A 144,179-nucleotide genomic window follows, 5' to 3' on the forward strand; every position below is an offset into this window, starting at 1 on the left:
GATTTCCTCAAGGGGAAAGAAAAGCATTCAAACCAACTATTTGGTACTGAATATAAAAAAAGAAGTGTCCTATTTATCAGAAAGGCTGAATTGGCCAGTATAATCAGTTTAATCAGGAAAGACATTTGAATGGAAAATTTTCCTAAATTAAAACAAATAAATAATATATTGGGTTCATCAACACACCAGCCTCATTAGATCAATGGCTTACTAATGTGAAAACATTTTCTAATTGAAACACTGACTATTTAAATGTTCATAAATCTATTTCAAATTCAATAAATGATTAGGGAGGACTTGTCTGATCCTTTTCTAGGCACTAAAATGAGATGGTGGAGGGGGTGGATCGTAAATAAAAAAGACATGGTTCCTATTCTGAAGAAGATTGCAGGAGGGAAGATGAGATGTATATTAAAGCAACTACAATAAGCATAACACATAGTGAATAAATTCTAAGAGCTCATAGGAGTCAGAGGTTTTTTTCTTGCTGTGGTTGTGGAAGAGAGGTAAGCGTGGTTTTCTGGAGAGCATGGGCTTTCATCTGGGTTTTTAAAAGGTGTAAGCCCCTTATGCTGTTCATTTAGCTTGTCCAAGTTCTGACTTCTGAATGGTGTAGTAAGCCACCAGCACGGTCAGCACAAAGCCACAGGTGGCAAACTGGTAGCAGGAGTTCTACCAAGAAGCAATGCTGTTTGTAGATGTAGCTGCAAATATTAAGGCCAATGATGTACAGTCCCATTGCCTCCTTTTGTCAGGGTCTAGAGGGTTAGGTCAGCCAATTTCTGACAGGCCCAAAGCAGCTGTTCAGTCTAATATATCTTTGCATCAACAATTAAATTAAGGTGATGCTTTGATATATTGCTAGTCATCTTTTATGGCTCCAAATCTCTGATGCTGTTGGTTTCCTAGATTATTGTATTCCTGCTAGCCGTGGTAGTCCTGTGAGTACAGCATTTTGAGAGTCAAAGGAACATTTCCAGCCCTTATTCAGGAGTATTCTGAAACTCTTCTTAGAATAATTTGCTGTACAGTAGACATCAGGCTTCCATTAACCATCTTCCTGATGAAGGAGTACTAATGACTCACTTGCTTATTTTTAATTATTTCCTACAGACCGAAGTATTACATTATTTTTCATTATCAACAAATGGTAGAATATTGGCATTAAAGAAAAGTCTGAAAGTAAAATTATTTGTTAATTCTATCACTGTAGTACACGGTGTTAAAGTAATGCTTGCTGCTGCAACAGATAGACCATGATATCTCAGTGACTTATTGTAGTGGATAGTTATCTGTTACTTATTAAAGTCAATTCAGCAACGGTATGTGTGAGGTTCTGGGACTCGGAGACTCAGACTAACAGAGATTGTGCCATCTTCAAAACAGGATTTCCTGGTGTTGACATCCAATTAGCAGACAAAGAAAGAAACCACGAAGGAGATGTTTATGGACCAGGAAGGGAAGTTGCTCACATAAATTTAACACAATTCTATTGACCAGAACACAATCACATGGCTCTACAAGTATATAAGAAGAACTTGGAAATGTACTATCTGGCAAGGCAGCCACTTTTACTAGCATCAGCCCACTTTGGTGAGGCTATACACAGCTACTGTTTTCAATTTGGCATCTTTGCAATCATAACATATCATCTTATGTCTTGCTTGTTCACTTAATATTGTATCAAAACCTTTCCTATCTGCATAGTTTGCATAATAGTTTTTAGTCATCACATAATATTTTATCGTATTGATAAATATTTATTAGGCCATTTTTTGACATTTAGATTATTTTCTGGCTTTGAGGATTACACATTTTTTTCTATGAACATCTTTCTGTGTCAAGACTTTTCCCTGTTAAATTATTTTCTTTGAATAAATTCTCATGAGTTGAATTAGTGAGTCAAAGGAGGAGACCCTTAGATATTGCTATGCTGCTTTCAAAATGATGTTTCAATTCCCGAGACTACCAGTGGAGTGTGAAGATTCTAATTATACCTACCAAGTAATGAGAATTAATACATTGCTTTCCTAATCTGCAGAGATGCTTAGAAGATGCACTCTTTTTCCCCAGTTGTCTCCTGAAAAATTGCCAGGAGTATTTCTTGGTCAAAAAAGGGTAGTTAAAAATTTATCTCCCTGAATGGTTGAATTAACCATGGTATATACACACAATGGGGTATTATGCAGCTGTTAAAAATAAGGGAGATGTCTAAAGAATGCATTTGGAATAATTTCCAGGATATACTGTTGAGTGAATAAACAAAGTGTAAAAGTCTATCTGTAATATGCTACTCTTCATGTAAGCAAGAAAGGGATATAAGAAAATAACGATATATCTGCTCATTTGTACAAAAGATATAGGAAAGAAACCAGAAACTGAAGAGACTGGTTACCTACGAGGTCTAAGTGATAGATGTATGGGAAAAAGAGAAGAATGGGAATGAGGTAATAGGGATAAGGAGGCAGTGACACTTCTTGGAGTTTATCTTTGTATATAGTTCTGACTCTTAGAACCATGGTAATGTTTCACACAACCAGCCAAAAATGAATCAATAATTAAAATCAAGCAAGATGAGGTGAGGGAGAACCTAACTGGGAAATAAGCAGTAACAAATGAACCTAATTGTATTTCAAATGAACAACATAGTCACCCTGAAGGGTACTGGGGGGAAAAATGGACCTAAATAACTATGGTAGGTACCCTGTAAGATGGTCCTTAATGATCCTTACCTCCTGGCTGTCATGCCCTTGTGTAATCCCTTCTTCTTAAATTTGAGTTGGATTTGATTACTTCTTTTAGTGAAAAGAGTGTGGCAGGAATGGTGGCATGTTACTTCTGAAATTAGATTATGAAAAGATTGTGCCTTCTGTCTTGGGTTTCCTTTCCTGCTTGTATGCCCACTCACACAGAATCTGGCTTCTATGTTGTGAACTGCCTTTTGGAGAGGTGTATGGGACAAGGCAGTGATGTTTCCAGGCAAAACACACGACGAACTGATGCCTGCCCACAGCCATATGAATGAGCTTGGGATGGTCTTCTCCCAGTTGAGCCTTGAGATAAATGTTGTCCTGGCTGACACTTTGATTGGAGGCTTGTGAGAGACCAGGAGCTAAAGGCATCCAGCATAACCATGCCCAGATTCCTGACCCACAGAAATTGTGAAAAAACTTTTTGTTGTGTTCAGTTGCTAAGTTCTAGGGGAATTTTGTTATTTAGCAATAAATAGCTAATATAGTAACATTGGAAAACAGTATTCTGACTGGATATTTTAAGGTTAATGACAAAAAAAATACGCTAACACTATACTCATTTGTAATACCATTATTCACAGGGATTGTTTAGCAATTCTGTGACAACTTTTTGTGATCAAGGTTGAACAAATAAGTGAATCTATTGTAGGTAAAAGCTAGTTTTCTTATTGGTGGAGAAATAATTTACAAATAAGAAAAGAAGGAAGGCTAAAATGAACTTTGAGGTGTTGAATTAGACTCAGATGTACTAGTATGAACTCATAGTGTTTAGTATAGAGAGATATAGATATGGAAGTAGACATTGATGTTTGTCTACCATGTAGGTTAGCATGCATACCTATGTTTCCCAGCTTGATCCTTTGAAAAGACTAGAACTAATGACAGAATTGTGAATAGTGAATACTAACAGTGAGTATACTTAGTATTCAGACCTTGTTCTCTAAACGTAATTCTCCAATAAAAGGAACTCAAAGAGGGCTTCTTAGAGAAGTGACTGATTCCAGACTTGGGGCATGGAAAATATAAAATGAACCTGGAACATCTTGTAGTGCCAGAAAATAAGAAAATATTTACACAAATAGATAGGAGCATGTCAAAAGGAGACAGGATCCAAGCTGCCAGAGCTCCCAGTGGCCAAATCTGGGACAAGTTGAGCCACAAAGTAAATAACAATATTAATGGATTTTAACCCGTAGGATAAAATAAATATATATATTTGTCCATACTGATATCAATTAAATGAATAAATAAATAGAAGATAAGAAGGTAGTTTTCCTTACTGAAGGATTCCAATTCATGTAGAAGGAAGGAGTCAAATACAAAATCACCATTAGGAAAATACCACAGTAATAATTATTTACAGGTAAGATCCACCAATGGATAACAAAGCCAGTAGGTGATCATTTGAGGAGAAGCAAGACATTGGCATAGTGTCAAAAATGTTTACCAGCTACAAGGCGAAAAAATATTGACTTTGTAGTGGAGAAACAAAATACCACCTTAATCATGTAATCAGGATTAATACCAATGGTAATAAGACATATGGGCATGATGTACCTCCTGATATGATACACTGAGAAGGGTATAACATGCCTTCTTATTATTCATGCTCAAACTACACAACCTCAATCTGGTCATGAAGAAACATCAGACAAATCCAAATTGAAGCTCATTCTGCAAAATAACTGCTCAGCACTCTCTAAAGGTCTCCAGGTCATGAAAAACAAATAGAAACTGAGGAATTCTTGCATATCAGAGAGGACTAAAGAGAAGGAACAACTGAATGCAAGGTGTGACTCTGGAACAGGAAAAGGACATTAGTGGAGAGACTGGGGAAATTTGAATAAGATATGTAGTTAATAGTGTTTTACCAATCCTAATTTCCTGGTTTTGATTATTGTGCTATGGTTGTGTAAGATTAACATTAATATTAAGGGAAACAGTGATGGGTATATGTGAACTCTCTACTATTTTTGCAATTTGTATGCTGGGAAACTTCCCTTCTGTAGATCTTTGGTCTTATCTCTGAGGGCAAGATTCAACTGGTTTGCAGAGGGAAGAACTTAGTTCCCAGTCTAGTGAACATTTTCGTAGGCACATGCCTTTATTAGTTATATCTACAGTGGGCTAGTAATCTACAGATTTATAAGTCTGTAAAAAAATGATCCTGAGTCACTTGACCTACAATCTCAGAATTATGCTGTTTATATATACTTCAAAAATAGGTATTATCTCTCTCAGCCTCTACTTTGAACTATGGATGTTGACACATGGTATGATCATGTATGTTGAATGGTAGAAGGCCAGGACAGTTACCATCCAGCAGCCTGCAATGGAGTGTCACAGAACTATTATCATGTCACCAGGATGCTTTTGTTTTCTATCTCTGAACAGCTCCTTAACCACTGCTGCAAACAATAGAAGTCTTGATTGCCCCTTTAACTCACAGGATAATTTATGTCTTCTGTCAGTATTCTCTTGGAAAGGGTTTGTTTTACTACAAGCAGAAGTAGAAAGAATTACATGTTGGAACAGTATAGGCAGCACATGTTGAATAACAAATCAATTTGAAATTGACCAAAGTGATGACCTTGTAAAGTAGTTCTGACATGGGAAACTTACAAAGTCTCATGTTAGAATCAAAAATAAATAGTTTGCCAACGGCCTTTCTCCTTTTCCTCTCGACCATCAGTGACCCTCTAATTCATTTTAATAGGCAGAAAATTTTTAAAATGACACAAGCAAGCAATATAAAACAGTACAAAGAATATATATTTTAAAATATCAAATCACAATGTTTAGAGATGAGTGATAATAGCATACATTGTGGACATAATTATAGATAGCTGTCTATATACAGATAGAAGGATGAATGGATGTGTAGGTGTGCAGAGATAGAAACGAAGTTGAAAAGGATCACCTAGATGACGGGTTGATAGGTGCAGCAAACCACCATGGCACATGTATACCTATGTAACGAACCTGCACGTTCTGCACATGTATCCCAGAACTTAAAGTAAAATAAAAAAATTTAAAAAAGAAGAAGATGATACAGAAGCATGTTATTTTAATAATAAAAACTATTAATTTTTTTCCCTGTATTTGCCATAAGAGATATTGGTTCCTAAAATATCCCTTTAAGGTAAGCAGACACAGTGTAAAGATGCACTAGGAGACTGAAGTAATGCTTTCTTGTAGGGCTCCATATCTCAATTTTATTTTATTTATTTATTTTAGTGCATTACTTTTCTCCATATCTCAATTTTAAACAACATGACTGAGCTCACAACCTTATAAAGTCAGCTACTTAGTTATCTTACCACTTGTTCCATTTCCCTCCCCTCTAGCTTTCATTTTTTATTTTTTTAGCTTGTTTTGGTTTTATTTCATCAGGGCTTATACTGTTTACATGCTGTTCTGCAATCACAATTCTTTCCGTTGTTGAAGTTCTATATTTAATTGGATTCAATGCTTACTGTCTCATTATTTTATATTATCCTGTCCTGAGTTCCTTATTGGACTTCCCTCTTGGTTGACTGGATTTCATTATCAAGTAGTAATTTTTTTGTTTTTTTTTTTTTAAAGACAGAGTCTTGCTCTGTCGCCCAAGCTGGAGTGCAGTGGCATGATCTTGGCTCACTGCAACCTCTGCCTCCTGGGTTCAAGCGATTCTCCTGCCTCAGTCTCCCAAATAGCTGGGATTACAGGCACGCACCACCATGCCCAGCTAATTTTTGTGTTTTTAGTAGAGGCAGGGTTTCACCATATTGGCCAGGATGGTCTCGATCTTCTGACCTTGTGATCCACCCTCCTCAGCCTCCCAAAGTGCTGGGATTACAGGCGTGAGCCACCGGGACTGGCCTCAAGTAGTATTTTTTAAAGAAGAGCTCATTAGGGCTATATTTCCTGAAATTTTAATTTAGTCATATCTGAGAATATCTGCCTGTTGCTTTCACACTTGAACAGCTTGTCTGGGTAAAGTATTTTGGAGTCACATTTACTTTCCCTTATGACTTTGTTCTGTCTTCTAGCACGGAAAGCTTCTAGAGAAGAGTCTGAGGCTAGAGAGAATTTCCCCCATTGCAGATAACTGGCTTTTTCTGCCTGAATACTTAAATAATTTTTATTCATACTCCGGTTTTAATAACGAGAATATGTTTTGATGATGTTTGCATTGTGTCAGTATTCCCTAATATATAGTGTGCCCTTTTGATTAGAAGATCCAATTCTTCCTTCATGGAAATGTTCCTTATTTCAGGGACCCAGTCGTAGGATCACTTTTATCTGTCTTCCTTATCTTTCACCTAGTTGTTTAATACCTTTTTCTGTACATTTGCCTTCATTAAAAACAATTTCCTCTATTAGATTGACTCTATTTTCCTCCTGTTTCCAATTTATATATTACAGTCTGTATTAAGAACATTTCATTTCATTTTCTTAGCTCCGTCATCTCTCTTTTCATTCTCTAGTTTTATTATATTCTGTTTTAACTTGTGTTTTCTTTCATTTTTGCTGTTGTAGCATGAAACCCCGAAAAAAAGTTGTTTCTGTTTGTTGAGTTATGTTTTTCTCCAGAATGATTGAGTTTTCCCTCTATTCCACTCTTCTTCCTTCCCCTCCCTTCCTACTTTTCTGTAATTGTATGTTTGCATAGTTACTTTATAATTTTACATTTTGCCCTTGCTTATTATTGGCAGCTTTGGCTGAACCTTCTATTTGCTCTTTATGAATGCATGACAATGAACTTAGCATTATTCCTACTTTTTCTAGGTTCATCTTTTTAACCCCAGTTGCATGCAGTGTGAGCTCTGGGTATTGTTTCTGTAGTCTCAGTGCTGAAGGATGGTTCTGTTAGGCGAATTGGTATTATTGGTGGAGTGTTGAGTTGGTGTTACATGGGTATTTGCAGAAAACTCTCCTCAATTCCTGTTAAACATATCAGGACCCCTCTACCAAGCCAGGGTTGCATTTCACTTGTGTGAGTATTGACTCATCTCCTCAACTCAACACATTCCTTTGGAAAAGGTGGTGAATTCTGATGGATCATCATATTGCTGAGGTCCCATGGGGACCTATGTACTGGCACATTCCATTTCTCTACAAGTTAAAGGGTGTTAATACAATTCCCATCATTTATTGGACTCCTCTGCTTTATTTTTTTTTTAGTTCTTCTCAGCAGTGGAGATGGAGTTAGGAGTCTAGCCATGGTATGCTCTACCATGGTTTGCTGTCCTTCGCCTGTCTCATATCTGCTTCTCCTTCCTTTCCCAGTTTAAATTGCATGGCCAATCATTATATGGATCCTTTGTAAAACATACCTTCTAATCAATTGCGTCTATCTCTTATATGGCAAAACTACAATCCTGGCTAAATTCAACTTCTCTGTGTATTCAACTGTGCAACTGAAAATAACTGGAGACAACCCACAGCCTTGTTGACTGGTTTCCTGAACTGCAAGTGGGCCCTTAGTACCACCTAGCAAATCCCAGCACTTTTTTTCTCGTCTAGTTTGTACACTCACTCTCCCAGATGACTATTTCACACATTCTTCTCTCTCCTCAAGCACCCAACACCTCCTCTCTCAACTTCTCTGTCAGTTAGTGTTCATATTTTTCACTTCATTGAGAAAACTGAAATGGTCAGAAGAAAACTTCTGCAGACTCCTACTAAAACATCTACCCACATGCATTTGTGTGAACCCATATTCTTTGGCTTCTATCCTATTGCAAAAGATGAACTCTTATTGCTTCTGCCTATCCAAGGCCAACCCTTCCAACTCTACATTAGACCCTCCTCTCGCCTACTCAAAGACATCACTTCAGCAATTTTCCTTTCTCCCTCAGGTGTTTTTGCCTTTCTCCTGTATAAATTTTTCTTCAGCATAAACACATGCTATTACTCCTCTCGGTTTAAAGTAATTTTTTGTTGACCCCACTTATAATCCCATTTCCTGTCTTCCGTTTACATAAGAATTCATGGAGTTGTCTACACTAACTGTCTCCAATTCATCTTTTCCCATTTTTTTTTGAACCCACTCCGAACAGGCATTCACCCTGACCATTCTACTAAACTGTTCTTCTGAAGGTCATTACCTTGTTTGTTTCAAATACCTTATATGTGGTTTTAACTACCAAATGTACATCTCTTGCCTAAATTTCTCCACTAAACTCAATATTTGTATATCCAACTTCTTACTTGATATATCTACCTGGATATCTCATAATCATCTCAAAACTAACATGAAAACAGAACTCCTGAGCTTCACCCATCCCTCAGACCTGCTCCACTAACAGTCTTCCATATATTATTTAATACCAACTCTATCCTTCCTTTTTATTAGCTCAGGCTCAAAACCTTGGAGCACTTCTTGATTCTTCTCTGCTACTTATCTTCTTATACCTCACATGTAATCCACCAGAAAATTAGTTTGACTGTGCCATAATATCTACCCGTCTTTCCTCCTTCCCTCCTTCCCTCTCCTCCTTTTTCTTTCCTTCTAGATTCTGACTTTTTATCACCCATCACTACTATCCTAGTCTAAGCCACCATCATCTTTTATTTATATGATTGCACTAGATTCCCCACTGTTCTCCCATCTTCTGCCCCTGTCCCCTGGAGTTATGTGGCAGCATAACTCCAATCTCTGCCTCTGTCTTCACATGACTGTCTTTCTTGTATGTATGTCTGTGTCTCTTTTCTTACAAGAACATTATCCTAACTTGATTAAATCTGAAAAGACCCTATTTTCAAATAAGGTCACATTCAAAATACTGGGGGTTAGGACTTAAACATATCTTTTTACAGGGTAGGACACAATTCAACCCATAAGAATAAGGTACTAGGAACAAAAAGGAGTTGACTAGTGTAAAAGCTATCATTAGGAAAGATTTTGGATAGGTGACTTACTGGATTTGGGAATGGAAAGAAGGAACATAGGAAAGGAAGTAATGATGGAATCCTCCAAGACTAACATATATATGCTTGCAACTCTTTGCTGAGAAAAGTAGATCATAATTCTCTAACCTGATTCCTATTTGACCTGATCATGACATTTTCCTTGAGTTTTCAGAGAGAAATATTTCTTGTGTATGTGAAAGAGTTTGGAGTGTTTAAAAGTGTTTACAACTATAATGAGGTGCCACAACCACATAGAGACCTAGGATCTTTTCAGCTTACTAAGAAAACACTTCTGAGATAGAGGTTAGGACATAGCAAAGAGAAAACAAATTACCCAGAAAATAAGAATGTGTCATCAGTTCTTCTGTTTTAAAAGCCCCAGGGCTTGTTGCCAAATAAATTCTTTAGTAGCAAATGCTTTTTCTTCGGGATAAATGAGGTTCCCCCTATCTGAACACTTTTTACAGGCTAGTCAAATAAGATAAAAGATGGAAAGGTTAAAAAAAAAGTGATGATTGCACCAATACGAGTGTTTACAGAAGAAATTTTTTATGTAAGTTGTAACATCCCTACTGACATCTTTGATTCCAAAGTATTACCAATAGCTATTTGACATGAAGTCACTTTCTCTTAGACATGATGAATATGAGCAGTGTCCTTAAAAATTCATTTTTATAACCCCAAGGCATTGATACTCTGACAAATCTGCCCTCTTCATTTTTTATCACTTATTTCTCTCACTTATATATATATGAAGGATATTGTAAACTGTGGAGATCCATCAGATTAATGCAGTTTGGGGTCTAAAACTAAATATTCACTGAATTTCATTGCAATGTTAAAAGGTAACCAACAGAAAGGTCAGTAGTACTTGAATGTCAAATCTGGCATCAGAAGATTACAGAGGATTATAATAGAATAACCCTGTAAGCACAAAAATGTTCAATGAGGAAAAGTCAATTGAGAAAAAAAGGTTAAGAATGAGTTTAATCAGTTGTATGCAATGTTGTTAACTGTAAACACCCAAGTGTGTCTTCCCAGGTTTTAAATCAGAATTTAACTATGAGTATTTATTAAGCGTAATGCAAGTACGCATGTGCCAGACCAAAGGCAATGGTTTTACCCAGCAGGATGAGGGAAATTGCAATCTCAACATTGTTTCTCCAAACTACAGCAATGTTTTTGTTGAGTGAGTCATGTTCTAAATAGCTGATTATGTTCAGAAAGAATGTTCAGACAGAAAACTCACTGAATATACTCTCAACACATTTGTTACTCTGCAACTGGAAAGGAAGATGATACTCATATTTCACAGATGCCCAAGAATGCACATGTGAATGAGCAAAGACCTTGGCTTCCATGCAGAGCAGCCTGAGTGCCAGTTCTCCCAATGAAGAAAGAAGCTGTGATCTGAATCTTAAAAAGCTGGTGTCTTACCTCCTCTACCTGCTGAACACATGAAAGAAGAGTTAAGAGAAAGAATGAAGACAAACTGCAATGTACAATGAAGAGATTGTTTGAATCCATGGGGTGCTCTTGTACCTCCTACATTCAGAAAATCTGTTGTTTCATTTGTGCACTTTGTAAATTCAATTCAATACTTTTGAGTCCCCAGTCTTTCTAGGCACACTTAACATATATGGGGATATTCCAAGTATACGGCAATGGCAAGCCATGGGTGAGAGTGTGGCTGACATGTTTCAGAAAGAGTGAGTAGGCTAGAGAGGCTGGCATGGTATGATTGAGGGCAAGAAAAGTAAAATATGAGGTAAGAGAGGCAACAGAAAGCCAGATCATAATAACCTTACGGGCCATTATAAGAACTTTTACTTTTACCCTGATTAAAGTGTGGTACCATTGTAGAGTTTTGGGTAAGGGAGTGTCCTATTAAAGCAAATACTCCGAGAATAGACTGGGAGAATCTGATGATTAAATGTCTTGGGGATGATCTTCTCATGGAGTATCTTACTGGGGTTCTCTGCATTTCCTGAATTTGAATGTTAGCCTCTCTAGCTAGGTTGGGGAAGTTCTCATGAACGACATCCTGAAAGATGTTTTCCAACTTGATTCTATTTTCCCTATCTCTTTCCAGTACACCAATCAGTCATATATCCAGTTTGTTCACATAATCTCATATTTCTTAGAGCTTTCGTTCATTCCTTTTCATTCTTTTTTCTCTATGCTTATCTGTCTTATTTCAGAAAGTCAGTCTTTACGCTCTCAAATTCTTTCCTCTGCTTTATCTATTCTGCTATTAATGCATGTGATTGCATTATGAAGTTCTTGTAGTGTGCTTTTCAGCTCTATCAGGTCGACTGCATTCCTCTCTATACTGGCTGTTTTGTCTGTCAGCTCTTGCAGTGTTTTATCATGATTTTTAGCTTCCTTGCATTGCATTACAATGTAATCCTTTTGCTGAATGAAGTTCGTTCCTATCCATATCCTGAATTCTACTTCTGTCATTGCAGCCATCTCAGCCTCAACCTAGTTCTGAACCTTTGATGAAAAGGTGATGCACTCATTTGGAGGAAAGAGGACACTCTGGCTTTTTGAGTTTTCAGTGTTCTTTTTCTGATTCTTTCTCATCTTTGTGGGCTTCTACCTTCAATCTTGAAAGTTGCTAACCTTTAGTTTTTTTTTTTCTTTTAACAGTCTGGCCACTTTTCTGTAGGGCTGCTGTGGTTTGCTTGGGGTCCACTTCAATCTCTAGTTGCTTTGGATCTTCTAGTATCCTAAAGTATCCCCAGTAAAGGCTGTGAAACAGCAAAGATGGCAATCTGTTTCTTCCTCTGGGAACTCCGGCCCAGGAGGTATGGATCTGTTGCTGGCCCAAACACACCTGTAGGAGGTGACCAGAGGCCTGACTGGGATGTCTTACCAAGTCATGAGGAACAGGATCAGGGACCTGCTTAAAGAAGAAGTCTGACCACACTTTCATAGAGCATCTGTGCCACTTCCATCCTCAGTCAGCTTGGGCTCTCTAAAGCCTGGAGACTGGAATGGCTAAGTTGCCCAAACAGCAAAGTTGGTAGCCTGCCCCTCCCTCTGGGAGCTCTGTCCCAGGGAGTTTGCAAATCTCTTTTAGCCAGAGAACACCAGTGAGGGTGGCTGGAGGCTTTAGTTGGGAGGTCCCGCCTAGTGATGAGGAATGGGATTGGGGACCCACTTAATGAAGTTGTCTGGCCACATTTGGATAGAGTAGCTGTGCTGTGCTGGGGGATCCCTTCTGCACCCTTTTGGTTTGGACTCTCCAAAGCCTGCAGACTGGAACTGCTAAGTCACCCAAACAGCAAAGATGGCGGCCCACCTTATAACACTGCTGCTAGTGGCTGGTTGGAATTCCAAACCAGTGGGTCTTATCTTGTGAGGTGCCATAGAACTAGGGCCCGCAGACCATCCTGCTTGGCTCCCTGGATTCAACCTCTTTGCTAGCAGTATGTACAGGGGTTGGTTCTCCCACTTTGCCCAGAGCTGGAGTATCTAAAGTTCCCAAGTCTCTGCTCATGCCCAAGTGACTGCTCTGCTGAGACTCCAGGTAATTCTGTGTGTCAGACTGAAGGCTCTGGTGAAGTGGGTTCACAAGGGGATCTCCTGAATTAAGAGTTGCAAAGATCTGTGGGAGAAGCATCATTTCCTGGGGTAGCACATTCACTCACCACTTCCTTGGCAGAGGTTCTCCTGGTTCCATATCACTTCTGGGTGGGCCATCATCCTGCCTTGTTCTCTCCATCCTCTGTGCATCAAGTTGTTTCCTTGATTAGTCCCAATGCGAGTGCCTGGATGTTTCAGTCCAACGTGCTATATTTACTTGCTCCTTTCATTCCTCTCCATGAGTCATGCATTAGCTGCTTCTAGTCAGCCATTCTCTATTTGTTTATATATTTAATTGTAACAGTGAGTTTTATACTTTCATATGCTTTTGTGTTACTGTTTAACCTCTTTTATTTTAACCTGAAGAACTCTCTTTAGTATTTCTTCTAAGGCAGACCTAGTGGTGACAAACCACTTCAGCTAAGTTTTTTTTTTAGTCTGGAAAAGTCTTAATTTGTCCTTAATTTCTGAGATAGTTTTGCCAAGTACAATATTCTTGGTTGACAGTTGTTTTCTTTCAGCACTTTGAATATATCACCCCCTTCCCTTCTGGCCTGTAATATTTCTGCTGAAAAATTCACTCATAATGTGATATGGGATCACTTGTACATGAGGAGTTGCTTTTCTCTTGCTGCTTTCAAAATTCTTTCTTTGTCCTTGAATTTTTACAATTTGATTATGATGTGTTTTACTATAAGAGTTCAACATATGGAAATTCAAGGGATCCAGAATAGCCAGAAAAATCTTGGAACAAAAAATACACAAGGAACAGTTACACAGTTGGAGGATATAGCACTTCACACCCCCTAAGATGGCCATAATAAAAAATACAGATTATAGCAATATTGGTGAGGAGGTAGACAAATTGAAACTCTCATATTTTGGTAAGTTAACTTTGAAAACATTATGCTAAATGAAAGATGCTAGTCACAAAAGACCACATATTTTGTGACACCACTTATATGAAATGTCTGGAACAGAAAAATCTATAGAGACTAAAAGTAGATTAATAACAGGGATGCAGGGAGAGGGCCATGACTGATGTACTTGGGGTAACAGCTAAGAGGTGCAGGATTTCTTTTTGGAGTGATGAAAATGTTCTGAAATTGAATGTGGTGATGGTTGCACAACTCTGTGACTGTATTAAAAACCATTGAATGGTATACTTTAAATGCATGAATTGTATACTATGTAAATTATATCTCAATAAAGCTATTTTTTAAATAAAAGCTTTCAACTGTTAGAACCAATAAATAAATTCAGTAAAGTTGCAGGATACAAAAATCAACATACAAACACAATAGCAGTTCTGTACCCTAGTGAACTATGTGAAAAAGAACTCAAAAAATCTCATTTAAAATAGCTATACAAATGAAATACTTAGGAATAAATTTAACCAAGGAGGTGAAAGGCCTATACAGTGAAAAGTATAAAATATTGACAAAAGAAAATAAAACACAAATAAATTGAAAGATATTCTGTGTTCATGGATTAGAAGAATTAATATTGTTAAAACGTCCATACTATTCGATGTGATCTACAGATTCATTGAAATTCTTATCAAAATTCCAATGACACTTTTCATAGAAATAGAAGAACAATCCCAAAATTCACGTGGAACCACCAAGACTGTATAGTTAAAGCAATCTTGAGAAAAAAAGAACATAACTAGAGGCATCACACTACTTGACGTCAAAATATACTGCAAAGCTATATCATAACAACTTGGAACTGGCATAAAAACAGATATGTAGACCAATGAAACAGAATAGACAGTCCCAAAATAAATACACATGTTTATGATCAATCGATTTTCAACAAATGTGCCAAAAACACACAGTAGGGAAAAGAAAGTCCTTCAATAAATGATGTTGGGAAAACTGGAAATCCACATCCAGAAGTATGAAATAAGACCCTCACCTCACAATATATGCAAAAATCAACTGAAAATGGATTAAAGACTTAAACGTAAGACCTGAAACTGTGAAGAAGAAAATAGAGGAGAAGCTCCATGGTACTGATGTAAGCAGTGATTTTTGGATAGGACCCCAAAAGCACAGACAACAAGAGCAGAAATAGACAAATGGGATTAAATAAAATTTAAAAGCTTCTATACAGCAAATGAAGTAATCAACAGAGTGAGAAGATACAATGTATGGAATAGGAGAGTATATTTTTACACCATACACCTGATAGAGGGGTAATATCTAAAATATGTAAGAAACTCAGACAAATCAATAGTAAGAAAACAACCCAATTTAAAAGATGGGCAAATGACATGAATAGACATTTCTCAAAAGAAGACATACAAGTGACCAACAGGTATACTTTTAAAAATGCATAATATTAGTAATCATCAGGAAAATGCAAATTAAAACCACAATGAGATATCACCCCATGTCTTTTAGAGTGCTTATTATCAAAAAGACAAAAGATATAAAGTGTTGCCGAGTATGTGGAGAAAAGGGAATCCTTGTACACTGTTGGTGGGAATGTAATTAGTATAGCCATGATGAAAAACAGTATGGAGGTTCCTCAAAAAATTAAAAATAAGAGTACCAAATGATCAAATAATTCCACTTCTGGTTATATATCTAAGGGAATTGAAATCAGTATGTTGAATGGGCATCTGCACTTCCATGTTCAATGCAGCATTATTCAAAATAGCCAAGATATGGAATCAGCCTAAGTGTCCATCAGTGGATCAATGGATAAAGAAAATGTGGTGTAAATTTACAATTGCAAAAATAAGGAACCAACCCAAATGCCCATCAACTAACGAGTGAATAAAGAAAATGTGGTATATATACACCATGGAATACTACTCAGCCATAAAAAGGAATGAAATAATGGAATTTACGGCAACCTGGAAGGAGTTGGAGGCCATTATTCTAAGTGGAGGAATGGAAAATCAAATATCGTATGTCCTCACTTATAAGTGTGAGCTAAGCTATGAGGATGCAAAGCCATAAGAATGATATAATGGACTTTGGGGACTTGGAGGGAAAGGGTAGGAGGGGATGAGGGATAAAAGACTACACATTGGGTACAGCATGCACTGCTTGGGTGACGGGTGCACCAAAATCTCAGAAATTACCATTAAAGAACTTATCTGTGTAACCAAAACAAGAAAAAAGCTGTATATATAGAAAATGGAATACTATATAGCCGTAAAAGGGGAGGAAAGCCTGTCATTTGTAATGACATAGATCAGCCTGGAAGACATTGTAAGTGAAGTAAGGCAGGCACAGAAAGACAGATACCTCATGATCTCATTTATATGTAGAACATTAAAAAGTCAAGCTCATAGAAGCAAAAGATAGCATGGTGGTTACCAGAGGCTGATGGATAGAGATTGGGATGACGTTGGTCAAAAACCACAAAATTTCAATTAGGAGGAATAAATTCAAAGGATCTATTTTACATCATGGTGACTACAGTCACTAATATATTGTATACATGAAAATTGCTACATGAGAGTAGATTTAAAGTGTTCCCATTTAAAAAATTGTAAACGTGAAATATTTTCTATAGTAAATAGTTTGATTTAGCCATGCCATAGTGTGTATGCATATATATATACACACACACACACATATATATGTCAAAACATCACATTGTATACCACAAATATATTTATACATTTTAATTAGTCAATTAAAAATTAAATTTAAAAAATCTTTCCATGATTCAGTTCAGAATGGTGGCTAGTGTTCTGGCAAAATGGGTGCACACATACATGCGGAAAGAAAAAATATATTGTGCTTTTTAGTGGCTGGAGACTTATAGCAGCCCTTGCATCGTATTGTGCACTCAGCCAAGTAATAGCTATTCTCACATTCTTATTTTACTAAATCACACTTTAGGGCCACATATTTGCCTTTTGTGTTTATACTTGAATTTAAACTTAGGAGCTCTCCCACTGTAATCTTGGGCAAGTTGTTTAACATATCTGTGTCTCAGTTTTCTTATCTGTAAAATGAGGCAAATATGGCACCTACTATATATTGCTCTAAAAACTAAATAAGTTAATAGTGTAAAGTGCTTAGAATGATGTCTGACATCTATGACATTCAACAAATAATGTTGCTGCCACCACTATTATTATTACTATATGAATTAAGTTACAGCAATATAAAAATACACAGTGCATAATAATGACTGTAGCTGTTTAATAAATTATTCATTGTGTTAATTTAAGAGTGCCCAGAAACAGGCTAAGTATGTAACTTATGCCTGTAATCCCAGCACTTTGGGAGGCTGAGGTGGAAGTATCACTTGATGCCAGGAGTTCAAGACCAGCCTGGGCAACATAGTGAGACCCCAGGTCTAAAAAAAAAAAAAAAAATAGCCAGGCATGGTTGTGCATGCCTGTAGTCCCAGCTTCTTGAGGGGCTGAGGTGGGAGGATGTCTTGAGCCCAGGAGGTTGAGGCTGCAGTAAGCCATGATCATGCCACTGCACTCCAGCCCAAAAGTCAGAGTCAGACCCTGACTCTAAAACAATAAAAATAAAAATAAAGAGTGCCTGAAAATATAGAGTAGATGTTGGAATGATTTCTATCAAATTGTGTTTAAATAGTTAAGGTTGGGATTTAAAGATTTCACATTTGCTTATGTGGAAAAGCCCACCATTCTGAATGTCACGTTTCTAGGTACTGATTGATAATTAAAATGTTACCATTAACTGTTGCAAAATAGTAAATTTTCATTATTTAAGTTTGATAAAAAAGAGTTTGTCGTCATATACACCCTGCATTAGGCTATTCTTGCATTGATATAAAGAAATACGTGAGACTGGGTAATTTATAACAAAAAGAGGTTTAACTGGCTTATAGTTCTGCAGGCTGTACAGGAAGTATGATGTTGGCATCTGCTCAGCTTCTGGGGAGGCCTCAGGAAACTTAAAATCATGGTGGAAGGCTAGGCTTACATGGCAGGAGCAGGAGCAAAAGGATGGGGAGGTGCTACATCAGATTTCATGAGAACGCACTCACTATCACGAGAACAGCACCAAGAGGATGGTACCAAACTATTCATGAGAAATCTGTGCCCATGATCCAATCACCTCTGCCAGGTTCCACCTCCAACATTGTGGATTAGAATTCTACATGAGATTTGGGCAGGGACACAGATCCAAACCATATCACACCCATTATCTTAGGAATCACTTCTGCTGGCATATTAGTGTGCTCTGAGATGGTAGGTGCACCCAAACTCAATAAAAAAACTAAAATTCCTGTCTCTCCCATGAAATCTCAGGACCCTCTAATCAAATAAATCACCATGGCTCAGACTTGAGGCAAAAGCCATGGCCTTCTCATCCAACACTTCATCATTTCACTTTGATTTGAGGGGGAAGTTTAGTCCCAGGTGGAAAAGTGTGTCATATCCCAGTTTCTTGAAGGAAGAATTATCCTAAGGCTCTGGGGCTGCTTCATCACCCATCCTCCAGGTTTACCCTAAAACAGGAGAGGTCTACATAAGGCAGAATAAGTGGGTAGAAAGTGTCTGGTCTTGAAGCTTGGAAAATGATTGTATATATATTTCAGTTCTGCCTGTGACTTGTTCTATGAACTTGGGCATATTGCTTAGTTTCTCTGGTAATATATAGTACTTTAATTCATCTTTCTAACTAATAAAATGAGATAACATCATTCTTTCTGTCTAACTCACATGGTTATTATAAGAAATATAAGATGTTGCTATACCATTATCCATGCCTTCATTTACTTAATGGTATATATAGTGTGTGTGTGTGTGTGTGTGTGTGTGTGTGTGTATATATGCACACATACTATATACTGTTAAATGAAAGCAGTTATATATAGTATATACATATATATAGGCACACATGCTATATACTGTTAAATATATATTTCAGAAAATATGTATTTTTATAAATATATATATTTCTAACTATATATTGGGTACTCTTCTAGGTCCTGAGATATAACAATGAAAATAAACCTTCTTCCACAGTGGAACTTCTATTCTACTAGGCAGCATAAAGATAATAAACAAACATTTATAATATTTCAGATAGTGTTAAGAGGCATGAAGAAAAAATAAACCAGGTTGAGAAGATAGGAAAAAATGAATAAGGCATGGGGACTATTTTAGATAGCATATGAGGAATTCAAGCTGCACTCCCCTCCCCCATAAAACCAATTGAGAAATTTGAAAAAGAGAGTAAAGATTAGGGAAGATCATAGATAAGGAACAGCAGAGATTCTCGCAAATTGATCACAGCACAATGTTATCTTAGTGCCAGATTAGGAAAAATCATTACACATGTACATGCACATATACACACACACACACACACACTTCTCCTTAAAATTGTAGTGTACTTGGTAATTTGCTGTCTGCTTTCCTAAACAAAAGAAATAGTTTCATGTTAGGTGTAGAAGGAGGAAATTCAGGGTATATGGAGTGATGCTCCACTGAGGGTTCTGAGATCTCAAAAACAATTCTTGGGCATTTCAGTGGTAACAGGCAAAATCACTCAATGAGTAAACAAAGTTGCAGCAGTGTATTGCAGCACAGAGCATGTGGGCAAAATGTATTTTGGCACTGATACTCTAGAATTGCCAGTTGGGAGAGCCTGTCTTTGCAATCAGTTGAGGAAGTGACAGGCCCAAATGGCAATATATCATTTTGTCTTTTGCCAAACAAATGGAGTGAGAGGTAAAGATGGATGACACTTGTAGGATGTATTACATCAAGCAGCATAGGCTATGTCTCCTGGGAGTATTACTTGGGCTGTAGAGTCCAAGTAATATAGAGTATTACACAAGGGATGTGCATGGGAAATATTTGAGGAAATAACGTTTCAGAATTTCCTTGAGCAGCTCATTCTTTAAGGATTTAGCTCTAGGAAAGCTGACTTATGGCACCAAAGCTCGGACTGTGAGTTAGAAAACAAATCTATTAATCTACAATGAAAACATTACTGTCAAATGATGTAATGCTCACATTAGTCCTTTACCTCCGAGGAAGGAAAGCTGTAGTCAGAACACCCTTATCTGATGCACTGGGGGTGTGCCATTGGTCAGCTAGTTCATTTACATTTTTATTTTGATATAAATTTAAAAATACAAAAATATTGCAATCATAGTGCAAGGAACTCCCGTGTACTTTCTACCATGTATTCTTTACCCAGATCTACTATGTGAATTTTTGTCCCATTTGCACTTGCTCTTGCTCTTTCTCTCTCTCTTGCTCGCTCACTCACATTCTCTCTCTCTCTCTCTCTCTCTCTCTCTCTCTCTCTCTCACTCTCTCACTCTCTCTCCCCCTATTCAGCCATACAATTGCTTAATGACAGGGATGAATTCTGAGAAATGTGTCATAAGGTGATTTCATCATTGCGTGAAGATCATAGGGTACACTTAAACAAACCTCGGTGGATAGCCTACTACACACCTAGGCTATAGGGTATAGCCTATTGCTCCTAGGCTACAAACCTGTACAGCATGTTACTGTACTATATACTGTAGGCAATTATCACACAATGGTAAGTATTTGTGTATCTAAACCTATCTAAACATAGAAAAGGCACAGTAAATGTATAGTATTATAATCTTATGGAACCATTGTCATATATGCTGTCATTGACTGAAACATCATGCAGTGTATGAATGTAGACACACATTGTGCACACACATACACATATGTGTATGTGTATTTTTTCATGAGTCATTTAATAGTAAGTTAGAGATATGGTATCCATCAAATACTTGACTGTGTTTGCTAAGAACAAGGACATTCTCTTAGATAAATAGAGCATAATTATCAAAATCAGGAAATTTAATAGAGTTACAATTCTGTTATCTAATTTATAGTCCATGTTTAAGTTTAGCCAATTATCCTAATAATGTCCTGCTAGCTAATTTTTTTCTTTCTCCCGTATGCAGTTCATAATCATGTATTCCACTTAGTTATCATGTGAATTTAATCTCCTTCAATCTGGAACAGTTCCTAGGCTTTTCTTTGCTTTTTTGATGTTGACATTATTGAAGAATATAGGCTAGTTATTTTATAGTTTTTACCTCAATATGAGTTTCTGTGATATTTCATCATAATTAGACTCAGGTTATATATTTTTGGCAAAGATACCCAAAAAGTGATATTATGTCTTTCTCAGTGCATCATATCAGGCTGATACTAATGTAAATGAAATTGTTTTTAAACTTCATTTTACAATTATTTATTTGTAGCATACAAAGTACAATTGATATTTATATATTGATGTCATATTCTGATGTTTTACTGAACATTTATTAGTTCTAGTAATTGCTTTGGATATTCTTTGTGATCTTGTACATAAACAATGATGGCAACTGCAAAAAGAGATCAATTTCTTCCTTTCCATCTTTATGCCTTTTTTTCTTGCCATATTAGATTGTCTAGTACAATGTTGAATAAAAATGTCAACGAAGAACATCCTCAGGGCTAGGGGATAAAGAGAGGTAGGTTAACCAGTACAAATATACAGTTAGATAAAAAGTATAAGTTATTTGGTTTGGCAGCAGAGTAGAGTGACCATAGTTAGCAATAACGTATCGTGTATTTCAAACTAACTAGAAGAGAGGATTTGAAATGTTTCCAACACAAAGAAATGGTACTCAAGGTAATGGATATGCCAAATGCCCTGACTTGATTATTTCACATGCTATGCATGTAACGAAATATCACATGATGTAACGTATTATGTATCAATTAAAAAATGAACATCGTCACCTATTACTGAAGACAGGGTGAAATGTTCAATATTTTAGCATTTAATGTAATATTAACTGTAGTTTTTTTTTTTTTTAAGATATACTCTATAAGGTTAAGGAAGTGCCCTTAAATTTCTGGTTTTCTGAGAGTTGTTATCAAGAAAGGGTGTTGAATTTTTTCAGGATATTTTCTGCATCTATCGAGATAAACGTAAGGGTCTAATTTTTAGTCAATTTATATGTTGGTTAGGATTTTTCTTAATGTTAATCTAACCTTGCATTCATGAGATAAATCCCTCATGGTCCTGATGTATTATCCTTTTTATGTCTTGACTTAATTCTCTTTCTTAATATTTTGTTATCAAAATTATGATACAAAAATTTTGCGTCTGTCTTTATGAGGGATGTTGAAACATACCTTCTTTTCTTGTAATGTTTTGGTTGATTTTTATATCAGGGATCCAGGTTAGAAGTTGGAAACCCTGGTGATGCCCAAGACTGAGGAGGGTCACTTTGAGAAGGCTGGTCCGTGTCTTTGTGGTAGCCTCTCCAAACGTAGTATTGATCACAGACCAAAAGTAGCCCCCTCCCTCTATAGACTGAGGTCCAGGGCTGCTTGGCTGTGGTCCTGCAACCAGTCCCATCGACCAAGGGACCCAGAAGGAGCCACCTCCTCCTGTAACCCCTGTAATATGCCTGCCAATCTGAGTTCCAACTGCAGATCCTAAGGCAGCGCTATGACCTGGAGCCAGCTCTGCTCTGCTTCTGGGCCAGAATCAGTCCCACCCAAAAGATACCTGGAGGGAGATATGCCCATCCATGCTCCAAATAACAGGCCTGCTGACCTCTACCAGATTGCATTTCCTGAAGAACCTGAATAGACATTTCTCAAAAGAAGACATACAAATGGACAATAGGTATATAAAAGGTGGCTCAACATCACTAATCATTAGGTAAATTCAAATAAAAATCACAGTAAGATATTACCTCACACCTGTAAAAAAATAGATCTGTTACATGATTGAGCAATCAGAAAGAATTGCTCAAGGAGAAATCTGTACCCCCATATTCACTGCAGCATTATTCACAGTAGTGAAGATATGGAAACAATCTAAGTGTCCTTTGAGAATACAAAAAGAAAAATGTATATATACATATATGCAATGAAATATTTTTTCAGCCTTATAAAGGAAGGAAATGTTGTCATCTGACAATATAGGTGGACCAGGAGGGCATTATGCTAAGTGAAATAAGCCAGGCACAGAAAGGAAAATACTGCATGATCTCACTTACATGTAGGATCTAAAAAAGTCAAACTCATAAAAGCAAAAAATAGAATAGTGGTTGCCAGGGACTGGGGGTGTTGGTGGGGAAATGGAGAGATGTTGGTCAAAGGGTCAAACTCACAGTTATGCAGGATGAATAAGTTCTGAAGATCCAGTGTACAGCATTGTGACTATATTTTACAATACTGTATTGTATACTTAAAATTGGCTAAGCAAGTTGATATTAAGTATTCTCACCACACATACACAAATAATAACTATGTGAGGTAATGAATATATTAATTAGCTCAATTGTGAGACTCATTTTACAATGCATATATATAAATATCATGTATACACCTTAAATTTATAAATTTTAAAAAAATGTATACTACAATAAAGGTGGGAAAAAATTAAAAGAGAAAAGATCGTGTCATCTGTAAACAGAAACAATTCTACTTATTCCTTTGTGACTCACGTGCCTTTTTTTTCTTTTTTTTTGTCTAGTTGCTTGGCTAGAACTCTCGATACCATGTTTAAAACGGCAAGAGTGGACATCCTTGCCTTATTCCTAGCTGTGTTGTTTTCATATATGACTTGCATTATGTTGAGGATATGTCCTTCTATTGATATTTCTAGCTTGTTGAGAGTTTTTATCATGAAATGGTGTTGGATTTTATCAAATGCTTTTTCTGCATCTATGATGATGATTGTTATTTTTATCCTTCATTCTGTTAATGTTGTGTATACATTAATTGATTCTTACGTGTTGAACTATCCTTGCATCCCAGGGATAATTTGGTGATAATGCATTGTCCTTTCAATGTGCTGTTGAATTTGATTTACTAATATTTTGTTGATTTTCTTGCATCTATGTTCATCAGGGATGTTGGCTTGTAGTTTTCTTTTTTTGTGGCAATTTTGTCCAGTTTTGGTATCAGGGTAATGTTTGGCTAAAAATGAGTATGGCAGTTTCCCTCTTCTTCAGTTTTTTGGATAAGTTTGAGAAAGATTGGTGTTAATTCTTCTTTAAATGTTTGGTAGAATTACATGACTTCTACCAGATGTTTGGTAGAAGTCAAGTCATATGATCCTGGGCTTTTCTTTTTCAGGAAGTTTTTTGTTACTGATTCAATCTCCTAAGTCATTATAGATGTGTTCTGTCTTTCTATTTCTTTATGATTCAGCCTTGGTAAGTTGTGTGCTTCTAGGAATTTATCTATTTCTTCCTTGTTACCCAGTTTGTGAATTCATGACATTATTCATAGTACTCTCTTATAGTCCTTTTATGGCATCTTATAGTCCTATATATGGCATCTGTTGCAATATCTGTTCTTTAACATGTGATGTTATTTATTTTTTAAATTGGATTTATTTTATTTAACTTTTATTTTAAGTTCAGGAGGACATGTGCATGTTTGTTATATAGGTAAACTTGTGTCACAGAGGTGTGTTGCACAGATTATTTCATCACCCAGGTATTAAGCCTAGTACCTATTAGTTATTTTTCCTGATCCTCTCCCTTCTCCCACCCTTCGCCTTCCACCCTCCACATGGCCCCAATGTGTGTTGCTCCCATGTGTCTATGTGTTTTCATCACTTAGCTTCCACTTTAAGTGAGAACATGTGGAATTTGGTTTTCTGTTCCTGTGTTAGATTGCTAAGAATAGTGACCTCAAGTTCCATCCATGTTCCTGCAAAGAATATGATCTCATTTTTTATGGCTGCATAGTATTCCATGGTGTATATATACCACATTTTCTTTATCCAGTTTACCATTGGTGGGCATTTACCTTAATTCCATGTCTTTGCTATTGTTTTCTTTATTTATTTTTATTTTTTATTTTTTTATTTTTGAGATGGAGTCTCGCTCTGTCGCCCAGGCTGGAGTGCAGTGGCATGATCTCGGCTCACTGCAAGCTCCGCCTCCCAGGTTCATGCCATTCTCCTGCCTCAGCTTCCTGAGTAGCTGGGACTACAAGACCCGCCACCACACCTGGCTAATTTTTTTGTACTTTTAGTAGAGACCGGGTTTCACCATGTTAGCCAGGATGGTCTCCATCTCCTGACCTTGTGATCCATCCGCCTTGGCCTCCCAAAGTGCCGGGATTACAGGCGTGAGCCACCCTGTCCGGCCATCTTTGCTATTGTTAATAGTGCTGCAATGAACATATGCATGCATGTGTCTTTATGATAGAATGATTTATATTCCTTTGTGTATATACTCAGTAATGGGATTGCTGGGTCAAGTGGTATTCCTGTTTTTGGTTCTTTAAAGAACTGCCACCCTGTCTTTCACAATGCTTGAACTAATCTACACTCCTACTAACAAAAGCATTCATTTTTCTCCACAACATCATCAGCATCTGTTATTTTTTGACTTTTTAGTAATAGCCATTCTGACTGGTGTGAGATGATCTGTCCTTGTGGTTTTGATTTGCATTTCTCTAATAATCAGTGATGTTAGGCTTTTTAAAAATATATGCTTGTTTGCAACATGTTTGTCTTCGTTTGAAGTGTCTCTTCATGTCCATTTCCTACTTCTCAATAGGGTTGTTTGTTTTTTCTTGTAAATTTGTTTAAGTTCCTTATAGATGCTGGATATTAGACCTTTGTTGGATGCATGGTTTGCAAAAATTGTCTCCCATTCTGTAGGTTGTCTTTTACTTTGTTGATAGTTCCTTTTGCTGTGCAGAAACTCTTTAGTTTACTTAGATTCCATTTGTCAATTTTTGAATCTGTGGCAGTTGCTTTTGGCCTCCTCGTCATGAAATCTTTGCTTGTTCCTACATCCAGAATGGCATTGTAACATCTCCTTTCTTCTAATTGTGTTTATCTGGACCTCTCTTTTTTTCTTTATTAGTGTGGCTAGTGGCTATGTATCTTGTTATTTATTTATTTATTTATTACAGAGTTTTGCTCTTTTTGCCCAGGTTGGAGTGCAATGGCACGATCTTGGCTCACCGCAACCTCCGCTTCCTGGGCGGGTTCGTACTGGGGATTACAGGCATGAGCCACCATGCCCAGCTAATTTTTTTTTTTTTTTTTTGTATTTTTAGTAGAGACAGGGTTTCTCCATGTTGGTCAGACTGGTCTCAAACTTCTGACCTCAGGTGATCCGCTCCCCTCGGCCTCCCAAAGTGCTGGGATTACAGGTGTGAGCCACCGCGCCTGGCTGTTATTTATTTATTTATTTTTCAAAAAACCAATTCCTGGATTCATTGAACTTTTGAATGTTTTTTGTGTCTTGATTTCCTTCAGTTCAGCTCTGATTTTGTTTTTCTTGCCTTCTACTAGCTTTGGGGTTGGTTTTCTCTTGGTTCTCTGGTTCTTTTAGTTGTGATGTTAGGTTGTTAATTTGAGATCTTGCTAACTTTTTGAGGCAAGCATTTCATGCTATGTTTCCTTTGTAACACTACCTTAGCTGTGTCCCAGAGATTCCGGTATACTGTATTTTTGTTCTCATTAGTTTCAAATAACTTCTTGATTTATACTTTAATTTTGTTATTCACCCCAACATCATTCAGGATAAGGTCATTTAATTTCCATGTAGTTGTATGGTTTGGAACAACGTTTTTAGTATTGCTTTATAGTTTTATTGTGCTATAGTCCAACAGTGTGTTTGGTATGATTTCAGTTCTTTTGCATTTGCTGCGGGTTGATTTACGTTCTCTTGTTTGGTCAATTTTACAGTATGTGACATATAGCAAAGAGAAGAATGTATATTCTGTTGTTCAGGGGTGGAGAGTTCTGTAGAGGTGTATCAGGTCCATTTGTCCAATGCTGTGTTCAGATCCTTAATATCTTTGTTTATTTTCTGCCTCAATGATCTGTCTAATAATGTCAGTAGAGTGTTGCAATCTCCCACTATTATTGCATGGGAGTCCAAGTTTTTTTGTAGGTCTCTAAGAGCATGCTTTATGAATATGGGTGCTCCTGTGTTGGATACATATGTATTTAGAATAACTAGGTCTTCTCATTGAAGTGAACCCTTTACCATTATGTAATGCCCTTCTTTGTCCTTTTTGATCTTTTTGGTTTAAAGTCTGTTTTGTCTGAAATTAGGATTGCAATCTTGGCTTTTTGGCTTCCATTTGCTTGGTAGATTTTCCTCCATCCCTTTACTTTGAGCCTATGGATGTTATTGCATGTGAGGTGGTTCTCTTGAGGACAGCATACCATTTGTTCTTGCTTTTTGATTCAGCTTGCCACTCTATCTTTTAAATAGGGCATTTAGTTCCGTTTACATTCCAGATTAGTATGACATATATGAACTTGATCCTGTCTTTGTGTTGTTAGCTGGTTATTATGCTGGCTTCTATGTGTGATTGCTTTATAGTGTTAGTGTGTTTTTGTGTGGCTGGTAATGCTCTTCCCTTTTCATAGTTAGTGTTCCTTTCAAGATCTCTTGTAAGGCAGGTCTGGTGGTAACAAACTCCCTCAGTATTTGCTTATCTGAAAAGCATCTTATTTCTCCTTTGCTTATGAAGCTTAGTTTGTCTGGATATGAAGTTCTTGATTGAAGATCATTCTCTCTTTTTTTTTTTTTCATTTTTCCTTCAAGTGTTGCACAAATCCAAAAGATTTTTTTCTTAACAAATGTCGAATATGGTCCCTCAGTCTCTTCTGGATTGTAGGGTTTCTGCTGAGAGATCTGTTGTTATGTGCTGCTTTTTAGTATCATTTTGTTTACCTGAATAGCTTTCTTTAGCATGTCTCAGAAGGCAGATCTTGCAGTGATGATTCCCTCAGCATTTTTTCTTTGGGGGATGGGGGGTTGGGGGGGAGTCTTTATTTCTTCTATATTTTTTGCTGGGCATAGTATTCCCTGTTAGTGTTTTTTCTTTCTAGAAGCACTTTTAATATATAATCCTATTTTCTACTGGCCTGCAAGCAACCTTATGGTCTTATGGGGGTCCTTTTACATGACAAGTCACCTTTCTCTTGCTGCTTTAAATTTTTTCTCTTTTTCTTTGACTTTTGGTAATTTGATTATAATGTATCTCAGTATGAATTTCTTGAATTCCTCTGATTTATTTGGTGACTGGATGTCCATTTTCTTCCCCAGATTTGGAAAGGTTTTCAGCCATTATTTGTTGAATAAGCTTTCTGATTGTTTTTTTCTTCTCTTTCTGAGATGTTCATAATGCACAAGTTGGTCCTCTTGATGATGTCCCATAAGTCTTTTAAATTTTGTTTATTCTTCTTTTTATGTCTTTAATTTCAATAGTTTTTTGGGTACAGGTGGTTTTTGAAGAAATTCTTTAGTGGTGATTTCCAAGATTTTAGTGCACCCGCCACATAAGCAGTGTATACTGTACCCAATATGTAGACTTTTATTTCTCATCCCTACCCAACCTTCTGCCATGAGTCCCTAAAGTTCATTATATCATTGTTATACCTTTGCATCATCATACCTTAGCTCCCACTTATAAATGAGAACATACAACATTTGGTTTTCCATTTCTGAGTTACATCACTTAGAATAATGGCCTCCAGCTCCATCGTGTTGCTGCAAAAGACATTATTTTATTCCTTTTTAGGCCTAAATAGTATTCCATTGTGTATATATACCACATTTTCTTTATCCACTCATTGGTTGATGGGCACTTAGGTTGTTTCCATATATTTGCAATTGAGAATTGTGCTGCTATAAACATGTGTGTGCATGTGTCTTTTTCATGTAATGACTTATTTCATTTGGGTAGATACCCAGTAGAGGTATTGCAGAATTGAATGTTAGTTCTACTATTAGTTATTTAAGGAATCTCCATACTGTTTCCCATAATGGTTGTGCTAATTTTCATTCCCACCAGCAGTGTAAAAGTGTTGTCTTTTCACCACGTTCACACCAAAAACTTTTTTTTTGTTTTTTTTGTTTTTTACCTTTTTAATTATGGCCATTTTTGCAGGAGTAAGGTAATATCCCATTGTGGTTTTGATTTGCATTCCCCTGATAATTAGTGTTATTTAGCATGTTTTTCATATGTTTTTTTGGCTGTTTGCATATCTTCTTTTGAGAATTGTCTATTCATGTTCTTTGCCCACTTTTTGATGGGATTATTTTTTTTTTTTTTGCCACTTTGAGTTTCTTAGAGATTCTAGATAGTAGTCCTTTGTTGGATGCATAGTTTGCAAATATTTTCTCCCACTCTGTGGGTTGTCTGTTTACTCTGCTGATTATTTTCTTTGCAGAAGATTTCAGTTTAACTAAGTCCCATTTATTTATTTTTGTTTTGTTGCATTTGCTTTTGAGGTCTTTGTCATAAATTATTTGCCTAGGCCAATATCTAGTAAAGTTTTCCCAACATTATTTTCTAGAATTTTTACAACTTCAGATCTTAGATTTAAGTCTTTGATCCATCTTGAGTTGATTTTTGTATACAGTGAGAGATGAGAATCCAGTTTCATTCTTCTACATGTGGCTTGTCAATTATCACAGCACCTTTTATTGAATAGGGCGTCCGTTTCCCATTGCATGTTTTTGTATGCTTTGTCAAAGATCAGTTGGCTGTAAGTATTTGGCTTTATTTCTGGGCTCTCTATTTTGTTCCATTGGTCTATATGCCTATTTTTATACCATTACTGTACTGTCTTGCTAACTAGAGCTTTGTAATATAATTTGAAGTCAAGTAATGTGATGCCTCCAGATTTGTTCTTTTAGGATAGTCTTCCTTTGCCTATGTGGGCTCTTTTTTGGTTCCATATGAATTTTAGGATCTTTTTCCAGTTCTGAGAAGAATGATGGTGGTATTTTGATGGAATTTGCATGGAATCTGTAGATAACTTTTGCTAGTATGGTCATCTTCACAGTATTGATTCTACAGACATCCATGAGCATGGGATGTGTTTTCATTTGTCATTTGTTTGTGTCATCTATGATTTCTTTCAGCAGTGTTTTGTGGTTTTCCTTATGGACATCTTTCACTTCCTTGGTTAAGTATATTCCTAAATATTTGGGTTTTTTTTTTTTTTTTTGCAGCTGTTGTAAAAGGGATTGAGTTTTCTCAGCTTGGTTGTTGTTGAAATATAGCAGTGCTAGTGATTTGTGTACATTGATTTTGTATTTTAAATTTTTACTGAATTTGTTTATTAGATCTAGGAGCTTTTTGGATGAGTCTTTAGCATTGTCTAGGTATACAATCATGTTATTGGCAAACAGTGACAGTTTGACTTCCTCTTTTCCAATTTGTATGCCCTTTATTTCTTTCTCTTGTTTGATTGCTCTGGGCAGAACTTTCAGTACTATGTTGAATAGAAGCAGTGAAAGTGAGCATACTTGTCTAGTTTTAGTTCTCAGGGGAAACACTTTCAACATTTCGCCATTCAGTATTATGCTGGATGTGGGTTTGTCATGTACGACTTTTATTACTTTGAGATATCTATGCCTATTTTGTTGAGAGTGTCAATGATAAAGGGATGCTGGATTTCATCAACTGCTTTCTCTGTGTCTATTGAGATGATCATATGATTTTTGTTTTTAACTCTGTGCATGTAATGTATTACATTTATTGAGTTGTATATGTTAAAACATCTCTGCATCCCTCTGATCATGGTGGATTATCTTTTTGATATGCCATTGGTTTCAGTTAGCTAGTATCTTGTTGAGGATTTTTTGCATCTATGTACATCAAGACTATTGGTCTGTAGGTTTGTTTGCTATGTCTTTTCCTGGTTTTGGTGTTAGAGTGATACTAGCCTCATAGAATGATTTAGAAGGGATTCCCTATTTCTCCATCTTCTGGAATAGTTTCAGTTGGTACCAATTCTTCTTTGAATGTCTCTTACAACTCATCTGTGACTCCATCTCATCCTGGACTTTTTTTTTTTTTTTTTTTTTTTTTTGGCAATTTATTATTACTCATTCAGGCTCACTGCTTGTCAATGGTCTGTTCAGAGTTTCTATTTCTTTCTGATTTAATCTAGAAGGGTTGTATATTTCCAGGAATTTATTCGTCTCCTCTAGATATTCTAGCTTGTGCACATAAAGGTGTTCATGGTAGTCTTCAATGATCTTTTGTATTTCTGTGGTACTAGTTGTAATATCTCCAATTTCATTTCTAATTGAGCTTATTTGGATCTTCTCTCTTCTTTTCTTGGTTAATCTCACTAATGGGCTATCAATTTTATTTATCTTTTCAAAGAACCAGCTTTTTGTTTCATTTAACTTTTGTAATTTTTTTTTGTTTCAATTTTGTTCTGATCTTCGTTATTTCTTTTCTTCTGCTGGGTTTGGGTTTAGTTTGTTCTTGTTTTCCTGGTTCCATGAGATATGACATTAGTTGTCTATTTGTACTTGTTCAGACTTTTTAATGTAGGCATTTAATTCTATGAACTCTCCTCTCAGCATCACTTTTGCTATATCCCAGAAGCTTTGATAAGTTGTATCACTATTATCATTCATTTCAAGAATTTTTAAATTTTCATCTTGATTTCATCATTAGCCCCAAAATCATTCAAGAGCATTTAATTTAATTTTCAGGTATTTGTATAGTTTTGAGGGTTCCCTTTGTAGTTGATTTCCAGTTTTGTTCTACTGTGTTCTTGGAAGATACTTGATATAATTTTTATTTTATCAAATTTATTGAGACTTGTTTTGTGGCTTATTCTGTGGTCTGTCTTGGAGAATGTATGTGCTGATGAGAAAAATGCCTATTCTACAGTTGCTGGGAAGAATGTTCTATAACTATCTGTTAAGTTCATTTGTTCTAAGGTATTGGTTTAAGTCTATTGTTACTTTGTTGACCGTCTGTCTTGATCTGCTGTCAGTGGAGCACTGAAGTCTCTCACTATTGTTTTGTTGCCATCTGTCTCATTTCTTAAGTCACATAGTAATTGTTTTATAAATTTGTGAGCTCTAGTGTTAGGTGCATATAAATTTAGGATTGTAATATCTTCCTGTTGGGCTAATTCTTTTATTATCATAAAATGTCCTTGTTTGTCTTTTTGTGCTGTTGTTGCTTTAAAATCTGTTTTTCTCTGATATAACAATAGGTACTCCTGCTTGCTTTTGGTTTCCATTTATGTGGAATTTTTTTTTCCACCCATTTACCTTAAGTTTATGTGTCAGGTGAGTCTCTTGAAGAAAGCAGATATTTGGTTGGTGGTTTTTTTTTTTTTATCCATTCTGCTATTCTGTATCTCCTAAGGGGAGTATTTAGGCCATTTACATTCAGTGTTAATACTGAGATGTGAGGTACTGTTCTGGTCATCATGTTACTTGTTGCCCAGATACTTTGTTTTTTTTTTTCTCATTGTGTTATTGTTTTTATAGGCCCTGTGAGATTTATGCTTTAAGGAGGTTCTATTTTGGTGTATTTTGAAGTTTTGTTTCAAGATTTAGAACTCTTTTTAGCATTGCTTGTAGTGTTGGTTTGATAGTGGCAAATTTTGTCAGCATTTGTTTATCTGAAAAAGACTTTATCTCTCTTTCATTATGAAGCTTAGTTTCACTGGATACACAATTACTGGTGATGATCATTTTGCAATAGATTTCTGAGGAGTTCTTTGAGCTTCTAGTATTTGAATGTCTAGATCTCTAGCAAGGCGAGGGATTTTTTCCACAATTATTCCCTCAAATAAGTTTTGGAACTTTTAGACATCTCTTCTTCCTCAGGAACACCAATTATTCTTAGGTTTGGCCATTTTACATAATCCCATATTTCTTGGAGACTTTGTTCATTTTTAAATTCTTTTTTTCTTTGTCTTTGTCTAATTGGGTTAATTCAAAAGCCTTGTCTTTGAGTTCTGAAATTCTTTCTTCTACTCGTTCTAGCCTATTGTTGAAACTTTCCACTGCATTTTGTATTTCCTAAGTGTGTCTTTCATTTCCAGAGGTTCTGATTGTTTCTTCTTTATGATATCTATGTCTCTGGAAAAGTTTTCATTCATATCCCAGATTTTTAAAAGATTTCTTTAAGTTGGTTTTCACCTTTCTCTGGTATTTTCTTAAGTAACTTAATAATGAACCCTCTGAATTCTTTATCTGGCATTTCAGAGATTTCTTCTTGGTTGGATCCATTGCTGAGGAGCTAGTGTGACGTTTTGGGGGTGTTATAGAATCCTGTTTTGTCATATCACCAGAATTACTTTCTGGTTCCTTCTCACTTGGTTGTGAAGACTATCTCTTCAAATTGTTCTTGAATGTATTGTTGAATGGGCTGTGTTTTTTTAAATTTCTTTTTTTTCCCTGTTAAGGATTGAACTTTAATATTTATAGTTTGTTTTAGCCTAATTTGATTCTTGTTGCTTTTAGGGGTGAAGACTCTGTACGAGTTCCTTTGTTATAGCAAGACTTTTTGCACTGGCTTTCCCTGATACTGGTTGTAGTAGTTATGTGCTTGGTGTGTGGGCAAGTTCACTGTCTCCTATGGGGTTGAAATGGCAGGAATCTCTTGAAGCTTATCTCATTCTCTTGTGGTGTACACTTTATTTATTCATTTAATTTTCCCCTAGTATTTTATTTATTGAGTTGGTGATCCTGGCTTCAGACCAGTAGGGGAGGTATCACTGGGTAGGCACCAATTGTAGCTAAGGCAGGCTTGTTGATGTAATACTCACTGGTTGGCAGAAGTTCCAGCCTTGATAAAGGTGACTAGAGGAGCTCTCAATGAGATGTGCTGCAGTTTTATCAGGGTAAAGAGTGGGAGATACCTCAGTTCTCCTGCCAGGCCAGCAGGTAGGCTGTCCACCTCACAGCCTCACTCCTGTCCCAGTGTTCCAGCTGTCCAGATCAGATAGGCACCTCTTTTCATCTGTAGTAATGTTGATGCTTCAAGTAGGGAGGAATTGTGACTGCTTCTCATACAGGCCTGAATCTGCAGAGTGGTCCTCCTGCATCCTCATGGGAGAAGGTCCAGTTATGTCGCAGTGTTGTGCCAGAGGAACAAGGACCTCTTCTCCAAGGCCCTTCATGATCACAGAGGCTGTGTGCCCTGTTGAGGTAGAAGTGCAGGCCCAGCGTGGCAACTGTATCTCTGCTGTAAGAAGCTTTCAACCAGCAGAAAGATCTGGGACTCAAGGTCTGCTGTTCAGATTCTTTTGTCCCAGGGGTGATCCCTTGATGTGGTGATCTCTCCCTTCCCCTAGGACTGGGGCTTCCTGAGAGCCAGACCGCAGGGACTGTTATTGCTCTTCTGAGTCTAGCCACCCAGTGGGGCTACCAGACTCTGGGCTGGTGCTGGGGAATGTCTGCAAGGGCTCTATAAATGTGACCTGTCTTCAGGTCTCCCAGGAATGGATGGAGATGCTCTGATGGAAGTGCTCTGATGCTCTGATGGAGATGCTCTGATGGAGGTGGCAGGGGAATGACATAGAATCTGTGAGATTCCTTGGTTGTAGATAGGTTTAGTGTGCTGGCTGCTGGCTTTCTTGAGTGCTGGTTATGCTAGTAGTGAATTTGTCACCCGGACAGACTCAGGACCTCTGGTTAGCCAGTGTGTTGCAGGCAGTGGTGTTAGCTAGGATTCACAACCATCTTCTCCTTCCTGGGTGCATTGTTATTCTGCAGAAGGTGCTGTAATGGCTTGAGTGGTAGGCCTCCAGCCAGGAGGTGGTACTTACAAGAGAACACCAGCTTCAGTGGTGGTACTGGGATTTGAGCTTGCCCTAAGTCATCCAGGGGAAGTATTCTGGTTTCTCAGGTGATAGGTGAGGCTGTAAAGCTCTCAAAAGTTTAAGTCCTTTGTGTTAAGCCACTGGGGCAGGTAAAGAAATACCATCAGGTTGGGGAAGAGTTAGGCGGATATGGCTGGGTACGGTGGCTCACACCTGTAATCCCAGAACTTTGGGAGGCTGAGGTGGGTGGATCACCTGAGATCAGGAGCCAACATGGCCAAGCTGTGTTTCTACTAAAAATACAAAAATTATCTGGACGTGGTGGCAGGCACCTGTAATCCCAGCAATTTGGGAATCTGAAGCGAGCAGATCACTTGAGGTCAGGAGTTGGAGACCAGCCTGGCCAACATGGTGAAACCCCGTATTTAGTAAAAATACAAAAAAGTTAGCCAGGCATGGTGGTGGGCACCTGTAATCCCAGCATTTTGGGGGGCCTAAGTGGGTGGATCGCTTGAGCCCAGGATTTTGAGACCAGCCTGGGCAACATGGTGAAACCCTGTCTCTACTAAAAACACAAAAATTAGCCTGGCGTGGTGGTGCATGCCTGTAACTTCAGCTACTCAGGAGGCTGAGGCAGGAGATCGCTTGAACACAGGAGGCAGAGGTTGTAGTGAGCCAACTGAGATTGTGCTGCTGCACTGCACACTGGGTGAAAGAGCGACGCTCTGTCTGAAAACAAACAAATAAACAAAAAATAAAACGAAATGAACAAAAGAAAACGAAGAGTTAGGTGGGTCTGAGCTCAGACTCTCCTAGGGTGGGGCCTACCATGGTCACTGTGGGGCACAGGGGGTTGTTCTCAGGCCACTAGGGTAATGTTCCAGAGGGGAATGGAACTGCCTCTGCTATACAGAAGAGTTTGCAAAGGGAGTGGGGAATAGCTGGCAGCGGTAGGCTCCACCCAGCTCCCATGCAGTTGGCAAGGCTGGTCTCACTCCTACCATGTCCCACTAACGGTGCTTGATTTAGATCCAGACAGCCTGCACACAAAACTCAGATTTGCCTCAGGCCATAAGCTTCCCTGTAGAGACAGCAAGCACTTCTTTCAGGCCACACCCTTCCTCATCTGCCCTCAGGGTGCCCAGCTCCTGCACTTTTGTCTGCAGCACACTTCCCACTCGCCCCTGGGTTCTGTCCAAGGGAGTTTCACCCCACTATAGAAACTATATCATGAAATTCAGTTGGGAGCTTCTTTCACCCTGTGACCCCTCCCTGAGTTTGTTGGCTCACATCCCAAAGGGCCCCTGTGTGACATAGTCACAAATGACTTCCCTGGGCTGGCGGTGGAGACTGTGAAGGCCTACAAGGCACTTCCTGCTGCTGCTTCTACTTTTATATTTCACACTGCTTCCTAACACTGTTCCAGTTCTGAGTAGGTCTAAGGCCATCTCCCATGATTTGGGTTTTCAGATTCCCCAGTGGAAATATGTGATCAGAAGCAGGCTCTTCCCTTCTCACACTCTGAGAACTTATAGTTTTTCTCCTGTCTCATGGAGTAGGCTACAGTTTACTGCTTTTTTCAAAGGTTCTGTGAATTCTTTTGGTTTTCCTGGTAAGTTCCTATGGTGGTTCTTGGAAAAAAAATAACGGTGTGAATCTCTACCCACTATTCTGTCCTTTCAGTGGGGAGAGGCACGCTAACACTGCCTTCTACCTGTCAGAGGCGTGTGAACCAGAGCAACTCCATCTTAAATAGGAGCTGGGTAAAATGAGGCTGAAACCTGCTGGGCTGCATTCCCAGATGGTTAAGGTATTCTAAGTCACAGGATGAGATAGGAGGTCAGCACAAGATACAGGTCATAAAGACCTTGCTGATAAAACAGGTTGCAGTAAAGAAGCCGGCTAAAACCCACCAAAACCAAGATGGCCACAAAAGTGACCTCTGGTCGTCCTCACTGCTACACTCCCACCAGCGCCATGACAGTTTACAAATGCCATGGCAATGTCAGGAATTTACCCTATATGGTCTTAAAAAGGAAGGCAGGAATAATCCACCTCTCGTTTAGCATATCATCAAGAAATAACCATAAAAATGAGCAACCAGCTGCCCTCAGGGCTGCTCTGTCTATGGTGTAGCCATTCTTTTATTCCTTTACTTTCTTAATAAACTTGCTTCTGCTTTGCACTGTGGACTCACCCTGAATTCTTTCTTGCATGAGATCCAAGAACCCTCTCTTGGGGTCTGGATTGGAACCCCTTTCTGGTAACATATCTGTCATCTTGAAAAACAGTAGCTGTTTATTCTTTTTCATTCTTGTTTCTTCTTTCCCTTCTCACCAGATAATCTCAAATGACTTATTTTCAAGTCCACTGGTTCTTTATTCTGCTTTCTCTTGTCTTCTGTTGAGCCCTTCTATTGAATTTTCATTTTAGTGATAATGTTCTTTAATTCCAAGATTTCTATTTGGTTCTTTTACAAGGTATTTTGTATCTCTTTGCTGAAATTCTCGCTTTGCTCATGCTTTGTTCTCTTGAGCTCACTAAATATTTCTATGATAGTAACTTTGAATTCTCTCTCAGGTAATTTATATTTCCTATTTCTTTAAGGTCTGTGTCTGGAATTTTACCTTGATCCTTGTTTGGATTTTGTTTTATTATGTCTTCATTTTCCTTGACTCTTTTTGTTGTTATCTATATGTTAGAAAAAACATTCCCTTTTTCTGATCTTCACAGATTGGCCCTTGTATAGGAAAGGATCTTCAACAATCAATCTGGCTAGAATTGTCTTGAGTCTCTCAAACCTTCTTTCTAGTTCAAATCACGATCTTTGTTTTTAGTGGCCACCAAGCATCCTCATATATGTTATTGTTCTGTCCTATATGTCCTGTGTCATTTTCCTCTTTCTGCTTTTAAAATTCTCTTTGTATTTGGTTTTCATCAGTTTGACTATGATGTGCTTAGGTGGGGTTTAATTAGTTAATTTTAAAATTACAGTTGTAGAGATTAATTAGAATGTTTACATACAGATTCTAACATTTTAATTTAAGACAAAGTGATATACATTGTTCATCAGTATTTAACATAGAGCTAATTTTTTTCATTGCAATAATGATACCTGCTCTAACAGTGTTACCGGGGGTCCTTGTTCTTAGAGCTCCCAAGATGGTGGCGGGCTGCTTCCAAAATGGTGGCAAACCTCTTGTTCTCTGACCTGGGGTTCTTGGCCTCAGGGATTCCAAGGAATGGAATCTTGGGCCATGCGGTGAGTGTTATAGCTCTGTTAGAAGCCATGGGTCATAGAAGAGAACTGTGGAACCCAGCGACTAGTGTTCAGCTTGATTAGGACGAGCCTGGGCACTTAGCTGTGCAGGAACAATGGCGAGCATTTAAGCCAACTGGGAGCAGCAGTGGGTGCCTGGCTGGATCAGGAGTTCAGCGGACACGCTGCCAGATCCGGAGGGGTGGAAGTCAGCCCAGGGTCTGCAACAGAGGCAAACAGCAGTAGTGGACAGTGAGCGAAAGCTCAGCTCGAGCTGTAACAAACACAGACCAGAAGACTGTGCAGTTGCAAGATTTAATAGAGTGAAAACAGCTCCCATGCAATGGGAGGGAACCCAAACGGGGTTGCTGTTGCCGGCTCCAATGCCTGGGTTTATATCCTGATCATTGTCCCTCCCCCTGTGCTCTCAGGCGATAGATGATTGGCTACTTCTTTACCTCCTGTTTTTGCCTAATTAGCATTTTGATGAGCTCTATTTACTACCTGATTGGTCCGGTGTGAACTAAGTTGTAAGCCCTGTGTTTAAAGGTGGATGCGGTCACCTTCCCAGCTAGGCTTGGGGATTCTTAGTCGGCCTGGGAAATCCAGCTAGTCCTGCCTCTCAACAGTTATAGTTTCTGTTTCTTTAAACTAGGTAATGAGCTTAATTATGACGCTACAATGAAATCTGAGTACAGAATCCTTCTAGGGTTTTACCGTTCTCATCATTTCAAAAATGGCTTGCTCATATCTAATTTAATACTGACTTTCTTTTCTAAAGTCTTTCTGAACTATTCAACTTAACAGTTAAACAAAAATAGCCCACCTTTTCCCCCAAATTTCTGTTTAGTTGGTTTAATTAATATTTTAATTAAATCTGGCAATTCTGGTAACAAGTAAAATTTAAATATACAGATTAGTGGATAAATTTAACTTATATTCAGTATGCATGTAGCCTAATGGTGGAAGCAGAGTGGAGTGGGTATATTAGAGCCTAGTTTATTATGCTTGAGGATTTAGCACACCATGGCCATTGGGCAGGACATTTTACAGATGGAATGACAAATTTGGTTAATTTTTAAAACTAATTTAAATGGAGCTTGTTTAAGAGATACTCTGTTTTACTTGGAAAATTCATGAAAGCAGAAACATGCATGACTAAAACAGAGTCACAATAAGTGGATTTGTAAAATTCTAACATATATTTTTTAAAAAATTAAAAGAGTTTTAGTCTCAGCCAAGTATGAGTGACCAAGGCCTGGGACACAGCCTCAGGAGGTCCTGAGAACATGTGTTCAATCTGGTTGGGTTTCAGCTTGATTTTATATATTTTAGGGGGACAGAAGTTAAAGGCAGACATCAATCAATACATGTGAGGTATACATTGGTTCAGTCTGGACAGGCAGGACAATTTGAAGTGGGGGCTTCCAGATCGTAAGTGGATTCAAAGATTTTTATGATTGGCAATTTGTTGAAAGATTTAAATTATTATCTAAAGACCTGGAATCAGCAGAAAAGAATGTCCAGGTTAAGACAAGGGGTTGTGGAGAACAAGGTTCCTATATAGATGAAGATTCCAGGTAGCAGGATCCAAAAATATAGATGATAAGTACCTCTTATCAGACACAAAAATGTGCCAGACTCAGTTAATCTCTCTTGGATCAAGAGAAAACCTGGAAAGGCAAAGGGGTTCTCTGTAGAAAGTTGATTTTCTCCACATGAGACAGCTTTGCAGGGCCATTTTAAAATTGTCAAAGAAGTATATTTTGGGGTAAAATACTTCTATTTCTTTCAAGACCTCCTGTCTGTCATGTGATGCTATACTGGAGTCACTTTGGGATGTGGTATCTCATTGCTACAAAGAGTCTGTTTTATCAGTCTTAAGATCTCTGTTTTAATGTTAATGCTGGTCAGTTGTGCCTGAATTTCAAAGGAAGGAGGGTATAATGAGGCATGTCTGACCTTCTCTTCCCAACATGGCCTGAACTAATTTTTCGGTTTTACTTTGGAATGCCCTTGGCTGACATGGGGGTCCACTCAGTCAGCTGGGGGGCTTAGAGTCATTTTTGGTTTACATTCTCTCCCTTTTTGCCAAGATTTCCACAACAGTTTGAGAGCTTTATCAAATTTGCTGTCACAGCTTTTCCTCATGGATCTTACACATGCTAACAAAACATTAGGATAACTAACAAAAACAAAAAAAAAATGGGAAAGGCAAAAGGGAGTCAAAAGACTCATCCCAGGAGAGTGGAAATCTTTATGTGGTTATTAAAAAATAAAATAAATGAAAATTGATAGGGTTAAAACAAAGGAATTAATATGACACTATTCAAGGTTGGGTGAATCACAAAGAGCCCCTGCTGATCCCTCAACACTAAAGGGCCCCACAAAAGTTTTCTGCATTTAACCAAGATTGGAGAAATGCTTTGACAAAGTCTGTGAACCTTCCTCATTTGGAATTTCACCCGGCCTCATCTGTTTTTCACTCCCATTGCCTTGCTCCTCAAACTATATAAGAATTCTTATTACGGCCGGGCGCAGTGGCTCAAGCCTGTAATCCCAGCACTTCGGGAGGCCGAGATGGGTGGATCACGAGGTCAGGAGATGGAGACCATCCTGGCTAACACGGTGAAACCCCGTCTCTACTAAAAAATACAAAAAAACTAGCCGGGCGAGGTGGCGGGCGCCTGTAGTCCCAGCTACTCGGGAGGCTGAGGCAGGAGAATGGCGTGAACCCGGGAGGCGGAGCTTGCAGTGAGCTGAGATCAGGCCACTGCACTCCAGCCTGGGCGACAGAGCGAGACTCCGTCTCAAAAAAAAAAAAAAAAAGAATTCTTATTCTAGGCCCAGGCACTATTCTGGAAGAAATAGGCACATGAAATTGTAAGGGCCAGTTTTGAGTGGTTAAATTAGTTTGGACCCCCAAATCAAGAATGGGCACACAGGTGACTACACAGCTGGCAAAATAAGGGACTTTCCCTTATGAGTCATTATATGGCCCCTTTTCATCCATTTCAACAATAAAGAATATCCTGCTTCCCATAGAATTAAAAGAAAATTACTGAAAGAATATCAAGATACCTAATGCCAAAGCCTTCTGGGTATGCTCCCCGTTATGAGATTTATGCAGATAGATATGTATAAAGTTTTAAAAATCAGTCACCTCAAGGACAAATTACTAAAAGGATCAGATAAACGTTGCAACACTGAAGTGTATTTTCTTTTTCTTTCTTTCTTTTTTTTTTTTTTTTTTTTTGTGGAACGGAGTTTTGATCTTGTCACCCACGCTGGAGTGCAGTGGCAGGATCTCAGCTCACTGCCACCTCTGCCTCCCAGGTTCAAGCGATTCTCCTGTCTCAACCTCCTGAGTAGCTGGGATTACAGGTGCCCGCCACCACCTGGCTAATTTTTGTATTTTTAGTAGAGATGGGGTTTCCCCATGTTGGCCAGGCTGGTCTCGAACTCCTGACCTCAGGTGATCTGCCTGCCTCGGCCTCCCAAAGTGCTGGGATTACAGGTGTGAGCCACTGAGCCCAGTGTAAAGTGTATTTTCAACCAGATGTTGTAATCAGATAAATTATCTCCTTACATTGTAGGGGTGGTTACACCTGCCATGTCATGTGGATACTTTAGTCACTAAGATGTTGGATTCGAGGGTTTGGACTGAAATTGAAGACAAGGGAAAGAAACACCATGAATAACTAGAAGTTGTGGAGGTAAAAAAGATAAAGTCAAATTGTGTCATGTGGAACTTTATGAGTTTAAGGAAATATCTCTGAGATTATCACAGACAGTGGAGAAGGAGTGGAAGGGGAATGGCATAGGTGAGGCTTCAGATACTCTGCACCTGCTAAACCAGACCAGCTTGATTTTATCTATCTGTCTTTTGGGCTTCTACTTAAAAGTTCATTGAAGAAGAATTGTGGTTTTAAAAAATTTTAAAAATCTTGAGTAGGAGAATAGAAATGGAAGAAGATGGTAGTAATCTACAAAGTAAATAAATGTTTGAGGAAATTTTCTCATGGCTTCAGCTGTCAGTTTTGAACATATGGAGAATGGGTCATGGCCAAAGTGACCTAAAAGATTTTGTACATGGAGTTTAAATTATTTCCTAGGTTTTGCTGAGGTATGTAGAGTGAGATTCACGACTGGAATACTGCAGTAGGTGTGTGTGCTATATATTTTTTTAAAACTCATCTGATACGAGTTAAGAGTTGCAAGGTACTGTACTCCATAAGCTAAATCCATAGAGTCAAGGGGAAACATGATGAAAAGCAGGTAGGAGGTATGGTTATTGAGGGAATACTATGGTTGTTTTGGATGATGCTTTTCTAATATAAAAAAAGAAAAGAAAGATAAAACAGTAACTGCACATTTCAACTATACCAATAGTGACTAGAGATATCCCCTACAACATAGCATTCAAAAGATTGTTGATTTACTTTGCAGGAAGTTTTAGCTCTCAAACAGAGGACTTTATGTGCTTTAGAATGAGAAAGGGATGGCCATGAGACAGAACTTGTACTTCCAAATAGTCAAGTACTGGACAAAGCAGCTATATGAATTTATTTCTAGAACTTACCTCATGACTTCCAGCAACATCATTTTTTTCAGATGGTGGAACTCTCTCTTATAATGGTGTGTCCATTTTACAATCTCTTCTTCCTCAAGCTTTCCCATCAGTAACATGGGCTTGGGCCACCTTCCTTCTTATAGAAAGACCACTTTATTAGAATTCATTTTCCGTGCATATTTGAACTATTCCCCACACACCAGTCACCTTAGAATGGTCTACGCAGGACCATGATAGAGTTAGGGAGAAGTACTCTAATTATCTGGACTGTTTTTCTTTACCACTTCTGGAACATTAAGTCAGAAGGCCAGGATTTGGTGCATGGGAAACTGGGTTGTTCCAGAGACAGGCATAAAGGCAGAAGATGCATGGTCTTTCCGTATTTGAGCAGAGGGAATTCTTAAAGCTTTAGCCCTATCAGTCAGGATAGGAGACTCCACAGAAAGATTTGCAACCAAAGCTCCATCTAAGTATAACAGTGGACATTTGCCTTTAGTGTTCTGTTGTGTAGTACAGTAAGGACAGGTACAAATTCAGTGAGTCAGCTTGGGTACATTTTACTAAAATTAAGAGAAGCAATAGTAACTGAGTAAGACAGACTACCACAGCATTCATGAAAGCAAATAAAGGGGAAACTATGCTCAGAAGCCTATCATAGACTGTGATTTCAAAATGTCCAATAAAAAGTCAAGTATGAATCCATGGTCCGAGACTCTAGAAAAGAAGATAGCTCCAGAAAGGTGGGAAACTCAGAAGTGAAGCTCATCATTCCTGAACGACTCTAATAAGCGAGTTAAAGAAGAAGCATAAAAAAATTGTTGAATGGCTATATTCAACAAATGGTGTTGGGAAAACTGGATATACCCATGTAAAAGAATGGAGTTGGACCCTTATACCATATATAAAAATTAACTCTGAATAGATTTTAAAAAGCTAAATATAAGACCTAAAACTCTACAAATTTTAGAAGAAAACATAGGGCAAAAAGCTTCATGACAATAGATTCGACAATGATTTCTTGAATATCACACCAAAAGCATAAGTAATTTATCTAAATTGGACTACATCCAAATTAAAATGTACATCGGAAGACACAATTGACAGAGTAAAAGGGAAATCTATTGAATGGGAGACCATATTTGCAAATCTGATAAGGGGTGAATATCCAAAATATAACAACACTTCTGCAACTCAACAACAACAAAAAAAACCTAAATAAAAAATTAGCAAAGGACGTAAATATACATTTTCCCAAAGGCATACAAGTGGCCAATAAGCATATGAAGAGATGCTCTACATCACTAATCATTCGGGATATGCAAATCAAAACTACAATGAGATATCATTTTGCATACATTAAGGATGGCTACTGCCAAAAAAGCAGAAAATGTCAAGTGCTGGTGAGGATGTAGAGAAACTGAAAGCCTTGTTCACTGTTTGTGGAAATGTAAAATGGTATAGCTACTATGGAAAACAGTATGGGAGTTCCTCAAAAAACTAAAAGTAGAACTACCATAAGATCTATTAATTCCGCTTCTAGGTATATATCCTCCAAATTTGAAAGCAGGGTGTTGAATGCTTCTTCGAATATTGGTGCCATGATGACCCATGTTTACAGCAGCATTATTTATAATAGCCAAAAGATGGTAGTAACCAAATGTCCGTAGACAGGTGAATAGATAAACAGAACGTGGCATATATTAACAGTGGAAATATCATTCAGCCTTTAAAAGGAAGGAAATGCTGACCCATGCTACAACATGGATGAACCTTGAGGACACTATGCTAAATGAAATAATCTAGTCACAAAAAGAAATATGTTGTATGGTTTCATGTATCTGAAGTATCTAGTCAAACTCATAGAAAGTATAATGGTGGTTTCCAGGAGATAGAAGGATGAAGACATAGTCATTTAATGGTTATGAAGTTTCATTTTGTTGAATGAAAAAGCTCTGAAGATCTGTTGCACAACAATATGAATATACTCTATATTACTAACTGTATACTTAAAAATAGTAAAGATAGTAGATGTTTTTATGTTATGTATATTGTAGCACGGTTAAAAATTAAAAACATTTAAATGTGACCATGAAATAAACTTTCTGATCATCTCAGTTTTAAGAAAGCCTTGCCCAAAAAAAAAAAAAAAAAAAAAAAAATGAAAGTACCTAACCATGATATATACTAAGTGTCAGTGAGGAGTTAAGGAAAGATTGTTAGAAAATTAAAGCTCTGTGTATTCAGGAGACCCATCTCACATGCAGAGACACACATAGGTTCAAAATAAAGGAATGGAGGAAGATCCACCAAGCAAATGGAAAACAAAAAAAGGCAGGGGTTGCAATCCTAGTATCCGATAAAACAGACTTTAAACCAACAAAGATCAAAAGAGACAAAAAAGGCCATTCCATAATGGTAAAGGGATCAATTCAACAAGAAAAGCTAACTATACTAAATATATATGCACCCAATACAGGAACACCCAGATTCATAAAGCAAGTCCTTAGAGACCTACAAAGAGACTTAGACTCCCACACAATAATAATGGGAGACTTTAACACCCCACTGTCAACATTAGACAGATTAACGAGACAGAAAGTTAACAAGGATATCCAGGATTTGAACTCAACTCTGCACCAAGCAGACCTAATAGACATCTACAGAACTCTCCACCCCAAATCAACAGAATATACGTTCTTCTCAGCACCATATCGCACTTATTCCAAAAGTGACCACATAGTTGGAAGTAAAGCACTCCTCAGCAAATGTAAAAGAACAGAAATTATAACAAACTGTCTCTCAGACCACAGTGCAATCAAACTACAACTCAGAACTAAGAAACTCAATCAAAACCGCTCAACTACATGGAAACTGAACAACCTGCTTCTGAAAGACTACTGGGTACATAACAAAATGAAGGCAGAAATAAAGATGTTCTTTGAAACCAATGAGAACAGAGATACAACAAACCAGGATCTCTGGGACACATTTAAAGCAGTGTGTAGAGGGAAATGTATAGCCCTAAATGCCCACAAGCGAAAGCAGGAAAGATCTAAAATTGACACCCTAACATCACAATTAAAAGAACTAGAGAAGCAAGAGCAAACACATTCAAAAGCTAGCAGAAGGCAAGAAATAACTAAGATCAGAGCAGAACTGAAGGAGATAGAGACACAAAAAACCCTCCAAAAAATCAATGAATCCAGGAGTTGGTTTTTTGAAACGATCAACAAAATTGATAAACCGCTAGCAAGACTAATAAAGAAGAAAAGAGAAGCATCATATAGACGCAATAAAAAATGATAAAGGGGATAGCACCACTGATCCCACAGAAATACAAACTACCATCAGAGAATACTATAAACACCTCTATGCAAGTAAACTAGAAAACCTGGAATAAATGGATAAATTCCTGGACACATACACTCTCCCAAGACTAAACCAGGAAGAAATTGAATCCTTGAATAGACCAATAGCAGGCTCTGAAATTGAGGCAATAATTAATAGCCTACCAACCAAAAAAATATCCAGGACCAGATGGATTCACAGCCGAATTCTACCAGAGGTACAAGGAGGAGCTGGTACCATTCCTTCTGAAACTATTCCAATCAATAGAAAAAGAGGGAATCCTCCCTCACTCATTTAATGAGGCCAACATCATCCTGATACCAAAGCCTGGCAGAGATGCAACAACAAAAAAGAGAATTTTAGACCAATATCCCTGATGAACATCGATGCAAAAATCCTCAATAAAATACTGGCAAACTGAATCCAGCAGCACATCAAAAAGCTTATCCACCATGATCAAGTGGGCTTCATCCCTGGGATGCAAGGCTGATTCAACATACGCAAATCAGTAAACGTAATCCAGCATATAAACAGAACCAAAGACAAAAACCACATGATTATCTCAATAGATGCAGAAAAGGCCTTTGACAAAATTCAACAGCCCTTCATGCTAAAAACTCTCAATAAATTCGGTATTGATGGAACATATCTCAAAATAACAAGAGCTATTTATGACAAACCCACAGCCAATATCATACTGAATGGGCAAAAACTGGAAGCATTCCCTTTGAAAACTGGCACAAGACAGGGATGCCCTCTCTCACCACTCCTATTCAACACAGAGTTGGAAGTTCTGGCTAGGGCAATCAGGCAAGAGAAAGAAATCAAGGGTATTCAATGAGGAAAAGAAGAAGTCAAATTGTCCCTGTTTGCAGGTGACATGATTGTATATTTAGAAAACCCCATTGTCTCAGCCCAAAATCTCCTTAAGCTGATAAACAACTTCAGCAAAGTCTCAGGATACAAAATCAATGTGCAAAAATCACAAGCATTCTTATACACCAGTAACAGACAAACAGAGAGCCAAATCATGAATGAACTTCCATTCACAATTGCTTCAAAGAGAATAAAATACCTAGGAATCCAACTTACAAGGGATGTAAAGGACCTCTTCAAGGAGAACTACAAACCACTGCTCAGTGAAACAAGAGAGGACACAAACAAATGGAAGAACATACGATGCTCATGAATAGGAAGAATCAGTATTGTGAAAATGGCCATACTGCCCAAGGAAATTTATAGATTCAATGCCATCCCCATTAAGCTACCAATGACTTTCTTCACAGAATTGGAAACAACTGCTCTAAAGTTCACATGGAACCAAAAAAGAGCCTGCATTGCTAAGACAATCCTAAGCCAAAGGAATAAAGCTGGAGGCATCACAATACCTGACTTCAAACTATACTACAAGGCTACAGTAACCAAAACAGGATGGTACTGGTACCAAAACAGCAATGTAGACCAATGGAACAGAACAGAGCCCTCAGAAATAATACCACACATCTACAGCCATCTGATCTTTGACAAATCTGAGAAAAACAAGAAATGGGGAAAGGATTCCCTATTTAATAAATGGTGCTGGGAAAATTGGCTAGCCATAAGTAGAAAGCTGAAACTGGATCCTTTCCTTACTCATTATATGAAAACTAATTCAACATGGATTAGAGACTTAAATGTTAGACCTAAAACCATAAAGACCCTAGAAGAAAACCTAGCTAATACCATTCAGGACATAGGCATGGGCAAGGACTTCATGACTAAAACACCAAAAGGAATGGCAACAAAAGCCAGAATTGACAAATGGAATCTAATTAAACTAAAGAGCTTCTGCACAGCAAAAGAAACTACCATCAGAGTGAACAAGCAACCTACAGAATGGGAGAAAATTTTTGCAATCTACTCATCTGACAAAGGGCTAATATCCAGAACGTACAAAGAGCTCAAACAAATTTACAAGAAAAAAAAAACCCCATCGAAAAGTGGGCAAAGGATATGAACAGACGCTTCCCAAAAAAAGACATTTATACAGCCAACAGACACATGAAAAAATGCTCATCATCACTGGCCATCAGAGAAATGCAAATCAAAACCACAATGAGATACCATCTCACATCAGTTAGAATGGCAATCATTAAAAAGTCAGGAAACAACAGGTGCTGGGGAGGATGTGGATAAATAGGAACACTTTTACACTGTTGGTGGGAGTGTAAACTAGTTCAACCATTATGGAAAACAGTGTGGCGATTCCTCAAGGGTCTAGAACTAGAAATACCATATGACCCAGCCATCCCATTACTGGGTATATACCCAGAGGATTATAAATCATGCTGCTATAAAGACACATGCACACGTATGTTTATTGTAGCACTATTCACAATAGGAAAGACTTGGAATCAACCCAGATGTCCATCAGTGACAGACTGGATTAAGAAAATGTGGCACATATACACCATGGAATGGTATGCAGCCATAAAAAAGGATGAGTTTGTGTCCTTTGTAGGGACATGGATGCAGCTGGAAACCATCATTCTTAGCAGGTCCAATGCCTAATAGGCATTTATGTCTCATGAGTCCTAGCCTGGATACCCAAAGCTTAAAAGTTGCCTCTCAAGCAGTTTTTGTATCATTCATTTTTTTGCCATCTAAACTCAGATACATCAGCTTAGTTTAACTACAGAGCAAAGAATGCCAAATGCACAAAATCTTTCCTTTGGAAATATGTTTTTTTGAGAATTCAATTTAATTTAAAAATTGTTAATGGCCCTCTTTCTATCTGTCTACATTCTTTGGCATGCCAGAGGGTTTGGCTAGCTGTGTATGCCACAGATGATAGGCTACACTTTAAGAAAATCTAATAAAGAAAAAATCAGAACATATAAAACATAATCAGTGTACTTTGCTCCAGAGGTTTTCAGCGTGTGTGCAGGGGGCTTTGTAAAGCTTCACACATTCCTATATTCCTCATCTCGCCTTTTACTAGCTCTTTAAATATTCAGGCCCTAAGCCATATAGAGCCTTAGGGAGAGGCGTGAACAGGTTATATACTTTAAAAAAACCTCACAGATGATTCTGAAACATGTATGGTATTTGTTTTAACAAAGGTTAGATTAACAAAGTTACTCGTCAATGATGCCACAAGGAAGGTGTATATTTTTTTTTTTTTTTTTTGAGACGGAGTCTCTCGCTGTGTCACCCAGGCTGGAGTGCAGTGGTGCGATCTCGGCTCACTGCAAGCTCCGCCTCCCAGGTTCACGCCATTCTCCTGCCTCAGCCTCCGAGTAGCTGGGACTACAGGCGCCCGCCACCACGCCCGGCTAGTTTTTTGTATTTTTAGTAGAGACGGGGTTTCACCATGTTAGCCAGGATGGTCTCGATCTCCTGACCTCGTGATCCACCCGCCTCGGCCTCCCAAAGTGCTGGGATTACAGGCTTGAGCCACCGCGCCCGGCCTGAAGGTGTATATTTTAACTCTATTGGAAAACATAGCTAAATTTACAGTAATTCAATTCACACTTCAGAAACACATCTACTGCTTAATGTAAGGATTGTATGGAAGTGTGATTGTCGATTCAAGCCTTCCAAGCATTCTCTCTTTCGTTCAGCACTGTTTGCTTACTTCTATCAGAGAAGAATCAGATCCTGGATAATGAGGAAGTGTGAAGAAAGGAGATTCATAGGAAAAGGCTTATGGGTACAGATGTTAGGTCTCCCTACACCCTACCTGTTTTCCATCCATAAAGGATAGAAAAGTCAGACTTTTCTTAGGCTGGTACCTCATCATATCTGTGGTGGAAATAGAGCCAAGGGATGGATGGAGCTCCCTCTATAGAAAGAAGGAAGGAAAGGGAGTGAAGGAAAGAATAAAGAAATGCTTTGAGCACTTGCCACTATATGGTCTGATGATAAGACAGCAGCAACATTGCCTTTGGTTTCTCAAAAAGCAGCATAACTAACGCGGCCTGTTTGAATCTTTTTGGGTGCCTTCTGGCAAACAATAGTATGAACTTTAATCAATATGTAAGAGTTCAGTATAGGTCCAGCTAAATTTAACAAAGCAACAAGGAATGAGTTCATTTACTTAAATGACAGTGGGATAATTTGAGATTACTATGGAGAAAAATTAACTTAAACCTATACCTCATGTGACATATCCCAATCAAGAACACAAAAATTAAAGTGTGAAATATTCAGAAAAATGTAATTACATGACTAAAAAAGCAAGAGAAAATAGAACACTTATTTAGCCTAGGGAGGGAGATAATATTTGATTAAAGTAGGAAAATAAATTACAAAGGAAAAGATAGGCAGTGTGATTGCACAAAAATTAATACTACTAAAATGCAACAAAACCATGACAAAAGTTAAGTGACAAAAGAGAAAACTATATTTAATATATATAATGGCAGATGCATTTCTAAAATGTACTAAGAGTTTTTATAAGTTTACATTAAGTTCCCTGTGGACAGTGGTCAAAAGATGTGAAGAATGATTATATAAGATGAAGCATCATTAGTATATTAACATAGGAAACTGCATTCTGGCCAAGAAGAAAAGAAGTGCAAATTAGAACAGCAATGACATGTCACTTTATACCTCCAAAATTAGCAACAATAAAGGAACATTATTAAAACCAGCGATGGGACTATTGGGGAAATTAACACATTTATACATTTCTAGTGGCATTGTAAATGATTTTGGTCAATTTGATGAGCAATCTGGTACTTTTTAGCAAGAGCCATAAAATGTTCATACCTTTTTAATAAATATCTCACTCTTGGATATGTTTTAAAGATATTATTTAGAAAGAAAGTATTATGTATTACATATTATTATGGAAAACTGGACATATCCCAAATAGCCATTAACAGAGAAATGGTTATAAAATTATGGCATTTTAAACTTAATGAAAATGTTTGCAACCGATAAAAATGATAAATATGAAAAGTACTGGGATACATTGAAGGATATAAACAAAAATTAAATTAAATTATTAAAAATAAAATAAAATATAGGATCCTAGCTTAAGAAGGTCTAAAGGGGCTTGGAGCTGTGTACTCTCTATGACCTATTAAGATTGACCCACTAGGACTCCTTTTCTAGGATGGAGCCCCATATTGAGTAGGACCTCCTGGCGGTTGAGTACAATTAGAACATGTTAGAAACAATGGAGAGGAGGGAAAAGGAAGGTCCAAATCAAAGACAAGGAGGGAAAAAGATAAAGGAAATCTCAGAAAACAAGTGGCCATATTGTTTAACATTACACAAAAATAGTGACAGGGTGTCTTTTGAAGTTAGAAAATCCATCTGAATGATGCCTTTTTCTAAAAGATGAGTCAAAGCCAATTCACATTAAAATGAGCAACAAAAACGTGTTAAGGTAAAATCTCATAAGAAGTAACTACAAGAATAGAGAATAAGGAGCAAAGTAATATCCCTAAATACCATGAAAGTGTATCAGAAAGGCATGCTTAAAAAACGGATCAAATTTATATTATTTTGAAACAAACTAAAACATATTAAGAACATGATACAAGATATGGACAAACAATACAGACAGTCCCCAACTTATAATGGTTTGACTTACAGTTTTTCAACTTTATGATGGGTTTATTTGGACATGACCCTATTGTAAGTCAAGGAGTAGCTGAACAAATAATAATTAGAAAAACTCAAAAATTGGGTAACCAAACTCAAGAATTAGAAACTTAAAAAAAAAAATAGAAATGAAGAGTAAACTAGAAGAAATACAAAAGATAATAAGTACAACAAATAATGTCTTACCAGAAACAGAAGATTAAAGGATAAAACTTCAAAAAAATAAACGTAAGTGAAAATATGAAATAACTTGAAAGAAAATTACAAGAATGGAAGGTAAGCAAAAATGATCCAACATACAGATATTAGAAATCTGTGAAAGGAAACTGAAGCAAGTGAACAGAACAGATACACACAAAAAATACATGTACACACACATACTTACTTAACTACACATTGAAAAAGCACACTCACTGTGTGCCTGAGAATACTGACTGAGAGTGACAAACAAGGAATATATTCTACTAAAGTTACTGGGCATTAAAGAAATTGATAAAAACTTCAAGCATCCTAAATAAAGCAAGGCTTATAAGGAAAAATAAAATTGGACTGTCATTAGACTTTTCAACAGCAATTATTTATGCCACAAGATAATTGAATAATATTTTAAGGTATGTAAGGAAAGAACATATGAACCAGGAATTTTATATCCACGAAAACAGATCTTCCTGTATACAATGAATAAATTGTCAGCAATATATAGGAGCTAAAATACTTGTTTGCATAAGTCCTTTCTGAGGAAAATAATGAAAAATGAATGTTAATTGAAACTTACTAGACATCTCTAGATAGATATCAACATAAGTATTGGTGATATGCATTAAATATGCAATTACTCCTAGAATTAAGTCTAAATGAGAGTTAGGAGAGAGTATAGTATGGCTATATGATGAGGCATTTTAGGTACAGTACAACAGAAAAAAATTGGAGAAGAAACGGGTTAACACATGAAAATCCTAAATTATTTTCAATAACCATTTTGGCAGAGACCATAATAGTATTGTTATACAGATATTATTGTGTGTGTACATGGAAAAGAGCAAATGAGTAATTACGGAATGTCCTAAGTCATGTATTCTCAGTGGGACTAATATTACTCTCAAGAGGGCAAAGAATGATTCTTGGGGAGTGAAAAAAGTCATCCACTTGTTATATATAAACAAGTAAGTGGATAAAGTGCAACTATATATAAAGTGCAGATATACATACAGTATGGTAACAAATATACAGTATATCTATGGTATTAAAATTTAATGGTGTAGGGCTATTGGAAAAACATATATCAAAGGCTATTTGGGGGCATCATTAATGAATAAAATATTGAGAAGCAGTGTTTTAAGTCTATCATCTCTGTGTCAGTGAGAAAATTGACTCTTAATGTGGAAGGAAGGAAATACAAATGGAATATAAAAGACATTAAAAACCATGTCATCCTGAATTTAAAATAGAAATATCAGTATGAAAACATGAGATATTTTTGTCTTTAAATATGTATTCCCTTTCTTGGTACACTAAAAAGGTTTAGAAACAATGATGAGTCTATTAGCAGTGAGCACCCCTGGTGCCCAAAAGAAGCCAGGGCTCTTGGGAAAAAATAGTTGATTCCAGGTCTGAAGCAGGAAATGAACAAGATAAACCCCAAACATCCTAATATCCTTGATAAGAAACTATTAAGTAATACTAATGTCATGCCAAAATGACTTGGGAACCCATTAAAATAAATTCTCACTGACCAAAGTTACAGATTGGTTACATAATTATTGTTATATTACAGTTACATAATTATTGCTACAATAATTATAAGAATTTCAATGAGTTGAAAACCATCAAATAGGATTATTTAATAAGTTCATAATTGTTTTAAAAATAATAATTGACGTTTTTTTAAGGATGATAGGATATGGGCAAAAAATAAAAATAAAAAAGAATCCAGCATTTATTATCTTTCCTATATAGAATGAGAGAAAGTTTTTTTTATATAGAATCATTTCTATCATCAGATATTAGCCAAAATGGTAAAGACCGCTGAAAATTCTCTTTCCTTCTTGATAGAAGAAAATTGGCAAAAGAAATGTCAGAATCAATGCTTTTAGAACTCTGGAAATTAACAAGCGGCTAGAAAAAAGGAGGCTTTGTTCAAGAAAATGGCTTAATCTCAGTAAGGACAGTGAGCTTTGTGGCATTTTCCCATTCTTATGTCTATCCCCCATCTTCATTTTCATGGTGGCCTTGAAAGCGAGCAGACTCCAATCACAGTGGAAACCAGCATCTTGGCAGCCACTAGATGGGGCAGAACAGAGTTGGAGCTCCATCAGAGTTCCTTTCCTAGAGAATTGTGGTTATTTGAAGTGTCTGGTGGTTTCCTGGAAGACTTCACTTGCAAGGGTGTCTTTAGTAGACCTGGAATAGAGATCACCTATAGTGCGAAAAGCCTGTTCCCTGGAGAAGTGTGTTGAAAATATTGGAAGACAATTGTTGAAGCTTGAATCTTCCTGAAGTAGTGGATGACAAATGGGGTAAACAATTGGCCAACCAAAAAGCTTAAAAGGAAAAGCGGGGGAATGAGATGTCAATAGGAACTTTGAAAAGCTACAACATGTTCCTGAGAATCTAGAAGGATGCACAGATTTGGAGAACTGTGCACATGCGCAGTAAGAAAGCCTCACACTCTCCGTGCTAACATACGTTTATTGCGCAAGGAGGAAGGGGAGACTGAGGCATAGCTGAAAACTGCCTGACTGGGAATTGAAAGCATGTCCCAGCACACACACACAGAGCCTCTGGGAAAAGACTGGAAGGTTTATTATTTCCAGGCATTTAAGGAAATCTCTGTCTAATCATTCACTGATCACCAAACTAACGCAGCAGAGACTTTAGTGACCACTTGACCGCACGCAGCAAAGAATGCAATCTTTACAAAATTAGTTCAGAAAAGTTATTAAACAAAGAGCAGTAACAACAATAAACAGGGTGATGATGGCACAACTTTGTAAATATACTAAAAATCGTGGAATTGTGTATTTTAAAATGGTTACTTTTATGGTATATAAATTATATCTCAATAAAAATATTCCAACCAATAAATGAAAATAAAATTATAGAATGTGTTCCTTTTGCAGTTGAACATCAACGTCTGCAAACAACAAAAAAAGTGAAAACCTAAGACTGAACAAGACCAGGATCCATCAGTAAATACAGAGGAGCATATTGAAGTGCACCATGAGTATGTAATCAGCGACATGCAGACCGTGGGAACCTCTACAGGTAAAACAGCCTGGGTTCTTTAGCATATAAATGTTAGGGAAAAGAAATGGACAGAGGAAGAACCTATAGATTAATATAAGTTTACATGACATATCGGTTTTTTTTTTTTTAATGGGTAAGATTATATTATAGTGTCTAGCAATTCACCTTTGGGTGATGAAACCATAAAGAGTGCAGTGAAATGATTAGTATAAAGTTCAGGATACTATTTACATCTGGAGGGAGAGAAGAGGCCGTATTCATGACTGGGCATTTGAAGAAACTTGTGGGGTGACTGGTCATGTTTTAAGCTGGTAGTGTTTATAAGGGTATTATTCATATAATAATTTACTAAGCTCTACCTTTTTGTGTGTGGCTGTGTCTTTGTCTTAAAAATAAGAGGGTAAAAATGACCTACATAAAGCCAAAGGTTGGAAGAGATCAGAACAATAATATGAGTTAGCATATTTCAGCAAGTAAAATTAATGATACAGAAGGTTAATGTTTAGAAATTGACTTTCTATCCCATCCTAAAACTCAAATGGAGGAATTGCAAAAGAAAATCATCTTATACTGTATCTAGAACAGCTGTGTCCTAACTTAACTTTAAATGGGACCTGTTTAAATGGGCCACTCTACACAAGGAACATCCATCTTATACCCACGAATTGTCTAAGAAGAATACTTAATTTAGTCAGTTCCTACAGTCATTTTTCAAAAACTACAAACAATGGGACCTTTATTTGAGGATGTCATGTTGATTCAGGATCCTTGATGCAGAATTTCAATCTTGTCAATACTCAAGGGAGTTCCTGACACCAGTTATTCCAGAGTTCCTCTTCTCTCCTCAAGCCTCCACCCACCCCCAGCCTTAGCAGATTACCTCTCCTACTTTCCTGAGATTGAGTCCTTTGTATATCCCTTATCTCTACCTCAACTCATCTCTACCTCAAGTCATCTCTATACATGTTATCTCATTCTTCTCTCCAGTCTCAGAGGAAGAGCAGGACTCTTCCACCTCTGCCTCACTTTTCAAATGTCTGTTAAATAGTTCAGTTTTGATGTATTGCCATTCACATCTTATTTTCATCAAAGACACCCCCGAAGTACCCAGCTTGGGATACTGGAAGATTCTTTGTGCTATTGATGCCAAGGACAAATATAAAGGAGATTGCAGTGAGATTGGATTTGGTAAATGAAGAACTCCATTTAGGATATGGTCCATTTGGAAAAAAGGCAAACCAGCACAAGTGAAGATCCATGGCCTGTGGCATATTTGCTGTTAACCTGTCACTGTTATTATGTTTTATTTAAAAAATATTTATTGTTCGCCTAGTGTGTGCAAATGCACTGGGTTCTATGGGGAAGAGTGAACACGGATTAATGACACGTAGTCCCCAAGGAGCTAACAATCCTGAAGCAACTAACTTATTTTAATATAAGTAATATACAAGGGAACAGGTCAAGGCAAGGATGAGGTGACTGTTGGGGTGAGTGGGAACAAACAGAATGCTGAGTGTGGGATAAACATAGGAATAGGCACTCGGAAGTTTTCCAATTGGGATGTTCTGGACAGCACTGCCATGTTCTGTACTCAATAATTCTTCAGGACAGCTGGAAAAAAAGGTAGCTCTTCTGTATATCACTTAACCCCTCCCTCTCCAGTATTTTAGAACTTTTTCTCCATAGTCATTCTGGGAGGTGGGTACAGAGACATATAAACCATAGCATCTGACCTCAAAGACCTTACTTTCTAGTTTAAGAGATAAGGCATATCTGTAGAACTACAGACAAATCACAATTTAAGGGGTGCTACAGAAGTAAATATTACTGGAATGCACAGGCTTGGCCCATAGCAAGGGCTCAATAAATATCTGAGGGATGCATGACTACTGAGTTAACACAGACCCATTAGTCCTGATGATCCTATCTTGGGGACGTTTGTTCTGCTTCTTCCCACAGCCATTGCCCAAGTTCCTGCTGACATTTCTTGTGTGGACTCTGCAGAGTCAAACAGGCCTAAAGTTCTGGTCTTTCATCAGTCACTTAGAGCTTCTGACTTGATGGAATAATTTGGTTTTTCTCCTTCCTCCTGAAACATACTAAGCATTTTTTCAACTAATAAAAATGTGACCTCGAAGGCACTGTGAATTTGGTAAAATCCATGTTTGGCACAGATGCCCCTGGCAGAATGAATGCTAGTTTTATTTTAGTGTTCCCATAATGCAGTTTATAAAGAGACTGTATTTTTTGAAATTTCTCAGCAAAGAAGAATGTAAATGTCTCCTAGTCCTTTGTACATTGCTGAGTGGATGGAACAAATAAAGAGACAACTGGAAGTCACTCAGTCACCAATACAAGGTCCTATAGACTCTTGATAGTAAGAAAATACTGATATTTTTGGTCCTGGTGCAAATGGTCCTCAAATGTGAGTTCAGAGCTCAGCCAAGTAGTGTTTTAGTAATTCAGGAAGCAGCCATCCCAGAAAGCATCCAGAAAGACGGATCTGCCCTGTTCACATGTGTCTCCCCAGTATCTATCACTGTGCCAGGCACACAGTAAGTAACCAATCAGTATGGATGGCATGGATGAAATAGGGGCAGGGAAGCTCCTTAGCATTTGCTACTGAACTGAGAGTCGAGTAGTTGGCTTCGAGTCCTGGTCTGCCCCTTTACCCTCTCTGAGACCTTGGAAAAATCTTTTCTGCCTCCAGGACTTCAGTTAACCCATCTGAAAAATAATTTTCAATGTTCTTTGTGTTCTCAAGTTCTACATCTTGTAGGAATAAGTGTGACTCTTCACAATGAATCTGCAGAAAGTCTCCCCGATTCAATGAACTCTCTATTTGACCCAAGAAAAAGGCAGAAAAATAGAGTCCTTCAGACTACAGCAAAAGGTGCAAATCTGATGTTGTGTTTATGCCTAAAACCAGCCTTGTCTGTGACCGGGATGTTGGATGCTCGTGATGTGTTATTTGAAGAATGACTATCTCCTTATTAGGATAAAGACATGCCCTTCTGAAAACCCTTATTACCACACAAAATCTCCAACAACCAGCCAGGCAGTCATTTCTTCATGAGGCCATAGCACCCAGATATTCCACTGATGAAATGTTCTGTCCTTGGCATAAAACTTGTTCAGAATGGTAATTAGAATAGAGACTCCAAAATATTACAACCATTCAATGTCAGCCTCAGGGGTCTACTAACTCATGTTGGAAATGATCTTGCTGCTTTTAATCAAGAACGAAGCTACACAGACATCCTTTTTTGGTTGCGACTTCAGTACAGAAAGAACAATGCAAACGTTGGCACTTTGATACAACCTTCAGCTTCTAAAAGAATCATGGGAACTTTTCTCCCCAAGGCCCAGAGCAGGCATCACAAAACAATTTATTAGGGTGTGCTTGTATATCTTGAAGTCTTATCTAATTGGTGTTCAAACCTGTTGCTGCCTCTTCTTTTCCCTTGTCTCTAAGGGCTCCCAGCAGAGAGGAGGGAACATCCATTAATCACTCCTCCCCTCTTCCTACACACACACTTGCATGCGTAGACTCATGTGAAGACACACACCTCTCTCACCCCATCCCACTTAATCCCTACACACACTTGGGGCCTTGGAATACAATTGTTTTAGATCAGAAACATCAGCTGGGTTAACTCCCTCATTTTATAGATAGAGAAACTGAAGCTCAAAAAGAGAAGAATTAGGATTAAAAACAGTTCTGGTACTGTCAGCACCATGTCTCTGTATTTTCCCATCAGAAGCTCAAGGTTTCAAAGAAGAGCAAAAGCTCTTCAACTTAATACATACGTCCTTCACTGTCTTTGTATATAAAACATTGCGCTAAGTCCCAAAAGTGGTTCACAAGGGAATGAAATATAATCCTGATCCAGTGGGGATAAATGGAGATGTATATAAATATATTTAGTACAAGCAGATTACTAAATGTTCTCATAGAGGCACCAAGTGATTTGGAGATTTAAGTCAGAAGAGATTTGTTTGAATTGAATTATAAGAGGTTGTTTGGTTTAGGGTACCTCTTCCAGATTTCATGGAGAGGTTTCCCCATGATGCTTTGAGAGACTAAAGATGATATTAGTGTTAGCATTGACATTGTTCTTTCTGCACATGATTAGAGAAGCCTCAAAAATACTTCTAATTAAAACAAATACTATGTTTTTGCCTCTGAAAACATCAAAAAATAAAAAGAATAAAAATATGTAGTTTTGATGAGCATGTGAAGAAATGGGAATGTGCATACATTACTGTGGGTAATTATGTTGTATTTGCTCTGGAGAGCAATGTCAAAATAATATATTGAGAGCATTAAAATTGTGTATATCTTCTATCCCAACCTATTTGACTTCTAGAAATATTTCCTAAAGGAATATGTGTTTGTTGTATATATAATTATATATGTATTTAATTGATTGTATGTATATATAAAAGATGAACATGAGAAATGTTTCTGACATTGCTAAGTGAATAAGAGCAAGAAACAAGACAATACATTCTGTTAAAATCTCGTGTCTCATTTGTTTTATATACCCATGTATATCTTACATAACCCAAATGTAGGCCAAACTTGCTTTTTCTAGATGTCCACTTTGAGGTCAGTAACATATATCACATGTAAACACACACACCCACAGATCCAAATCTAAATATAAATAAATGACATAGGTTTTCTCAAAGATTTTATAAGAAAATGTTATAGGGATGATGTTATTTCATATGTCAAACAGCCTCCTAAATCACTTTCCCTTTAAACATTTCTATTTTCCACCGATGTCCTTCTGCAGCTGCCGTTCTCCCTTCTCTTTCTCTCAAACGCATTCAGTGACTCCCTTTCTATTGGCAGAATCATCTCCTCTTTTTCCTCCTCTATCATCATCACCACCACCATCACCACCATGCAGCCTTCTGTGCTTCTCTAGTCTAGCATATACAACAGAATTTTCTGCAGTGATCAAAATGTACTATAAACTGCTCTGTCCAATGTGGCAGCCACTAGCCACATGTGGCTGCACTTGAAGTGTGGCTGGTCCAACTGAGAAAATATATTTTTAATTTTATTTATTTTTAACTGATTTAAATTAACCACACAAGGCAATTGAGTACTTGAAATGTGGCTGGTGTAACTGAAGAAATGTATTTTTAACATTTTATTTAATAATAGAGATCCTAAGTTACCCCTATGTGATTCGTGGCCATTGTATTGGACAACACAGCTCTAGTCCATTCTTAGGCAGAACAAGCTAAGTCTCCTCTTCATCTTCACCTTTGCTTTATTGTGTACAGGAAATGGAGGAAATGATTCAATGACTTTTTCTTGGCATCCACCTTGCTTAGAAATTACTGAAAAGCATGGGAAGATTATGAATAACTAGTAATTTTCTTTATTTTCATAGGTATGCAGAGAAAAATCCTAGAAAGACATAAACAAAAACAATCATTATGGTTAATTTATGGTAGTGGCATTATGGATTACTTTTATTTTACTTTGTTTTTATGTGTTTTTGCAGTACTGTGATCTGGAGTGGACATTTATTACTTTTGTATTTAGAAGAAAGACACAATACATATTATTAAAATGCTTCCATGTATGATTAAAAAAAAAAAAAAAAAAAAAAGCAAAAGAGGGAAGGCATCTTTTCTAAGGGTTCTGTAACTGACTTCCAGAACAGTCTCTGGCTTGGCAAATGGGGAAAAGCCCAATGGCAGGCCCCTCCTGGAATGTGGCCCAGGAATGGCATGTGTATATGTTCTCCCAGCTGCTTCCTCATATCAAATAGCTAACAAACCAGAGCTCAAAAGCCAAGCCGATTCCCGCTGTCATCATTGATGAAGCCTGTACACAGATGGAGAAGTAAATAAAAGGGAGAGGTGGTGAGTTTTCTATATTTGACCCAGTTACTATTTTTGCTAAATAAAGAGAGAAAAGCTTGGGATTTCAGGCATGAAGAAATAGATCCTGATTTTGTGAGCAAAATCTTGCTGCTCTTCTTAGCCCTTTCCGGATGTGCATTTCCTTCTTGGAATCAGGGCAGAATTTGGCAGAATCCATGTAGACTCAGAGTTGCAATCTTACAACTGAGCTTAGAAAAAAGGAGCTATTTGAAATAGGCACAAAGGAACCACACAGAGGGTCTGAAAAATCCCAGCAGATCTGAGGAGCCGCAAGTTAGGCATGGGGCCAAAACTTTGGAGCTGTCATTACCCAGCCTTCAAATTTGGACTTCAAGACAACTTAAAAAAAGTCCTCCCCTGGAAATGGCAAACACAAGTAGGCTCAATGAAATCTTTTATGCAGTCTTATTCTGGCTCAGCTATGCCCAGATTAGCTCAACAGTCATATCTTCTGCAGTACCTCCTTGCTTCTCCTCTCAGTACCTCCTCACTAGAATACAGTGCCAGAAGATCCTTTGTGGTCCTCATTTACCCTCTTCCTGGTACATGATAACTGGAAAGGTTTGTGCTTTGATGCCTTCCCAGGATTCTCATGTTTAATTCATAGAGGACTCTGGAAGGCTGAAAAGCTTTATGGAACTCAGAAGAATGAAGTTAGAATGGAAGATTCTCAGGCATGGTAAAAGGGAATTTACTTATGGGCAGAGGGCAAATGGGATCCTTCAAGGGCCTTCTTGCCACCACACAGCAGTTATTTTCCATTCCATTTGCCTGCTGAGTGAGCTTCCAGGGACTAATGCCTACTTCAGCAAGGCAGAAGGGAGGTAAGCTGCTATATTCTTGGCCTAGTTGTGTAGCAACAGAAGGTAAACCACGGTTTGACTTTCAATTTTGTATTTATTTGCATTGGCTATTTTTAGTTGGTTCAAGTCTAGGAATATTTAAAAATCACTTCTTGAAATACCTTTAGTTCCCCACAATTGGAAAACTAAGATGCTTTCAAGTTGCAAATCATTGCACTGAGGATTATAAGACATTGCTTTTGTTAAACAACCAGAGACTAAGTGAGCAGGAAATATATCCTCTGGCGTCCTGAGGTGTTCAGTGCCTCCACTCAGCTTGGTCGTGTTGGTCTTAAACACTGCCTGTGAAGCAGTTTCTAAAAAGTTTCCTTCTGACAGATTTCAAGTGACTCTAAAGAGGTGAATAGACATGCTCCTTGTTTATTGTACACAACATGGCTACCAATGAGTATCTGACACTATCTGTTTTTCCAAAGGACAGTTTTACCCCTAATACAGAAGCACCTTGAAAATATTATTTGTGGCAAACCTGCACTGGGTAATCAGCTCTCTGTTAGCTAGGGCCCAGTGCTGATGAGGCCAAGGTCATAGATTGAATCCCAAATGGGCCATGTAGCTTTAAACAGGAGATGAAAGCTCTTTTTTTGTGCCTCCATATTGCAACTCTGCCTCTGCCTTCTATGTTGCAAATGCAATGTTCTTATAAAGGGGACAGTGTCATGGTGTCCAGCCTTTCTGGGTCCTGTAAGAACTTTATTCAGTAGCAAAACAGGGACGTGAGTATTAAGAACTCTAGGCCATAGTAGAAGAGCCACATTAGGAAAACAGTGGAACTACCTACCAGAAATGAACGCCAGAGCAGTTCAGGTGATTGGAGGGGCAGACCCAGGTCCTCAAGTAGGAGATGGCTTATGAGGCAGGTTGAGTATGGTGTCCAGTGAGTAATGGGTCAAGGAGTGGCAAGAACGGTGAGCTTAGATGAGGGAACCAACTCTGTTTAAGGAAGGTGTGGGAAACCTTGGTGTGCCTTTCAAGATTTCTTACTGTCCTTCAGGACTCTGTTGGTGTCACCACCTTTCTGAGACTTCCAGAACAATACTCTGCCTGCATCCAGGCAGAGTTAGGGATGCCTCAACTCGGCTTCCATAGGACTCTGCTATTGCCTCTATTGTATCACTCACCACATTATACTTTAACCTTTCATTTTTGTTTTAATCTCTCCCACTAGACTGTAAACTTCTTTATCTTTGTATCCCCATAGCCTAGCAACTATGAGCTTACTGCGTGTTTGCTGACTGAATGAATAAATAATTGAATGAATAGAAGAATGAAGAAACAGGGAAGAAAATTCCACATAAGAAATATTTGTGTAGGTTATTAAAAATGAGTTAAATTTTCATAGAAAGAATATGCTGTGCTCTGGAGAGAGAGTATTTGGTGCACTGACTGCCTGTAGAAGATGAGGAGATGAGGCTAGGAAGGGAAACTGGGATTAGAGGGTAAAGGGTTTTGTATCACCTCCTAAGGAGTTGAAATCTCTTCTATAAATCAGTGGTTCTCAAACTTTAGAGTGCTTACTGATTGCTTGGAGAGCTTGCTAAAACACACATGTGTGAGTCCCGTTTCCGAAGTGTGTATTCTGAGGTGGGGATTGCAGATTTACATTTTTATTGAAGCATAATAAATTTGCATATTTTCAGGGTACATGTGATATTTTAATACATTTGTGTAATGTGTCATAATCAAATCATGGTATTTGGGATATCTATCACCTTAAACATTTATGTTTTCTTTATGCTGGGAATATTCAAATTATTTCCTACCAGTTATTTTGAAATGTACAATAGATGATTGTTTAGTATGTCACTCTACTGATTTATCAAATACTAGGTCTCATTTCTTCTACCTAACTGTATTATTGTACCCATTAATCAACCTCTCTTCATCCACTCCCCACCCCCACCGCCACTGCCACAGGTCCTGGTTTCTGGTAACCACGAAACTACTCTCTGTTTTCATGAGAGCCACTTTTTTAGCTTCCACATATAAGTAAGAAAATGCAAAGCTTGTCTTTCTGTGCCTGGCTTATTAGTAGAGGATGGCAGCACCTGTACTACTTTTTATATGAATCCTGTTTTCCCAAGGTTATCCAGAGGCCAATAGCATTGATTTATCCTCAGGGTGATTTCCGTGTTTGAGAGCCTTGATATTGCTTTAAACCAGTGGTTCTCAATGTGGCTGTACATTAAACGAATTGGAGGAGACTTTTTAATAAAATCCCAGTGTCCACGCCCTCTCCTAGTCCAAATAATTTGGAACTGGTGAGGTGAGGTCTGGCCTAGGTAATTTGCAGATGTTCACCAGATGATTTTAAAGTGTAGTCAGAGTTGAAATCTTCTGCTGTAGAATAATCTGAATTTCCAAAAGCTGAGCTTAAGCACTTCTGACAAGCAGAAATCTCCAGATTTCTGGAATTGGATCTCCGAGGGTGAGGGTGACTGCTGCATGAAATGGATCCCCGAGGGACAGGGTGGCAGAAATTCCTGGTGGCTTCCTAGAACCTGATAAGTCACTGGAATGTGATACATCTTTTGATTTTCAGTAAGTTGTGTATGGCCATTGATAATTTGAAAAGTTTCAGGATCATTGATCCTTCACTAAGAAATAATTGTCATAGTAATGTTTGCCTATGTCTACCCCCATCTCCATTTCATCTGCAGCAGTTATGTATAAGAGCCCAGAGTTAGAATCAGACAGAGCTGAGTCTGTTTTTACTCCCGGCTTTATTGCACGTCCTAACCATGCACCATTCTCTAAGCCTCAGTTTTATCATCTGTAAAACAGGGATGCTAGTACCTACTTTACAGGATTGTTGAAGATTGGGGTCAAATAATAAATGTAAAGTACAGCACAGTGCCTGAAACATAGTAGGTAATCAGATGAATGTTTGCAGGGTTGCATGTAAAATACTCTGAGTGGTCACTTCTGAGCAGTGAGTGAGTTGGGATGGTGGAGGAAATGGAAGACTTTCACATTTTACTTTATACCCTTCTATATTGTTTTAAATTTATAGATGGCATAGGTTACCTTTGTAACTTTTGTGTGCCAAAAAAAAAAAAAAAAAAAAAAAGACAAAAGAAATTGACTGCCATGTCATGTTCCCAGAGAGTCTCCAAGTTGGCCACAAGTTCAGAGGTCATCCAGGCTGTTCCCCCTACAAGTGCTGGAAACTCTGCTACCATTGCCCTGCCAAGGCGCATTCAGTTTCCTCTGCATATTCTCCAGGATAGTATTTGATGTCAAGGAAGTTTTAATTTATTTTTTATGCAATCTGAAATGCTAGGAAATTCTCTTTCTATATTGAGCCCAGATCTGCCTGCCTGTGATACCCTTCCTTTGGGCCTACCTAGTTTTGCTTTGTGGAGCCACCTAGAGTAAGCTTAATAGATTCTATTATACCTGATACCTTATGACATGCCTTGACATGTTTAAAAAGAGCTCTCCTGACATTTTGAAATTAGATCTATTCAGAAAATCCTCCAAAGCTTCAGCTGTGCCTCAGAGGATATAGCTCCCTCACTCTGTCACAGATTGGTTCTGTGGAAGTAGACATTGAGATGGACTTTTGGGTGCAAGGCGTCTATTATGGATCAATGCTTATGAAAGGAATGGAGGGCAAAGCAGCACAATGGAGAGGAAGGAGTTGAACTACACGTGAGGCTAACAGAGTTGCAACTAATTAGGCAGGGAGCTCTGGAGAGAGTCTTGCCTGTTAGAGTTGCCCAGCAACCAGCTGGAATGGCCAGCTATTATGCCCAACCTCTCTCAGTCCGCAGATGGGGAAGAGTGTCCCATCGCATGAGGCAGCTCTCTGTAGCTGAGTCTGTCTGCTGACTGTACTTCATAAATCTAGGCATGTCCTTCCTTGGAGAGGTATCTGGGTTAGCACACTCCTCTGTCTTATCAGCCTATCCATTGTGCCATGTGGATTCACTTCACACAAATACAAGACACAGGTCTTTCCAGGAACCAGTGGAGTCAGTGGGCCTCTCTTCCTGAGGAGAACCTTAGAAAAGGCAGGTGAAGGAAGTTAATTGGACAAATTAAAGCTTCTGCTATGACAGTTCATTTCAGGACCACAACTGATGCCATTTCCCTCCTCCACTATCCAGTCTAGAGTCTCCCCACTCTCAGTCACCATCTCTGTGACCCTCATCCCTGAGGGGTTTGACACCTTCTCAAGCAGGGGTTGCCCTACCTGTTCGTTTATAGTCACAAATGGGCAAGGGACCACCAAGAGGTGTCTCAGTAGATTACTTGGATTTCTATGCTGTTGTTTGACCGTAGCCCTATTTCTTCCTGATAACCAGGGTCAAGTGCCTCTGTCAAGGCAATTACCCTTCCTACCTGTTTCTGGAAGTAAGAAGTCCAAAGTGCCCAAGTGGAAGCTGTAGCTTATAATTAAACTCTTGTTCTGTCCCCTGGAGGAGGTGTTCCCATCTGGGGAATCACAGACTCTAACCCAGCAGAGCCCAGACTTTCAGGGATGGAAACATGAAGTCCTCCAGTGGGTCTTGTGCATGATAAGTGGTATCTTAGGTTGCTAGGGCTTCTGTGACAAAGTACAATAGACTGGGTTAGTCAAAGAACAGAAATTTATTTTTTAACAGTTCTGGAGGCTGAAAGTCTTAGATCAAGGCTAGAAGCCTTAGTCAGCAGGGTTGGTTCCTTCTGAGGACAGTGAGGGAAGGATCTGCTCCAGGCCGCTCTCCTTGGTAGATGACCATCTTCTCTCTGTGTCCTTACATCATTATTCCTCTGTGTGTATCTGTATCCAAATTTCCTCTTCTTACAAAGATACCAGTCATATTAAATTATGGCCAATTGCTTTTGTAAAGATTGTGTCTCCAAATATGGTCACATCCAATGTACTGGGGATTAGGAATTCCACATATGAATTGTGGAGGGACACTATTTATTCCATAATAAGTGGGGTCACATTTGCTTCTACTTCTTGCTTCCCAGACTTGTGTATTCTTTCTATTGGGGTCACAGCACCAAATAGAAGTCTCTGATTCAATTCAATCTATGGCATCCTGAAGGAAGTTTCCAACTCCTCACTAAATGTTTCCCTGAGCTGGTGCTTTACTGTGCCTTCTGCGGGTTATTCCAATGCTGTTAGGTCAGCAGGTTGTGGATGTTATACAACTAGTGGATCCTATGGTCATTGTCCCACTCCCACACATATTGTGCTGTTAAGTGGGTCTCCTGGTCTAATATGATGTGTGAAACCTCATGTTGATGAATCAAATACTCCAAAGCCTTTAGAGAGTATTGCTAACTGTGGTCCTGTGGACAGGAAAGGTGAACTCATACTGTTCTTGTAAGAATAAACCACTGATTTTCCCAGGTAATGAGGGCTTACTGCGGTTAACTTGCCACCAGTTGGCCAATAGAACTCTTTAAGGAATAGTGCCATAGTAGGGGCTCAGTGTTTGTCTCTGTTGCTGATAAGTTGAATATTAGGAGGCAGCAAGAGTTAGATCAACCTTCTTAAGTGGGAGTCTATGCTGTTGGACCCATGTGTAACTGTATTAGTCTGTTCTCATGCTGCTAATAAAGACATACCCAAAACTGGGTAATTTATAAAGGAAAGAGGTTTAATGGGATCATAGTTCCACATGGCTGGGGAGGCCTCACAATCATGGCAGAAGGCAAAGGAGAAGCAAAGGGACATCTTACATGATGGCAGGCAAGAGAGTATGTGCAGGGGAACTCCCTTTTATAAACCATCAGATCTCATGAGACTTATTCACTATCACAAGAACAGCATGGGAAAGACCCACCCCTTGATTCAATTACCTCCCACCAGGTCCCTCTCACGACACATAGGAATTATGGGAGCTACAATTCAAGATGAGATTTCGGTAGAGACACGGCCAAACCATATCAGCAACCTTCATCTCTGTCACCATGTCTACTCCATTCATGTGCTCATTGTGCCAGTTTGGGGAATGTCTGATACTGAAGGCTGACTAAGGTCAACTGGCTCGGTCATTTTGTCAACTTGGTTCTTCAGTGCCTCTTCCATGGTAGATGCTTTCTGGTGGTCTGGTGGATATTAATGTGTGATACAAATATCTTCACACTTTGTCCTCACTCCCATATGCCCATTCATATGCTTCTATCTCCTTGTCCCCTATATTCCAGTCTTTCTCTTTCTAGGCCTCTAACCAAGTAGACAGCCTGACCATCTACTATTTCTTCTTCCATAGAAAGTGGACAGCCAGGTACATGGTCCAAAACTCTGCCCATTGAAAGGATTTTTCCTAGCCAATGTCTTTCAAGGCCATCATTGAGTGAGGCCGTATCACAGGTGTTGCCCATTTTTGGCTAGCACCCACATACACTCACATATGGATACGCTCAGGTTTTTTCCTCCTCTATCAGGTGGTGATACAGTCATAAATGGCAGCTAAGAGAGAGGTCTGGGGCAACGGTGGCAGATGCCATTGGGATCAGTGCTACCTGCTCATGCATCACACTGGTACACCAGCCCTACTCATGCTTAATCTAAAGCATACCTCTTCCTTCTTAGGATGAATTGTTGGTAGGCCCACCTAATCTTGTGACTTGGTATATCTGATAGAAGCCAGCCCATAGGGGAAATTCTAGGCTCTTGGTCTCTTGGCATTTAATATTCAGACGTTCTGTCTCTACCAGGGCCCAGTAGCACATCATGAGGTTTTTGTTTGTTTGTTTTAAAGTTTAAAGATCTACACTACTGTGGTGAATGGGCTTGCTCCAGAATCTCAGTGGCTTGTTTTGTATTTTTCCCACTGGGGTTTGCTAGAACCTGTCCATGGCATTGTTTGTCACCGTTGATACCTCCAACACCATAGATCTGCTGAATCTTATGACCCCAGAGGCAGTACTGCTTGCACTAATAGTTGCAAAATGCTTTCCTTACTCTAAGCCTCCCTCTCAAAGGTGATAGATTTTCATATCACCTAACATAGGAACTGGAGATATATTCCTAGGTGTGGAATGTGGTGCCCTAAAACCTGAAGAGTTCTGTTATATGTTTTATTTTCTTCGTGGCTGCAGGTGCAAGATAGAACAATTTGTCTTTTACTTTGGAGGGGATGTCCAAACATGCTCCTTAACACTGGACCACTAAACATTTTTACAGATGTAGCAGGCCTTGAATCTTCATTGAGTTTATCTCTCACCCTCTGGAGCATATGTGTTTTACCAAGGCCTCCAACACACTTGGTACCTCTTCCTCATCCATCCCAATTAACGTAATATTACTGACATAATAAATCAGTGCAGTGTTCTATGGGATGCCCAAATGATCTAGACTTTTTTTGTGCTATATTATGACAAATAGCAAGAGAGTTAACTAGCCCTGCCCTGCATCAAAACTATATGTATATATATTCAAATATATGTGTATATGCATATTTTTGACATTTCCATGTGAATTCAAGATTATTGTGATCCTCTTTTCTGATTGGGAAATAATGCATTTGTCAAATCAACAGCTACAACCTGTGTACAGAGGCCATGTAAATTTGTTCCAAAAAGGATCCACATCAGGTTGGGAGGAGCAAGATGGCAGAATATAAGGTTTCACTGATCATAGCCCCCCCAACCTAGGACACCAATTTAACAGCCATCTACACACACAAAAATCACCTTTATAAGAAGCGAACATCAGGTGAACACTCACAGTACCTGGTTTTAACCTCATATTACTGAAAGAGGCACTAAAGTGGTAGGAAAAATAGTTTTGAATTGCCAATGCCACCCATCCCCCATCCTTTGGCAGTGGCAACATTGTGTGGAGAGTTTTGTTGTGGTGGGGAGGGGGAGATCACAGCATTTGTGAGACATTGAAATCAGTGCTGCCTTATTATAACAGAAAACAAAACCAGACCAAACTCAGCTGATGACTACCCATGAAGGGAGCATTTAAACCAGCCCTAGCCAGAGGGGACTCGCCAATCCCAGCCATCCAAACTTGAGTTCCTGCAACCCTTGTCACTACAGGCTAAAGTGTTCTGGGGTCCCAAATAAAGTTGAAAGGCGTCTAGGCCACAAGGACTGCGACTCCTAGGTGAGTTCTAGTGTTTTGGACTGAGGGGCATACAACATACTAAGACACCAACCAGTGCAGCAAAGGAAGTGCTATCATTACTTTTCCCCTAACCCCAGGCTACACAGCTTGCAGCTCCAAAAGAGACTCTTTCCATCTGCTTGAAGGTAAGTGAGGGAAGAGTGGGTAAGATTTTGTCTTGCATCTTGGATACTAGGTCAGCCACAGCAAAATAGGGCACTGGTTAGAGTTGTGAGACCCCCTTTCCAGGCCCTAGCTCCAGGACAACATTTCTAGACACACTCTGGTTCAGAAGGGAACCTGTTATCTTGAAGGGAAGGACTCAGTCCTGGCAGGATTTATCAGCTGCTAACTGAAGAACCCTTGAATCCAGAATAACAAGCAGTAATACCCAGGTATTATGTTGAGGGCCTTGGGTGAGCCTCTGAGACTTGCTGGCTTCAGGTGAGACTCAGCGCTTTCCCAGCTATGGTGGCTATGGAGCAAGACTCCTTCTGCCTGAGAAAAGCAGAGGGAAAAGCAAAGAGGACTTTGTCTTGCACCTTAGGTACCAGCTCGGCCACAGGGCTGTAAGAGCACCAAGCAGGCTTTTGGGGCTCCCAATTCTAGGACTTGGTTCTTGGACAGAATTTCTGGGGCTCCTCTGTGCCAGAGGGGAGACTTCAGCTTTGAAGGTTGAGTCCCAGGCCAGGCAACTTTCACCAGAATCTGACTTAGGAGATCTTGGGCCTTAAGGGAACATTGGGATTAGTCTGGCCAGTACTCCCGATAGGCCTGTGGTAGTGGTGGCCATGGGGTGGGGCTTCTCTGCCCTTGGAAAATTAAGAGAAGAGTGGGAAGGGCTGTGTGTTGTGGTTTCAGTGTCAGATCAGCAGCAGTACAATAGAACACCAGGTAGACTTGGAAGGTTTTTGACTAGTCCCTGGTTTCTGGACAGCAACCCTGGGCAAGTTCAGGGCCTGGAGGAAATCATCACTCTGAAGGGGAGGACACAGGCCTGGCTGGCTTTGCCACCTGTTGATTGTAGAGCCTCAGGGCTTCGAGTGAACATAAGCCATAGCCAGGGATTTGTTACAGTAGGCCTTGGGCAAGACCCAGTGCTGTGCTGGTTTCAGGTCTGGCCCAGTGCTGTCCTAGTGGTGGTGGCCACAGGGGTTCTTGTGTCACACCACCTCCAGCTCCAGGTAGCTCAGAACACACACACACGCGCACACACACACACACACACACACACACACAGAAAGAGAGAGAGAGAGAGAGACTCTGTTCCTTTGGAAGAAAGTACTGGAAGAGAACAAGAGTCTCTGTCTAGTAATCTAGGTAATTATTCTGGAACTTGTCCAAGACCATCAAGGCGGTCCCTCAACAAGCCTCTAAGAACCACAGCATTACTGGGCTGGAGTGCCCCCTAAAGCAGATACAGCTTAGATCACAACACCCAAGTCCTTTTGAATATCTGGAAAGCCTTCCCAAGAAGGACAACTACAAATAAGACTGAGAATACTACAATGAATACCTAACTCATCAATACTCAGACACCAAAGAACATCTACAAGGATCAATACAATCCAGTAAAATTTGACTTCACCAAATAAACTAAATAAGAAGCCAGGGACAAATTCTGGAGAAACATAAGTATGACCCTTCAGACTGAGAATTCAAAATAGTTGTGTTTAGCAAACTCAAAGAAATTCAAGAGAACACAGAGAAGGAATTAAAAATGCTATCAGATAAATTTAACAAAGAGATTGACATACTTAAAGAGATTCAAGCAGAAATTCTGAAGCTGAAAAATGTAATTTCTATAATGAAGAATGCATCAGAGTCTTTTAGTAGCAGAATTGATTAAGCAGAAGAATTAGCTTGAAGTTATGCTATTTGAAAATACAGAGGAGACAAAAGAAAAAATAATAAAAAACAATGAGGCACTCCTACAGGATTTAGAAAGCCTCAAAAGGGTACATCTAAGAGTCATTGGCCTTAAAGAGGAGGTGGAGAAAGAGATAGGAGTAGAAAGTAGAACTTTTGGAGTAGAACTCCCAAAGGTTAAGGATAAAGAAGGAATCCTAAAAGCAGTAAGAGAAAATAAACAAATAACATAAAATGGAGCTCCATTACATCTGGAAGCAGACTTTTCAGTGGAAACCTTACAGGCCAGGAGAGAGTAGCATGATATAAAGTGCTGAAGGAAAAAAAAAACTTTTACCCTAGACATATCTGGTGAAAATGTCCTTCAAACATGAAGAAGAAATAAAAACTTTCCCAGACAAACAAAAACTGGGGTATTTCATTAATACCAGACCTGTCCTACAAGAAATGCTAAAGGGAATATTTCAATTAGAAAGAAAAAGATGTTAATGAGCAATAAGAAATCACCTGAAGGTATGAAACTCACTGCTATTGGTAAATACACAGAAAAACACAGATTACTATACCACTGTAACTGTGTTGTGTAAACTATTAAGTAGAAACATTAAATTATGAGCCAGTCAAAAATAATAAACACAATAACGTTTGCAGACATAGACAGTATAATAAGATATAAATAGAAACAACAAAAAGTGAAAAAGTAGGGGGTCAAAAGTGATAGAGTATGAGCTTTCTTTTTGCTTGTTTATACAAACAGGGTTATCAGCTTAAAATAATGGGTTACAAGATAGTATTTGCAAGTATCATAGTAATCTCAAACCAAAAATCATACAATGAATACACAAAAAATAAAAAGCAAGAGACAAAACCACATCCCCAGAGAAAGTCACCTTCACTAAAAGGGAGACAGGAAGGAAAGAAAGAAAAGAAGACTACAAAACCAGAAAACAAATAACAAAATGACAGAAGTAAGTCCTTACTTATCAACATTGAATGTAAATTGTTGAAACTCTCCAATTGAAAGACAAAGACTTGCTGAATGGATTAAAAAAAAAACAAGACCCATTGATTTGCTACTCCCAAGAAACACACTTCACCTATAAAGACACCAATAGATAGAAAATAAAGGGATGGAAAAAGATATTCCATGCCAACGGAAGGCTAAAAAGAGCAGGAGTAGCTACATTTATATTAGACAAAATAGATTTCAAGACAAAAACTGTAAGAAGAGACAAGGTCACTATAAAATGATAAAGGGGTCAATTCAGCAAGAGGATGTAGAATTATAAGTATATATGCACACAACACTAGAGTACCCAGATATGTGAAGGAACTATTATTACAGCTAAAGAGAGAGAGAGGACGCCCAATACAATAAGAGCTGGAGATTTCAATATCCCACTTTTAAGCACTGAACAGTTCTTCCAGACACAAAATCAACAAAGAAATGTTGGACTTAGTCTGCATTATAGACTAGATGGACCTAATAAATATTTAAAGAACATTTCATCCAACAGCTGCTGAATACACATTCTTCTCCTCAACACATGGATTATTCTCAAGGATAGACCATAGATTGTCACAAAATAGGTCTTAAAACATCCAAAAAATTGAACTAATATCAAACATCTTCTCTTACCACAGTAGAATAAAACTGGAAACCAATAACTAGGAATTTTGGAAAGTATACAAATACATGGAAATTAAACATTATGCTCTGGAGTGACCAGTGGGTCAATGAAGAAATTAAGCAGGAAAATGAAAAATGTCCACATACAAATGATAATGGAAACACAGCATACCAAAACCTATGGGATACAGCAAATGCAGTACTCAGAGGGAGGTTTAAAGCTATAAGTCCCTACATCAAAAAAGAGGAAAAACTTCAAATGAATGATCTAATAATGCATCTTAAAGAACTAGAAAAACTAGAGAAAACCAAACCTAAAATTAGTAGAAGAAAATAAATAATAAAGATGAAAGCATAAATAAATAAATTTGAAATGAAGAAAACAATACCAAAGAGAAATGAAACAAAAAATTGGTTTTTTAAATTGTGAAACAAAATCGACAAACCTTTAGCCAGACTAAGAAAAAAAGAGAGAATATCCAAATTGATAAAATTAGAGATGAAAAAGGAGACATTACAACTGATATGACAAAAATTCAAAGGATCATTAGTTGCTACTATGAACAACTATATGCCAACAAATTGGAAAATCTAGAAGAAATGGATAAATTCCTAGAGATGTACAACCTGCCAAGATTAAACTGGGAAGAAATCCAAAATCTGAACCTATTGATAAAAAATAATGAAATTGAAGCCATAATAAAAAGTCTCCCAGCAAAGAAAAGTCCTGGAAAAGATGGCTTCACTACTGAATTTTACCAAACATTTAAAGAAGAACTAACCATATTCTAAATATTCTGAAAAAATGGAGTAGGAGGAAATACTTCCAAATTCATTGTACGAGGACAGTATTATCCTGATACCAAAACTAGAGAAAGATACCTCAAAACCCAAAAACTACAAGGCAGTATCTTGATGAATATTGATGCAAAAATCCTCAACAAAATACTAGCAAACTGAATTCAGCAATACATTACAAAGATCATTCATACGACCAAGTGGGATTTACCTTAAGTATGCAAGGATGGTTCAACATACACAAATCAATCAATGTGATACTTTATATTAACAGAATGAAGGACAAAAACTATATGATTATTTTGATTGATGCTGAAAGAGCATTTGATAAAATTTAATATCCATTCATGATAAAAACCCTTAAAAACTGAGGGTAGAAGGGACATACCTCAACATAATACAAGACATATATGACAGACACACAGCTAGTAACATACTGAAGGGGAAAAAACTGAAAGCCTTTTCTCTAAGACCTGGCACATGACTAGGATGCCCACCTTTACCTCTGTTATTCAACACACTACTGGAAATCCTAGCTAGAGCAATCAGGCAAGAGAAAGAAATGAATGGAATCAAAATTGGAAAGAAATAAGTCAAATTATCTTTGTTTATAGATGATATGGCTATTTGGAAAAACCTAAAGACTCCACAGGAAAACTATTAGAACTTATAAACAAATTCACTAAAGTAGCAGGATATAAAATCAACATATGAAAGTCAGTAGCATTTCTGTATGCCAATAGTGAATAATCTGAAAAAGAAATCAAGAACGTAATCCTATTTACAATAACCACACATAAAATTGCATACCTAGGAATTAACTTAACCAAAGAAATGAAAGACCTCTATGATGAAAATTATGAAACACTGATAAAAAAGTAAAGAGGACACAAAAAATGGAAATATATTCTATGTTCAAAGATTGGAAGAATAAATATTGTTAAAATGTTGACACTACCCAAAGCAACCTACAGATTTTATGCAATTCCTATCAAAATAACAAAGACATTCTTCACAGAAATAGAAAAACAATGCTAAAACTCATATGGAACCACAAAAGACCCAGAATAGCCAAAGCTATCCTAAGCAAAAAGAACAAAGCTAGAGGTAACATCTTACCTGACTTCAAATTATAATACAGAGCTATAGTAACTAAACAACATGGTACTGGCATAAACACCGACCCAGAGACCAATAGAACAGAATAGAGAACGCAGAAACAAATCTATATACCTTTAATGAACTCATTTTTGACAAAGATGCCAAGAACATACATTGGGGAAAAGAGAATCTCTTCAATAAATGGTGCTGGGAAAACTGGATATCCATATGCAGAAGAATCAAACTAGACCCCTATCTCTTGCCATATGCAAAACTCAAGTAAACATGGATTAAAGACTTAAATCTAAGGCCTCACACTATGAAACTACTACAAGAAAACGTCAGGGAAACTCTCTAGGACATTGGTCTAGACAAAAATTTCTTGGATATTACTCCACAAGCACAGGCAACCAAACCAAAATGGACAAGTAGGATTACATCAAATTAAAAAGCTGCACAGCAAAGAAAACAATCAACAAAGTGAAGACGTAAATTAGTACAACTACTATGGAGAATAGTTTGGAGGTTTTTCAAAAAACTAAAAGTCGAGCTACCGTGTGATCCAGCAATCTCAATGCTGGGCATATACCCAAAAGAATAGAAATCGGTATATGGAAGAGATATCTGCACTTCCACATTTTTTGCAGCACTGTTTACAATAGCTAAGATTTGGAAGCAACCTGTCATCAACAGATGAGTGGATAAAGAAAATATGGTACATATACACAATGAAGTACTATTCAGTCATAAAAAAGAGTGAGATTCTGTCATTTGCAAAAACAGGGATGGAATTGGAGGTCATTATGCTAAGTGAAATAAGCCTGGCACAGAATGACAAATATTGCATGTTCTCACTTATTTGTGAGATCTAAAAATCAGAACAACAGAACTCATGAAGGTAGAGAGTGGAAGGATGGTTACCAGTGGCTGGCAAGGGTAGTGGGTGGGTTGGGGGAGGTGGAGATGATTAATGGGTACAAAAAATAGTTTGGAAGAATGAATAAGACCTACTATTTGACAGCACGACAGGGTGACTATAGTCAATTACAATTTAATTGTATATTTAAAAATAACTAAAAGTATAATTGAATTGTTTATAACACAAGATAAATACCTGAGGGGACAGATACCCCATTTTACATGATGTGATTATTACACTTTGCATACCTGTATTAAAACATCTCATGAACTCATAAATATATACACCTGCTATGTACCCACTAAACTTTAAATACAAAAATTAACAAATGAATAAACAAAATTATTAAAGCAAAATCAAAAATCAACAAAACAAAACAAAAGATCCACATCTGGGAAAGTGGTTATGATTCAGAACTACTACTTGGTTAAATTTAGTGTAATCTATAGTTATCCTTCAGGGACCATTGGGTTTCTGCAGGGCCAGACTGGTAAATTCAATGGAGATTTGATCGGGACCACCACACTTGCATTTGTTAGATTTTTAAGGGTGGCACTAATTTCTGTCATCTTCCTTCCTATTCCATGATGCAATATTGTTTTTTAATTACTATCTTGCCTGAGAGGCAGTTTCAGATGCTCCCATCTGCCCCTCCTCACTGTGATGGCTCTTGCTCCGTAGTCCAAGGATCCAACATAGCCATTGCTTGAACTGCTAAATATGTCAATCTTACACATTTGGACAAGGTGGGAATGATTATCAAGTGTGTCCACAAATCTAGTGGATCTACTGTAAGCTAGACTCTGGCCAGGAATCTATATATTACCTAGCCCTTTTATTTTTTCACTGTAGCAGTGGGGATGATAATGATCCTTCTGATCTCTTGATGATAATGTTGATTCAGTCTCATGGTCCAGGAGTCCTTGAAATGTCCAGGCATTCTTTTTCCCCAGCATACCTGTATCTGAGTAAATGACTGTAATGCTCTTTGGGAAAGGACCGAGGGAATTATTATTGTGTATACTTGCCATGATTTTGCAGAGACCTTCCTCTTGTGAATCCAGCCACTTTACCCCATTAATCCAGGTCATAAAATTGGCTTAGGTTTAGAAATTGGGCCAGGAATCATGATTTTTTTTTTATTGGAGTTGCTTTTTTTGTTGTCCCAGTCATCCAGTCTTAATTTCTTGTTCCATGCTCATCTATTTTGCCTGTAAGATCTTATATTCTGTGAGCTATCTCCATAACATTCTTACAGATCAGACTCTATTGACCGCCACTCTAACCTTGTCAGGCATTGTGGCAATTGTGTCCTTGTGGCTTTGGGCATTTAAGCTTCACTACTTGACCTCTATAGTTTTGGCATCTTCTCATACACCTTGCTATCAGCAAGCTAAATTATTTACTGGCTGTCCTACTCTAAACCCTAGTCTGCAGAGCAGATACGTAACTGAACTTCTTAAGTGAAGCTGGTGCCTCTCTTATCAGAGTGTTCTTTATGGCCTTGGTATATTGTGTGTATCCAGATCCATCCTGTGGAACATAATCATCTGATGAGTCTCTCTCAGCTGTATACAGTAGATCACTCTACCATGCCTATTTCTCTGAGCCTTTGCATCTTCTTTCCATCATGTGCTTTGGCATTTCAACTTCTTTCAGTATGGGCCATCACTTTTCCCCTGCTTTTAGGAGCTGTTCCATTGGAAGTTCACACTATATCTTGGAGTCCTCACCAGGATGTTAAATCCTGCACCTCTGGAGAACACTCACAAGTCCATGGACTCTGTATCCAATTTTCTGATATACATCCCTTTGATCAAACACTCTCAGAATCCAGTCTCATGTGTTCCTCCCTGAGCATGTGCTGGGACATGCTGACTGGTTCTTAGAACTTCTTTGGGTATAATTCCTTTCCTCCCTCATCAAGCCCAACACCTTTCCAGCTGGGTTATGGTTCACCTTATCCCTAATCATAGGTCTTGTTGCCAGGAGAAGTGTTGTGGGGCAGATATCGTGGTGGGTACCTTGCCTTTTGGGTAGAGAATTCTGTATTGTCTTCCCACAATAGTATGGAGAACTAACTCTTTTTTTTTTTTTTTTTTTGAGACGGAGTCTTGCTCTGTCGCCCAAGCTGGAGTGCAGTGGCGCGATCCTGGCTTACTGCAAGCTCCGCCTCCTGGGTTCACGCTACGTCTATAGACTCCCAAGGTTTAGTAACATCTACTGTTTCCTCCGTAAAAGTCTGATACATTTTTCCCACCAGAACCTTCCTTCCTGTGAGACCACTCTCCCAATTTTGATGAAAGCTTTAACAATTGGACCAGCACCTTGGACCAGGAGCTGTCTGTGTTCCACCTGTCACTGGTGAGGGGCTTCTCACTGCCAGCCTGGCAGTAAGTGATCCATCTCCAAAGTCCAATCTTATTACCTGCTAATGCTGATCATTCTTGGCACTATTTTCCACATGCTGCATGTTCTGGAAGGAGACACTGAGATGGAGTTTAGAGTACAGGATATTGTTTAGGGACCAACACCTTTGAAAGGAAGCATGATTGATTTGATGGAGGAGTCAATGTGTAATGTAGTCCTGAAAAACCTTGGCCAACCTAATGAGGAACTCTGGAACAAATGTTGCCCTTCACAGTTGCTCCCAGACAGGCTGAAATGGCCAGGCCTTTAAACTTATCACCCCTCACCAACCTTGCTCAGTCATCAGATAATGACAGCCTTGAGAAAGTCATTATATTGCATCACATTTTTTTTTGTGGGCATTACCTGAGACCAACTGGCTCTGCAATTGAGGTGGACCATGAAGGAGGTGACAGCTGGAGCCTGTGTGCTGATCACACTCCCTGCAGGGGTGCAGCAAGTCCATGTCTATCACATCCCCCAGCATTCTGGTCACCTGTGTCAGTACCAGTTACAGTTTGTGAACGATCTCACTAATGGAAAGGTCCAGAGAAGAACACAGTATTGCCCCCAAGGGACTCTGTCATTAGCACACAGTGCCCTGCAACCAGCGCCTCCTTTGAGCAGGATCTGATACATGGTCCACACCCTCAACATGGCATTTTTTTGCTTTTGCAATCATATTATCCAAATATGCAAAGCTACTGTGAAAAAGGGAAGGAAAAGTAGCAGTTACTGAAGTCGTATACAGTGGGAAGAATATGGTATTGGAGTCAGGATGAGATCGGTGGGAATCTCTGTCCTGCCATTACTTGCTCTGTGACCAGCATACATTTGGTTGTCCGTAAACATTGGTGAAAACTGTTTTGAAGTGATTTAAAGTTATTTAAGATCTTTAAGCCTCTTTCCTTCTCTGTAGAATGGGGATAATAAATACCTACCACACAGGATTATTCTGATAATTAAATCAAATAATGTAACTATGAAAAGTTGTCCACTGCTACATCTCCAGCAGCAATAAAAGTATCTGGCCCTTAGGTAGCACTCAAATATTTGAATGAATGAATGCATAGATAAATCAATACATTTGGTATGTAATAAATACTAACTTTTATGATTATTACATACTACACATATTACATGTATATCTCCTGTAATCTTTGCAACAATCCTATAACTGTTGTGTCTTTACCATTTTACAGATGAGAAAACAGGCTCAGAAAGGGTAAAGTTACATTGGTAATAATTATTAAATGAGCCAGAATCAGAGCCCAGATCTCTGTGCCTTAAAAACCTGTGCTCTTTTTCCCATGCAACCTACTGCTTTCTATCATCTCTACCATCATATTGACATCAACCATGTGGTGGTGGATTTTCTGATAGAAGGTCAACCTTTTCAGAGGAAGGTGTTCTCATTTTCAGTGGCTGAGGCTGCTGACAATTTGATAATTCTTTAGGTTCTGTTAAGAATACATGCTTTACTTTCAGGTACCAACCCACTTTTCCATATTTTCAAAGAGTAGTCTCCCAACATACAGACTTTTGACAATGGGGCAAGCATCTATAGAAAGTTAAGAAAGAAGATTCATTCATTAGTCAAGGTTTTAGCTGTGAGCCAATGCTAAAATGAATATTATACAATATATATTACACACTTTAAAAAGAATTTTTTTTTTTTTTTTGCTGCTGCAAGTTTTTCTTCCACTCTTCCTTATTCTTCTACTGATGTTTGCTAGTGGCTTGGTAAATTAAGTGTGTTATTGGGCTTGGGCATGACCCTTCTGAAGGGAATTGCCCCAATTCCATCAGTACGTCCCATTCATCAAGCTCAAGTCCACTAAATAGTTTTTGTTAAAATAATGATTTCAAGATATTCAAAGAGCCAGTGTGGAGCTCTTTGTTGTTGTTGTTGTTGTTTTTTTTTTTTTTTTTTTTTTTTTTTTTCGTCCTGTGTCCTTAGAACCCTGAATCCAGCAAAATGTTTCTCTTTCTAACCAGGTGAAAATAGGTCATAATTAGCCTTGCCTGGGGCTCTTGAATGCACAACCAGCCCTGCATCTTCATCTTTAATCTTGGGACCAGGATCTCATGTGCTTGTTTAAGCATGTAAAGCATATTATACAATACTCAATTTAGTGTTGGCTCACAGCTGAGATTAAACCTTGATTGATGAATGGACCTTTCAAATCTAAAGGCAATTGTTAAGTATCAAAATCTTTGAACTGGCAGCAGTACAATACCACACATGCTAGGAAAGTGTAAGAAGCTTAAAAACAAGCATTTTTTTGTTGTTGTTAATTTTAGCTTTGCTACGCTGTAAGAAGGCTCACCAGCTCTGTGGCTCCATACTTAAAAAACAATGAGAATGGGTATGATCTTACTCTTAGTAATTGAGGTTTGGGCAGGGTTGAGAGTATTCACCATATTCTTCATGTTCTTCATTTTCTCACATGAGGGGTAGCTTTTTCCATCAAGCCACTGCCAGATCATTACCTCACTATTTGCAAACTCTATCCGTTATCGTCATTATCACCATCACCCTCAGTGTCATCAAATATCATTGTAGAACATGATCATACCTCTACCTTAATATCCCCTCTTCAAGCCTGTTTGCTTAAGGACTTCCTTTCTAAACCACTTTAGAATTGTTCAGTGTGATGGTTAATTGTCGTGATTCACTCAAAGTTGAGTGATATTATGTTCTTTTGGGATAGCATATGTCTCTTTTCTTCAATTCTTACTCTCACAAAGAAAACCAAATTGTCTCCATCTTGAAAACATATACAGAATGTGATTACATGTATGTATGTTGTATATACTCATACAATTTTTGTACATATAACCTCTAACCTGGACCACAGCCAATAGCCTCCTAACTGGTCTCTCTGGTCACTCTACATGGTCACTCTTATGCCTACAATCCATTAGTTTTTCTACAATAGCAGCCTGAATGATCCTTTATAAATGTAAATCAGGTCATGTCACCCTCCTTCTTAGAAGTTTTCAAACACTTTTTTTTTTTTTTTTTTTGAGATGGAGTCTTGCTCTGTTGCCCAGGGTGCAAGGGCACAATCTCAGCTCACTGCAACCTTTGCCTCCCAGGTTCAAGTGATTCGCCTGCCTCAGGAGTCCACCCCTTGTCAACTCGAACCTATACACATCTCCTGAGATCATACATAATCTTCAAATAAAGAAAATAATAAGGCCATAATTATGCCTAACCTAATACAACTATCCTTCATATAACCGGAAATTACACCAATCCCCAACCCAAATACTATACATAAAGTTAACAATACTTAAATACTGATGTAAAGTCAATAAATCTTATGTCACATGATAAAGGAGAAAGAAAATAAAATGAAGATATTTTCTTAATACATGTGTATGCATGCACAAACATGGCTTTAGCAAAAGATGGAGGAAATACTCATGACAATTACAGTCCTCGTTTCTGCAGCTGGTCACGTGGTCATAGCTGGTATTGATGAGTACCTTCTTCTACTACTCATTCTGTATTCCCTTTGCCTTCAGCAAGCACCTCAGCAGGTTGTGGTTTTTCTTCTAGTGGAGTGACCCAAACCTTCATTCCTGAAGGGTCTGGGTCGTTTGTAGTCCTGTCTGTATTGGGCTGTTGTAGTTTCCCATTGACCTTAATCACAGAGGAAGAGACGCCCTAATGGATCTCCTATATTCCATGCATACTCTTCCTTACCTCCGTTGTGGAGTAGTAGACTGAATTCTTCTCGATAGTCTGTGTCAGTCACCCCAGCCAACACTGTAACTCCCTTCTTAGCTTGTTGACTTAAATTTAGAGGGAGCCCAAAGTGTCCACGTGGCAATCTTAATTTCCAGTTTAATGGAATTGTTGTTGGGTCTCCTGGTGGCAGTGTTACTCCCTCTAGAAGACCTCTAGGTCAGCAGAACGTAATGTCTCGGGAACAAGAAGCAAAAATTTTGCTAGTGTATCACTATGGGTGATGGTGAGTGGTGCCATTTCCACTCACACCCCTTGATTCCTGGGCCTGTGAATTCTGGTTATGGGAGAAACAGTACCGTATATTGGATGCTGATTCAGAGCATACATGGTCTTCTGGAGAACTTTGCCCCAGCCCTGCAAAGTATTGTCACCTAGTTGACATTGTAATTGTGACTTCAAAAGGTCATTCCACTGCTCTGTCACTCCAGCTGCTTTAGGATGATGGCAAACATGGTAAGACCAGTGAATTCCATGAGCATGGGCCCACTTTCACACTTCTTTGGCTGTAAAGTGAGTGCCTTGGTCAGAGGCAGTGCTGTGTGGAATACCATGGTGGTGGATAAGGCATTCCATGAATCCACGGATGGTAGTCTTGGCAGAAGCGTTGCGTGCAGGATAGGCAAACCCATATCTGCAGTAAGTGTCTATTCCAGTGAGGACAAATGTCTGCCCTTTCCGTGATGAAAGAGGTCTGATATAGTCAACCTGCTACCAGGTAGCTGGCTGATCACCCTGAGGAAGGGTGCCATATTGAGGGCTCAGTGTTGGTCTCTGCTGCTGGCAAATTGGGCACTCTACAATGCCCGTAGACAGGTCAGCCTTGGTAAATGAAAGTTCATGTTGCTGAGCCCATGCGTAACCTCCATCCCTGTCACCATGGCCACTTGGTTCATGGGCCTATTGGGTGATGATAGGGGTGGCTGTGGAAAGAGGCCGAGTGGTGTCCACAGAACGGGTCATCCTGTCCACTTGATTATTAAAATCCTCCTCTGCCGACATCACCCGTTGGTGAGCACTCACATGGGATACAAATATCTTCACAGTTTTTGACCACTCAGAGCGGCCCATCTATATACCTCTTCCCCAGATTTCTTTGTCACCAATTTTCCAATCATACTTCTTCCAAGTTCCTGACCATCCAGCCAAACCATTGGCTACAGCCCATGAATCAGTATATAATCGCACATCTGACCATTTTTCCTTCCATGAAAAGTGCACAACCGGGTGCACTGCTCAAAGTTCTGCCCACTGGGAAGATTTCCCTTCACCGTTATCCTTCAGGGATATCCCAGAAAGAGGCTATAGTGCTGCAGCTGTCCACTTTCGGGTGGTGCCTGCGTATCATGCAGAACCATCTGTGAACCAGGCCCTAGTCTTCTCTTCCTCTGGCAATTGATCATAGAGAACTCCCATGAGGCCATCAGTGCAGGCTGGGGGATAGAAAGCAGGGTGGCAGGAGTAGAGACCATGGGCATTTGAGCCACTTCCCTGTTTAACTTACTTGTGCCTTCGGGACCTGCTCGAGCCTGATCACATATATACCACTTCCATTTGATGATGGAATGCTGTTGTGCATTTTTGACTTTATGACTTTATGACTAGGTGGGTCAGAAAGCACCCAGTTCATGATAGGCAGTTCAGGTTGCATGGTGACTTCATGACCCATAGTCAAACCTTCAGTTTCCATCAAAACCCAGTAACAGGCCAAGAGCTGTCTCCCAAAAGGAGAGTAGTTATCTGCAGAAAATGGAAGGGCCTTGCTCCAAAGTCCTAGAGGCCTCCATTGTGATTCACCTATGGGGGCCTGCCAAAGGCTCCAAACAGCAACCCTATCTGCCACTGACACCTCAAGCACTGTTGGATCTGCTGGGTCACATGGCCCAAATGGTAGAGCAGCTTGCACAGCAGCCTGGCCCTGTTGCAGAGCCTTCTCCTGTTCTGGACCCCACTCAAAACTGGCAGCCTTTCAGGTCAATTGATACATGGGCTGGGGTAACACACCCAAATGAGGAATGTGTTCCCTCCAAAATCCAAATAGGCCCACTAGGTGTTGGCCTCTTTCTTGGTTGTAGGGGAGGCCAAATGCAGCAACTTATCCTTCACCTCAGAAGGAATATCTTGACAGGCCCCACACCACTGGACTCCTAGAAATTTTACTGAGGTAGAAGATCTCTGAATTTTAGTCAGATTTATTTCCCATCTTCTGGCATGCAAATGTCTCCTTGATAAGTCCAGTGTGTTTGCTACTTCTTGCTCACTCGATCCAGTCAGCATAATGTCATCAATGTAATGGACCAGTGTGATATCTTGCAGAAGCAAAAAACGATCAAGGTCTGTCTTAATAAGATTATGACACAGAGCCGGAGAGTTGATATACCCCTGAGGTAGGACAGTAAATGTATATTGCTGGCCTTTCTAGCTGAAGGCAAATTGCTTCTGGTGGGCCTTATGGACAGAAATGGAGAAAAAGGCATTTGCCAAATCAGTGGCTGCATACCAGGTACCAGGAGCTGTGTTAATTTGCTTAAGCAAAGAAACCACATCTGGTACAGCAGCTGCAATTGGAGTCATCACTTGGTTAAGCTTACGATAATCCACTGTCATTCTCCAAGATCCATCTGTCTTCTGCACAGGCCAAATGGGAGAGTTGAACGGGGATGTGGTGGGAATCACCAACCCTGTATCTTTCAAGTCCTTGATGATGGCACTAATCTCCACAATCCCTCCAGGGATGCGATGTTGTTTTTGATTTATTATTTTTCTAGGTAGAGGCAGCTGTAATGGCTTCCATTTGACTTTTCGCTTTTCTCACCATAATTAGCCCTCATCCTACCAGTCAAGGAGCCAATATGGGGGTTCTGCCAGCTGCTAAGTATGTCTATGCCAATTATGCATTCTGGCCGTGGGGAAATGACCACAGGATGAGTCTGGGGACACGCTGGACCCACTGTAAGTCAGACCTGACCTAAAACTTCATTAATTACCTGATCTCCATTGCCTCTACTTTAACTGGAGGACCACAATGACCTTTTGGGTCCCCTGGAATCAACGTCAGCAAAGAACCAGTGTCCAGTAGTCCCCAAAATGTCTGATCATTTCCCTTTCCCTATTGCACAGTTACCCTGGTGAAAGGCCAGTAGTCTTCTTGGGGAAGGATGGGAGAAAGATTCACTGCATAAATTGTCAGTAGTGTAGTGAGGTTCTTCCTTAAGGGGACCCAGCCTCCCCTTCATTCAAGGGGTTCTGGATCTGTAAAGTGGGTCAAGTCTGGAAACTGATCGAGGGTCTGTGATTCTCTGTTTTTATAATTAAAATCAGTCTTTTATCCATTCAACCTAGAAGTTTTCTGCTTGTATAAATTAAGTAGGAATGCAGTAGGCTTTTTATCAATTTCACTTCTAGGAACACTGTGATCAATTAGCCAATGCCAGACCTCTACATGAATCAAACTATTCTGATTGCTGCTTTGTCTGTGCTGACCATTACAGTTGCTGTGGCCACCTTGCCTTTGACAGTTGAGTGCCGCCACTTGGCCCCTGCCACCTCAGGATTCAATTATTCCTATTGTATTTAAATTTTGTAGTTGAGTGACTGTGGTTCACACTGTTAGATCTGACATACAGAGAAGAGCAATTACAGGGCTCTTCAAAGATGCAGGTGCTGCCCTCACAAATCTGTTTCACAAGGTATTGGTCAAGGGTGTAACTTCTGGACCCCTCAGCTGGATGAGTAGGTCTAAAGTGACTAATCCACTCCACAATCCCGATCTTTCTAAGCCTTTGAATCCCTTCCTCTACCTTAAACCAAGGGAGATCAGGCACTTCCAGCTCGCTTACAATGGGCCATCTTTTAATCCACATTTCAGCTAACCAAGCAAATGAACCGTTAGAATCTTTTTTTAACTCCCCGAGCTGCAACATGAAATGCAAAGTCCCTACTTAGTGGGCCCAAATTAATAAATTCAGCCTGATCCAACTCTGTGTTTCTTCCATCATTATCCCACATGCTTAATATCCATTCTCATACCTGTTCTCCAGATTTCTGTTTATATAAATGAGAAAACTGAAACAGTTCTTTTCAAGTGTAGTGTATCTCCTCATGGGTCACACTCAGAACCTCACCTCTGGGGTCCCACCTGGACTTTAGTCTAGTTACAGGTCTAGAAGTAAACAGGGGTGTTGGGGGTGCCTCCTGAGGAGAATCAACATTATCTTGCCTGGCAACTGCCTCAGGGGATGCCAGCACTGTTGCCTCAGGCAGAGCAGGGTTTATCTCCTCAGACAAAGGTGGAAAGGATAATGGCAGCGTGGGTTGGGAAGGGGGTGTTACTACTACTGGGGATGGGGAAGCTGCTGCTTCTGGCAAAAAAGGGTTCATCAGAGTTTACAAACTCAATGTCCCCAGCTTCATCAGGGTCCTCCCAGACATCCCCATTCCAAGTTGCATGGTCCCATTCTTTTCCAATCAATGCCCTTACTTTAACAGTAGGCACCTGGCAAGGCTGTGCATGCACCTTTCGTTGCAGGTCAGCCACTCGCATGATAAGAGCTTGTGTCTGCTTTTCCACAACTTCAGTGCTTTCTCTACAGGAGATAAGACTCTCACTTAGGACAGTCTTAGCAGATTTGAGGCTCAGTATCTGCTTCTAAAGCTGGGAGATAAAATCCCTGAGTTCATCATTTTCTTTCATCACATTGTCCACTGAACTTAGGAGTAACCAACCAGCTTCATTATGTTCCTTGGTTCTCCACATGTGGTCAAAGGTATTATGTAATGAGTCAATAAACTCCTTGCCTCTCATGAGCAATGAATCAGGAGTGTCAAATTTATTTATCTTGCATAACTCTCTAAACAGTTCACACCAAGGACTATCAGTATTTTCCATACTATTAGAAGTACAGTCCTTTGCATTTTTGGGTATAATCATATTAAACAGCCAACTCCAGAAACCCTAAAACCATCCTTAATATTCTGTTCATCTAGAACCACTCCTGGTACCAAAATCTGTATTAGTCAGAGTTCTCTAGAGGGACAGAACTAATGGCATACACACACACACACACACACATATATATATATATGTGTGTATGTATATGTGTGTGTGTGTGTGTGTGTGTGTGTGTGTGTGTGTGTGTGTGTGTATATATATATATATATATATATATATATATATATATATATATATAAAGTATTAACTGACATGATCACAAGGTCCCACAGTAGGCCATCTGCATGTTGAGAAACAAGGAGAACCAGTATGAGCTCCAACACTGAAGAACTTGGAGTCTGACGTTCAAGGGCAGGAAGCAACCAGCATGGGAGAAAGATGTAGGCTGGGAGGCTAGGCCAGTTCCCTTTTCACATTTTTCTATTTGCTTATATTCTAGCTGCGCTGGCAGCTGATTAGATTTTGTCCACCCAGATTAAGGGTAGGTCTGCCTTTCTCAGCCCACTGACTCAAATGTTAATCTCCTTTGGCAACACTCTCACAGACACACCCAGGATCAATACTTTGTATCCTTCAATCCAATCACGTTGACACTCTGTATTAACAATCACAGCTCCTTAATAGTAGGGGCTATGTGTTTTTGGCTCTCTGTAACCACAGGTTCTAGCACAGTGCCAGGCACAGGATAGGAGCTCAGTACATGAGCAAAGGAGTCACAGCTGCACTGGAGCATTTGTATGCAGAGCACTTTCCCTCAGCTGGCTGGGAAACAACCAGGAAGTGAGATGGATGATTTGGGCCTTGAGTTGCTTGTGATCTAGTCAGGGAGATGAAAAACAGAAAGTAATCATACACACACATACACACACACACACAAAACACAGACAAGAACAAAAAGAACAGTTGACAGTTGTCAATTATGAAAATTAACAGAAATCAGCAAGGAGGGCTTCATAAAGGCTGCAGTTATGACCTTCATTTAGTAGATGTCAAAACAAGACTCATAAAGGTGATAGATTTATGCCCATAATTCATTCAGACATGCCAGGAAATTTCAGTCAATTTGATTTGCTGGGGCCCATCTTCCAATTCCTGTGATTGACTGGGGCCCAAAGACTTGGGGAGAATTATTACTGGAAAAATCATAGTAATGAAACTTGCTGAAGAATAATGACTACCTCTTACAGCTGCATCTGATTCCACGACATCTGTGCCCATCGACTCAGAAAGCAGTGCCAGATTATCTTGAGTATTTGTAGCCAAAGTTATGGAGGCTGGCAGCTATGGCCCCTGTAGCAGGCACTGGAGGTGGGAAAATAGAGTAGGGAGGTGTGGGGGAGGAATATGCTTTTAACAAGGACCATAGACAAGGGGATTAGAGAGGCCTCTTTACAAATGGATGGTAGAACATTGTAGACTATTGGTTATGAGCTAGGGCATTGGAACCACACTGTTTTGCTTCAAATTCTGGCTCTGCTTAGGAACCACGATAAATTTGTTAATTCTGGCTGTGGCATGTTAATCAACCCTTTTATGACTCTCTTGTTTCATCCATAAAGTGGAACTAATAACAGTGCCTACCTCATCAGATTTTTATGAGTGTTAAATGAAATAATATATGTAAAATGCTTGGCATATAGCCAGTGCTTAAGAAATATTTGCTGTTACTATATCCTACCAGTATTTTCCACACTGTTGTTGCAACTCATTAATAGATGATAAAAGATATGTAGTCATGACCTGGATATTTTATTAATGAGACAGCAATGAATAAAAAACATGAATGCATTGAATGTTGGAGATGGAAATGTTTTTGAAACTTGTTCCATGTGTTTGTGTGTGCATGTATGTATAATATATATATACACACACATAAACGCTCACATACATATACAGATACACAGATGGGTACACATGAAAACATATGCATACTTATACATGTAAATATATAGATCCATTTATACAAGCAAACACAAACCTATAAATATACACATATTCACAACATATACACATACATATATATACTTGCACACATATTCACAGGTATACACACATATACACAAGGAAACATGCGTACAAACTTACAAATACATTTAAATACATGTATACCTATGCACACACATATACACATGTGCATATGTAAATATGCAATGCACTAACATAAAATACACACATATACACACACATATTAACATATACATACATGCCAAAATATGCATACATATATATGTATATACAAACACATGCACAACAAACATGCATACACAGATGCATAGGCATACATTAGCATACACACATGCACACACATGTATGCCAACAAAGACACAAATACATGTTCACACATGCTGATGCACATGCTCATATAAACACATATACATATACACATATATACACATACACAGATACAGGCACACACCTATACATATACCTACACAATATACATACATACTCATATATGTATGTACAAACACATAAACATACATACCTACACACATTCATACACACATGCAAACACACACACACATTCACAGCATTATTCTGTTTTACATGAGAACCAGGCTTTACATTTCAGGTGTGCCCATGTCTCTGATCTACGTTCAAACTAGATCAGTCCTCAAACCCACAGCATACCTAATGGCGAAACACATCTTATCATACCAGGAGAATTTTAAAATCATTATTGGAAGATTTCATTTCTGCTTTTAAACAAATTATCTTCATATTATCTATCAAAGTGAGGATTTGAAAAGAGCTTTGCTTTGAATTCATTTCCAGCCTTACTTTTGAATCTTGATAAGAAGAAACACAAAGGATCAGAAACTGTTGCTCTTCATCCAAGAAAAGATAATTTTTGGAGTTACTGAGCTTGGCCAGTTGCCACTCAATAAAGACTGGATGACATCAACAGTTCATGCTTAAATTCTCAGCTTTCAAGAGATGCTGGAATTGGCTCACATCATCAAAGCCTGGCTCCATGGGACTGACAAGTGCTGCCGGGAATTGTTTCATCTGACCTATTTTGGAATGGTTGATCCCTAACTAGAATTCAAGGAGAAAGGGAAGGGGAATTTGTATGAATTAAGCCTATCACAAAAACATACCTGTAGAGAAGTCCCAAAGTTTTCCTTTTTACTGACCTGCTGTAGAGGAGCATAGTGACCTGGGAAGCCATGTGTTGAAGATGATGGAACCATAGGTAGAAGGAGCCTGGGTTCCTAATTCTTCATTTAGAAGGGAGCTGTCTGCCTAAGAGGACCATCCCTGTGGGCTTCTAAATGAGTGAGAAATAAACTCCTATTGTGTTTGAGCTGGTTGTATATATTGGATCTTTTTGTCCTGGAAGTTATCCTACCCTAACCAACACAAGTGTCTTATGTGAGATGGATCTTTCTGGATTTATAATTTGGATTTCAAAGTAATGTGAAGCTATTTAAAACCCTCTTTACTGATTTTGGCCATTAGTACTTGTGCTCTGTAAGTAGGCTGCAGATTTTTAATAAAGGAGAAAAACAGCTAAATTAATATTGACTTTGAGACAACTTTAGTGCCAAACATATAAAGATTATTTTGTTTAATAAACAATTATATGGCACTTAGTCTGCTAGGCACTGTCATAACTGCTTAATATATATTAATTCATTTGATTTTCTCAGCAACCCCATGAGGTAGGCTCTACTATTACCTTCACTTTACATTAGGAGGAAACTGAGGCACAGTGATATGAAATAATTTGCCCAATGTCACACAGTTGATAAGTGGCAGAGTTGGAAGAAAGCTCAGGCAATTTGTCTCCAGAAACCGTGCTCTCATCCACCATACTATGTTGCCTCCCATTAGTGGATTAACTAGGGTTTCTGCCCTACTCTTAGTGAAGAGCAGATCTGATTCCTTCCATCAACCTTAAAATAGACAGTGGTTTTTCAAGAAATATTCAGGACCATAGTTTTGCTTTCAGCAGAAGATAGCCTCCAATCCCTGAACTCTTTCTGAGTTACAAAGTAGAGGACTGCCACCTGCTGCCTCCATGATACCAGTCTGAGTATTCCGTGGAGGTTGCATGTGTGTGTGCACGTGGAGGGAGGCAGTCAGCCCCACAGAGCTGCATTGCTTGTGATAACTAATAGGATCACAGCACACAGTGGTATGTTTGCAAATAGAAAGACTGTTCTGTTGAAACAAATCTGTTTCTTACTTCATGCCAAGACCTACAGTGGGTAAATTTGCATTCAAATTGGCCCTGGTGCAAGGATCACAGTTTCTTCTGTAACAAACCCCTGGCCATAGCCAGATTTCATTAGTCCATGGTCCTAGTCTATCAACATTCAATAGGGCACAAGTGGTCCCAGGGTTATAAGTTGTAGGAGTCTCCCATGTCTGTGGGCAAGAAGAGTGGAGAGAGGTAAATATCCCACTCCAACAATCATCTCTTGTCTTCGCTGAAACTGATTGAGGTTGAGTCATTAACTCTCATACACTCGCTTCCTTACTCCCTGCCTAGAAGAGCCTATGGGAATTCTGTAACTCTTTTCTCTTTCACTTTGAATTCCTAAGGGTTGAACTCGTCACTACTCCCAATAATTCTCCCCCTCATCTTTGTCTCTATCACTTCTTTAAAAATCTCAGTAACACAATGTTTCTACATGTTTATATCTCTAGATATAAAACCATAAGAACCTAGAATACTAGAGCTGAAAGGGCCCCTAGAGATGATCTAACCCCTTCATCATATAAATGAGGAAACTGAGGCTTGGGAAAGGGTAATTTGTTGCAAGGTTGTTACCTGGAGGTGGAAGTGACTAAAACTGCTACTGAGGTTTGACTTGTGTCCCATGATTTGTTAAGTGTTCTCAGCTGGTAAGAAAAGTTTGCAACCCTGTGCTAAAAAGCAGAAAAAATAATAGGTACTTTGAGTTCCCTATTCCAGGTCAGCCATTGTAACATGATATGTGCTTACATGCTCAACTTTTGAGGCAACTAGGAATTCATTGTCGCAGTTATATTATTTTGTTTAATCCTCAATGTAGTCTTCCAAGGTAGGTTTTACTATCTTATTTTAAAGATGAGTAAACTGAAGCACAGGTATATTAAATAACTTCTCCAGGGTCACATGACAAGTAGTTGCAGACTCAGGATTCACACCTAGCTTTGTCTGACTTCACAGTTCATGTGTTAAACACTGGGCTATGTGGAAACTGCTTGGCCACAGTATACGACTCTTAGAAGATCCCAGAAGTTTGCCTACATTTGCTTCTTTACCAGTCTGATTGTTGTTTGTCCATTTTTGTGGGGAGACTCAGTAGGTGGCATCTAAGAACTATCCTTTGACTGGCAACCAGGCCTTAAACCATGGACCCCATGAAGTAGCAGGAGGAGTTTGACTCTCATCTCCACTGCACTCTGGGTTTCACAATCTATTGCCCCCTAGTAATTTATCAGTCCCCCGGGTGAAAATTGAGCAATTTTCCCCCCAGTCAACTGATTCTACTCTTGCTAATTATGTTGTGGACCAAATCACCCTTTTGTTCAAATTAATGAAGGTGAAACCAACATTCATCTTGCTATGTCATATGCCTGGAGAAAAGTGATCAGTATAGTAAAATAATCTTTGACTTGATTAAATAATCTCTGAACTGGTTCCAAGAGAACTTTCAGCTGTACAAGTATATGATTCTGCAGGTGAAGATTGGGAACTCTACTTTGCCAATCGCTACAAAATTTTCAAGCCCAACACAAGAATTTCATAGTCGTGAAGTCTTTTCTTGATTCACTGCAAGAAAGAAGTAAGTGGCAAAGAAAATTTAGTATTCATTGCCCTACATTCAGAAAAACACAATTGGTTTTAAATATTATGAATCTTACTTTTAGAAGCCCTCAAAGTCTTGCTCACTCTGAGTTTAGAAGACTGATCTAAATAAATAAATAAATAGCAATGGTTTCTGTTTAAATTAGGTCTTTCTCAGTTTCCATGGCATTCAATCTGTTAGCATCAATATTCTCACTGGGAACTATGCTCACCCTTCAGGATGGCAACATTTGGTTTAAGGTTTATAGAGCATATCATAGCTCAGTGGATTTATTATACTGGAGGAAAAAGAGGATTTGTGGAAACCTATAGGTTATGCGTCTTCCCGGTGCCAGTGTTTAGTTCTAGCCTTCACATGACTCTGTGGATAAATGGGATTTGAGAGAATTACAGATGATATATTTACGGTAACTGCTTGGTCTCAAGCTACATGGTTCTATATCAGTCACAGCAGGAAACACTCCTAGGCTAACTCTAAAAAAAAAAAAAAAAGATACCCAAGGGAAACCATTCCAATGCAGACAACATGGAAATGACCAGGGTTTGATCAATGTGAAAATCTTCATTTGGCATTTCAAGATGCTTAACTGCAAGAGTTAGGAGAATCTTTCTATGTATTAGTGGGTCCATACTAAATTTATTTCCACAAGCAAACAGACGGACGGACAAGAAAAGAAACAGTTCCTTTGTAAGCTTTCCTTAGAATGGGAAAAAATATTATTTAACTGATGTGTGCAGTTTCAAAAAACTAACAGGCAGGTGTAGATTTATTAAAATATATATGACTGTGTGAAGTAAGAGAACTTATAATAAATTTAGCAGGTAGAAAGGTCTTCATTCTTCTTTGGATATATCACTTAAAATATTCCATTTACAGATGCAAGTCCCACATTTTAGTAATGACTCCTGACTCTCAAAGTTTATTTTACTTATTTATTTTTAACTATTTTGCTCATAATATTATCTGAAGTTTTTATATAATTATTTTTGGGAACTCAATAAATATTTATTGCAGAAATATGGGACTCAAAAACATCAGATCATATATTTTCAGACTAAACAACTGAGTCTACAGCAATAAGGTGGTAATTGTTGCCTACACGTGATTCTAGAAAAGCCAGGAGCCAGATTTGTTGAAATAGAAATCTTTAGATTCTCTTACTAATTTCCATAGAATTATTTTTTGTATGTCAGAGTTTGTATTACTTTGATTTCCTGTGTTGTAGATACATTTTATTGTGTCTATTTGAGGTTTACAGCATGATGTTATGAGATACATAGAGACTGTAAAATGTTTACTATCTCAAAGTTTATCCATAGTATTTTTTTCCTCAGGTGATGTCTTCTCTTAAATCTTACAACTTTAGTGTCTTTTTTAAGTTTTCTGCTTTTTAGATAGGTCGTGATCCTCAGCTTCGTTGTCTTTTAAAGGAAAAAAACTGAATTAGAATACAGGTTCTTAATCTGGGCTCGATGGACAGGCTTTATGGAGGGGCCTGTAAAGCCCAGGAACTATGCAAAATTGCATGTATATGTGTATGTAAATACCTATATGTAGTGTGCTAAGGATAGAGCCTATGGCTTTCATCAGTTTCTCAGATGTTCATATAACCCCAGAAAATGAAGAATTTCTGAGATAAGTACTTTTTAAGTTCCTGTGTAGTTCTAAATTTCAAAGAGATTTGCTAAGCAGTTTTATTACAGTTCTTCCTTAGCAGAGCAGAGAGTGATAGGAAACTCAACAGGTAGTCCAGTGAAGGCTGTATTATATTTGTCATTGGTAAGTATAATTGAAAATCTAACTATGTAAGGAGTTTATTTACTATATGATTTTAAATTAGAGACAGCAAAAGTAATAAGGACCAGCAAGCAGCAAATCCCAATAATTTTAAGTCAAGTTAGTAATAGTAAAATATTTCTTCGAGCTCACTTTATTTTTATTTTCTGTGTTGTTTATTATCACACTGTCGACTTCTCATTCTTTTTGCATATCTACAGATATCCCATGAGCTTTCAGAGTAAGCTATCCAAATAGAGAATAAACATGTGAGGGAGACAAGATGAGAATGAAACCGACTATGATTGCAACTAGGTCAAATCTATTAATATGTGATATTTATGTCTCTGCATGGTTGAAACTGCAAATCCTTATGCATAACATTTCCTCTTGCTTTGATAGAAAATTCCTCACTCAAATACTTCAAAACCATCATTTTAATTTTTATCACCCTGAAAATTTCATTTTTAAATGGAGCATAATGTTGTCATGCTGAAATAGATGTCTTTGGATTACATCACTTTGCATGGTGTAAAACTCTGGAGCTAATTTCACTGCTGTGTATCAGAAGTGTGCCTGTGAACTTGGGGGATTAGAGGACAGAGCTAATGGGGACAAGGTCATGGGTTCAGTCTCTGTAAGGGTGTTAACTCAGTTATGTTCCCTGGCCACAGGCTGTACCCCAACCCTAGCCAGAAGACTCTTGGGGCCAAGGGAATCCAGGAGACAGAGGAGATGACTCAGCATAACACATCCTCCACAACTAGAGAGACAACTCAAAGAACACACATCTCAGAATCTTCCAATGGCAGCGGTGGAAAGAACTCCAGTTAAAGGGTTATCCTGTCTCTTCTTGAATAGCTCCAGGTACAGAGAATTCATTGTCTCTCAATGTTACCCGTTTACTCTTGAAACAACTCTGATAACTTTTTCTTACGTGAATTACAAGTGTCCATCATTCTGTAAATTGGACCTAGGCCTACCTTGTGGAATCGACAGAATGACTGTAAGCCAACTCTTTATAAGCTGGAAAACAGCAACAGAGTTGAAATAGGGGCTTCCAGCTTTACCTCCACATTGCCATTCTTACTGGCCTTGTCAGCAGAAAGGGCTCTTGCTGAGAGATCCTGGTAACAATAATGTAAGCAGAATCTTCAATTCTTTTATATAAAGGACTTGGAGTATAGCATTTGGGAAAGGAGTCTAAATTCCCTTCTAGCTCTTGAGACATGTTTCACACATAGCACACAGCTGGAGGATACAACCAGGGATACTAGGAGGGTATCCGTCAATCTTCAGCCTGCAAATAACATTGCAATGGGGTTCTGCCATGGGGCTGGATGTTTGGAGATATTAATGAGGGGGTCTAGACCAACCTGTCATTTCTTATTCAGAGGGCCTAGGGGGAAAACTTTAACATGATTATATTTTAATCACTCCCAAAGACATGTACTCATTCATTCATCAAGTCAAAAAAGAGTAGTTATTGAGGTCCTTCTATGCTCTAGCTGTTAGGAATACAACGATGAGTAAAATTAAAAGGGTCAACTGTGGGATATACACATTAAACAGATCATCACACAAGGTAATATGTAATTTCAAATGATGATTTGTGATACAAAGGAAAAGTACAGATTATTTTCAGAGCATGTAATAGGTCTGATCTTCAGGAAGACTTGCCTGACATTTGAGTTAACATATAAAGGATGAATAAGAGTTAACTAAGTAAAAAAAGTGAAGGTGGGGAATGCATTCCAGATAAAGAGAACAGCAAATGCAAAATGCCTTGCCTCCCCATGTAAGGCAGGTATATGAAGAAGCACAGAATATTAACAACAACAACAACAACAACAACAAACTGAGAGAGCCACTGTGGATGAAATTCAGAGATAAGGAGTTCTGCAGTACAAAATGAAGCTGGAGACATCATTTGGCCAATCCAGAAAGAATATGGCAATCTGTGGGGAAAACTGTACAATTTTATCTTCTGCACTTCCCCTCACAAAGTCTTTGTTCTTTTCAGCAAATGCCGTGACCTGCTCCGCTACCCACATTCAGTTCTTTACTTGTATTTTTATTTTCCTCAGGAATGCTTCCTCTTCTCATCATTCATCTCCTACAGAAAGTCTTACTCATCTTCTCATTCCCTGAATTTTGGCATCAAGGAAGTGTGGATGAAGAGAGACTAGCCCCTAACGTACATTAAGTAACTAGTATGCACCAAGCGCAGTGCTACATTCTTTATATTTACAATATTTAGCCCCCATCATAACACCATGAGGTAATACCCTTTCCTCCCTCTCACGGAGGATGAAATTTGAACTCAGAAATCTTAATTAGTTCAACCAAGGTGACATAGATAAACTAATAAGCCCAGAAAGAAACTCAGTTTTCCATGACTGCAAAGATTCTGCTCTTTCTCATAAAGCTAGTTGCTTCTATCTGCCTTTCAAGTTGTTCACTGACTTCCCAGGAGAAATGTTGTGGCCATACTAATTTTGATATTAAGGTTAGCAACTAAAACATATCAATTGCTGGTATCAATTGGATAACATGGGAGTTCTAAGTTCCTGGACATAGGAGTTCCGTTCACAGTCATAATACGGTTGTATTTCGAAGGAACTAGATGCAGTCATTCCAGAAAAAGAGGTTTGTATACAAAACATCTACTTTGCTATATTCCTTGAAAGTGAGAATTTTATGCAAGCACTTGGTAGCATCTACTATGAACTTCTATGTAACCTCTATAAATTTTATCAACCTCAAGACTCACTCTTGGCACATGGTCATATTTGAAGAAACAGTATTCTAAATATCAAGAAAAATACAAAAAGCAATTATAATTAGCATTATAGATATTGTCTCAGAAAGCACCAAAGGGGATTTCAATAGCACAGTAAGTCAAACTTTCATGAAGTTCTTTCTAAAACTTCCTTTTCCATGTCATTCTCTCTCAGAAGCTTACCCACAGTGCAGATGTCCCCACGCCTCTCTCATTTTTCACTCAGTTTCTCTCAAATTTTCTCCAAGTCTAGCTTGTGCTTCTGGCTCTTGTTTGTCTTGCTATTTCCTCGCATCTTTAGGATCTATTTACCTCTTTTGTATCAGTATCTTTCTGCTCTGTCCAGTGCAAATCCTCCAAGTGGTCTCAAGAGGCAGACAGGCAGAAAAATGGTCTTTGTAAATCAGGAATAGCAGGACATGCCCAGAATAGCTAAACTTCAAGTTTATTTTTCCTTTCACATTTACTTTTGGAATATGGTCATTTACAAGTATATCTTTTCCATTCACACTTATTTTTGGCATGTGATCATTTCAAAATTCTTTTGACTAAAAGTAATAACAGTGTTTGATACTTCGTTTTCCATTGGCTGATCTTGGCAGACACTATTAGTGCTTATGGATATCCCTAAACTACTCTGTACTTCCTGGCATCCCTTTGCAGCTGGATTGGCCCTGAGACTAGTTCTAGTCTACAGAATGTGAGTGAAAGTGACATGAATCACTTTTGCACCTAGGTGGTTAAATATCCAGTTTGCCTTTTCTAAACTCTCGTAGTCCATTTGGACCGCTATAACAAAGTACCATAGACCGAGGTGGCTTATAAACAACAGAAATTTATTTCTGTGCAGTTCTGGAAGCAGGAAGTCTGAGGTCAAGGTGTTAGTAGACTCGCTGTCTGATGAGGGTGCCTTTCTTGGTTCATAGGTGACACCTTCTTGCTGTGGCATGGAGGAAGGATCTAGCTAGCTCTCTGGGGTCTCTTTTATAATTCTTCCAAAGGCCTTGCCTCCTAATACAATCACCTTGGGGGCTAAGATTTCAACAAGGAAATTTTAGGGGGACACAAACATTCAGACTATCACACTCTTTTCCCTGTTCTCTATCTGAATAATACCAGGGTGACCTTGTAGCCACTAGATAGAAGCAGCCTGAGTTCTTGAGTCACTTCTTAGAAAAGAGTTAATCCACATTTTACTATAATGTGAATGAGAAATAAACCACTGTTGCATGGTTTGTTTCAGTAGCTAGTGCTAATTAAGTTAATATATTATTTTACATGATATTTTAATTAAAACTCATTAATAAGTTCATAACTGTAGTGAATTCACTTATTAAATTTTTTCATCTAGACTTAGTGCTTTTTATGCCCTGTTTAAGATATTTTTGCCTAACCCAATGTCATGAAGGTATTTTCTGATATTTTTGTCTAGAAGTGTTATTGTTTTACCTTTCACATTTAGGTCGACTATGATCTATCTCAAGTTCCTTTTTTTTCTTTTGAGACACAGTCTCACTATGTCACCCACGCTGGAGTGCAGTGGTGCGATCTTGACTCACTGCAACCTCCGCCTACTGGGTTCAAGCAATTCTCCTGCTTCAGCCTCCTGAGTAGCTGGGATTACAGGCACCTGCCACCATGTCTGGCTAATTTTTGTACTTTTCGTAGAGACGAGGGTTCACCATGTTGACCAGACTGGTCTCGAACTACTGACCTAAAGTGATCCGCCTACCTCTGCCTCCTAAAGTGCTGGGATTACAGGCATGAGCCACTGCGCCCGGCCATCAAGTTACTTTTTGTGTACTGTTTGAGTGCCATGGTTAATTTTCCACATGAATATGCAATTGATCCAGTGCCATATATTGAAAAGACCATGCTTCTGTCACTGGAATGCAGCAGCCCCTTCACTGGATAGCAAATGTAGTAGGCCGTTTCTGAAAGACTGTGACTTCCATTTACTCTTGCTTTCTCTCACTCTTTATTAAAGAACTTTATATCCTCCCTCATTGTAATCTGGTGTATGCTTGTGAAATAATGGTGAGGCTGTTGAGAAGGGATGGTTATAAGCCTGCAAATGGCATACATACTGCTCAGAATAAGATGGTACTGGAAAGGCAGTCCTCTGCCAAGTGCTTTATTAGGGGGAGTCTCCACTAGTTACCTGAAAGAGAAGACCTCCCAGAGGAGCCTCCAAGTGCAAGAGAAATTCAAATTGCATCCCCTGGTTGTCAACAATGCCTCTTAAGTCAAAAGTGAAAGCCTGTACCACACCTAGGTTGCATAACAGGAAGCCAAATTTACTCAGTTTTTTTTTTTTTTTTTTTTTTTTTTTGGAGAGTCTCGCTTTGTCACCTAGACTGGAGTGCAATGTCGCCATCTTGGCTCACTGCAACTTCCACCTCCTGGGTTCAAGCAATTCTCCTACCTCAGCCTCCCAAGTAACTGGGATTACAGGTGCTCACCACCACGCCCAACTAATTTTTTGTATTTTTAGTAGAGACATGGTTTTGCCATGTTGGCCAGGCTGGTCTTGAACTCCTGACCTCAGGTGATCCACCCACCTCAGTCTCCCAAATTACAGGTGTGAGCCACGGTGCCTAGTCTCGTCAGATTTTTAAAATCTGGATGTAACCTTCTATCAATAACATTACTACACATCAAATAGACTATCGTTTTTGGTTTGTATGATTCTAATAAAGAAAAATTTGAGGTTTAAAATTTCATTTTCTGGCAAAGTTCATTTTCTACCAAATAAATGTAAATTTTATAAATATCTCTTTGCCCCATCACTTCCAGCTACCCCCACCCCCATCTACACATACAGCAGATATTTTTAGTAGAGATGGGTGTCACTATGTTGGTCAGGCTGGTCTTGAACTCCTGACCTCAGGTGATCCACCCACCTTGGCCTCCCAAAGTGCTGGGATTACAGGCGTGAGCCACCACACCCAGCTGATACTGAGTTCTTATAGTAATAAGATGTTCAAGGTCATGAATTATAGTACATTTTACAATGAGAAAATACACAGCCAGTACACAGAATGGTGAAAGTGTAGAAATACATCTAATATATACTTTTGTTTATTTATACATGCAAAAATGCCCAATCATCACCTGTTACACGCTGGGCACAGTATAAGGTACCAAGGAATACAAAGTCCCTGCCTTCATGGAGCATATATAAGGGGGGTTTGGCACAGATAATAAACTAGTGCTATGAACAAAATTAAATGGAATACTGGGACCAGAGAGGATGTTTTAGGTTGGGTGTTCAGGGAAGGCCTCTCTGAGGTGGTGAGATCTAAGTGATGAGAAGAAGACAGTTCTGCATTTCAGGCAGAGGGAACAGCGAGTACAAGAGAACAGGGAAGGAAAGAGCATCTGTGTTGCAGAAAGAGAAAGAAGGGGCCTGGGGCTCAGGCATAGTGGATTCACTGGGTAGTGGGTGCAGTTCGAGGTCATGTCAGTGATGGCAGAGGCTGCTGCCATCATTCTGGCTGCAGCAGGGAGGCGCCGCTGGGGCTGCACGCTCCATAGACCCTGTGGGAGCCTCGCCCCTTCTGAGTTGGGACTGGCACTCCCTGGTTGCTGGTTGCCACTGCAGCCACCCACACCACAGCTGCAGATCCAGGCCTCCTGCACCCAAAATGGAGCTGTGGATCGGAGCCTCCCTGTGCTCTTGGGGGAGGGCCAGGAGCAGGCAGGATCTGCCTTCCTGGGTGTGGCTGTGGCCACGCCCCCAGGCACAGGAGCCAGGTGTTTGTGCAGCCTGCACCCTAGGGTGCCCCAGAAAGGACCCCAGTTCCTGCGGGCTCAGGGGCATCTTCTCCCACTGCCTGGCCTCTTTCCACTCGTGGTGCCTGTTCCGATCTCAGAGTTGGGGTTGGGGTCAAGCCCTGGGGCCATGAATAGCAGTGGAAGGCAGATTGATTCCTGGGTGGAACGGGGCGGGCCCCCAGTAAGGCCCTACCTTTGGGCCAGGGAGGGCCTGAAGAGTGGGGGCTGGGCTGCCAGTCCTGCAGACCAGAGTAGGGACTCATGGTCCCTCTTCTGGGCAGCCTATGGCTGCCAGTGGACTAATCAGCAGGCACTTTCTCCCCTCTGAGGTCCGTGAAAGCCCTGAACTCAGCCAGAGCAGGGCAGAGGATGACCACAGGACAAAGTGGGCAGAGAGATGCTGGGAGGGGATGACCAGCTGTGGAGAGGAGTACTTACCTTCTCTGCTGATGGCTGGAGATGATGGGCTGACCAGCCGCGGGGATGACCAGCTGTGGAGAGGAGTACCTACCTTCTCTGCTAATGGCTGGAGATGATGGACTGACCAGCCGCGGGGATGACCAGCTGTGGAGAGGTGTACCTTCTCTGCTGAGAGCTGCAGAGATGACCTGCCCGCAGAGAGGAGCTGCCCTCTCTGCCGAGTGCTTCAGAGACCTGCAGAGATGCCCGAATGACTTGTCTGCAGAGAGGAACCACCCTCTCCAGGGCCTCTTCTCTGCTGAGAGCTAAATCTCTGGACAGGACGAGCTGCCTGCAGTGAGGAGCTACCTATTCCTCTGAGGGGTTCTAACACTAAATAAAACTCTTCTTCACCCTTCGCTTGTCTGCATACCTCCTTATTCCTGGACACAGGACAGTAACTCAGGCAAAGGTGCCACAGCCACAGAGGTTTCTGACCAGAAAAGTCGACACCCCAGAGATCTTGTAACATCGGGACCTGTAGACCACTCTATAAAGTCTGGAATTTTATTTTTAGCGCTACAGAAAACAAGTGGTGTGCTCTTCCGGGCTGAAAGATAGCAGGACAAGAGGAGCAGCAAGGAGAACAGTTACAGACTATTATGGGTTATGCCAGAAGAGAAGATCAGCAAATCTTCTCCCCAAAAATAACCATCAAGCTGGTCAAAATTGACAAAAGAATCTCTGGACTCTGGAAATCAAGGGCATATAACAATGTGAGCATTGTTTATTTTTTAAAAAACAAAATCACCAAATCTCATGTAAGAAGAGCAAGAATCTGATGTGTTTTAGTCTGAAGCTCCTCCTGTTCACCCTACAATTATCAGTGCAGCTGTTCTACTACAATAGGAAAGCTGTAAAACCAATTTTGCTGCTAGAGGTGATCTGGAATGCAGCAGGAAAAAACCCCACAACCCTGAGAACTGGGCAAAACAGAGTGATCTTGGTGACAAACAAATGAGAGAAAGATATCACAGCTTACCTGATGTGATCCTGGTTAGAAAGCAACAGACTGGCAGACTGCCTTAAACTAAAGAAAATTCAAGGAATGTGATAGCCATGATGGACTGGATAGGCTCCCACATGTCTCTGGAAGTGTAGAAAGGTGTACATGCTCAAGGCTGCATGAATTCTAAAGAGAGACCAGAGAAAGTCCTAGCTATCCATAAGTTCCTGGCCATTCAGATGGCTATTATAAAAAAAAGAAATAAGAAAAACATATGGATACAGGGAGGGGAACATCACACACCAGGGCCTGTCGGGGGATGGGGGGCAAGGTGAGGGAGAGCATTAAGACAAATACCTAATGCAGGTGGGGCTTAAAACCTAGATGAGAGGTTGATAGGTGCAGCAAACCACCGTGGCACATGTATGCTTATGTAACAAACCTGCACGTTCTGCACATGTATCCTATAACCTAAAGTAAAATAAAAAAAGAAAGAGATAACAAATGTTGGTGAGCATGTGTGGAAAAGGGCACCTCAATATACTGTTGGTGTAAGGCAGATTGGTGCACCCATTATGGAAAACAGTATGGAGGTTTCTAAAGAAATTACAAATAGAACCAGCATGTGACCTAGCAATTCCTCTTCTGAATATATACCTAAAGGAGATGAAATCACCATCTGGTAAAATGGTATTTTTACCATGTTCGTTGCAACATTATTTATAATAGCCAAGATATAGAAACAATCTGAGTGTCTGTTGCTGGACAAATAGAGGATGACAACATGATACACACACACACACACACACACACACACACACAATGAAATATTAGCCTAAAAAAGGAGATCTTTCCCTTTGCCACAACATGGATGGACCTGGAGGACATTATGCAAATGAAACAAGCCAGGCACAAAAAGAAAAAGATTCCATGATTTAACTAATAGGTGGAATTTTTTTTTAAGAGGAAAATCAAAAAGGGCCAATTATACGGAGATAAAAAACAAAACAGTGGTTACCTGGGGTAGGGGTGAGGGAAGGAAATAGGGAGATGTAGGTCAAAAGGTACAAAGTAGCAGATATGTACCATGAACAAGTCTAGAGATCTAATGTATGACATGATGACTATAGTTAATAAAATTCTATTGTATTAGCAATTCTTGTTAAATAAGTAGATCTTAGCTGCTCTTGTCACAAAAAAGTAATTATGTGAGATGACCAATATGTTAATTTGCTTCACTACAGTGACCAGTTTACTATTTATATGAATTCCATTACATCATGTTATAAATATCAAATATACACAATGAAACTTATTTTTCAAAATAAATAAACATTAACAATTTAAAAAAATTTTAAAGGAAATAGGCACTAAAATGAAAGACCAACTTTCATTTGCCATGGCTGCAAAAATCTTGAAATGTAGTATTCATTCTGAGGGTGAGTGAGGTGCAGTGCAATGAATACTCATACAATGCTGAGGGAAGTATAAAATAAAGCATGTTATAAAGTTGTTTAGAATGGTAACATTATTATCCAAAACTTCAATATAATCATTATTTATTCAGCGAGCAGTTATTGAACTTGTACAACCTACTATGCTAGTTCCTGCCAGCTGCCATTAAACAAGCTTCATTTCTAAAGAAAAAAAAGTTGGTTGATACCAGAAGACTATTATAAAGCACGTATGAAAACCATATGAAGAGAGAGATTCAAAAACACTATAAATGAATCAAGGTGAAATACAAAACATTGTCTAAGCAAGCCACAATAAGACAAGAAAAGAGAAACAGAGGAATAAGAATCACCAGAAGCAAAAAGTAAAACACCAAATTCAAGTGATAAAATGTCAATACTTATATTAAATTGGTATAAATCAATAATCATAAGACAAAGACTAGTAAATAAAAAAAGGACCCAACCATATGCTCCTTACTAAAACATCAATGCTTTTTCTAGATTTATTTTTTATGTAGCACCTTAGGTTATTCTTTTTAGAACTGTCCTCATTTCTAATGTAAGCATTTGGTGCTTTAAATTTCCTTCTCGACACTATTTTTTGATGACACATGTAAATTTAATGACATAAATAAGTTGCAAGTAAAAGGATGGGAAAAGATATATGCAAACATTAATTTAGTAAAGCAGGTGTGGCTATACTAATAGCTGATAAAATAGACTTCTCATTAGAGAAAAATCACTGCAAAGAGAGTCATTATATAGTTATAGAAGGACCAATCACTCAGGAAAAATGTTACAATCTAGAATGTGTACACACCAAAAATCAGAATCTCCAAATATATGAAACAAAAACTGATGGAACTGAAAGTGGAAATAAAGAAATCCACAACTATGGTTGGAGACTTCAAAACCTCTCCTCTCAGCAACTGATAGAACTACTACACAGAAAATCAACAAAATTATGGAAGAGCTGAGCAATGTCACCACCCAACAGGAACTAATTGACATATATAGAAAAGTTCACCCCCAAACAGCAGAATGGATATCTTTAAGTGCCCAGAGAATTTCTCACAGGTACAACATTTTGTGGTCCATGAAACAAACCTCAAGAAATTTAAAAGAATTAAAATTATATAGTGTGTGCTCTGACAATGATGGAATCAAACTGGTAATCAGTAACAAAAATACAACACCATATATCTAAACATGTGAAAATTAACACCCTTCTAAGATAATCCCTTAGTCAGAATAAGTCTCAATGGAAATAAAAAATACATAGAATTGAATAAAAGTAAAAATAAAACATAGCAAAATATGTGGGATATACTAGAGTGAGAAGGATATTTGCAATACAAAATTTTAAAATTAGAAATAAAGACAGGTTTCAAATCAACAACCTAAGTTTCTACCTCAAGAAACTAAAAAATGAAGAACAACATAATCCGAAATCAAGCAGAAGAAAGGAAATAATAAGATATAAAATTAATGAAATTGACAATAGGGAAACAGAGAAAATGAGTGAAACAAAAGGCTAACTCTTTGAACAAATCAATAATATCAATAAACCTCAAAATAATTGCTAAACCTGTAGCAAAACTGGCAAAAATATAAAGAAAAGATACAAATCACCAAGATCAGTAATAAACTAGGAGATATCACTATACATCCTACAGCCATTAAGAAGATAATAAGAAAACATTGGGAACAACTTTAAACAAATACATTTGAAAACTTAGAAGAAATGGACCAATTCCCTGAAAACCAAAAGTTTATAGACACAAAAGGTGAAATATGTAATCTGAATGGGCCTATAACCACTAAGGAAATTGAGTTAATAACATAAAACCTCCTGAAAAGAAATTTTCTGGGTTTTTTTTTTTTTTTTCTGGAGAATTCTACCAAACATTTAAAGAAAAACATAGAAGAGGAGGGAACAATTGCCAGCACATTTTATGAGGCCAATATTACTATTACCCTGATACCAAAACCAAACAAAGACAGTACAGGAAGGAAAGAAGGCAGGCAGGATGGCTGGCAGGCAGGCAGGCAGGCAAAGAAAATGATAGACCAATATCTCACCTGAGTTTAGATGCCAGAATTCTCAACAAAATATTAGAAAATTGAATGCAGCAATGTATAAAAATGTTTTACACTATAGCCAAATGGCATTCATTCCAGGTTGCAAGGTTTGATCAACATTTGAGAAACAATTAATGTAATCTGACATATGAGGAAGCTAAAGGAAGATAAACAAGATCATATCAACTGATACAGGAAAAGTTATTTGATGGAATCTAGCACCCAATCATGAAAAAACTCTCAGCAAGTTAGGAATGGAAGGGAATTGCCTCAACTTAATACAGTGCATCAACAAAAACCTTGTAGCTAACATATTTTTTTCGTACAAACACCATGGAAATATAAATTCTTACTAACATCTTTCAACAAAGGGCATATGCACAGGGCAGACACCAGTAGACAAGCTCAAAATCTAGCAGAATGATAACAGCCTAATTTCTTTATTTTACTATTATTATTGTTATTATTATTATACTCTAAGTTCTGGGATACATGTGCAGAACGTGCAGGTTTTTTACATAGGTATACACATGCCACAGTGGTTTGCTGCACCCATCAACCCGTCATCTACATTAGGCATTTATCCTAATGTTATTTCTCCCCCAGTCCCCAAACCTTTGACAGGCCTCGGTGTGTGATGTTCCCCTCCCTGTGTCCATGTGTTCTCATTGTTCAACTCCCACTTATGAGTGAGAACATGCAGTGTTTGGTTTTCTGTTCTTGTGTTAGTTTGCTGAGAATGATGGTTTCCAGCTTCATTCATGTCCCTGCAAAGGACCTGAACTCATCCATTTTTATGGCTGCATAGTATTCCATGGTGTATATGTGCCATATTTTCTTTATCCAGTGTATCATTGATATGCATTTGGGTTGGTTCCAAGGCTTTGCTATTGTGAACAGTGCCGCAATAAACATACATGTGCATGTGCCCTTATAGTAGAATGATTTATAATCCTTTGGGTATATACCCAGTAGTGTGATTGCTGGGTTAAATGGTATTTCTGGTTCTAGATCCTTGAGGAATCGCCACACTGTCTTCCACAATGGTTGAACTAGTTTACAGTCCCACAAACAGTGTAAAAGTGTTCCTATTTCTCCGCATCCTCTCCAGCATCTGTCGTTTCCTGGCCTTTTAATGATTGCCATTCTAACTGGCATGAGATGGTATCTCACTGTGGTTTTGATTTGCATTTTTCTAATGACCAGTGATGATGAGCTTTTTAATAAGTGTATTGGCCACATAAATGTCTTCTTTTGAAAAGTGTCTGTTGATATCCTTTGCCAGATCAACGAGACAGAAAATTAACAAGGATATTTAGGACATGAACTCAGCTCTGGACCAAGTGGACCTAATAGATGTCAACAGAACTCTCCATCCCAAATCAACAGAATATTTGTTCTTCTCAGCACCGTATCACACTTATTCTAAAATTGACCACATAATTGAAAGTCAAAGACTCTTCAGCAAATGCAAAAGAATGGAAATCATAACAAACCGTTTCTCAGACAACAGTACAATCAAATTAGAACTCAGGACTAAGAAACTCACTGAAAACTGCACAACTACATGGAAATTGAACAACCTGCTCTGGAATGACTACTGAGTAAATGATAAAATTAAGGCAAAAATAAATAAGTTCTTTGAAACCAATGAGAACAGAGACAACGTACCAGAATCTCTGGGACACAGCTAAAGCAGTGTTTAGAGGGAAATTTATAGCACTAAATGCCCACAAGAGAAAGCAAGAAAGATCTAACATCGACACCTTAACATCACAATTAAAAGAACTAGAGAAGTAAGAGTAAACAAATTCAAAAGCCAGCAAAAGACAAGAAATAACTAAGATCAGAGCAGAACTGAAGGAGATAGAGACACGGAAACCCTTCAAAAAAATCAATGAATCCGGGAGCCGGTTTTTTTTTTTTTTTTTTTTTTTTAAACATTAACAAAATAGACCACTAGCAAGACTAATAAAGAAGAAAAGAGAGAAGAATCAAATAGACGAAATAAAAAATGGTAAAGGGGCTATTGCCACTGATCCCACAGAAATACAAACTACCATCAGAGAATAGTATAAATACCTCTACGCAAATAAACTACAAAATGTAGAAGAAATGGATACATTCCTGGACACATACACCGTCCCAAGACTAAACCAGGAAGAAGCTGAATCCCTGAATAGACCAATAGCAGGCTCTGAAATCGAGACAATAATTAATAGCGTACCAACCAATAAAAGTCCAGGACCAGATGGATTCACAGCTGAATTCTACCAGAGATACCAGGAGGGGTTGGTACCATTCCCTCTGAAGCTATTCCAATCAATAGAAAAAGAGGGAATCCTCCCTCACTCATTTAATGAGGCCAACATCATCCTGATACCAAAGCCTGGCAGAGACACAACAAAAAAAGAGAATTTTAGACCAATATCCCTGATGAACATCGATGCAAAAATCCTCAATAAAATACTGGCAAACCAAATCCAGCAGCACATCAAAAAGCTTATCCACCATGATCAAGTGGGCTTCATCCCTGGGATGCAAGGCTGGTTCAACATATGCAAATCAATAAACGTAATCCAGCATATAAACAGAACCAAAGACAAAAACCACATGATTATCTCAATAGATGCAGAAAAGGCCTTTGACAAAATTCAACAGCCCTTCATGATAAAAACTCAATAAATTCGGTATTGATGGGACATATCTCAAAAAAACAAGAGCTATTTATGACAAACCCACAGCCAATATCATACTGAATGGGCAAAAACTGGAAGCATTCCCTTTGAAAACTGGCACAAGACAGGGATGCCCTCTCTCACCACTCCTATTCAACATAGTGTTGGAAGTTCTGGCTAGGACAATCAGGCAAGAGAAAGAAATCAAGGGTATTCAGTTAGGAAAAGAAGAAGTGAAATTGTCCCTGTTTGCAGGTGACATGATTGTATATTTAGAAAACCCCATTGTCTCAGCCCAAAATCTCCTTAAGCTGATAAGCAACTTCAGCAAAGTCTCAGGATACAAAATCAATGTGCAAAAATCGCAAGCATTCTTATACACCAGTAACAGACAAACAGAGAGCCAAATCGTGAATGAACTCCCATTCACAATTGCTTCAAAGAGAATAAAATACCTAGGAATCCAACTTACAAGGGATGTAAAGGACCTCTTCAAGGAGAACTACAAACCACTGCTCAGTGAAATAAGAGAGGACACAAACAAATGGAAGAACATACCATGCTCATGGATAGGAAGAATCAATATTGTGAAAATGGCCATACTGCCCAAGGTAATTTATAGATTCAATGCCATCCCCATTAAGCTACCAATGACTTTCTTCACAGAATTGGAAAAAACTACTTTAAAGTTCATATGGAACCATAAAAGACCCTACATTGCCAAGACAATCCTAAGCCAAAAGAAGCTGGAGGCATCACGCTACCTGACTTCAAACTACACTACAAGGCTACGGTAACCAAAACAGCATGGTACTGGTACCTTAACAGAGATATAGACCAATGGAACAGAACAGAGCCCTCAGAAATAATACTGCACATCTACAGCCATCTGATCTTTGAAAAACCTGACAAAAACAAGAAATGGGAAAAGGATTCCCTACTTAATAAATGGTGCTGGGAAAACTGGCTAGCCATAAGTAGAAAGCTGAAACTGGATCCTTTCCTTACTCCTTATATGCAAATTAATTCAAGATGGATTAGAGACTTAAATGTTAGACCTAAAACCATAAAAACCCTAGAAGAAAACCTAGCTAATACCATTCAGGACATAGGCATGGGCAAGGACTTCATGTCTAAAACACCAAAAGCAATGGCAACAAAAGCCAAAATTGACAGATGGAATCTAATTAAACTAAAGAGCTTCTGCACAGCAAAAGAAACTACCATCAGAGTGAACAGGCAGCCTACAGAATGGGAGAAAATGTTTGCAATCTACTCATCTGACAAAGGGCTAATATCCAGAACCTATAAAGAACTCAATCAAATTTACAAGCAAAAAACAACCCCATCAAAAAGTGGGCAAAGAATATGAACAGACACTTCTCAAAAGAAGACATTCATACAACCAACAGACACATGAAAAAATGCTCATCATCACTGGCCATCAGAGAAACGCAAATCAAAACTACAATGAGATACCATCTCACACCAGTTAGAATGGTGATCATTAAAAAGTCAGGAAACAACAGGTGCCGGAGAGGATGTGGAGAAATAGGAACACTTTTACACTGTTGGTGGGACTGTAAACTAGTTCAACCATTGTGGAAGACAGTGTGGCGATTCCTCAAGGATCTAGAACTAGAAATACCATTTGACCCAGCCATCCCATTACTGGGTATATGCCCAAAGGATTATAAGTCATGCTGCTATAAAGACACATACACATGTATGTTTATTGCGGCACTATTCACAATAGCAAAGACTTGGAATCAACCCAGATGTCTATCAGTGACAGACTGGATTAAGAAAATGTGGCACATATGCACCATGGAATACTATGCAGCCATAAAAAAGGATGAGTTCATGTCCTTTGTAGGGACATGGATGCAGCTGGAAACCATCATTCTCAGCAAACTATCACAAGAACAGAAAACCAAATACCACATGTTCTCACTCATAGGTGGGAACTGAACAATGAGATCACTTGGACACAGGAAGGGGAACATCACACACTGGGTCCTATTGTGGGGGGGAGGGGAGCGATAGCATTAGGAGATATAACTAATGTAAATGACGAGTTAATGGGTGCAGCACACCAACATGGCACATGTATATATTTGTAACAAACCTACACATTGTGCACATGTACCCTGGAACTTAATGTATAAGAAAAAATAAATAAAAAATAAATAGTGTTGGGAAAACTGGCTAGCCATATGTAGAAAACTGAAACTGGACCCCTTCCTTACACCTTATACAACAATTAACTCAAGATGGATTAAAGACTTAAACATAAGACCTAAAGTCATAAAAGCCCTAAAAGAAAACGAAGGCAATACCATTCAGGACATAAGCATGGGCGAAGACTTCATGACTAAAACACCAAAAGCAATGGCAACAAAAGCCAAAATTGACAAATGGAATCTAATTAAACTAAGGAGCTTCTGCACAGCATAAGAAACTATCATCAGAGTGAACAGTCAACCTACAGAATGGGAGAAAATTTTTGCAATCTATCCATCTGACAAAGGGCTAATATTGAGAATGTACAAGGAACTTAGATGTACAAGAAAAAAGCTAACATTGTCCTTAATGATGACAGAATGATTTCCTTCTAATATCAGCAAGGATCTCTGCCCTCAGTACACTTATTAAACATAGACTATAAGTTTAATATCTTCATTAAAGCAAAAATGTAATTTTATATGTATTAGAAAGGAAGAAATAAATCTCTCTATTTACAAATGTATTGTTGCACACATAGAAAATCCAAGGAGCCTACAGAAAATCTCCTGGAATTAATAAGTGAATCCAGTAAGGTTGCAGATATAAGAGCAAGACACAAAAATCTATCACATTTCTATATATTAACAATGAACCTGTGGAAATAGCAATTAAAACAGTGCAATATGTAATCATTCCAAATGTAACAAAATCAGGAATACATGCGGCAAAACATGTATTTTATCTGTATGCTGAAAATTACAAAATTCTGATGAAAGAAATCCAAAATGACCCAAATAAATGAAGACATAGACCACATTCATTGATTGAAAGACCCAACATAATAAAGATGTCAGTTCTCTCCAAATTAATCTATGTGTTTAATATAAATCTCAGCAAATGAGTTTTCTTTGCATTTTTGATTTATATGGGAAGGCATAGGCCCTGGGATAAATAAAATAATCTTGACCAAAAAAAGTGGGAGGAATCACTCTACCTAACAAATCTTACTATATAGCTAAAATAATCAAGACAATGTAGTGTCAGTAGACGGATACACAGATTGGTCAATCAAATAATATAAAGAATCTATTCCAGTCTGGGTGACAGAGTGAGACTCCATCTCAAAAAAAAAAAAAAAAAAAAAAAAAAGGAATCTAGAAGTAGACCTTCACAAATATGCTCAACTATTGTTTGACAAATGTACTAAAGCAATTCAATAGAGGAAAGATGGCCTTCTCAGCAAATAGTGCTGGAGCAATTGCATATCCACAGTCCAAAAAAAAAAGTAAGAATTCTTCTGAACCTCATACTTTATACAAAAATTAACTCAAAAGGATTAGAGGCTTAACTGTAAAACATGAAACCATAAAACTTTCAGAAAAAAACTTGAGGCAATCTTTGGAATCTGGGACTAGGCAAAGAGTTCTTAGATTTGGCACCAAAAGTGTCATCCATAAAAGGAAAAAGAGAAAAATGAACCTAAACGAAATTAAAAGCTTTTGTTCTTTGAAATTCCATGTGAAAAGGATGAAAGATAAACAACAGACTTGGAGAAAATATTTGCAAACAATACAGCTGACAAATATTTTTTGGTATAAAAAATATAAAGGTCTCTCAAGACTCAGCAGTAAAAACAAAAACAATCCAATTATAAAATGATCAAGAGACATGATGAGTGACATTTCACCAAAGTGGGTATAGAGATGGGAAATATGTACATGAGATGTTCAACATCATTAGTCATCAGGGAGATGCAAATTGAAACCACAAGGAAATATTACTACACATCTATTGGAATGGCTAAAATACAATACAGTGACCACACCAAATGTTGGTGAGGATTCAGAAAAAATTGGATCATTCATTAATTGCTGTAGGAATGTAAAATGGTACAGCCACTCTGGAAACCAGTTTCACAGTCTTACAAAACTAAGCATACAATTACCAAATGACACAAGTAGCATACTCTTGGGTATTTATCCCAAGGAAATGGAAATGTATGTTCACACAAAAACCTGTCAACAAATGTTCATAGCAGTTTTATTCTTAGTAGCCCCAAACTGGAAAGAGTCCAGATGTCCTTCAACAAATGAATGGTTAAAAAAACAAAAAACAAAAAACAACGCTGTGGTACATTCATATCATGGAATGCTACTACTCAGAAATAAAAAGAAACTATTGATAGACCAAGAACTTGGACAAATCCCCGGGAAATTTTACTGATTGGAAAAAAACAGTATCAAAAGGTTGAACAATATATGATTCGATTTATGTAACATTTTTGAAATGACAGAATTTCAGAAATGGAGGACAGATTAGTGGTTGCCAGGGGTCAGGGTTGGGGGAGAGAACACCAAGAGGTAGATATATGTGGTTATAAAAGGGCAACAGGAAAGATATTTGTGTTGTTGGAACTGTTCAGTGTTTTGAGTTTGTGGTGGATACATAAACCTGCATGAGAGAAAAAAAAAAACATAGAATTAAGTGCACACTAATGAGTACCAGTAAAAGTGGGGAAACCTGAATAATGTTGGTGGATTGTATCAACGTTAGTATCCTGGTTCTGATATTATACTATTATATAACTATATACATTATAGTTTTCCATAATGTTACCAATCAGGTAAAGTGGGAAAAGTGAACAAGTGAGCTTTCTGTATTATTTCTGAACTGCACGTGAATCTTTAGTTATCTCAATGAAAATTTCAATTAAACACGTTACTACAGAAGTCTAGAGAACAGATGAGGAAATTTGACTTTGGTAAAACAAGATGCAGGATAATTTGTACAGTATGTTCTCATTTATTATTTGAACAGATGCATATCTACATAATTGTATATTGGCATGGGAAATTGCTGGAAGGAAACATAAGAAATTGTTGAAGTAGTAACCTTTGGAAAGTCGCAAGTGGGAGGAGATTCACTTTAAAAAATATGCCCTTTTGTGGAACTTGATTTTCCTAAACCATGTGCATGTACTACTTGTGTTAATTTATATTTTAAAACCCATAGAAATAGAATATCTTAGGTAAAATATAAACTTTAATGCTTTACAATATGAATTTTTATCTTCAATGCTATCATAATTACTACAGAAGTAAAGGACTCTATAAGAAATATCTCACAGGGTGCAAACAGATTTGCTGGTGTCTTTGTGAAACTGCCTTTGCAAAAATTGTAGCAGTGAGAAAATCATGACAGTGAAAGAGATCTGATCTAACCAACCCCCATCTTACCTTTAACCTCCAACCTGCACTTAGTGATGCCCGGGCTTGAGCCAAGCTAACTTTGGGAGAAATTTACTTTATAGTTTAAATCATATTAGCCCTTCTCTAAAACTAAACCGCCTTTGTAAAACTAATGAAAAATCACCAAGTTAGGAGAATGAGAGGAGCCTGAATTCTGTTAATATGCAGACATAAATGATAAACAGACATTATCCTGGAAGTCAGAAGATTTGTGACTTCCTCAGTTACTCATGTAGATAACATCACTATTCTGGAGCCTAAGTTTGGCCTTTTGTGATGTTTTTTCAGACTTTTGCATTTCTGATGATAGGATGGCTTCACCTGGACCTGCCAACCAGTCCTGTAGCCCCCACCCAGAAGTGAACTGAGAGAAGGACCATTTTCCACACGCTATGATTGCATCCCCAATCAATCAGCAGCATCTGTTCCCTAGCCACTGCTCTCCCTGCCAAACTACCTTTGAAAAACCCTTACCTCTAAATTTTCAAGAAGGCTGATTTGAGTAATAATATAACTGTGGTATTCTGTTTAGCCAACTCTATGTGTGTAAACTCTTTATTGCAGTTTTCCTGTCTTGATAAATCAGGTCTATCAGGGCAATGGGCAAGAAGGACCCATTGGGTAGTTACAATTGGAGGAATAAATTTTCCTCAAAAAATAATTCCCATTGCCCTGACACTACAAACCCCCATACTCCAGGCAACAGTCAATGGTAGTTTTTCGAAAATACGGTTCCTAGGGCCCTGTATTTTGATGCCAAACATTATGACGGAAACAAATTCTTTGTGCTTGTGTTTTGTCATTTATACTGTCTCATTGATTACATTGTAAATATGTGCATGGAAACAGGCGTATATAATTTTACAGTTAGAATCCTCCTAATGCTTGGTTGTAAATATCAATAATATTGACAGCAGTAGGTGGCGAATACTTTCTACAGCGTACCCGCAGAAAAGAGAGGAACTGATGTCAGATAATATAAATCAGCTGGGCCTAATTCAGAGCGCATCAGAATTCCTGAAAAGACTTGATACATTTTGACTAAATGAGAAACAGCTAGGGAACAGGTCTTCGGTACAATTAATTAATACATAGATTCTCTGAGACCTTTTGAGCTGAATGTAAGCCTCAGCCACATACAGAGGAAAGACTGCACAAACAAAAGAGTCTGTAAACAGCAAAGTAGATTACCCAGGGCCAATGTGATTTTGAAAATGTTTATTTTTTTTTTTTACACTGATGAGAGATGTCTGATAAATCAATCAATCACCCCCACAGCAACATTTTTATCGTAAAACCTATCTATGGAGTTTGAGGTTTCAGTGAGCCATAATCACACCACCGCATTCCAGCCTGGGCAACAAGAGTGAGATCTTGACTCCATTTAAAAAAATTATCTGTTTATCCCTTCATTTTTATTTTTACATCCTGTTTCACATCCTAGGAGGGAGTTGACAAGCAATTGTCTTGCTCTAACAGCTTTTGAAACAACTGTACAACAAGAAAATGACCCAATTATAAAAAATAGGCAAAAGACCTGAATAGAAATTATTCAAAAGAAGGCATACAAATGGCCAACAGGTATATTAAAAAATGTTCATCATCACTGATCATCAGGAAAATGCAAATTAAAACCACAATGAGCTATCACCTTGCATCTGTTAAAAATGGCTATTATCAAAAAGATAAAAGATATGTGTTGTTGAGGATGCAGAGAAAAGAGAACCCTGGTGCACTCTTGGGAATAAATTATGGAAATTACAGCCATTATGAAAAACAGTATGAAGGTTCCTCAAAAATTGAAAAATAGAACTATTATATCATCCAGCAATACCGCTTCTGGGTATATATCCATAGGAAATGAAATCAGCATGTGAAATTGACATCTGCACTCCCATGTTCATTGCAGCACTATTTACAATAGCCAAGACATGGAATCACCCTAAGCGTCCATCAACAGATAAACAAATAGAGAAAATGTGTTATATATGCACAATGGAATACTATTCAGCCTTAAAAAAGCAGGCATTTGTGACAAGAAGACATTATGTTAAATGAGATAAATAAAGGAATAAAAAGAAAAACATTGCATGACCTCACTTATCTTATAAAGGTTAAATTCATAGAAGCAGAGAATAGAATAATTGTTGGCAGGAGTTGGGAGACAAGGATAGGGAGACAGATGTTAGTCAAAGGGTACTAAGTTTCACTTAGATAGGAGGAATTAGTTCTGGAGATCTATGGTATACCCTGGTAAATATAGTCATTAATAATGTATACTTGAAAATTGCTAAGACAGATCTTAAACGTTATCAACCCAAAGAAAATTACAAGAATGTGAGGTGATGGATATGTTAATTAGCTTGATTTGAGCATTTCACAAAGAATGTGCATCTCAAAATATGCTGTTGTACACCATAAATATTTAATTATTTTATTTGTCAATTATACCTTAATAAAGCTGGGAAAACAAACAAACACATACCCTGGGCCTGTGGCTCCCTCTTCCACAGACATCAAGGGCTGAACAGCATTAGTTTTCAGTACCCCTCCACCACCTTGGTTTTGTTAAGTGGTCACAGTTATGTTTAATCTTGAATGGCTACCATACTCCGCCTAGTAACACTTGAGACTTATTCCAGAGACCTTTGCACATGTAGATAAAAACTCCTGATCTTGGTTTAATTCAACCTCACAACATGTAGTTCTAGAAGAGCATTTCTTATAAGTTGGTTTTTAATTGAAGCTGGTCTCCAGGTAGGCCCCAAGAGTTAAGGTAAGATGCCAACCCCCTACATCCACTCTGATGTCTGACTTGCATAAGAACTCCTAATGGAGCTGACTGGTGAGTGTCTTGAGAAAACAGATGTGTTTTGACTGAGCAAGTCCTGATAACCATGGGTTTGATATTGTTTTTCACAATATACTCCTCTCCTCTCCAGGGTATTGCCAATCTATCAGGATAGCTTCACTTAGAAGACTTGCAGGCATCTCAGACTCACCATATTCCAAAACGAATTTAGGATTTTCCTTCCAAAACTTAAGATTCCCCCTCATCCCCTGTAATTTCAACTCCAAATTCTTGCTCTCTCCATTCCCATTACAATGAAGAAACCTTGTGGATAATCCCTCCACAATGTCCTTTAATACCCTTTTTTCTATTCCGATTGCCAATGCCTTAAGTCATTTCCTTATCATCACTGACACAAATTGGTGCAAAAGATTCTTTTGTTCCCACTCTCACTCTTTCTAGAAATAATGATAATAATAGTTACAATAGAGTTCTTCTTGTATGCTGGGTATTTTCTAAGAGCTTTATATTCATTACCTTGCTTAATTTTTATAACCATTCCATAAGTGCCATTATTGTTGACATATTACTGATGAGGAAACTGAGGCAGAGAGAAGTGAAGAAACTTGTCCAGGTTTACACATATACAGTGAGTGCCCAAGTTAATCTGTACTGCAGTGATTCTCATGCTTTATGGAACGTAAGAGTCATGGGGGAGAAGGTATGTTAAAATACAGGTTCCTAGACTCTACCCTTTGACACTCACTGATGCAATAGGTCAGGAGTTTGACTGGTGATCTGCATTATCCAAACACCACTGATTCTGATGGAGGTGTACCAAGGAATACACTATGAGAAACACTGGTCTACAACTTTCAGAGTAAAATTACTAAAACCACAAATCTCATATATTTACTACCTGCTTTAAAACCTGCTGATATCCCTATTGCTTTTAGGATAAAGTCCAAATTCTTTGGTATGGCATACAAAACCCTCCACAAAGCAGCTTCTGACAATCTCTACAACCTTATTTTCAACCTCTCCTCCCCATACCAGACTTCTTATAATTCCTTAGCTATTCTTTAATATATTCATTTACCTAACCACCATTGACAGAGTTTTTACTCATACTTGGCACTATACTAGAGGTGGAGATACAGCCAAAAAGATAGGGCACCTGCCCTTGAGAAACTTAGTCCAGGAGAGAGTAATTTTAAAGGGTCATATACAAAATACAATAAAAACAGAGGATAAGGAACACTGAAGTCCACCTGGGAGTCAACAAAGGTGTCATTGTGGAAGTAGCATTTAAGCTGACACTTAAAGGATGAAGAGAAGTTTACCAGGTAGACAAATAGAGGAAAGAGTAGTGTAAGTAGAGACATACAGCATGTATAGAAGTATAGAAATACATACTCCAGTATCTATATATAGTTCTGTAATTCTAGAATGAAATTGTAAAAGAGTGAGAGAGTAGTTCTCACAGTTGAAGCTAGAGACCTATCCACCAAGGGATACAGAAATCTAAGATGGCCCCCAAATTCCCAGTGTTAACTACACTGATTTTGCTCTGAATGTAATAGGATATAACTCCAGTGTTTAGGTTACTAATCAACCGACTTTGAGTTCATAAAAAGGGAGATGATACTGTGTGAGCTCTTAAATGAGTATTAAGAAGTCAGAGATGTACTCCTGGCTAGCAAGATAGCAAATAGCAAATAGCAAATAACCATGTTGTGAACTACCTATGGGAAGCATGTGGCAAGGAACTAGCTGTGGTCTCTAGATACTGAGGATGCTCTCCAGCAAACAGCAATAAAATGAGACCCTCAATCTTACAAATGCAAGAAAATGAATACTTCCAACAACTTGAATGACGTGGAAGAGGACCCCGAGCCTTCTATGAGAATTGTAGCCCTGGTCCACACCTTAATTTCAGCCTGTTGAGACCCAGAGAAGAGGACTCAGTTAACCTGAACCTGAGCTGTCCCATGAAAACGCTGAGATTATACATTTGTATTGTTTTAAAGTGTTACATCTGTGGCAATTTGCTATATGACAACAGAAAACTAGCACATATACCATGCAAAAGAATTTAGATTTTGCCCATCGGTGATTGGGAAATAGTGAAGGATACTGAGCAGGATAATGACATTATATACATGTTAGAAATCTGAGCAGTATAGAGAATGAATGGTAGAAACTGAAGAGGAAAGTCCAGGTATTGCTCCTTTTCTTGCTCTACTTTAGGGAGCATGTTCCACAGTGGTTGTGCCCCCTCTGTTGTTCCTGGTAGCCCCTGCCTATATGATCTCAGCTCCTACCAGTAATCCCCACCATAGTTTTAGCTACCACTGGGCAGCTGCAATTTCAGAGATCTGATAACACTAAGTACATTTGTTGTCTTTAGTTCCTGGTAGGCAGGTAGTAGCTAATCTCTGGGTTACCTTATGGCTGCTGTTTGGGTTTCCCAGCAATTTAATCACATACTATGCCAATTACCTTCTTTAAATTCCCTATGTCTGCAATTTCTGGAGTAGTATCTCTTTCTCGACTAGAGTCTCACTGATACGGGTGGCAAATTGACAACTATGGGTGATTGATCACATGTAAGGGAGAATATGAAGGATCTCAGATGACTTCTGAATTTGAGAAATCAATTGGAGGATGATGTCGTTCACCCCAAGAGGGAAACACAGAAAGGGGAAGAAATGTGATGGAAGGAGGCCTGAATTGTTTTCAGCATGTTTAATTTGATGTGTCTGTGGGACATCCAAAATAAAGGTGTCCAGTAGGAATTTGGATAGATGAGCCTGTAAGCTCCATGAAACCAGAAATTGATATTGTCTTATTCTAAGCTACTTGTTACTTTTATGTTCTCATCTCATACTGCTACTGCCCTTTTCACTCCGTTACAGTCACACTGGCCTCCTTAATGGTTTTCAAACACAACAGGCATAGTCTCATTTCAAGACTCTTGCCCTTGTTTATTCCTCTGCCTCTAGCACTCATTCCCTAGATATCTGCCTGAATCACTCCCTCAACTCCTTTAGGCCTATGCTCATATGTTCATCTTCTCTATGAGCCTAGTATCCTCTGACCACTTTATTTTAGATTGGACCCTCCAAAGCACAACTTTATCTCCCCAATTACTGCTTAAGTTTTCTCTGTAGAACTTATCACCATCTGGCACATTGCATATTTGATTGTTTACTGTACATTTTCCCCACTAGAATGTGAGCTCTACGGGGAAGAATTGTTTTGTTTACTGCTGGATCCTCAGTGCCTAAAATAATGTTGTATGAATTCGTTTGAATGAACGAATGAGATGTGTATCCCCAAAGGTGGTATGGGTGGTATGGGCCAATTTCTAAATTGATTTAGAAATCATCAATCTAAAGACATAAGAGTGGATAAGATTACCTGCAAAATATCGGTAGATTGAGAAGAAGGGAGTGCTGAAGATAGAAACCTGGGAAACATTAATATTTAGGATCCTTTAAAAGATGAGAAACCAGAAAAAGAGCTGAGAAAGAGCCAGAAAGGGAGAGAAAGGAAACACACAAATAGAGAGTGGTATATCAGAAACCAAGTCTAGAAAGGAGAAGTTGGTCAAAAGTGACAAATGATGCAACCGGGTCAAGTATGAGTGACTGAAAATTATCTCTTGAACTTAGAAACTAGAAGGACATTGATGGCTTTGGTGGGAGCAGTTAACTCTAAGTGGCGAGTCAGAAGGCAGATTGCTGTGAATTCAGTGGTGGAAGATAAAGGATTCTGTATGTGGATAATTCTTTCAGGAAGATTAGTTGTGAAGGAAAAAAATGCAATGGTATTTGGGGGTTATGGAAGGAGTTCCTAAAATTAGGAATGATTTAGGCATTTTGATATTTATGAGTAGGAAGAGTCAACATGGAAAGTGGGTCAGAAGATATAAAAGAGGGGAAAAGGGAGGACTCATCAATGGGGAAGGCAACAGGGTGTAAGAGACATATTTGCACACAGGAGCATAAAGTTCAGAGTTATTCCTGATGATCTTTATTTTGTCACTGACCTAGGAACACGACCAAGTATTGAAGCATGCTCAGATGGGATTTGAGTTTCTGAGGTGAATTCCATTTTGTTTTATATTGTGGTCATTTGGTGTCAATCAAATAGGAAAATTTTAAAAAGAAATTATCTTAGATTTTCTGTCTTGACTCTTTGTTACGATTTCTGTGAGAGTTCCTTGATTTACTATTCCTATCCAATTCCACTTAGGATTTTTCTTTGTGGATATTTTGCCTCTGCTTGGGAGAAGAGAGGTAAAAATAGGTCACATGGGCCATGAAGTCCTCTGATAGACCGTTTCACCTGTCCTTATGTTTGGCAACATAAATATTCTTCTAGAAAATGAAATATTTTCTCTGAACAGCATCTCTGTATCCAGAAATGTTTATATTATGTATTTACCTAAAGATACAGCTTCCACAGCAACAAAAATAAAAACATGACGAAGGCCTCAATTCTTTTATTCTTACTTAGGATTTCACAGTTGCTCATTTCTCTTTTTATTAGGCTATTACTCATTCCTTCCCGAATAAACAGAAGCAAACAGTAGATGGAGCCTGGTTTTTGCCCGGATTCAGCTTCCTCATTGTTCCAGTACGGCATTTACCACATCTTGGTGTCTCAGTTATGAACGCCTGTCTCAGTTTGGCCTGGAAATCCACCACAGGCACTTGCTGCTGCTGAGAATGCCTCAGGTACAGTTGACACTCTTGGTTGCTCAGTGCAGCTGTTCTGTATTTGACTTGAACTTCCACCTCTGGCATGTGCTGTTCTGTAGTCCATCTCAGGTGTAAGTGATCCCTTGCTTGCTCCATTGCCTCACTGACTGGTCCTTAGGCCAAAACATCAGGCATCTCTGACAGCCACTCCACTCTTCATCCAACCTTTTAAGTTCTTCTTGGCGATAGGTTTGGTCTGCTACAAGTCAATCAAAAATGGTCTGAAGCAGTTATCCTACTGTATGGTTTTGTGAGATACCCTTCATTAAATTAATATGCTTTTTTCTACTATTGAAATGAGAAGAGGATTTTTATAATCAGGAAGGGGAACATCACACACAGGGGCCTATCATGGGGAGGGGGCAGGGGGGAGGGATTGCATTGGGAGTTATACCTGATGTAAATGACGAGTTGATGGGTGCAGCACACCAACATGGCACAAGTATACATATGTAACAAACCTGCACGTTATGCACATGTACCCTACAACTTAAAGTATAATAATAAATAAATTTAAAAAAATAAAATAAAATAAAAAACATAAATGAATACTAAATGTTACCAATTGAAATACTTCTTGAGACAGTATTTTCCTTTTAATCTGATAATATGAAGAACTATAATGATAGAATTTACAGTGTGTCACCATGGTAGTATGTCTAGAATGAAACTTACTTGGTCATGATAGGTTATTTTTTTGACATAGTGGTGGATTGATTTCCTAACATTTTATTTAGAACTTTTGCATCTGTTTTCATTTGTGAAATTTGCTTCACTTTTCTTTCCTGTGATATATTTTTCTGGTAAAATAAATGGTTAGTTTTACAACTTTTTTATACTTTCAAACAGTTCAAGTTAGGCAATACTTATGCCTTGGAGATTATTAGAACTCACATATAAAGCCATTTGGGCCTTGTACCTATACCTATTAAGGATATAGGTCTTTGACTAAATTTCAATTTATTTTGTTGCTTATTGTCTATTGGGGTGTTCTATTTTTGACAACTTATGTAGCTTTAATTATCCACTTAATATAGGTTTTAATGTTTTGCTTGAAATTGTACATAGCTTTATGCTTTACACTTATACTTAAGACATCTTTTCTGTGCCTGTGGTTATATTCTCTTTTTCATTTAAATGCTGTGATTTCTCTATTTTTTTCTTAGTCAAAATTGCCAAATGTCTGTTCATTTTCCTTTAGTCTTTTTAAAAATCTTGGTTTTTTTTTTTTTTTTAATTTACCTTTACCAGCAAGTCCTGCTCCTTCTACCAATAAAATATATTCTATATCTAATCACTTTGTATCATCCTCAACACTAAAGCCTTAGTAAAAAATATCATAATATCTGGTCTAGGTTATTGCTATCATCTCTGAATTGGTCTTGCTGTTTTTCTCACCCACACCCAATTCGTTTTCTATATTGCATTTGATTGATCATATTAAAATACAAATTATACTTTCAGTAGTTTCCCATTGCAATGGGAAAAAAATTCAAGCACCTTCCCTTGGTTTTTATTAAGACTGAATGAGCTCATCCCCACTTACTTCTCTGATGCCATCTCTGGCTATTCTTCCCTCGGTTCCTGGCTCTCCAGCTACACTGGCTCTTGTTCACTTTTTTTTTTTTTTTTTTTTTTTTTTGAGACGGAGTCTCGCTCTGTCGCCCAGGCTGGAGTGCAGTGGCCGGATCTCAGCTCACTGCAAGCTCCGCCTCCCAGGTTCAGCCATTCTCCTGCCTCAGCCTCCCGAGTAGCTGGGACTACAGGCGCCCGCCACCTTGCCCGGCGAGTTTTTTGTATTTTTTAGTAGAGACGGGGTTTCACTGTGTTAGCCAGGATGGTCTCGATCTCCTGACCTCGTGATCCGCCCGTCTCGGCCTCCCAAAGTGCTGGGATTACAGGCTTGAGCCACCGCGCCCGGCCCTCTTGTTCACTTTTTTAAAAAGGGCTTTCTTGTTCCTACTTTAAAGTCTTTTCAATTGCCATGTCCTCTCACAGAATGTCATTCTTTTCGTTCTTTATTTGGCTGACTCCCTCTCATCCGTCAGGACTCAGCAATGTGACTAAGTGACTATTTTAAATTATTTATATTTAATTAATTTAAATTCATATTTTAATTGCTATAGCTTAATATTATTTTATATTAATTAAATATAATTACATTATATAATTTAGTATTGTATTATATTAATTTAATAGTATAATATATTATAGCAATTAAACATATTTAAATTTGTTTATTTTTATTTAATTAAATATAAAAAAATGTAAAATTCAGTTCCACAGTTGCATTTCAAGTGCTCAGTAGGCTCAAGTGTAAATGGTGGTTACCGGATTAGATGGTGCAGATTATAGTGCAGATTTTCCATCACTACAGAAAGTTCTATTGAACAGTGCTGCTCTAGAGCATTGAAAGCACTTATTTAAGGCTTCATTAAAATATATTGAATGACTTTTGAGTTCCACAGGGATTGTTTTGTTACATTTCAAGGTTTCCTTGTTACATCTTTAATTCCTTTCTTATACTTTATTTAGCTTTATTTATGTTGATTCTTTTCATTGTTTCCTGAATTATAAATGAAATTTATTTGTTGTTGGCCTTTATTTTTTCTAGTTAATGCACTCTATGGTGTAAATTCTATACTGAATAAATGTTGGCCAGAGGTAGATATGTAGTTTTTAATTATTTGTTTGCTTTAAAACTATCTGTAATTTTCATCATAAAGTTGTCTTTAACTCAGAAATCTAGGAGAAGCACTTCCAGAATGGTGCAGTAAAAACCTCCAAAATTCTACTTCTTTATAAAGTATATAAAAACTCTAGCTAAAATTGTCCAAATTAAATTTTCAGAATTATAGAAACTAACCAAAAAAGACTTGCAATAATTTGAGGAGTGTTTATTTTTAAAACATGTTTAAATCATGGTAAGAACCATAAGCTTTGTGATATTTTAACTAGCCTGTTCCCATCCCCCTTCCAGCTCTTCATAACAATAATCTTCCTTATCTGTGAGGGATATGTTCTAAGGCCCCCAGTGGATGCCTGAAACCGCAGATAGTGTTAAACCCTATATACATTTTTTCCTATGCATGCATACCTATGATAGAGTATAATTTATGAATTATGTACACCAAGAGATTAACAACAATAACTAATAATTAAATAGAACACTTAGTATACTGTAATAGAAGTTATATAAATGTGGTCTCTCTCAAAATATCTTATTGTACTCCACTCACCTTTCTTCTTGTGATGATATGAGATGATACAATGCCTATGTGATGAGAATCATATGAGGTGAATGATATAGGCATTGTGACATATCAGTAGGCTAATACAGACCTTCTGACAATATATCAGAAGGACGATCTTCTACCTTGGGTGATCCTAGATCATCAAGCCATGATAATGTTCATGGTTGGATGCCAGGAATAGATGATGTGGATGGTTAGGGATTGATATGGTTTGGCTGTGTCCCCAGTCAAATTTCATCTTGAATTGTAGCTCTCATAATTTCTGTGTATTATGGGAGGGACCTAGCGGAGTTAATTGAATCATGGGGGCTGTTTCCCCCATATTGTTCTCATGGGTAGTGAATAAGTCTCACAAGATCTGATGGTTTTTTTTTTTTTTTTTTTTTTTTTTTTTTTTTTTTTTTTTGAGACAGAGTCTCGCTCTGTCGCCCAGGCTGGAGTGCAGTGGCGCGATCTCGGCTCACTGCAAGCTCCGCCTCCCGGGTTCACGCCATTCTCCTGCCTCAGCCTCCCGAGTAGCTGGGACTACAGGCGCCCACAACCGCGCCCGGCTAATTTTTTGTATTTTTAGTAGAGACGGGGTTTCACTGTGGTCTCGATCTCCTGACCTTGTGATCCGCCCGCCTCGGCCTCCCAAAGTGCTGGGATTACAGGCGTGAGCCACCGCGCCCGGCTGATCTGATGGTTTTATAAGGGGAAAATCTTTCGCTTGGTTCTCATTTTCTCCCTTGTCTGCCGCCATGTAAAACATGCCCCTCACCTTCCACCATGATAGTGAGGCTACCCCAGCCACATGGAACTGTGGGTCCATTAAACCTCTTTTTCTTTGTAAATTACCCAGTCTTGGGTATGTCTTTAACAGCAGCATGAAACGGACTAATACAGGGATCCTCGATAGTTGAAGGTTTTTTTGGGTGTGTGTGGAAACATTTTGGAAGAACATTGTAATGGGAAATTGTCTCTATTTAACTCATCAAAGTGTTGTTGCAGAAGTTATAATTTTTCTGTTGACATGTGGGTGATTTAAATGTTTTGTTCTAACAGAGGATTGCATTCATAATTTTATTAATGTCTATGCAATTTGAAACACTTTAACAAATTTCAGCAATCCAGTTCTGCTTCAGTTTCTTCATCTTCCTTTTCCTCTGTAGATGACTCAAGTTTTTCTAGTTCCTATTTGTTAACACTTCTCATTGGCCTTCAATATGTTCTTCCGTTTCTTCATCAAGCAGGTCAACAAATACTTCTCCACCAACTTGTCTTCCTGCATGAATAATTTTTCTAACTTCTCCACTGATCCTTGGGAAGACTAAAATCATTCATGACTTCACAAGTGTTTCCAGCAGGCATTATAGTTTCTGGTTTTAATTCATCAGTTGCAGCTTTGATGAATGTTATTGCACCAACAATAGAGAATGATTTCCAGCACTGTTTTATGTCCAGATTAACGTCTGCATCAAATTCTTCTTGAACGTTATCAAATACCAGACATTCATATGTGGCCTTAACAAACCAAATGATGCCTTGGTCAAGGAGCTGAAGCAATGAGGTTGTATTTTGAGGTAAAAATACAACCTGGACATTTTTGTTTTCATAGCAAACAGATTCAAGATGGCCATGTGCATTGTCTATTATTAATACAACTTTAAATTCCAACCATTCTTCCAAATATTTTCTCACTTCTAGGAAAAAGCATTGGTAGAACTATTCCATAAACAAGATGACTGTCATCTATATTTTCTGATTATGTTGCCAGAACATAGGCAGATAATTTTCATTTTTGTTTTTGAAAGTGCATGGGTTCATTGCTTTGCACTCTCCTCCTGGCTTTGTCATATACCCTACATCATTGCCACTAGTACCAGAGTTAATGTGTCCTTCTTTATACCCTGGTGCCTTCTTTGCATGTTCATGAATTTTTAAGCTCTATTGGAGATCTCCCAGAAAAGTCCAGTTTTACCACAATTGAAGTCTTGCTCTTCATGGTATCCTTTCTCCTTAATCAACTTCTTCAACTCTTCTGGAAATGTGGCAGTACCTTCTTCATTAGCAGATGTAGATTCTGCAGTAATTTTTACATTTTTAGTCCAAACCTATTCCTGAATCTGTGTAATCATCCCTTACTTGCAGCAAATGACTTCATGTCACTCATTTCAGGGGATCCCTTGCTTAAGTTTTCATATAGGCTTAATGCTTTCTGGTGCAATATGTTGCCATCAATTGCAACATGTTTCTATTCATGTCTTCCACCCACAAATTCAATGCCTTTTTTATCTTAGCTAAGTACTTATATACTTTGGTTATAGTATCTACAGCTTGAGGTACAATAGCAAAACTAGCATACATTTATTTTTTCTTCACAATTTTATGGATAGAAGATGCATTCTTACTGTACCTCTTAGCAACCTCAGCATATATATATTTTTTCTTTCCTTTTAAAGTCAAAAGTTTTTTTTACCATTTAACTTAAAGGAAGCACTTTATGGCTTCTCTTTGACATATCTGAGTTGCTAGTATCACTCCTTGCACTTTGGGGTCATTATGAAGTAAAATAAGGACTACTTGAACATAAGCACTATGATATTATGGCAGTTAAACCAAGAACCAACATAGTTACTACGTGACTAATGGGCAGATAGCAGATGGCTCAAGGCATTTATTGAAAACTCTATCCAATTATTAGCTGACAACTAAGCTAACCAATCAGAGACTTCAGTGGCCACACATGACAGAGTACAGAATTTGCAGACTTCGTCCATGAAAGTAACTAAACAAACAGTAGAACCAGCTGCAATAACAAAAACAAGCAACAACAGCAAACCCCAAGAAGAAGGAAATAATTTTAATTCCAGAGTTGCTACATTATACTATTTCAAATGTCTAATTTAAGAAACTACCTCTAACAGTGTTTTGAATCTCTGTTTGTTTGTAGTTCTCATTTTGTTTTGTTTTACAGTCACCATTTTCTGGTTGATGCCTAAGTTTATTGCATTATCAATAGATTTTGCCTCAATGACATTTACTTTTATAATTTCCTGAGATGTGTGTGTGAAAGCATGTGTGTATGTGTGTGTGTGTGTATGTATGTGTGTATGAAATAGAGCATAGTTAATTTTTAAGACTGGTTCATAGGTAGATTTCCTTTGAGTAAAAGTTTCTCTAAATCGGTATTAGATCATTTCTGTTAAATGTTCTTCAAATACTCTGTTTCCTTTTTCCTTTTTCCTTTTTTTTTTTTTTTTTTTTTTTGACCTGTCTTGTTCATTTTGTTTTAGGTTTCTTTTTTAAAAAAAAAATGCATTCAACTTTTAAAAATATAGTCAGAATCTTTTTATAAATTGGAGAACATAACCCTTTAAAATGTATTGTGATTAATGATATGCTTGGAATCATTCCAACCACTTGATTTTCTATTTACTATATATTAAATTGTGTAGTTATTTCTCCTGTCATATTTCATGCTATTTTTTGAGTCATCTTTTTTTCTTGTTACCTCTTTTCTGCTCTATTGCTTTGAAGGTTATGCATATAATTTCTAATAGAGTATTGTGACCTTCAAAAATTTGATCTCTGCATTATAGTGGATTTAAAAAATGGTCGTTAATTCTTTGCCACTCCTCCCTTCAAGAAGTAGAGTTTAATTGCCTGTCCCTTGAGTATAGGTTGGACTTAGTGACTTTCTTCTAAAGAATAAAAAAAGTGGAAATGATGATATATAACTTTGGAGACTGGGTTGTGAAAGGTGCTACAAGGTGCAAGGTGGACAAATAGAAGCTTCCAATGATCCCCCATCCAGCAGGAAGATCAAATTTAATAACTATCCACACCAAAAAATCACCTTAATAGAAACCAAAAATAAGGTGAGCAATCATAGTACCCGGATTTAACTTCATATCTTTGAAAGAGGCATTGGAGCAGGTAGGAAAGATAGTCTTATATCACTGATGCCACCCATCCTGCATCCCTTGGCAGGAGCTGTGTGGCACTGATAAACAATCTGTGCACTTGCTGGAGAAAAGCACAGTGATTGTGGGATTTGCCTTGAACTCAGTGCTGCCCTGCCACAGTGGAAAGCAAAGCCAAGCTGAACTCAGCTCCCTCATGAGACTCCGGCTCTTGAAGGAAACATTTGAGAACAGCTCTAGCCAGAGGGGAATCACCCATCCCAACAGTTGGAAGTTGAGTTTTGGCAAGCCTCACCATGGCAGGCTAAAGCACTCTGGGGTCCTAAATAAACTTGAAAGGCAGTCTAGGCCACAAACACTGCAACTCCTAGGTGAGACCTGGTGCAGTGTTGGATTCAGAGTCAGTGGAACTGGGGCACACACAACCTAGTGAAACATCAATTAGGACAGCTAAGGGAGTGATGGCATCACCCCTCTCCTAACCCCACACTGCCCAACTGTGACTCCAAAAAAGACCTTTTCCTTCTGCGTTAGGTAAGGAGAGGGAAGAGTGGGAAGGATTTGTCTTGCATCTTGGATACCAACTCAGCCACAGAAGGCTAGGGTACCAGTAAGAGTCACGAGGCCCCCATTCCAGGCCCTAGCTCCTGGATGACATTTCTACACAAACCCTGGGATAAAAGAGAACCCACTGCCTTGAAGGGAAGGACCAAATCCTGATAGGATACATCACCTGCTGACTAAAGAGCCCTTGGGCTCTGAATAATCAGCAATGGTAGTCAGGCAGTACTTGCTATGGGCCTTGGGGTAGATTCCGAGATGTGTTGACATCAAATGAGACCCAGCACATTCCCAGATGTGGTGGCTACAGCGAGATACTTCTGCTTGAGAAAAGTCAAGGGAAAAGTAAAGGGGACTTTGTTTTGCATCTTAGATACCTGCTCGGCTGCAGTGGGGTAGAGCACCAAGCAGGATTTTGGAGTCCCTGATTCCAGGCCTTGGCACGTGGATGGCATTTCTGACTCACTGGGCAAGAGAGGAGCCCACTTCCATGAAGGGTGAGTCCCAAGGCTGGCAGCATTCAACACAAGCTGACTTAAGAGGCTTTGGGTCTTAAGTGAACATCAGCAGGAGCCTGACACTACTCCCCTTGGGCCTATGGTGGTGGTGGCCATGGGGAGAAGCCTGTCTGCCTGTGGAAATTGGAAGGAAGGGTGGGAAGGGCTGTGCCTCTTGGTTTCAGCGCCAGCTTAGCCATAATTAAATGAAACACCAGGTAGGTCTGTAAGGTTTTTAACTCCAGTCCCTGGCTCCTGAATGTCATTTCTGGACCTGCCTGGGGCCTGGGGGAACTCACCACTCTGAATGGAAGGACAAAAGCCTGGCTGACTTTGCCATCTGCTTATTGTAGAGTACTAGGGTCTTGAACAAACTTAGGAGGTAACAAGGTAGTGGTTACAGTAGGCCTTGGGTGAGACCCAGTGCTGTGTTGGCTTCAGGTATGGTCCAGTGCAGTTTTAGTGCTAGAGACCCAGGGGTGCTGATGTCACCCTACCCCCAGCTCCAGGCATCTCAGCACAGAGGAAGAGACTCCATTTACTTAGGAAAAATAAAGGAAGAGGACAAGAGTTTCTGCCTGATAATACAGAGAATCCTTCGAAAACTTACCCAAGGCCATTGAGGTGATACCTCCACAACTCTGTAAGGATCACAAGGTTACTGGGCTTGAAGTGCTCCTTAATGGTATATGGCTTAGATTGCAATGCTCAAGTCTCTTCAAATACCGGGAAAACCTTCCCAAGAAGGATGGATACAAACAAACCCAGTCTATTAGGACTACAATGAATACATAACTCTGCAATGTCCAGACACCAACAAACATCCACAAGTATCAAGAATATCCAAGAAGACATTACGTCACTAATGAACTAAATAAGCCACCAATGACCAACCCCAGAGAGACAGAGATATGTAACCTTTCAGACAGGGAATTCAAAATAGTTATTTTGAAGAAACTCAAGATAACACAGAGAACGAATTCAGAATCCTATCAGACAAATTTAACAAACAGAAATAATTAAAAGGAATTAAGTAGAAATTCTGGAGTTGAAAAATGCAACTGACACACTGAAGAATGCATCAGAGTGCTTTAGTAGCAGAATTGATCAAGCAGAAGAAAGAATTAGTAAGCTTAAGATAGGTTATTTGAAAATACGTAGTCAGAGGAGACAAAGGACAAAAAATTTTAAAAATTAAGCATACCTTCAAGATGTAAAAAATAGCCTCCAAGGGGCAAATCTGAGAGTTATTGGCCTTAAAGTATAGGTATAGAGAGAGATGGGATGGAAAGTTTATTTAAAGGGATGATAAAAGAGAACTTCCCAAACCTAGAGAAAGTTATCCATTCAAGTACAAGAGGTTATAGAACACCAAACAGATTTAACCCAAAGAATACCTCAAGGCATTTAATAATCAAAATCTCAAGGGTCAAATATAAAGAAAGTATCTTAAAAGCAGCAAGAGAAAAAAAGTAAGTAGCATAAAATGGAGCTCCAATACATCTGGCAGCAGACTTTTCTGTTTTCAAAAGAGACAAGGTCCTTTACAGGCTAGGAGAAAGTGGTATGACATATTTAAAGTGCTATGAAAAAACAAACCTTTTACCCTAGAATAGTATATCTGGCAAAAATATCCTTCAAACATGAAAGAGAAATAGACTCCCAGACAAACAAAAGCTGAGGGACTTTATTAACACCAGACCTGTCCTACAAGAAATGCTAAAAGGAGTACTTTGACCAGACATAAAAGGACATTAATGAGCAATAAGAAATCATCTGAAGGTACTAAACTTACTGGTAATAGTAAGTACACATAAAAACAGACTATTATAACGTCATAATTGTAGTGTGTAAACTACTCTCATCTTAATAAGAAAGACTAAAAGATGAAACAATCAAATATAATAACTGAAACACTTCTAGATGTAAACAGTATGAGATAGAAATAACAAAAAGTTGAACAATGGAGGAAAGAATTTGAAGTATAGAGTTTTTATTGGTTTTCTTTTTGGTTGTTTGCTTGTTTGTTTATGCAATCAGTGTTAAGTTGCAATCAGTTTAAAATAATGGGTTACGGGATAGTATTTGCAAGCCTCATGGTAACCTCAAATCAAAAAATCTACAACAGATATACAAAAAATAAAAATAAAAACAAAGAAACTAAATTACAATACCAGGGAAAATTTCCTTCTCTAAAAGGAAGACAGGAAGGAAGATAAAACAGAAAGGAAGAGACCTCAAGAACAACCAGAAAACAAATAACAAAATGGCAGAAGAAATTCCCTGCTTCCTGCTTATCAATAATAGCATTGAATGTAAATGGATAAAACTCTCAAATCAAAAGACTGGATGACTGGATGTATAAGCATCGGTTTAGGGCCTACCCTTCAGAAGCGGAGAAGCGAATGCTGTCAAAGAAGACCAATTTGTCTTTGTCGCAGATTTCTAACTGGTTCATCAATGCTCGCAGACGCATTCTCCCGGATATGCTGCAATGGCGTGGAAACGACCCCATTGTTGGCCACAAAACGGGCAAAGATGCCCATGCCACCCACCTGCGGAGCACCGATGCGTCTGTGCCGGCCAAGTCAGGGCCCCGTGGTTCAGACAATGTACAAAGCCTGCCCCTGAGGTCCTCGCCAAAAGGCCAGATGTCAGGAGAGAAGATACCAGAGCCGGGGTCGGCCCCTAGCCAGAAGCTCACCATGATAGCCCAACCAAAGAAAAAGGTCAAGGTTTCTAACATCACGTCCTTGTCTTCTCCAGAACCTGTGTCAACAGAGGAGTACGCCGACTTCAGCAGCTTCCAGCTGCTAGTCGATGCAGCGGTACAAAGGGCTGCCGAGCTGGAGCTAGAGAAGAAGCAAGAGTCTAATCCATGATTGATGATGTCCCAAAAACCCAAGTAGTCAGTCCCTTATCTACTGTGGTAAACCTGTTTATGTTCACCCTAACTTATTTGTATACTTACCTTTTATAGAGGCATCTTTCTTTCTAGTGGTTTTATGAGAACCAATCTTAATTATTGGGACTAAATTCTGTCAGATATTTCAGTGTTTCCAGGTGAAAGACATTAAGGTGCCATCATGATGAACACTGTAGCAAAGATCTCTTACTCTCCATCCCCCTGGATTTGAATTCTTTAGACCATCAGACTAATACATCTGAGATTAAACATCAAGCTGAGATTTCAGAGACAAATGTTTTTGGCTTTCTAGTCAACTTTCTTAATCCCAGGGTTGCTACATATAGTAAGTCACCCCTCTTTCTCCCTCTCTGTAATCTTCCCTGTTTATTAGTATGAATCATAGAAAAGAAAGCCTCTATAAAAATGGCTATAACATCCCTCATTTTATTGTTGGAGTTTTCTGAAGCTTTCAACTCTTATGTTCCTCTGTGCAATTTATTGGCCAGTTTGGAAGAAGTAGTGATTCTTTGCAGGGGGTTGACTTTGAGAGCCGAAGTACAGTAAATTCATGAACATTTTCTTGGATAAAGGTGAACTCTTCCTGCTTTGAGCAGTGAAAAGTCTGAGTAAAGGTAAGAAAATTCCAAATGTTAATTTTATCTTATTGGTTGTTGGTTAGTTGGTTTTAGAGAATACTTTTTATTGATTTTAATCATCAAAGTAAAAACATAACAAAAAATAGCAAAAAGAGTGGCTGAATGGATTAAAAAAAAAGAACCAATGATTTGTCACTCACAAGAAACACACTTCACCTATAGAAGCACACGTAGACTGAAAATAAAGGGATGGAAAAACGTGTTCCATGCCAGTGGAAAGAAAAAAAAAAGCAGGAGTAGCTATACTTATTTTAGACAAAAGAGATTTCAAGACAGAAACTATAAGAAGAGACAAAGAAGGTCACAGCATAATAATACATGAGTCAGTTCAGTAAGAGGATATGGAAATTATAAACATATGTGTTTCCAACACTGGAACACACAGATTTATAAAACAAATATTATCAGAATTAAAAAGAGATAGACCCAAATACAATAATAGGTGGAGATATCAACACTCCATTTTCAGCACCGGACAGATAATCTAGATGGAAAATCAACACAGAAATATCAGACTTAATCTGCATTATACACCAAATGTACCTAACAGATATTTGTAGAACATCTCATCCAAGGGCTGCAGAATGGATATTTTTTTCCTCAGCACATGGATATCAAGCATCTTCTCTTACCACTGTGGAATAAAAGTAGAAATCAATAAGAAGAATTTTGGAAACTATAAAAATACATGGAAATTAAATAATATGGTCCTGAATGATCAGTGAGTAAATGATGAGATTAAGAATTAAATAGAAAAACTTCTTGAAACAAATGATAATGGAAACACAATGTACCAAAACCTATGGGATACAGTGAAAGCAGTACTAACAGGGAAGTTTATAGCTATAAGTGCATATGTGAAAAAAGAATAAAAAATTTAAATTAACAATCTATTGATGCATCTTAAAGAACTAGAAAAACAAGGGTATACTTAACCCAAAATTAGTAGAAGAAAAGAAATAACAAAAATCAGAGCGGAAATACTTGAAATAGAAATAAAGAAAACAATACAAAAGATTAATTAAACACTTAGTCTGTATTTTGAAAAGACAAATAAAATGGAAAACCCTTAAGCTGGAATAAGAAAAAAAAAGAGAAGAGTCAAATAGATAAAATCAGACATGAAAAAGGAGGCATTATGACAGATACCACAGAAATTCAAATGATCATTAGTGGCTACTATGAGCAACTATATGCCAGTACACTGGAAAATATAGAAGTGGATAAATTCCTAGACAAACACAACTTAACAATATTGAACTGTGAAGAAATCCAAATTCTGATCAGACCAATAATATGTAAGAAGATCAAAGCCATAATAAAAAGTTGCCCAGCAAAGAAAACCTTGGTACCCAATTGCTTCACTGATGAATTCTACCAAACATTTAAAGAAGAGCTAACACCAATCCTGCTCAAGATATTCCAAAAAATAGAGGAGGAAAGAATACTTCTAAACTTATTTTACAAGACCAGTATTATCCCAGTACCAAAACGAGATACAGCCACATCAAAAAAGGAAAGCTCCAAATCAATATCCTTCATAAATATTGATGCAAAAATCCTAAACAAAATACTAGCTAACTGAATTCAACAATACATTGCAAAGATCATTCATCTTGACCAAGTGGGATTTATCCCAGGTATGCAATAATGATTTAACATATACAAATCAATCAATATGATACATAATAGCAACAGAATGAAGGGCAAACACTGTATGATCATTTCAATTGAGGCTGATAAAGCATTTGATAAAATTCAACATCTTTTCATTATAAAAAGCCCTGAGAAACTGAGTATAGAAGGAACATATGTCAATATAATAAAAACTACATATGACAGACCCACAGCTAGTGTCATACAGAATGCAGAAAAACTGAAATCCTTTCCTCTAAGATCAGGAGAATAACAAGGATGCCCACTTTCACTGCTCTTATTCAACATAGTACTGGGAGTCCTAGCTAGAGCAATTACACAAGAGAAAGAAATTAGGGGCATCCAAATTGGAAAGTTAGAAGTCATATTATGCTCGCTTTCAGATATGTTCTTATGTTAGGAAAAACCTAAAGACTCCACCAAAAAGCTTAGAACTGATCAACAGATTCAGTAAAGTTGTAGAATACAAAATCAACATTAAAAAATCAGTAGCATTTCTTTTTTTTTTTTTTTTTTTTTTTTTTGAGATGGAGTCTGGCTCTGTCACCCAGGCTGGAGTGCAGTGGCCGGATCTCAGCTCACTGCAAGCTCCGCCTCCCGGGTTTACGCCATTCTCCTGCCTCAGCCTCCGGAGTAGCTGGGACTACAGGCACCCGCCACCTCGCCCGGCTAGTTTTTTTGTATTTTTTAGTAGAGACGGGGTTTCACTGTGTTAGCCAGGATGGTCTCGATCTCCTGACCTTGTGTTCCGCCCGTCTCGGCCTCCCAAAGTGCTGGGATTACAGGCTTGAGCCACCGCGCCCGGCCAATCAGTAGCATTTCTATATTCCAACAGCAAAAATTTGAAAAGGAAATCAAGAAAGTAATCCCATTTATGATACCTAAAAATAAAATTGAATACCTAGGCATTAACCAAAGAAGTGAAAGATCTCTACAATGAAAACTATAAAATATTGATGCAAGAAATTGAATTAGACACAAAAATAGAAAGATATTCCATATTTATAGATTGGAAGAATCAATATTAAAATGTCCATACTACCCAAAGCACTTTACAGATTCCATGCAATCCCTGTCAAAATAGCAATAACATTCTTCACAGAAATAGAAAAACAATCCTAAAATTTATGTGGAACCACAAAAGTCACAGAATACCCAAAGCTATACTGAGCACAAAAAGCAAAAGTGGAGGAATTGTACTACCAGACTTCAAATTATAATACAAAGCTATAGTAACCAAAACAGCATGGTACTGGCATAAACGCAGACACAGAGATCAGTGGAACAGAATAGAGAACCTAGAAACACATACATGCATCTAAAGTGACCTCATTTTCAACAAAGTCACCAAGAACAAACATTGGGGAAAGGACAGTCTCTCCAATAAATAGTGTAGGGAAAACTGGATATCCATATGCAGAAGAATGAAACGAGACCCCTATCTCTTGCTGTATACAAAAACCAAATCAAAATGGATTAAAGACCTAAATGTAAGACTCACACTATGAAACTACTACAAGGAAACTTTGGGGAAAATCTCCAGGATGTTGCTCTGGGCAAATATTTTTTGAGCAATACAAGCACAGACAACCAAAGTAAACGTGGACAAATGGGATCACATTAAGTTAAAAAGCTTCTGCACAGTAAAGGCAACAGTCAACGAAGTGGAGAGACAACCTACAGAATGGAAGAGAATATTTGCAAAGGAACCATCTGACAAAGGATTAATAATAAGAATATATAAGGAGATCAAACAACTCTATAGGAAAAAATCTAATAATTGAATTTAAAAATGATCAAAATATCTGAGTAGACATTTCTGAAAAGAAGACATACAAATTGTAAGCAGATATATGAAAAGATGCTCCCCATCAATGATCATCAGAGAAAAGCAAGTCAAAACTACAATGAGATATCACCTCACCTCCATTAAAATGATTTATATTTAAAAGACAGGCAATAACAAATGCTGGCAAGGATGTGGAGAAAAGGAAACTCATACACTGTTGGTGGGAATGTAAATTAGTACAACCACCATGAAGAACACAATGGAGGCCCCTCAAAAAACATAAAATAGAGCTACCATATGATCCAGCAATCCCACTGCTACGTATGTAGGCAAGAGAAAGGAAATGAGTATATGGAAGATATATCTGCACTCCCATGTTTATTGCAGCACTGTTACACAATTTCAAGATTTGGAAGCTACCTAGGTAAGTGTCCATCAACAGATACATGAATAAAGAAAATGGGGTACATATACATAATGGAGTATTATTCAGCAATAAAAAAGAATGAGATCCTGTCATTTGCAACCACATGAATGGACATGGTGGTCATTATGTTAAGTGAAATAAGCCAGGCACAGAAAGACAAACTTCACATGTTCTCACTTATTTTTGGTAGCTAAAAATTACAATAATTGAACTTAATGAACTAGACAGTAAAATGATAATTACCAGAAGCTGGGAAGAGTGGTGGGTTTGGAGGTGTAAAGATAGTTCATGGATCCTAAAAAGTAGTTAGAAAGAATAAATAAGACCTCATATTTGATAGCACAACAGGGTGACTGTAGTGAATAATAAATTGTATATTTAAAAATAACTAAAAGAGTATAATTGGATAGTTTTTAACACAAAGGATAAATACTTGAGATGATCGTTATCCCATTTATCCTGATGTGATTATTAAACATTGCATGCCTGTATTTTAAAGAAAGGGTGCTACAGCTCCATCATTGCCATTACTCTCCATTTTCTCACTTTGGAGATCTATCTGCCATGTTGTGAGGACATTCAAGCATCCTATGAAGTGATTCATGTGGTGAGAAACAAAGAACTCCTGCATAGAGCTAGCAAGAAATTGAGGCCTTCTGGCAATAGTCACGTGCATGATCTATCTTAAAGAAGGATCTTCAAGCGCGCTCAAGCTTTAAGATGACTTTAGCCTTGACCATGTATTGAACCTGAGCTAGAATCACCTTGAGTTACTTCTGTATTTTTAACCAACAGCAATTTTGGAGCAATAGAAAATAAGTGGTTTTGAAGCCACTAACCTGGAGTAATTTGTTATACATCAATAGATAACAAATACCAGTACTTCAGCTTACACTTTACTAATAGCATCTAGAGTTAATAATTAGACATAGTTTCTTTCTTAGTATGCTTTAATTTTTTCAACTGCACTTTTAACTTTTTGATACAAATTCACAAATTATTATAAAATAATTTTCAAGATGTATATAAGATATTAATCATCTTTTTCTGTGAAGGGTCAGATAAAGTTTTTAAGTCTTACGTTTTTGTTGTAACTATTCAACTCTTGTAGTATGAAAGCAGCTATAAACAGCATGTCAATGAATGGATGTATATTTAAGGACACTGAAGTTGGAATTTCATGTAACTTTCATGTGTCATGAAATAGTGATCTTTTTATTTTTTCCAACCATTTGAAGACATTAAAACAATTCCTAGCTAACAAGGAATACAAAAGCGTTGGTGAGCCAAGTTTGGCCCAAGGTCCACAGTTTGCTAACAACTGATCTACGTATGGAGGATTCTGAAAAGATGATGGCTTGAGAGCAACATGCCTAAATCCTTATCCATATCAAATTTTCCTCAACTCTCTTTTTGAATGAGACGTTAGCAGGCAAGCTGTCAAACCTGGATGGTACGTTTGAGTCTACAGACTCTACCAGTATCTCTGGATAGTAAAGAAGATATGGAACCTTGAGGCACTTTCTGCTGACTGGAAACCCAAGAATCAGTAGCAGAGAGGTCTTGGGCAAGAATCAGGGAAGAGCTTCCTCTTCTTGTTTGCTTGTGGTTCTGCGATGCTGCATAATCTTGTTCTTTATCAGTGTTTGATGTGAAAACAAACTGGTGGGTTGAGTTGTACAGTCCTTGAGGTGATAAATTTCTCTTGTATTTTGTGACTTCTGGAATCAGTGAAGCTTTTAATCTTCTTCAGAGGAATAATGGCCTTCAAGGTTGTGCACGTAGAGTGGAAAACTGCCACTGTTCAAGAAACCCAAACAGCCTTAACTGAAGACTGAGGATAAACCAAACGTGAAATGATTAGGACAAATAATAATGCACTTAATGAAATTCAGCTACAATGAGAAGTAACCTTTGTTGAGCAACTTTTTCAGTGTTCCCTATTTATGTAGAATTTTTAAATTGTCAGGAAAGGGTTTTAGTAAAAAAAAAAAAAGTACAAATTATTAAATAAATAATGTAATGGGAACATTGAAATATACTGACTGGAATTGAAATAATATGATTTGGTATTAATTTGATAGATGAACGGAAAAAGAAGATGATCACTGTGGAATGTCATATTCGTGACCTGAAAACTCTAAGGGAAGAAATAATTCAGAACCAGAGCAAAATATAAAGAAATAGAAATAGTTGGAGGAAGTGACACTTGAAGAACAAACAGATCCAGGAGTCTGAGTGGGAGAATATTAGGAGTTCCAGAAAGACGGGGAAAATTGTGGAAGAGAGGACATATTTAAACAGGTAGTAAGGAAAAAAGACCCTGATTTTGGCTGGGCAGGGTGGCTCATGCCTGTAATCCCAGCACTTTGGGAGGTTGAGGTGGGTGGATCACCTGAGGTCAGGAATTCAAGACCAGCCTGGCCAACATGGGGAAACCCTGTCTCTACTAAAAATACAATAATTAACTGGGCTGGTGGTGGGTGCCTGTAATCCCAGTTACTAGAGAGGCTGCAGCAGGAGAATCACTTGAACCCAGGAGGCAGAAGTTGCAGTGAGTTGAGATCACACCTTTGCACTCCAGCCTGGGTGACAAGAGCAAAACTCAGTCTCAAAACCAAATCAAACAAAACAAAAAAAACCTGATTTGAAGAAAAATTTGAATCTCAAGATCCAAAAGAGTCATCAAATTCATGAGAAAGTTATTTGTAATGGAAGGGGAATCATACCAGTAGTAGACTTTTCATCTGTGATTCAGGAATCCAGAAGACATAGGAGACTGGATCAATAGTTACAACCTAATGAAGGAAAAATACTGTTACAACAAAATTTTTACTCATTAAGATATTCATATTTCAGGGTGAGTAAAAGACAGCATATATACAAGTATTAATCAAATATATTACTATGCATATACTATAAATGAAGAATTTATTTGAGAAGGTAGATTGTATAAGGAAGATTACAGACAAAAGATAATAAATCAGAGGACTCAGAATAATAAAAGATAAAGCAGACAGAAGGCCATAGGGAACAGTAATTTTTATATTATATTTAGTCAAATCTTAATAAATGATCATAGAGTAATTAGTAAATTTCTACTCTAAGTGTAAAATAGCAATTGTTGAAATGTGAGACATACTATAAGGGAAAGCCTATTAATATTTTGGAATTAGAAAGGGGAGTGATGACATAAAATTGTTCTAAATATATAGAGAAGATGAGAAAAAGGTATAGCAGAAAAGCAGTAGATTTTTTTTCATTTAATCACAGGCTAAGAGAAGTATAATTGGGATGATTAGAAATGAAATAGTAACCATGAGCAGAACTGAAAACACAGTCCAAACCAACAAGAAAATATAAAGGAACAAAGAATAACTTGACCAGCAGAAGTCAAGAAAACAAATAAGAGAACCAGAGAGAATAGTAGCTTATATTGTTGACATAAAGCGAGATGAAAGAAAAAAAAGCTAAGCATATCAGTTTTGATACAAACAAGATGAATTCCCTCATTGAAAGGGAGAGAAGTCCAGCTATATGTTAGTGAAAAGAACATATCTAAAATAATGTGATAAAATAAGGATAAAAATTAATAGTAAAGAAATAAAAGGTAAACAGGAAGAAAAAAGGAGTAGAAATAGAACAATGTCTGTTAGACTAAATGAAATTTAACTTCAAGAATATTAAACATGATTTTAAATGAAATGTTAGCTTCAATGAAAAAAGCTAACATTAAAAAAGAAGTTTAGTAATCATAACTTATTAGGTGTTCCAAAAATAGTAGCTAAAGGTACAAAAATATTCCTCAAATTTTAATGCAAACTTGATAAAATAAAATTATCGGAGGGGATTTTATTATACCACTTTTAAATTTTTGTCAAATAGAAAAACAAAACAAAACCTAAACAAATCATTGCATATACACATAATCCAATCAACATACTTGATTTAATGGATATCCTCAGAATCTTATATCCTATAAACATGGAGTATACATTCACTTATATCTATGGAATATTTACAAAACTTGATCAGAAGACAAATAAGAAGTAAGACATATGGATTTAACAAATCATATTTTCTGATTATAATGAAATTAAATCTTGAATGAATGAATAAAAAGATGGCCAAAAGTATCTTAGTAATTTGTAAATTAGGAATCATGTTCTTAAATACACCCCAGCACAAAAGTGACCTGAAAATTTTAAATTATAATATATTTACAAAGTAATGAAAATAATAATTCCCTCTCTGTTAGGTTCTTCTAAGGTGAAAATGTATGATATTATATATAATCACGTTGAAGTTTCAGATAGAAAATCTCTGCAGAAAAATGGAAACCATAAAAAATAAAACTAAATGCAAAGATTAGAACTAAAAATAAATATCTGAAATTTTAAAAATCACTGACTGGACTTAAGAGCAGATTAGAAGTGACAGTGTAATGGATAGGTAAACTTGAAGATTAGATAAATAAAACAAACCCATTATGAAGGAAACAAGAACTGTGAACTATAGCAAAACATCAAAGGTTATAAAAGTTTTTGGAGTCTTAGGCGAGAAGAGATAGCATAGGGTATAAAGGGTATTTGAATAAATAGTGGCTATGAACATTGTTGATACAAATGAAATAAACAGAACACTACAGACAACAATTGCAGAATACACAGAATTAAATCCTGTGAATATAGAACGTTAAACAAAATAGATCTTATACTGGGTTAAAAATAAGTATCAAACATTACAAAACATTGGAACCATACATAATATGTTGAAATCAGTAACATGGATAGCTAGAAAAGCCCCAAATGTTTTTAAACTGCAAAAAAATACAAGTAGACAAAGTTTTGAGTAACCCAGGGGTCAAGGAAGAAATCACAAGTGAAATTAGAAAATATTTCAAACAGAAGGACAATTAAATTACAACTTATCATTATATATGGAATGCAGATAAAGCAGTGCAAAGAAGAGATTTAAAATCAATGATCTCATTATTCTCCATAAGAATTCTGAGGAAGAGAAGCAAATGAAACAAAAGTAAACACAAACAAGGAAAGAATTATTTAAAATTGTACAGAAATCAATAGAACGAAAGTAATAAAAAGAAAGATAAGCCACAGAGGAAGCTAACAAAACCAAGTTTTTCATTTAACAAGACTTAAAATTTGATAAACACCTAGAGTGTTCAAGAACTAGAAAAAATACAAATTGCCTATATTAGAAATAATATGAGATATCACCCCACATGCTACCCATATTAAAAAGATAATAAGGGAATATAATTTAAAATTGTAGGCCTGTAAATTCAACATTACTGCTGTGGACAGAGTCCTTCAAAAAATAGATGATCAAGATAACCCAAAGTGAAGTAGAAATTCTCAAAAGCCCTGTATATATTAAAGCAATCAAATACTTTAAATGTTTTCCCACAAAGAAAATTCCAGGTCCATATTTTTATTGGTGAATTGAATAAACTATTTAAGGAAGAAACATCACTAATCAGATACAAACCATTTTTAGAAATGGAAGGGGCAGGTCACTTCACAAATTTTTCCATGAAGCAACAAAAATTTGATGCCAAAATATTTCAAAATATTACAGAAAAGAACTACAAACCAGTATACTTCATGTACATTGATGTAAAATTATTTAACAGAATATTTAGCTAAAGTCAGTGATCTATAAAAAGGATACTACAACATGGCCTAATGGTGTTTATTCCAGGGATGCAAGGTTGGTTTAACATTTGTAGCTTCATCTGTGTAATTCATCATATTAAAGGAAAGGGGAAAAGGTATGATCATTTCAATAAATGTAAAACAAAATTCAACACCTGTTTATGACTTTTTTAAAAAACCCTCAACAGACTACCAATAGAAGGAAACTTCCTTCGACTGATAACCTACATCTCATGATATTTAATGATAAACTACAAACTTTCCCCTAAGTTGGGAATTAGGCAAGGATGCTCATTCCAACGATTTATATTGAATATTGTTCTAGAAATATTAGCAAGTGCAATAAGGCAAGAAAATAAGTCCAAGGCATAAATATTGGAAAGGAATATGTAAAAGCATATCTATTCATATACAACATGATTGTTTATGTCAAAGATTCTAAGACAGCTACAAAACAAATATTCAAAGTAATAGGTAAATCTAGCAAAGTGGCATGATTTAATATACAAAAAGCAATTGTACACCTTTATAATGGCACAAAACTATTGGAAAAATTTAAGCAAATAATTCTGTTTATCATAGCATCAAAACATAATATGATTTAGGAAAAATATCCACAACAGATGTACATGATTCTTGTATTGAAAGCACAAAAATTGCTGGATAAAGACTACATATTATTAAGATGCCCATTCTCCTCAAAGTAATTACTAGGCTCATGCAATAAAATAAAAGTCTTGGCAGGTTTTTGGTTTTTTTTTTTTTTTTTTTTTTTAAAAATTGAAAAACTGTTTCTAAAATTTATGGGGAACTTCAAAGGACCTCTAATAGCCAAACATTAAAAACAAAGAACAAAGTTAGTGGCCTATTTATATGACTCCAAGTCTGACTGTAAGATTTCAGTAATTCAGAGAGTGTGGTAGAAGCATAAGGATAGAAAAACAGATCAATGGAGAATAGACATTCTAGAAATAAAC

The sequence above is a fragment of the Macaca nemestrina genome, chromosome X (genome assembly GCF_043159975.1).
Source record: "Macaca nemestrina isolate mMacNem1 chromosome X, mMacNem.hap1, whole genome shotgun sequence".
Lineage (NCBI taxonomy): Eukaryota > Metazoa > Chordata > Mammalia > Primates > Cercopithecidae > Macaca > Macaca nemestrina.